Source organism: Syngnathus typhle, linkage group LG20, assembly GCF_033458585.1.
Source record: "Syngnathus typhle isolate RoL2023-S1 ecotype Sweden linkage group LG20, RoL_Styp_1.0, whole genome shotgun sequence".
Taxonomy (NCBI): domain Eukaryota; kingdom Metazoa; phylum Chordata; class Actinopteri; order Syngnathiformes; family Syngnathidae; genus Syngnathus; species Syngnathus typhle.
The window spans coordinates 7586325-7728194 of NC_083757.1; the positions used below are offsets into that span (position 1 = coordinate 7586325).

General features: G+C 46.4%; 6 protein-coding genes across 25 annotated transcripts; 3 read left to right on the forward strand and 3 right to left on the reverse strand.

The window, feature by feature from the left end:
- The first annotated feature begins 401 nt into the window (after positions 1-401).
- On the forward strand, positions 402-4916 carry sgo1 (shugoshin 1). Of its 2 annotated transcripts, none has more exons than XM_061267737.1 (9): positions 402-495; positions 712-857; positions 1051-1259; positions 1338-1405; positions 1475-1527; positions 1970-2641; positions 2821-2997; positions 3143-3308; positions 3923-4916. In XM_061267737.1, exons 2-9 carry the CDS (start codon positions 716-718, stop codon positions 4086-4088), a joined length of 1653 nt encoding a protein of 550 aa, XP_061123721.1. In that variant the 5' UTR covers positions 402-495; positions 712-715; the 3' UTR covers positions 4089-4916. The 2 variants fall into 2 exon arrangements, with proteins under 2 accessions (XP_061123721.1, XP_061123722.1); XM_061267738.1 differs by having other exon boundaries at positions 403-540.
- A 2822-nt stretch (positions 4917-7738) lies between these two features.
- kat2b (K(lysine) acetyltransferase 2B) lies at positions 7739-16563 on the reverse strand. Of its 11 annotated transcripts, none has more exons than XM_061267486.1 (20): positions 16180-16562; positions 15174-15300; positions 14949-15094; positions 14745-14831; positions 14497-14678; positions 14013-14204; positions 13835-13938; positions 13581-13706; positions 13385-13518; positions 13080-13291; positions 12874-13000; positions 12688-12798; positions 12461-12604; positions 12220-12334; positions 12120-12150; positions 11983-12046; positions 11827-11911; positions 11557-11746; positions 11397-11446; positions 7936-7982 (listed from the first exon to the last, which is right to left on the reverse strand). In XM_061267486.1, exons 1-20 carry the CDS (start codon positions 16378-16380, stop codon positions 7951-7953), a joined length of 2460 nt encoding a protein of 819 aa, XP_061123470.1. In that variant the 5' UTR covers positions 16381-16562; the 3' UTR covers positions 7936-7950. The 11 variants fall into 11 exon arrangements, with proteins under 11 accessions (XP_061123464.1, XP_061123466.1, XP_061123463.1 ...); XM_061267484.1 differs by lacking the exon at positions 7936-7982 and adding an exon at positions 10578-10765 and having other exon boundaries at positions 16180-16563; XM_061267480.1 differs by lacking the exon at positions 11397-11446 and having other exon boundaries at positions 7739-7982; positions 13385-13515; positions 16180-16563.
- A 2195-nt stretch (positions 16564-18758) lies between these two features.
- Positions 18759-32952, forward strand: otud6b (OTU deubiquitinase 6B). Of its 3 annotated transcripts, none has more exons than XM_061266470.1 (9): positions 18759-19003; positions 19292-19440; positions 19503-19580; positions 19649-19849; positions 20318-20426; positions 20504-20565; positions 20892-20998; positions 21074-21181; positions 32669-32952. In XM_061266470.1, exons 1-8 carry the CDS (start codon positions 18928-18930, stop codon positions 21150-21152), a joined length of 861 nt encoding a protein of 286 aa, XP_061122454.1. In that variant the 5' UTR covers positions 18759-18927; the 3' UTR covers positions 21153-21181; positions 32669-32952. The 3 variants fall into 3 exon arrangements, with proteins under 3 accessions (XP_061122454.1, XP_061122453.1, XP_061122452.1); XM_061266469.1 differs by lacking the exon at positions 32669-32952 and adding an exon at positions 25309-25611; XM_061266468.1 differs by lacking the exon at positions 32669-32952 and having other exon boundaries at positions 21074-21324.
- Positions 26468-75821, reverse strand: runx1t1 (RUNX1 partner transcriptional co-repressor 1). Of its 4 annotated transcripts, XM_061266465.1 has the most exons (14): positions 75768-75821; positions 75609-75694; positions 59797-59875; positions 48964-49115; positions 37891-38028; positions 36907-37166; positions 35491-35580; positions 34663-34844; positions 33726-33988; positions 33178-33269; positions 32642-32852; positions 30709-30777; positions 29176-29366; positions 26468-28926 (listed from the first exon to the last, which is right to left on the reverse strand). In XM_061266465.1, exons 3-14 carry the CDS (start codon positions 59805-59807, stop codon positions 28603-28605), a joined length of 1983 nt encoding a protein of 660 aa, XP_061122449.1. In that variant the 5' UTR covers positions 59808-59875; positions 75609-75694; positions 75768-75821; the 3' UTR covers positions 26468-28602. The 4 variants fall into 4 exon arrangements, with proteins under 4 accessions (XP_061122449.1, XP_061122447.1, XP_061122450.1 ...); XM_061266463.1 differs by lacking the exons at positions 75609-75694; positions 75768-75821 and adding an exon at positions 71485-71541 and having other exon boundaries at positions 33169-33269; XM_061266466.1 differs by lacking the exons at positions 48964-49115; positions 59797-59875; positions 75609-75694; positions 75768-75821 and adding exons at positions 42368-44430; positions 44511-46089 and having other exon boundaries at positions 33169-33269.
- Positions 59610-80894, reverse strand: triqk (triple QxxK/R motif containing). 4 transcript variants are annotated; one of them, XR_009710589.1, is made up of 5 exons: positions 80718-80894; positions 75768-75838; positions 75609-75694; positions 71485-71667; positions 59610-59875 (listed from the first exon to the last, which is right to left on the reverse strand). XR_009710589.1 is itself a non-coding variant. In XM_061266471.1 (4 exons), the coding sequence occupies exons 2-4, from the start codon at positions 75826-75828 to the stop codon at positions 71560-71562; spliced, it is 255 nt and encodes an 84-aa protein (XP_061122455.1). In that variant the 5' UTR covers positions 75829-75838; positions 80718-80893; the 3' UTR covers positions 69861-71559. The 4 variants fall into 4 exon arrangements, 1 of the variants encoding a protein (XP_061122455.1); XR_009710591.1 differs by lacking the exon at positions 59610-59875 and adding an exon at positions 68717-69661; XR_009710590.1 differs by lacking the exon at positions 59610-59875 and adding an exon at positions 69861-70508.
- Positions 80895-123525: 42631 nt separating this feature from the next.
- On the forward strand, positions 123526-133898 carry trib1 (tribbles pseudokinase 1). The gene is made up of 3 exons (XM_061266641.1): positions 123526-124063; positions 129317-129609; positions 130610-133898. Exons 1-3 carry the CDS (start codon positions 123767-123769, stop codon positions 131055-131057), a joined length of 1038 nt encoding a protein of 345 aa, XP_061122625.1. The 5' UTR covers positions 123526-123766; the 3' UTR covers positions 131058-133898.
- Positions 133899-141870: the final 7972 nt, after the last annotated feature.

Consider the following 141870-nt stretch of genomic DNA (forward strand, 5'->3'; position numbering starts at 1 on the left):
GTTAAACACACTTTGTTCAATTAATACGGATCATTATCAAGCTACCGCAGAACGTGAGGATGAACTGATCTTTTGGGTTTGACACCTGTGATGTATATTATTTCAAAATTTAAACATTCAAAGTAATAAATACTGATGATGATTTATTTGTTGTTCAAGCACTCCAGTGAATGATAACTAGAAATTTGCACTTGAATGACTCCTGCTTGCCTTCTTGTAAATGAATTATACAAATACACGTACAAACATTAAAATTAATAGACCGATAAGACAATTCAGAGAATAAAAGCATCAAAAGGTACATTCTACAAAACTATTTAAGTGATAAGAAATTAAAAACATTCTTCAAAATTGTTGGGCGCGCCCTCCGTCGCGCGGTTCACCCCGGAAGTGACGCCTATTCCATGTTACGGCCAATCAGCGTTCATGGCACACATTTAAAAATCTTAAGCAGTATGTTAGGGTTTTTGCAGCGGTCGTCGACTCGGCAATACGGTAACGGTTTCCTTGTACACTGGATAAAACACACTTCTTGTTCAAGTAAGAAAGACTACTAGAAATATGTCGATTTTCAAGCGAAATTGACTGCTTTGCAAGACGTTTGTCCTGATGCTAACAGAAGCTAGAGGAGCTGTTGTCCTTTTGGCCAGTGTGAGCGTTGAAGTTGTGTTTTGGCATTTGGATAATTTTCCTGTCTTGTTGCGTCTAAAGAACCATGGTGAAGGAACGAATCCAGAAAAATCCAGCTCGGAGCACTCTGGCTGAGATTATGAACAAAGTGAAGGAGACGCGTAATAAGAAGCTGGCCCGGGCCGCGGCGTGCAACAGGGGGAAGAGAACCAGACTTGCCCACAACAGTAACACCAGTCGCTCATTAATTTCTGCTTGTCATTAGTTTTGATTGATCTAATGACATAAATATTTCATTCAGACCTTTACAAAGAAGATAATTGCTTTTATTGTAAAAACAACAAAAAAACAACCACAACAGCAACAATCCTTCCGCGTCGTGCAGTATGGTGCAGTGTGTGTCGTTCTTGTGAACATTAGGCAGCATGGCGCCAGGCGACCTTCTGGCCGCGGTGCAAAAAAACAACACGTCGCTGGCGATTGCACTGCAGACCGAGAAGGAGATGGTGCGACAGGCCAAAGCTGTCATCTTGCAGCTGACTGTGGAGCGGCAAGCCCTCCAACTGCAAGTGATAGTGCTCAAAAGGAAACTCCTGGAGCAGCGGGCCCTCGCCACTGCATCCACACTGGTAATCGGCGTCCTTGCAACAACTTAGTTAAGAATGTTTCCATAATGATAAGTCTCTTCAAATGGTGTTTTGATTCAGGCTGAGGTGTCAGAGTTGCCCATGGAAGTGGCAGAGTTGCCCGTGGAAGCAACAGTGGATCCACCATGGTACAACTTTCTTTCAATGTACATTTGAATACCACGACTTTCTAACTATGCCTGGTTGGAATTGTGCAGGAGAGAAAGCATTGGTGAAGGCAGGACGGCTGACGTTTCCCCGATTTGTGCAGGTACACACACAATAAGATATTGTGCAGATCAATTCATTTTATGGCAGACAGGAGAACTTACTAGAACTTCATACGTATGTGTTGCGCTTAATAGTATAGTATTAATTATTTAATTGATATTAATTAATAGTATTAATAATAAATTATTTCCAAGTAGTTAATTGTTTTTGGTATGGAGTAATTTCAGTAATCCAATTTACTATTTGGATAGATAAAAGAATGACTCGGTGTATCCTTTGTGTGAAATTAATCTGTAGATTCACTCAAAACTCTGACCCTGTAGTATGTGTTTAAAATGTCAGTTTTGTGGAGGACACTGAGTGCAGGTGTTGTCACCCAGTGGCGCTTATTTTTGTTCCCCTTTAGTATTACTTTTTGGTGGGGGCAGGAGATGCTTACTCTTATGTATTAGTACAATGACAACCTTTGACTGTGTTGACAGATTCTCCTAAAATGGACGCCCGGTCTGAATATGTCCAATTGGCTCTGCCGCCGACAGTGGTGGTGAGGCCAAAACACAATGGTGGAGAATGCAAGCGCAGAAGGCGGTCTAACTGCATAGGTTCCATCGGCGACATGAACTTGGAAGCGCTCAAAGAGAAGCCCCCCAAGCAACGTGAAGAACCCTGGGAGCTTTTGAAGGTTCAGGTGGACGATGGCATCCACATGCAGAAATCTGGAACGCCCGTGAGGGCTGGCAAACCGGCACGGCCCAAAGCGAAGGCGTCCATGCACAAGCCCCCCAAGCGAGGATGCCAACCAAGGCGAGCCCCTCTCAAAAAACCTTGTGAGAACCACAAGAACCAGGAGTGCTGCGCGCCATGCCCCGAGCAGTTCAACACCTCGCTGGGCTCGGACATTTTCGACTTCACATGCGAGGAGGCTGTTCACCGGACGCCCTTCAAGGGCAAGTTGGACAGCTTTGAAGACCCCGCCGCAGAGCCCCCGGCTCCGGACCCCGCCGCAGAACCTCTGAACTCTGGCTCACCATCTTCGCCATCCTCCGAGTCGGAAGATGACCTGTACATACCCAAGAAGGCCAGAAGGGGACGCTGGCCCCCTGAGACCGCCAAGATCATCACGCGCAGCAGGCGACCTCCCAACACAAACACCGGTCAGCATCCACGTTTTGATACTTGATTTCAGTTCTGTGGATGCCATGGTGACGACGACAAAATTAGGTGTTGGCGTAGTTTTGTAGTTGACTCCTCCCCCAACACAATGTAGACGGTTGAACAAACCTGCAAATTACTAACATTATACAGATGAAGTTAGCCCAACATGTCTTCACAGAAGTCCTGCGCCAGGGCATAGTGGCCACCGCTGTGCCTTCGGTCAGCACCCTGGCGGAAGCCGACAAGACCATTGATGACATCCTCTCCAGTTTGGAAGACTCCCTCTTCCAAAGTCAGCCTCCGCTTTCCCCTTCTCCACAGTGGCAACACCAGCGAGTGACTGTTCGCAAGAAACGTATGTTGATATTAGTGATGCCCATTTGTCCACTGTTTAGCTTGTGTTAGCTTACCATTCGCCTCCTTTTTTTTCTGGGAGTCACCCTGTGCATGTCTCCACTTCTTATTGTTCTTCTCCCCGTGCTGCCATCATGTCTCTCCAGGTGGGCCGGGTGGCTCCGTTCTGCACGTCGCCGCCAATCGAACGCCGCGGTGTCTCGGCTCTGATCTGAGTGACGTGACCAATGTGTTGCCTGCAGACCACCACGTCTCCCCACGAGCACGCCGACGCACCCTGGTGGTGGACTACAAGGAGCCTTCGTTGAACAAGTACGTTGATGCATGCATGAATGAATTTTTCCAAATGAGCGCCAGTCAATCGTTTGCCTTTTTATTGACCAAACAAGGCAGTGCAGGGCTCGAAGCTTATTTTTTGCCCAAGTTGCCCTCGGGCAAGTTGGAGAAAATTTTACTTGCCCGAAACAAAATTTTACTTGCCCGAATTTTTTTGGAGTGGATTTTTACTTGCCCGACACATTTTTGCAATAAAAAAGACAACACTATAAGTTTTGCCTTCATATGCCTTCGTATCCGCCAACCGGAAACAAGCTCTGCTGGTGCGCAGGCGCAGAAGAGCCAGGGACGAGTGAGGGAGCATGCATTTAATTACGAAGCGCTTTGCCGTTATCAATGTATTGCAGACTTACACGAGAAACTAACCGCTCCCTAGAAAACAAAATGTCGGACCAGAAGCGGCAGAAGTTGCGAGAAATTATGCACAAAATCGTGTTTTTACAGCTTGAAAACATGGTATTATGGCAGGGCAAGTGAGGAAAAATTTCTACTTGCCCGTCTGCCATCGCTACTTGCCCCGGGCAATCGGGCAATCGTTAGTTTCGAGCCCTGCAGTGTTTAAATGACGCATAGCTTCTTTTATTCAACAGGAAACTCCGGCGTGGGGACAAATTTACCGACTTGCAGTTCCTTTCGCCGAGCTCGCCCATTTTTAAGACCAAGTTGTCAGGCAGAAGGTCCCGAGAATCTGCCCGCGCAACACCCAAGCCAGACAAATTTAACGAGCCGTTTGTCAGATGTCGTGAACACTTTTAGTTGAAATGTGGTCTCTTTGCAATTCGTAAGTTGATCAACACGTGTAAATAATGAAAATAAAGTTTTTTCTTTTTCTTGTAAATAATAAAAACGGTTTTTTTCTTGTAAATAAAAAGTTTTTTTTCTTGTAAATATGCAGCATTAGTTGCATTAAGCGTAAAAACTAAAAAATAGTTTTAACCTTTAATTTTTTTAAGATTTGACTTCATTTAATTAGTAACCGTAAAGATCATGGACAGTCTTGCCAAGATGTCTGTGGAAATTGCAAGTTAAACACATTGATTTTTTTTAAATTAATTTTTGTAAATTGGCAACAGTATTCATACAAAGCCCATGATAATTTCACTTGAGCTCAGTGGCCTAGTGGTAGACTGTCAGCCCTGAGACTGGAAGGTTGTGGGTTCAAACCCCGGCCGGGTCATACCAAAGACTATACAAATGGGACCCATTACCTCCTTGCTTGGCACTCAGCATTAAGGGTTGGAATTGAGGGGTTAGATCACCAACTGATTCCCAAGCGCGGCATCGCTGCTGCTCACTGCTCCCCTCTCCCACAGGGGATGGATTAAAATCACATGGGCATGGGTTAAATGCAGAGGACAAATTTCACCACACCCAGATGTGTGTGTGACGACCATTGGGACTTTAACTTTTAACTTTGAGTCTTTGTGTTGGAGCTTAGTTAATTCCCTATATTGATTGTAGTATTATCATTATTTGTGGTCTGGCCTATGAATTATTTCTGTGCTACAGGACTGTCGCAGAAATTTTGAATATTGTGATAAAGGTCTTTATTTTCTGTAATGCAATTAAAAAACAAATGTCATACATTCTGGATTCATTACAAATCAATTGAAATATTGCAAGCCTTTAATAATTTTAAAATTGTTGATTATGGCACACAGCTTAAGAAAACTCAAATATCCTATCTCGAACTATTAGAATATCGTGAAAAAGTATACTAGTAGGGTATTCAACTAATCACTTGAATCGTCTAACTTGAAACACCTGCAAGGGTTTCCCGAGCCTTGAAAAACATTCAGCTTGGTTCAGTAAACTAAATCACAAGTATGGGAAAGACTGCTGATCTGACTGCTGTCCAGAGGACCATCATTGACACCCTCTATCAGGAAGGTAAGACACAAAAAGAAATTTCTCAAAGAGCAAGCTGTTCACAGAGTGCAGTTTCAAAGCACATCCACAAAAAGTCTGTTGGAAGGGGGAAATGTGGCAAGAAACGCTGCACAACCAAGAGAGATGACTGCAGCCTTAACAGCATTGTGAAGAAGAGTCGCTTCCAGAATTTGGGGGAGATTCAAAGACAGTGGACTGAAACTGAAGTCCAGGTATCAAAAGCCACTGTTCACAGAAGTGTCCGGGAAATGGCCTACAATAGCCTTATTCCTATCGTCAACCCACTTCTGAACAAGACAACAGAAGAAGCGTCTGATTTGGGCGATGGAAAAGAAGCACTGGACAGTTGCAGAGTGGTCCAAAGTCCTCTTTTCAGACGAAAGCAAGTTTTGTATTTCATTTGGAAGTCAAGGCACCAGAGTCTGGAGAAAGGCTGGAGAGGAGCAAAATCCAAGTTGCTTGAAATCCAGTGTGAAGTTCCCACAGTCAGCGATGGTTTGGGGAGCCATGTCAGCTGCTGGTGTTGGTCCACTGTGTTTCATCACGTCCAGAGTAAATGCAGATTTTAGAGCACTACATGCTTCCGTCTGCTGAAAAGCTCTATGGAGATGATGATTTCATTTTCCAGCATGACCTGGCACCTGCCTACAGTGCCAAAACCACCAGTAAATGGTGTACTGACCATGGCATTATTGTCCTCGATTGGCCTGCCAATTCCCCTGACCCGAACCCCATAGAGAATTTGTGGGGTATTGTGAAGAAGAAGCTGAAAGACACCAGACCCAACAATGCAAATGAGCTAAAGGCCGCTATTGAAGCATCCTGGGCATCCATATTACCTCAGCAATGTGACCGGCTGATTGCCTTCATGCCACGCCGCATTGGTTGCAGTAATCCGGGCAAAAGGATTCCCAACCAAATACTGAGTGCATTAATGGACATTGTCAAATGTTTGATTTTGTTTTGCTGTTATAAATCTTTTTTTTTTACTTGGTCTGAGGAAATATTCTAATATTTTGAGGTAGGATATTTGAGTTTTCTTAAGATGTATGCCATAATCAGCAATATTAAAATATTTCAGTTGATTTGTAATGATTCCAGAATGTATGACACTTTTTTTTATTTTTATTTGCATTACAGAAAATAAAGAACTTTATCACAATATTCTTATTTTCTGAGACAGTCCTGTATATGTGAAGCCAGATAGGGCCAGTGCCAGTCAGGTCTCCTCCTTTGCAGCCACCTCCTACCTATAATGAGGGAGTTATGACAGGTGTGTTTTCCTTTTGGCTTTTCTTGGTTTTGAAGGAGTAGTGATAGTTTTTCCAACCACTAAGATCACTAAAACCAGTACTAGATTGTTTTATTGTTTTATTTTTCTAGTATGAAAGTCAACCTGGAGATTTATGTTTGAGGTAAATAAATACGTGGATCCAAGTGATCACCCGCTATAAGATGAGGAAGCTGTGAGTAAAAACAGCTGATCAACTTTATGAATGAAAGCGCTGCTGCGCTACAAGGAAACAATTGAGACTGTGGAATGCAAAGTTGCCTATTGTGGATGTGGACTGCAACAAAATGGAATGATGGAATGATGTTTAAGGATGAACGAAACGGAAATTGAAGGAGTTTGTGTGGTAACCGGCGGCTCGGTGGAGCACTGGTTAGCACGTCCGCCTCGCAGTTAGGAGGGTGCGGGTTCGATTCCACCTCCGGCCCTCCCTGTGTGGAGTTTGCATGTTCTCCCCGGGCCTGCGTGGGTTTTCTCCGGGCACTCCGGTCTCCTCCCACATCCCAAAAACATGCTTGGTAGGCTGATTGTGGACTCCAAATTGTCCCTATTTGCGAGTGCGAATGGTTGTTTGTCTCTGTGTGCCCTGCGATTGGCTGGCAACCGGTTCAAGGTGTCCCCCGCCTACTGCCCGATGACGGCTGGGATAGGCTCCAGCACTCCCGCGACCCCCGTGGGGACTAAGCGGTTCAGAAAATGGATGGATGGATGTGTGGTAACCTGTGAGGATGTCGGACACACTTGTGTAATTGATCCCGCAGCTGGGGTTATTAGGGTCACGCAGAGCCGGATTGGGGGCATGCACGAGAGAATTAAATGAAATTAAGGCTTTGAGGACTGATGTTGGAAATGTTGATAAAGTCAGTGACGCATTTGAATTGTTTAAAGGATGAATTTACAAATGCGCACGAGTCTGCGCAAGAACTCTTAACGCAGGAGGAAAAGGACAATTATTATGATGACTGGTATGAACCCAGGATAACTAACCTGAATTATTTCATTAAAGAAGTGGAAACATGGAAAAGAGAAATTGCACAGTCAAAGATTGGACCACAGGACAGCATGTCAAATGTATCACGCAGATCAAAGTCTAGCGCTGCCTCGTCAGTCTCCTCAACATTAAAGAAGGCCAAGGTAGATCAGGCTGCTGCACTGGCACGAGCTGCTGCATTGAAATAACTTACTGCTGCAACATTGTCTGTAAAAGTGTATCGAATGCTGCGGGAGCTGCAATTACCACTCAATGATTCAACTTTTTGCACAGATAGCACATCTGTATTGAAATACATCCACAATCAAACAAAGAGATTTCAGACATTTGGATCCAACAGAATTGCAGTGATCCAGGATCTCTCTCATCCAAGCCAGTGGAGATAAATAAATCCAAAAGACAATCCAGCCGACACTGCTCACGAGGGTTGCATGTGGAATTGTTCCTCAGATCAAAATGGCTGTGTGTTCCTGAATACCTGAGCAAAGACAAAAGGACATGGCCAAAGGTTAAACAAAGTCTGGGAGAAATATCAGCAAATGACCCTGAAGTGAAAAAAGAGGTAACTGTTAAAAGTGTGGAAAAGGGGATCTCAGTCAACAGTGCGTGGATCAAAAGTGAACATCCAATCGAATATCACTCATCATGGAACCAACTTCAGAAATCTGTGGCCTGGATATTAAAGGTGAAAAGAATGCTTCAACTACTAAATCAGCTAAAAAAGGATCAGACACATGTGTCTTCAGAGACAAAGCAAAAACTCAAAGACAAGCATGGAACAAAAAACAGTGGAGGATATGCAAGAGGTTGTAATTTTCGGACTATAAGTCTCGTTTTTTCCATAGTTTGGGTGGGAGGGCGACTTATAATAAGGAGCGACTTACATGTGTTGTTTTTTACAAAAAATTTCCCCCCCAAAAAAAGTGAAACCACGGTAAACGAACCGCGATATAGCAAGGGATAACTGTAATTTGAATTTCAATTGACGTCAGCAGCGCAACGTGGCGTGGCGGTTGTTTACATAAAGGACAAAGATTGATCACGGGATGACGAAGATGACGAAGGACCCCACGTACTACCGGCATCATTAGCGGCTTTGTTTCTAAGTGACACGGCGGACGAAAAGTTTGAAGGATTTAGGGATTTAGAGTGACACAGAAGGTTTGAAAAACTATTATGGCTTTTACCCACGCTCGGTCCTACTCTACAGAGCTCTTTCACCTCCGTGGATTGAAGTCGGGGGCCACCGCTCGGCCGGGTGGCTGTCCAGGGACGGTGAATGGGGCTCGGACATGGCTTTTACGCACACCCGGTCCTACTCTACGGAGCTCTCTTTCACCTCCGTGGATGGAAGTCGAGGACCGCCGCTCCGGGGACGGTGGATAGGGCTTGGTCATGGCTTTTACGCACGCCCGGTACTATTCTATGGAGCTCACTTCCACTTCCGTGGCTGTCACGCCGCCACACGCCTGGAAGTTTGTTTTGTTAAATAAAGAGCCGTTTACCAAACCCACGTCTTTCCTTGAACTTTGTTAACGCTACAATATAGTAGTTATATAGTAGATCTGTGGAATAACGACAAGGCTGACGTCAGGGCGCACGCGCGGCGTTGTTGACAAAGGACAAGGAATTTGATCGATGGATTTAATGATTTAGAGTGCACAGATGGTTTGATAATACTATTGCTTATATAATAGTTATTTGATATCTAATTTATATATCGTTATATGGGCCTGTGGAATATTTTGAAGTGCAAGCGCCGTCAGCTGCGCACACCCATTGTTGACAAAGGATGATCGATGGATTTAATGATTTGGAGTGACACAGATGGTTTGATAACATTATTGCTTATATAATAGTTATTTGATATCTAATTTATATAGCGTTATATGGGCCTGTGGAATATTTTGAAGTGCAAGCGCCATCAGCGGCGCGCACACATTGTTGACAAAGGACGATCGATGGATTTAATGAATTGGAGTGACACAGATGGTTTTATTAACGTGTTATTTATGTACCATTTTTTTCCGTGTATAATGCGCCCCCATGTATAATACGCACCCTAAAAATGGCATGTTGATGCTGGAAAAAAGCCTGTACCCATGTATAATACGCACCCAATTTTTTTTTTTTTTTTTTTTTTTTTTTTTAAGTCCCAATGATCGTCACACACGCAGGGAGGCAATGGGTCCCATTTTTATAGTCTTTGGTATGGTCTTAACTAGGCTGGATGTATTTTTTTTTGTTGGCGTTGATTTCTCCGACTGCCCGTAAAGGCACCACCGCAATCAGTGCGGACATGTGAAATAGGCGTGCGGACGTGAAAAAGGCGGCTCTGTATGGGAGAGACGTTGAAGAGGAATAAAAACACCTTTGGAAACCAAAAAAACACCTTTGCAAACCAAAACTTGCTCCTCGTCGTGACTCGGAGCCGCAACAAATGTTTCGGATTTGTGTAGGGTACATTGTGACAGCAAACGAGCAGGTGATCGAGCAAGCGTCTGATACGAGAGCATTGCGGTCGTATGGAGCGTGTTTGAAGTGAACAGCAGAGACGAAAGGAACAAGGCAAAGTGTTGTGAAATAAAATATTACCTGTAATACGCATTTAGGTTTAGAACGGAACTCTCGCTCTTTAGTATATAGCTGACGTGTCTTGCGCATCCGTCCGCATTTTGTTATTTTGTTATTTGCTGATTGTATTAAACTATCACATTCATTGTCAGTCAAGAAGAGAAGAGGACTATTCGCATCGGATCCATAGTGCGCATGCGCAGTGATACTGCCTCGGTATGACGTCCGGTCCTCGATGGAGATTAAAAAACAAACAATAAAGACAACACACCATCAAGGATTGCACCATCGCATCAAACGATGTGTCGTCAATTATGAATTTTACTGACTAAGTGTGTTGGGCAGGATGGCTGAATGCGATGCGCGATTGACAACAAACAAGAAGAAAGGTGATTTCAAGTTTTATTTCGAGGGAGATTTGTCATGTCTCGTCCCCAGTTTTGCTATGTGTCTAGGTTGCCATAGTTTCTGTTTGCGTCGCCCCGCTCTTCCTGTGTCACCTCAATCAATGTAACGTGTTTTGTATTTAAGTCCTGTCTGCCCCTCGCTCACCGTCGGATCATTGCATGTGTTACTGTCATGATGTCTGTTTGGTTTCTGTTCCTGTCTTTGGTAATGTTACCATGTCTTTTTGTTCCACGTCTATGTCTGTCAGTCCTGTTGTTGGTTTTGTTGTACCATGATTTTCTAAAAAAAAAAAAAAAAAAATTTAGGACAATTAATTAGTTAAATTTCGCGCATTATACACGGAAAAAAACGGTAATAGTTTTTTGAATACCTCTGAATTTTACGTCAGGGCCGTTCTCAGCTCTTCGTTTGTGTTTATGTTACGTTAGCATACCTATCGTTTAGCCTGTTGTTGCTCCTTCATGACTGTTCTTGGTGTTGGATTTTGTCGAATAAATTGCCCCCCAAAAAACTTATACTCCGGAGCGACTTATATATGTTTTCTTTTCACTTTTTTGGGCATTTTATGGCTGATGCGTCTTGTACTCCGGAGCGACTTATAGTCCGAAAATTACGGTATCCCAAATTTCAATTTTCACTATTTTGGTAGTCGTTTCAAATTATAAAGACATCGTGTGAAAAGTACTCAATAAACACGACGCAATCTTTTCAAGAAGCCTTTTCATTTAATTCCGTCTAAAAAAAGCAACTAATACTGCCGTCATTAAAACCAAACTGTACAAAGAGCGCCTCTTAGAAAAATGCTTTTTGTCTTCCTTAATACAAAACAGAGAAACAACACAGTATTGCACAAAGTATAAAGTTGTGAATCTCTAGCTGCAGCACAAAGAAAAATTAAATTAAGACTTACTTGAATTGGTTAAACAGCAGTCAAACTGTCGAGAAAGCATAATGCTCGAGCTAATGGAAGAAAAAGTGCAGTTTGTGATAGTCGCACGGCGGCCCTACATAAAAGGGGAAGAGCCAAACCGCGTGCCCACTCGCCGCCGTGTTTTGGCAGGACTGCCTACTTGTCGATGAGGCCAGCCTCCTTGATCTTGTTGTAGAAGAACTTCTCTAGGAGGTTGGCGCACTTGTAGTACTCGCTCTCGGGTGGGTTGTACTCGCGGCAGTTGGTGAAGACGCGCTGCATGTCAGCCATGAAGAGCTTGCGCGTGGTGTAGTAGCGACTCTTGAGCCGCTCACTCATGGTCTTCAGGTCTGCAACGGGTTTACCAGACCATTTTTGAAACGTCTTGCTCTTCATTTGTGTCGCTAGCGCAGACGTATCTCGGACTCACCCATAGGGAAACGGATGACTTGGTAGTAGCCCGGCGCCTCCGTCTTCTTGACCGGCTCCATGAAGGGCCAAGCATTCTGGTGACTCTGCAAGACGGCGTAGACGGCGACTGTGAGACCTGAGCATGCGCTACATGTATGGCGTGCGTGCGAGTCACCTTGACGTGCTGCAGGATGTTCTTGAGCTGGCCGTACAGCTGCTCGGCGTCCTTCACGTCCTTCCTACGGCGGAGGCGGAAATTGTTAGCCCAGCTAGCGTGGCGCTCACAGCGCGCGTGACGCTTGCGTCACTCACCCTCTGGCCGGTGGCTTCCAACCAGTTTCACCTGCGCAACAGAGACACACGAGAGGTCAAAAGAGGGACGGCGGGCATCAAGACACGGAAGCGGACGCACGGATGCCGGGGATGCTCTCGATGGGAATTTGCCTGACGCCGTCCTTGAAGCAGGAAAGGCCCGGGTAGACCTTGCGGATCTGGACCTGCTTCCTCTCGATCAGCTTCCTGATGATCTGGAACGGCGGGAAACGAGGAACACCAACTCACATTTGCACGCACGACTTTGAAAGCCAAAGCCGGACTTCAGAGCTGATTTGGAAGCCGTAGCCGGGCTTTGAGACTCGCGGACACCCACTCGCCTCTTTTTGCTTCTTGATGATGACGGAGAACTCAGTGTAGGGAATGCTGGGGTTGAGCTCGCAGCCCATGAGCGTGGCTCCCTCGTAGTCCTTGATGTAGCCCACGTACTTGGCCTTAGGCACCTTTATGTCCTTAGAGAAGCCCTGGGAGGGAGGGGCGGGGCGAACGGGGCAACGCGTCAGCGAGCCTGGTTAAGAGGCGCGGCCGTCGTCGGTCACCGGACAACCTGCTTCTTGAAGTATCCGATGGCGTATTCGTCGGCGTAGGTGAGGAAGTTGAGGATGCGGTGCTTGATGTGATACTCCTTCAGGTGGTTCATCAGGTGGGTGCCGTACCCCTGACGAAACAACCACCGCACACTCGTATTCGTGGAGGCCATTTGCCAGACGCTTGCGCTCAGAATCCATTGTACCTTGACCTGCTCGTTGGAGCTGACGGCGCAGAAAACAATTTCGGTGAAGCCTTGGGATGGAAACATCCGAAAGCAGATTCCGCCGATCACGCGGCCGTCCTTGATCAGCGACAGCGTCTTGTGCTTCCTGTCCAAAGAAAGCAAGAGGCCAGCGAGTAATGATGCTTGGGGGCGGGAAGGCCACTTCGGGCCGGGCAGCCACTCACGGGTCAAAGACGAGGCGCGTGATGTACTCCTTGGGCATGCGTGGCAGCTGGTGCGAGAAGACGTTCTGCAGGCCCACCAGCCACATGAGAATCCTCTTGTTGGGCTTCTGGTGCAGCGAGTTGCCGATGACGTGGAACTCGATCACGCCTCGCCGCTCCTCCAGGCGGGCCGCTTCGTCGCGCGCTGAGTGGGCCGACAGCAGGCCCGTCTGCTGAGTGTGGAGGGAAGCAAACAAAAAGACCAGTGCCACCGGGAAAAGCAAACCCTTTTTATTTCCATTTGGTACCGGCGCCCTGGTACTGACCTCTGGGACGGTGGGGTCCGCGATGGTAGCCATCACCTCGTTGATGAGCTCCATGGGAATGTCTCCCACCACTCTGGGCCTCTTGTTCTCCTCTTGGGGGAGGGGTTCCGAGAGCTTGCGCTTCTCACCAACTGCTATGAAAGAACGTGCAAAGTGAAAGCACGACGGGCAAGGAGGACTCATGATGTTATTGTACCGGGACTTGGCTCCAGAACTGTCTGTGTTTTCCTGGCAGGACTAATGGCGCCGCTCGAAAGGTCCACGCACGACGTGGGGCTGATGCTGTAGTACACGGGCCTGGCCACCGGGGGCGCACTGACTACTAAAGAGAGGGCACAGGTGGATTAGTGAACGTGAGCAAATTTGGGACTAAGATCAATTTTGACACTGCTTTAAAAAATTCTTTTTGTTGTTTCTAGCACATGGAGAGCCGTATTCTGTGCGGCTTACCGGTATGGACGGCAATTTGAGCCCCTGGGGCCCCTGATGAAAAGTCTTGGTTCCAGATGGGAGAGCTGTGGCTGTAGACTTCCTCCTCCAGCATGGACAGGAACCTGAAAACGCAGCCAGCTGCCGCTAGCCAACCAACGACAGGCCCGGCCGACGCTTTGACTTATGCCGCTCTGACTTGGGAAAGTGCGTGAGGATGAGCGTCCTCTTCTCAGGTGGCAGCTTGTCCTTCTCCTGCCTGGCCTGCTCCAGCAGCTGCTTGCGCATGACGGTGAAGACGGAACGCAGCAGCGTGCGGCCGAAGATCTGTGTGGTCTCGTGGCGCGGCAGGCTGTCGCAGAAGCGAGGCACGTTGCTGTAGCACAGCCACCTGCGACAAACAAACCAGACGAGTGTTTGTGCGTGAGCGAGCGACTCGGCCGGCGACTCGCAGGTGGATCACCAGCGAGTACGTCGCTTGCCGTTTGTAAGTGGCATTGTCGTCGTTGTCACATCACTGTTTTATTTTGTAGCTTCTACGCTCAACTACGGCAATATCCGATGCCGCTCAGACGTATTTTTGTCCTCTTTTGCCCCAGGATGCGAAATGTGCTCATCTACGTGGAAAGCCTGAACGGTGCGGCGAGCAACGTGACTCGGTCCGTAGACGTGAGGGTGGGCACCTGGTGTAATTGGCCTTGTATCCGGCCGCATCGTCGTTGGAGAGTCTCTGGCGCCTCTGCGACGGCGTCTCCAGCTGCCAGCAGTTGATCTGCTTGAGGAACATCTTGGCCAGCTCCACAATGGTCTGATGCTCTTTGGACGGCAGGTGGCTGAATTTGTACTGGACAAAATTGTTGACGCCCTGCAGCCCCAGCACAGCAGACGTTAGAAATAGAAGCAGGCTGTTTGCCGGCGCGGGTCCGGCTACCTGCTCGATGCTGGGTCTCTCGAAAGGCGGAGTCTCCTGCGCTTCAAGCATGGGCTTGCCCATTTGGAGAATGCATTTCCTCAGGAGCTGACAGAGAAACACGCACAATGGCAAGACGCCTTTTGCTCAAACGCAAAAACCTTCCCTCGAAAAATTAAAGTAAATTCTGAGGTGCTTGAGTGCCATCGCGTTGCGGGAGCTTACTTTGAAGAGGGAGAAGTAGACCTGCTTGGTGTCAGCGTCCTCCTCCTTGTGCACGCATGTGTACAAGTACTCCACGTCCAGCACCAAACCCAGCAGACGATTTATCTCGTCCTCAGGGACATGCTCTAGGTGGCTCACGTGATCCCCTGGGGGGAAAGAAAAAACAAAACAAAGGGTCACATGACGGATGAGCGCATGTTGGGCCACCTGACAAAAGGCACGCACCCAAAGCGTGCGAACAGCTGCGGCAGGGCTGGTGCAGGTTGCCGGCGGCGGGATGCTGCTCGTTGCGCGGCGGCGTGACTGGCGGGTTCTGACTCTTCCAGCCATTGCACTTGCACGCGCCCTCTGCCTGCATACACACAAACGGCACAAACTTGGATTTTAGCTTTCCAAAACAAATTGTTGTGCAAAACGCTAATAAACATTCATTTTATTCCTGATGCAAAACGGGGCAGAGAATGTGTAAATAAAAAATCACCAAAGTCTCCACCAGTACTGCCATAATCCATTAGATTGGATAGAATCTTTGTTGAATACATACATATTGTTCATATTTTTTTTTATCTTGAAACAGGGGCTGTTTTTTTCCACTTGAGCAAATGTTGCATATTTAAAAGTCATCGTAAGCTTACCTAAAAGCTCTTTTGTAAGTTATTAATTGCCCTTCCCGTTTGTCTACTAATATGAAAGCAACGGCTCAGTCTGACTCTGCTTTTGTCGCTCTCCTTTCAAACATGTGTCCGTCCTGTCAAGTGTCTGGCGTAAGGTGCTAGTGCGCATGCTCGTGGAAACAACAACAACCACACACACACACACCACCAGCCTGCAGCTGTCAGCCTGTCAAAACAAAGGCCGCGTCTGTAAAAAAAACCTCCCAATAATCGTATTCCCCAGTCGCCACTCCTAAACGCCACTTGATGTGCAAACGATAGCGGAGCGCCTAGAATGCGTTTTGATATGAAGCCTCTCCAAGCCCTTTTTTTTTTACCAATGTTTAAACTCGCGGCCCGCCCCCCGTGTAAAATCAAGCCTGCAGATGGAAGGCCCGCTTTGGGAACTCTGGTCGAAATCACCACAAATCTTGCTTTGTTTTTCTATTAAACCTGCATGGTGCTAATGGCTTGTATCGATTTGCAGCTAGCGTGGTACATGTTGTGGAAAGGAAGAAAATGCAAGAAAAGCGAACTGACTCCTTGGAGGGGGAGGATGACGAAAATACGGAGCCCACCTTGCAGGACGAATAGATTCCGAGCTTCTCAAGCTTCTTGTGGCGAGGCGACGTGCCGAGCTGCGCCTTCTTGACGCTGATCCGCGCGGAGCCTCCGGCGGCCCCAGAGCCCTCGGCGCCCCCCGGGCCCGGAGCGGCGGGAGTCGAGCCCGCGGCGCCGATGGCCGGCGAGCCCTGCTGAATCCCTGCGTTGTCGGCCATGGTGCCGATCCCGACGGAGGGGGAGCGACGCCCCCGCCCGTCTCGTCCACCCCCTCCTCCCCCCGGTGCCGGTGGTCGTCCACCGGGGACCGAGCGCCTCTCTCGCCGCCGTCCGCCCTAGTCCCCCAGAGGAGGATCAGACATGGCGCTCGTCATTCTTTTCCATGTCGAGAGCGCACTTCTATTTTCTGCCTATGGGGGGCGCCGCGGGGACGCCAGGCAACCGATAACAGCGTTCGCCTCGATTACTTTGGACTTGAACGCCTCAAGGTCAAGCAGGCCCAAAAGTAGACTTGATCTACTATTTTGAAGGACGGAAAAAATTAATGGATTGTTTTTGTTTATAGCACACACCGCTATTTTTCATTGGGTCATTTTCCTTTCGCTTCATACATCTGGTTGACGTTTTACGACATCTATTATAAAAAATAATGTGCATTCTTAACCCCCCCGCACCCCACATTGAAATATGACTCAAGCAGTTATGCTATGTGGCTGACAATGTCGTATTTTTAAATGGATTACAGTTTTTTTCACCACCAAATGTATTGTACTTTTTGACAGTAAATGTAACTTCTGTCAATAAATCAACGAAAAGAAAACGTGATATAAAAGTTATTAAAAAATTCTATATTTGGGAAAAAGTGTTTTCTTTTTAAAGTATGAAAAGATTCTGAAGAATGATGGTCGAACTTGGAATTTAATGTGGAAAATGCAGTCAAAAATGGTTGGGGTCACGAGAACTCATCTCTTGATGATTTCTAAGTTAAGTACCGTGTTTTTCGCACCAAAAGGCGCACTGGATTATAAACCGCACACTCATTGAATTTTTTTATTTTAGAAATTATTTCATATATAGGGTGCACCGGATTAAAAGGCGCATAAAATAGAAGCTATACTGCAACAAACTGAGGTTGACTAGGGTTGCGGTATGCATCCACTAGCCCAGTGCTTCTCAATTATTTTCTGTTACGCCCCCCCCCCTAGCAAGAAGAAATCTATTCGCGCCCCCCCTCCCCACCGTGACTATCCTAACTTGTCTTGTAAGTCGTAAAATGTTGCACTGTCGCAAACGTGACAGAAGTAACAATGAGAGCGCCACTGCCCCCTGCTGTAGTAAACGCGCAATTACACTTTATTCTAGTACTGCCCAAAAAAAAGCCTGTTCCCCAGGGTCACACGCGCCCCCCCCAGGAATAGCACCGCGCCCCCCAAGGGGGGCGCGCCCCACTATTTGAGAAGCACTGCACTAGCCAATAACCAATGAGCCCTCTGTGAACAATCGCGTTTCTCAAACAATCTCCTATAAAATGATCAGAACTGACTAAAGTTTGATCTAACACTGGTACTGCTTACCTATGTTTCCCTTCCATATCGATCCGTAAATTTACTCAAAACATTAACAAAGCAGCCTATTTTGACATGAAATAGCCTTGTGCGTGTAGCAGCTATTATTATAGCATTAGCCACCCGCAAACTCCCATGAGCCTTAGCTCGCAGACCCCCATGAGCCTCAGCAAAGTGTAAACAATCGCGTTTCTCAAACAATCTCCTATAAAATTATCGGAACTGACTAAAGTTCGATCTAACACATTGGTCAGAGGCGTAGCCAGGAATTCTTCCAGTAGGGGCGCGCGCCCATAGGAAAAAAAATCGAACCTCACCCACGCTGTTCGCTGATCGCTAAAACAACATCCGGGTCCGGGAGGCAAACGGTGAATGGATAACATTGCGCACATAGAATAGCGCAAGCACATTCGCGCAAGACCGAAAGAAAAAAACGGCACGAAAATGAAGAATCGAAAAAGCTCGTTTTTTTTCAACCGGGGCGCAGGGAGTCCTAACCGGGGCGGCGCCCCGGCTTGGCTACGCCTCTGACATTTGTACTGCTTACCTATGTTTCCCTTCCATATCAATCCGTAAATTTACTCGAAACATTAACGGAGCAGCCTATTTTGAAATGAAATAGCCTCGCGGGTACAACGGCTATTCGATGACGCCCCCTGACCACAGTTGCTGTAATGTTGGGAAGCGATGCGACCTTGTAATTTACTAGTCGTACTAAAACGTACTGAAACATTTTGGCAGAGCACTGTGTACAACCAGTATGGATCAACAAATCCATCAATTGATCCATATATAAGGCGCTCTGCATTATAAGGCGCACTGTGTTTTTTTGAGTAAAATGTACGTTTTTAAGTGCGCCTAATAATGCGGAAAATACGGTAAGTTAACCTCCCTATTATTCTGAGGAAAATGTCATCTAAAAATGTCAGATTTGTCACCCCGTTACAAGAATGCAAATCCTAGTTGGCGCCTGTGCTACCGCATCCAGCCAGAAGGGCGCTGTGACCATTTGTCATCACGGTTGCGACAAACAAAGAACAAATTCCGGAAGTAAGCCCTCCCCCACACAACGCGTTCTGTTTATCGTCTCATTAAACATTTTAAACTATTGTGGTTTGTTTGATTTCAACCTTCGAAACATATAACATGTAATTTTATGAAAAAATTCCCATAGCACACAAAAAAACGGAATATTTTATCATGGACAAGGAAGATGTCGAAACGCCGGAGGAGAGGCTATTGAAGCGGCAACGCAGGGAGAAGAAGGACCTGCAAGGTAAATATTGCATTCTTGTATGTCAATGTTTTAAGCCTAACGTGTTCATTTCACACTGACTATTTTTATAGTGCCCATATGACGAGACTGCAACAATCATATTTTTAAGCATGTCATTACATGATTTTAAAATTGTGCATAATGTTAAAATGAATACCTCTTTGAGTGTCCAGAAAGTAGCATTATTACTTATATAAATGCATCATGTTGCGCCGCAATGCTTAGACCTGTGTATTTTCAATGCCCACTTTTCAGGCAATTGACTCAACCTCTTGTATTTTTTGGCAGCCAAAATCCAGAGCATGAAAAACGGTATTTCCAAAAATGATAAGAAGAGGCGGAAGCAGATGACGGAGGAGATCGGCACGATGGAGGCAGAGTTGGATCAGAAGCACAACGAGGAGCTGCGGCAACTCATGTCTACATCTAGCGCTGAGGTACAAGATGCATACAAGTCATGTAAGTTTTTTTTTTTATACACCGCGAATGTTCTATCCAGGTCCAAGAGGCAGTGAATGGAGTGGAGGCGCTGACGGTTGAGGTGCAGCCTCGCATCAGCAAAGCCCAGAAGAGAAGGGTGAGCTCCAAATGGAGGCGTATACGACAACTAGCACTCCAGTGTCTCTTACTGAGCTGTGCTTCCAGGACAAAAAGGCTGCCCAGGAGCGCGAGCGTGAGAGCAGGATTGCAGAGGCCGAGGTGCAAAACCTGCAGGGTGAGCGCCACATGGAGGGTGTCAAGTTGGCGGAGAAGCTGGCCGCGCGAGGTCTTCAGATCAAGGAGATCTCCTCTGATGGCCACTGCATGTATCGCGCCATACAAGACCAGCTGGTGCGGCGACATGAGGTATAACTTTACACTGTGCCACTCTGTTGAGCCAGCTCAGTGGCCTAGTGGTAGAGTGTCCGCCCTGAGACTGGAAGGTTGTGGGTTCAAACCCCAGCCGGGTCATACCAAAGACTATAAAAATGGGACCCATTGCCTCCCTGCTTGGCACTCAGCATTAAGGGTTGGAATTGGGGGGTTAGATCACCAAATGGTTCCCGAGCGCGGCACCGCTGCTGCTCACTGCTCCCCTCTCCCCCAGGGGATGGATTAAAATCACATGGGGATGGGTTAAATGCAGAGGACAAATTTCACCACACCAAGATGTGTGTGTGACGATCATTGGGACTTTAACTTAACTTAACTTAACTGTTTGTAATGTATACCATGCTTAGTATTAAACACAATATTGCGGTGATGATGTTCTGGCCCCACCCAGCCGCAGTTGAGGTATTTTTTTGAGATTGTTGCATTCTGTCCATGATCGAGTTGAGCGTGAAGGATCTGCGGTGTCAGACGGCGGCACACATGCGGAGCCACGCCGACGACTTTCTCCCTTTTCTCAGCAACCCTGACACGGGCGACATGTACACAGCAGGTATCAAAAAGTGCAACGTATGGCGCAAGTCATCAGTTACTTTGGTAAGGCATGAGAATGTGCCAATTGTCTTCCAGAGGACTTTGAGAAATACTGTCATGATGTGGAGCACACAGTGGCGTGGGGCGGACAACTGGAAGTGAGTCTTAAACTTTTTTGCAATGTCAAGATACATTTGTCAGTTTTTAAATTATTGTCAAGCAGGCAGGCAAAAGGCTCACTAGGATTCATATTTGCTGTACTCAATTTTCTCAATTCTTAAAACTGTAGGTACAAGTTTTTTTTCTATGAATTTAATTAGTATATTTTAGTGTGATATACACATGCTTTGAGTGATTTACATTTTGCAGTGTTGAAGTTTTTTAAATATGTATTTGTATGTATTTTATATGACAAACAGTAAATGGTCTTACACGTGTCAAAAGACCGTTAGTCAATTAATATTCCCACTTTGTCTGCGACGAGCTCCAAGCACTGAGCAAAGTCCTGCAATGTCCCATCGAAGTCATCCAGGCTGATTCGTCGCCCATCACCATCGGCGAGGAGCACACCGGTGACGGCATCACCTTGATGTGCGTTCTTCCAATGAAAATGATATTTTTTGTTAAGTTTTGGTAGCTCATCTGTTTGTGTGTGTGACTTTGCAGCTACATGCGTCACGCATACGAGCTGGGAGAGCACTACAATTCTGTGGAGCGGCTCAAGGAGCCGGCTGACCACAGCTGAGAGAGAACTCGGTCGCCCTCTGCTGCACAGTACGTGAAATGCTGTCATGGACAACTTCTGGGAATCCTAAACAAATACAGATGAGTCGTTTTCCAATTGTGACATGTGGATCCATGTCCCTTCTGTTCATCCTATTTTTGATTCAGAAACACAAATAAAAAAAAGCACTGCACTTGATCTCTATCTGAAAACAAAACTTGCAATGTGCACAAAATCTCCTCTAACTTATCGCAATTGTAATAAATTGGCGGCAATGTCAACGTACGTGAGATTTAGAGAGACTGTGCATTTTTCTCTGATTAGATTTTAATGTAAGGCTTGAGGAGTGCTGTTTCACCCCGTCTTCAAACCCGGGCATCGCGTTCGGCCCGTGCACTACTTTTCTAGAGAGGAAGCGCGTGTTCCGCTCAGGTTCATTGCATGTGACCGTTCGGACATTCAGTGCGTTCGATTTTGACATTCAGAGTGCACCAAAAATGGAGTGCCAGTGCGCTCAGATTTGCGTTACAAAATCGGAAATAAAATGAACAGAAAGTACATGTGCCAATTAATTTCTGGATGAATGAATTTCCCTTTCCCATGGGCTTACCACCTGTGGGAGGGGCCAAAGGGATCGGGTGAAAAGCGAGCTGGGCGGCGGCCAAAGGCACGGACCTTGGCGGTTCGATCCCCAGCTGCAGAAGCTGGCTCTTGGGACATGGAATGTCACCTCTCCGGCTGTAAAGGAGCTCGAGTTGGTGTGTGAGGGAGAAAAGTTCCAACTAGACATAGTTGGACTTGCCTCCACACATAGTTTGGGCTCTGGTTAAAAGCCCTCTCGAGAGGGGCTGGACTCTCCTCCACTCTGGAGTTGCCCACGGTGAGAGGCGTCAAGCAGGTGCGGGCATACTTATTGCCCCCGGCTGGGCGCCTGCACATTGGGGTTCACTCCGGTGAACGAGAGGGTAGCCTCCCTCCGCCTTCGGGTGGGGGGACGGGTCCTGACTGTTGTTTGTGCCTATGCACCGAACAGCAACTCAGAGTACCCACCCTTTTTGGGGTCCTTAGAACAAGTGATGGTGAGCGCTCCTTCTGGGGACTCTATCGTTCTACTGGGTGACTTCAAAGCTCACGTGGGCAATGACAGTGAGACCTGGAAGGGCGTGATTGGGAGGAACGGCCCCCCGATCTGAACCCGAGTGGTGTTCTATTATTGGACTTCTGTGCTTGACACGGATTGTCAATAATGAACACCGTGTTCAAACATAAGGGTGTCCATGTGTGCACTTGGCACCAGGACACCCTAGGCCGCAGTTCGATGATCGACTTTGTAGTCGTGTCATTGGATTTGCGGCCGCATGTTTTGGAGACTCGGGTGAAGAGAGGGGCGGAGCTGTCAAGTGATCACCACCTGGTGGTGGGTTGGCTCCGATGATGGGGGAAGATGCCGGAACGACCTGGCAGACCCAAACGCTCTGTGAGTGTCTGCTGGGAACGTCTAGCAGAATCCCCTGTCAGGAAGAGCTTCAACTCCCACCTCCGGCAGAGCTTTTCCCATGTCCTGGGGGAGGCGGGGGACATTGAGTCCTAGTGGACCATGTTCCGTGCCTCCATTGTTGAGGCAGCCGACCGGAGCTGTGGTCGTAAGGTGGTCGGTGCCTGTCGTGGCGGCAATCCCCGAACCCACTGGTGGACACCGGCGGTAAGGGATGCCGTCAAGCTGAAGAAGGAGTCCTATCGGGCCGTTTTGGCCTGTTGGACTCCGGAGGCAGCCGACAGGTACCGGATGGCCAAGCGTAACGCGACTTCGGCGGTTGACAAAAACCCGGGCATGGGAGGAGTTTGGCGAGGCCATGGGGAATGACTTCCGGACAGCTTTGAGGAGATTCTGGTCCACCATCCGGCGTCTCAGGAGGGGGAAGCAGTGCACTATCAACACTGTTTACAGTGGCGATGGCGTGCTACTGATCTCGACTCGGGACATCGTGAGTCGGTGGGGAGAATACTTCGAAGACCTCCTCAATTCCACCGACACGCCTTCCATTGTGGAAGCAGGGCCTGGAGACTCTGAGGTGGACTCTCCAATCTCTGGGGTCGAAGTCACTGAGGTAGTTGAAAAACTCCTCGGGGGAAAGGCCCCAGGAGTGGATGAGATCCGCCCGCAGTTTTTAAAGGCTCTGGATGTTGTGGGGCTGTCCTGGCTGACACGCCTCTGCAACATCACGCGGACATCAGGTACCTCTGGATAGACAGTGTGGGGTAGTAGTTCCCCTCTTTAAGAAGGGGGACCGGAGGGTGTGTTCCAACTACAGAGAAATCACACTCCTTAGCCTCCCTGGTAAGGTCTATTCAGGGGTCCTGGAGAGGAGGGTCCGTCGGGAGGTCGAACCTCGGATTCAGAAGGAGCAGTGTGGCTTTCGTCCTGGCCGTGGAACAGTGGACCAGCTCTACACCCTCGGCAGGATCCTCGAGGGGGCTTGGGAGTTCGCTCAACCAGTCCACGTGTTTTGTGGACTTGGAGAAGGCGTTCGACCGTGTCCCTCGGGAAGTTCTGTGGAGGGTGCTTCGGGAGTGCAGGGTGCCGAGCCAACTGATCGGTTCGGTCCCTCTATCACCGATGTCAAAGTTTGGTCCGCATTTCCGGCAGTAAGTCCCATTAGTTCCCAGTGAGGGTTGGACTCCGCCAAGGCTGCCCTTTGACACCGATTCTGTTCATAACTTTTATGGACAGAATTTCTAGGCGCAGCCGAGGCGTTGAGGGTGTCTGGTTTGGGGACCTCAGCATTGCATCTCTGCTTTTTGCAAATGATGTGGTGCTGTTGGCTTCTTTAAATCGTGATCTCCAGCTCTCACTGGACCGGTTTGCAGCCGAGTGTGAAGCAATCGGGATGAGGGTCAGCACCTCCAAATCGGAGTTCAAGCATCTTGGGGTCTTGCTCACGAGTGAGGGCAGGATTGAGCGCGAGATCGACAGGCGGATTGGTGCATCGTGGTGGTGAAGAGAGAGCTGAGCCAAAAGGCAAAGATCCTACCCTCACCTATGGTCACAAGCTATGGGTCGTGACCGAAAGAACAAGATCCAGGATACAAGCGGCCGAAATGAGTTTCCTCTGCAGCGTGTCCGGGTTCTCCCTTAGAGATAGGGTGAGAAGCTCGGTCATCCGGGAGGGACTCGAAGTAGAGCCGCTGCTCCTTCACGTTGTTAGGAGCCAAATAAGGTGGCTCAGGCATCTCATCAGGATGCCTCCTGGACGCCTCCCCGGGCAGGTGTTCCGGGCATGTCCCACCGGTAAGAGACCCCGTGGACGACCCAGGGCGCACTGGAGGAGAGGCCTGGGAACGTCTTGGGATCTCCCGGGATGAGGTGGATGAAGTGGCTGGGGAGAGGGAAGTCTGGGAGTCCCTCCCTAAGCTGCTGCCCCCGCGACTCGACCCCGGATAAGCGGAAGAAGATGGATGGATGGATGGATGAATTTCCCTTCCACGCTTGCGGGGGCTGGCAGCGCGCGTGTCGAATGAGCATAGGCCTTTAATTACAAAGCCAGAAATTAATGGCTTTTGACTGGTTAACAGCAGGAGAGCTGTTCATCCCGTGCAACCTGCATGAGGAATCTCAGAGCGGAGAGACAAAAAAGAAAAGTGAAAAAAGAGAAAGTCGAGGCCTTAATTGATTAGAATTGAAGCGGCGAGCGACATAGCATAATTGTGACTTTTTGTTTGTATCAATTTCCAGAGGGCTTGTCGGCTAAAATGTTCTCCTCAAGCATCCGTTTCAGTCTCAGACGTGGCAAAGTGATGATTGATGCCCAGCAGTCCTGCTAGCATAAAAAAAAGTCCAGCGTCGGTCAGCTGTGAAGAGCCTTTCTGCATTATTGACGGTGCAGGGCCATTAAAAAGCCGCTAGGGGGCAGTGTGAGTCTTTCGCTGACTCGAGGGATGGGGGTGGGGGCGAACAAAGGGAAGAACAATGGCACAAGGGCAGGAATTTATTATAAGCTTTGTTTATTAGAAAGCAGGATGTCTGTCATACAAATGCTTTGTTGCCCCTTCTGCAGTAGATTCAAAGCTGGTTTATTAGATGTAAGGCGTTACTCCCCCCTCCCCCAGAGGTTAATTTCAGGCCAGTTATAGGTGGGTATTTGCTAACTTCTGACCCTAACCCTTCTTCTTTTCAAAGGCAGCTGATGGCACACTTCACCTGCTTATCACGCTTGCTGCAAAGGCAAGGCAGTTGTTGAGGGAAAATCCATTTGGGCGTCCTTATCGGCCACTGCCGCGACCTTTTCTTTCATTTGTTGGAGTGTCTGTCAGGCGGCGATAAGACGCTCCGAATGAGCTTTGAGCGGAGGAATGTGGCGCAGTTCTTTTGTTTTTTTTCCAGCCCGGAGAAAAGCAGGAGGCATTTGAAGATGTTGCGTCACAAAGACAAGATGCTTCATTTGTTGCTTTCGAGTAGGAATAAATGAAGCTGGAATAAGAACAGGCAACAAAGTCTGTGTATGTCTCTGTAGACTTAAAAAAAAATATTTCCGCCAAATTTTTAACCAAATTCTTTTTTAAAGACAAAATTGAAAATGATCGGTACATTTCTTTTAAAACCACACCACAGGTATGGCCTTTTGAAAATAGACAATTTGTTTGGTTTGAAATGTTTTCAATTTTTGAGTTGCTGTATTGAATTGCCCAAGTGTTGGAATTTCATTTTTTAGGATGACCTACAATAATTTCAGTTACATCCCTAAAGTTTTGTTTTAAAAGCTGCATGCCACAACAACAGAGCAGGTAATAAGATATTTTATTACACCGTAAAGAGTACATCAATACCAGCATGATACTGCAAAGTTTCACAGACTGACCATTTAGTTTACAGCCTCCAAACGCAATCATTATCAGAACAAGAAAAAGAACGCAAAAACCAAGTCGACAAGAAAAGCACAGTTCTGACATAGTAGACTGCGATAGCTCTCTTTCTCGAGCTGTGGTCTCCACTATTGCACATCCAATTTTTTTTCTTTGTTGTCATTTTGTTTTTTTTCTTTAAATCAATTTCTTAAGAAATGAAATCAAAATGAAACCCTTCCAACCGCAAAAAACAGCTCCGGGTTAATGCGACTGACACTTACCACTTTGGGGGACTTTTAAGGAACGACACTCATGAAGAAAAACTGAAATACGTCCAACAAAAATGAACATTGCCGTAATGCGAGTTTTGAAATACAGAGAATGTGGCAGCTGTGGCTCAGGCAGGAGAGCGGGTCGTTCAAAATCCGGAGGGTTGGCGATTCGGACCCAGCTAGAACATGTCTTGGGAATGTCTTTGCCAAGGAATTTTGCTATTGTGTGTCTTTTTGGTCTTGTAACATCACAACATTATGAATAGATTTCTTCGGGAGTAAAGAACAACAATAATCTTTTGAGGCCATGTTTTTTTTTTTACAGGTGTTGACGTAGACACAAATGTTGGATAAAAACACAACTTGACGAGGTCTGCATTGTTAGCAAGATGGTTTTGCACAGCTGTATGAGCTTCCACTTTGGGTTGAGTTCTTTATTTCCTGTTGTCTTTGTTTTTGAAATAAAAGACCAGAAGTAGTGGAAAAGAGGTAGAGTGAAACTTGCAGCGGCAGCAAAATATCAAAAGAATTTACGCAATTCTTTTTAAACCCACGTTTGTCGCTACTAAAAACAAAGATGTTGAAAACAGCCGGGCTGTTTTCATTTTTCACAGCTTCGGAGGTGTCAGACACCTTTTTGGACACTTTTAAGCCTTTAGCAATGCACTGGAACAACGTTCATCTGAGGTCACATTTTGTTGCACGTGCATGCATGGGCTGTGTGTGCACATATGCGTTAGTGTGTGTGTGTGCGGCACCAAGTGTTTGTGTGTGTCAGGTATGGTGGCCACTGGCGGCAAAGGACTGGCAACTGCTAACTGGCATTGTCAAATGAAAAAGAGCAAAGACCGGAAGAAATCCACCAAGCCACTTAAAGCAAAATTTGGGTGCGGAATGAGAAAATGCCTGCAAATAGAAAAAAAAAGAAGTTGCCGCAATTTTTATGATTATTGCTTAAATCATTCAGTTAAAAGTCACTCAGGAAGTCACCAGTTTCATTGGAGGAGGAAAAATAATTATTTGATGCTCGGTGTAAATCTTTGGCTGTTTTTAACGTGTGTGTGTGTGTGCACGCGTGGGTGTGAGCGGGTGCGTAACCTGGTGCATTGCAGTGTTAAAGCTCTCAATCAGTGTATACGCCATTTGGAAAATTTGTTAAAATTACTTGTTTTTGTTCTCCAGTTTTGTCATTTTTCTACAAAATCCAAAATATCGACCAACATGCGTCATTGTCTATTGTGAGAAGAGCCAAGCGTAGCTATCACGTTGAAAAATGGATGGGGGGAGTTGTTCACGTTCTGCAATGTCAAAACACGTTGACGCTAACATACAGGAAAAAAAAATCAGCATGCTCTATAAGGAACACCCACCACAGTGCAAATACATTTCGGTTTTCAAAAAACAAATATAAATAACAGTTTGCATTCCTGCGCTAGTTCACAGAAAAAAAATTCTGGCTCGGATTCGAGTAGCAGCTCTGATATGTCGCAAGCAATTATTCGCATGAAGGAGGAAGGTCAGCTCGAACATACGCGTCACATGAAAGCACGGCAAGAAACGAAAACGTCGCCGTCGTGGTGACGGCCAACTGGGCGGGGTAAAGACGTTGTGTGGTCTATTGTTAAAATTGTACAAACCTTTTGGGCCAAGACCCGAGACTCATACGAACGTAGAGGGAAGCAAAGAGCACCAATTTGAAATGTGACGGGTTTCCGAACATTTCATTCCTTCGTCGCATCCAAAATGTATTTTTTGCGTTCTTGTGATTTTGTATTCCGTTGTTTGCCAACTTGGATTTTGGAAGGTTCTTGCAAATTCCTCCGTATTCCATTGTAGGTGTTATAAGTGAGAAAAAAAGGGAACGTTGAATATTCCGCATCTTTGCTCATTGGTGGGGAAAAAAAGTCATAATCCAGGGAGGGCACGAGTAATCCGATCAGGAATGGAGAATCAAAACTCCAGCAGCCCATCTGAGACAACCACAGACTCCAAACGTGAACTCTACGCAAGACGGCGAGAATGACAAGTGCCTTTTCAAAAGATGCTTCACCTTGGCCGGAAATGCATCAAGACAATACAGCAACTTTGCCTTTGCGACAATGTGAAAGTTGGATCGTCAGTGGTTGACTCAGATCTGACTTTTAGTGGGGCGGGACAATGCCGCTCGCTGTCTCTGCTCCGTCTATTATACAAGAAAAACACGACAAGAATAGCGGCAATGAGAACGAGCGAGACGACGAGGAGCCAAAAGCGAGCATCTATTTACATTCATTCACTGGCAGCAAAGAATATCTTTGCTGTTAAAGTCAAGGCGGGTCAATATGACCCACATTACGCTGCAAGGTACGTGGCTCCCTCTAGTGGCCGTCCGGGGCGGAGGATGACGACGGCGTGCCTGGGGTGGCAGAGCGGGGGGCGGCGGGTGGCGTGGGGGCCGGACTGCCGGCACAGCTGCTGGGGGTGCAGGCCGGCGAACTGAGCGGGGCGGGGGTCTCGGGGGTGGGGAGGGCGGCGGTAGCGCCCCCGTGCTGCTGCGGTGCCGGCGGCTGGGCTTGCAGGGTTTGCCCGCATACGTGGTGGTGCTTCTCCCAGTCTTTGTGTTGGCAGAAGGAGCCGCAGTAGCGAGCCGTGTTGCAGCCACTGCACGTCTCACTGGCTTTGCGCCCGCAGTTCCAGCAGCTCTGCACAAACAAAATAGCAACATTCAGAACATCATCATGTTATGATGTAAAATGGTGCTTTATACAGACATGGTTCTTCACAGAGGATAAAGAATAGATGCATGGAACTGTAGCGTTTGTACTGACATGACATTTGTTAGCTCACTTAGCTGACTTTCCAATGAAATATGACATGTTTATTCAAAGTTTTGCCTCCAATTACATCCTAATTTTTGTTACGCAACTTTTGTGGCAACGTTTTTTTCTGACCTCGCTGGAGTCCTCCTGCTGGTTGATGATAGAAAGCGCGTCCTCGGCTGCCTGTCGCTTGACCTCGGTGACCGTCCGCTCCATCTTGGCGCGCTCGCCGCTGATCATCTCGTGGGCCTTGCGCTCGGCCTCTGACACGGCCTTCTGCAGCTCCGACACCGCCTGACGCTTCACCTCGTTCACCGCCTCCTCTGGAAGGAGCGCACGCACACACGTATGCAGATACACACACACACAAAGTCAGTCCTTACGCACCCGCGGCCGTTACATTACAAAATTTGAAATGTGAAAAAAATCCTCACGTATGAGGGAAAAAACGTATCATACGAGAAAAGCAATGTTTGATGAAATAGCAACAGAAAAAGCTATCATTAATTTTGCCTTTAAGTGTGTCGCATTGGATCTTTATACATCCATTTCTGCGTCCAATATATTTTGTTTTGCCGAAAGCAAAGAATGCGACTAATTGCGCTAATTCTGCCTTTCTGTCGTTCCCACCAAGCCTGCAACTAAACTAATTGGATATGCAAATGAGGCAATTTCTATTTAAATGATGCATTTCCATCGCGACGTCCCCGGCCGGCCGGCGAGCAACTGTAAACGTTTTCCCAGCAGATCCATCGTCTCCTCACTCATTCGCTTGCCATTGTTGTCAAACAAAAACAAACAACAAAATATATTTTGCAATCTCCCCGTAGGGCAAAACCAAAAGCCCGGCGTGAAACGGCGGTGTACCAAAAAAATAAGATAACGACATCATTCTGTGCGGAAACGCTCCTCTCACTTAACTTAATGGCCTTACACTTGTTTTTCCAATTCCAGCACGTTTGTTTTGCGTGTCAAACGAGGGCTCATCAAAATGGAGGCTCTTTTCTTCCCTGCCAGCGCTGGCGGCTGAAGTGTGTGTCGTGTGTGCAATCGCGATTACGCCGACGGAAGTGACACCAGATTCAATTTAAATGCATATTACTCGGCCGCGCCGTTTGCGTTCATCTTTTCAGCAAATGGAAAAGCGCTCGTCTGTGGCTCGGACGCAGTCGTGGTCGGCAAATCCCACAATTGCCTTCGTGTAGAAAAATATAAAATACAAATGCATCAGTATGTGACGAAGGAGAAAAAAGTAAATATAAAAAAATTCCACAGTAAAGTGGTATAATGGGAAATTTTACAAGATAAAGTGAAAAGAAAAAAAATTCATCAATTAACATGAATAAACTAAGAGAAAAAACATGATAATAAATAGTTGCATGTTAAAGCAAAAAAAGACCAAGGGAAAATGGTCAAAATTACAAAAATTGGGTCAAATTTTTATAAGCAAAAAAAAAAACAAGCAATCTCACATGATCACAAGAATAGGGGGATTAAAAAAGACATTTCCTCCTCCTCCCTCAACTCTGAGTTATACTCACCTGCGGTTTCTACCAGGCAAGATGGCTGGCACACCCACCGAGAGGCAATAAAAGAGTGTGTGTGTGTGTGTGTGTGTGTGTGTGTGTGTGTGTGTGTGCGTGCGTGCATTTGTGTGTGGCTCACCCGCTTTCTTCCAGATTTCTTCAGGGACGTAGCCAGAAACAGGCCGATGTAGAAGCTCCCTGTGAATGTCTGACAAACACGTACATTAGCCACTCCCTGCTACATGCACATGAAGACACAACAATCTGGTCAGCTAGCGTAGAAAACAACACAAGGACATGAGAGCCTCTTCCCAAGCCACACACACATACAAAGTGTTTTTAGTAAAGCTTATTGAACGTGTACTCTGCATTGGGTAAAGCTGGACAACATAGCATAGCAATAAATGACAAGGGGCTAAGACAGCGGTGGGCAAACTACGGCCCGCGGGCCACATCCGGCCCATGGGACCCTTTAAAACGGCCCGCCAACCCTGAATAAATTGTATTATTAAACTTTTTTTGGAGTCATTTTGCCTGCAATGACTGCGTTTCCCCAGTAGATGGGGAACCGCTCGCCTGCGCATTTACTACCGGAAGCCGTGTCAGAAAGCTCGGTGCACACTCACAAGTGCGTGTACGGACATGGCGCACTCGCGCTCTATTTGTATCAGTCGCGAATTTGGAGCGTGGGCTGTGACTACAGCATTCTTGTAATTTGCGCGCTGAGCTTTCAGATACAGTTTTACGCTAAAGCCACCCACAAACCTTCCCCTGGAATCCTTCTATTAACATGAGTCGCCCAAGGAAAAGCGAGGTGGACACAGTGCCGAGTGTTTAAAAAAGAGTGGCCAATTTGGCTCGACGTACGCGACGTGACGTTCAGCCACATCAACATCAACCCGTCACAGATCGAGGTAAACGGACCAACACCTCGGATCTCTCCTAAGAATTGCCACAAGAAATTTTACTCCAGACTATGACGCACTAGCAAAAAAGGGAGACCAACAACACTGTTCCCACTGAAAATGAAGGGGAGGCCCTCAAGTTTGTTGTAAAAAAAATGCATTTTGAATATGATTTGTACACATAGCAGGGATTGAAACTAGCGACCATTCTCATTTTCAAACAATGCAGGATGCTCAAGGACATTGATGCACTCCCTGTTTGCGACTAATCTTAACCTGTAAAGTTCTTAAGGCTTACTTTAAGGAAGTGTTTCCCGTTTCCTCACCTCTGTTACCAGGTGTTTGTGAGTTAAAACTCTGTTCTGATTTTCGGATACCCCTCACCGTGTTGCCGTTTTGATTACTTTATTTGGATGTATGCTTTCACCGATTCTTCAAGATGATATATTTGGTCAGAATGTTTGCCGTTTGATGTGATCTCATAAAATAAACATCTTTCATTAATCTGACCTGCAGGCCCTGAAGTGATGGAGACTGTTATTCATAATAACAGTGTGGTATTTTATGAGAATCCCTGATAGCAGTTTTTTAGTGATTTTTTTTTTTAATGCTGTTAATAAATACATCCATCCATCCATTTTCTGTACCGCTTAGTCCCCACTGGGGTCGCGGGCGTGCTGGAGCCTATCCCAGCCATCATCGGGCAGTAGGCGGGGGACACCCTGAACCGGTTGCCAGCCAATCGCAGGGCACACAGAGACAAACAACCATACGCACTCGCACTCACACCTAGGGACAATTTGGAGTGTTCAATCGGCCTACCAAGCATGTTTTTGGGATGTGGGAGGAAAACGGAGTGCCCGGAGAAAACCCACACGGGCCCGGGGAGAACATGCAAACTCCATTTGTTTTCAAAGAACTTGTTTGGAATATCCATGCTTTACTACCTACTAAAGGCCAAAATAGTTTATGCAATGACCTTTACAGGTCACTTATATTACTTCACACAGACACTACGTCCATCTGCTCCTGGTTCGGCCCTCCGGTCCAAATTTAGAACTCAGTACGGGCCCGCGAGTGAAAAAGCTTGCCCACCCCTGGGCTAAGAAGTGCGCCTTGTGGAATGCCACTTTCAAATATTGAAGATAAATAAAATTGTTAAGCAACCTGTTGTGGTGTTGTCCTGCGCTGCAGGACTCTGCTGCCTGGACTGGCCACTGGAAGCGGCGGCAGAGGCCACGCTTTTCTTGAGCTCCTCGGCGTCGCTGTAGCGCCGGATCCAGTAGTTGAGCTCCTCGCGGTCGGCCTCCTGGCAGCGTCGCAGCACCGTTAGTGAGCGCCGCGTCTTCTCCACCATGTCCATGATGCAGTTGAGCAGCTGCGGGACACCACAAGACGCCAAGTTGACGTGGTTGCCTTCATCAACATGGCCAATATCAATATCCAATTCAGCTATTCATTAAAATATTTTAAACCTATTGAAGAGTTCAACTCATTTTTAGTTTTTCAAATCAAGACATGAGACAATGAATGATGATGATGAAATAATTCAAAGTGAATATAAAATTGTTGCAGCAAATCCGGAGCAAAAGGGACAAAACAAAGTGGTTGGCTATAGCCAATATATAGCCATGGCTATATTGGCGATGATGAGCAGAGGATGCAGTGAGAAAATAGAAAAAAAATGTTATTACTTTTCTTACATGGTCAAGGTGCTTCCACTCCTCAGCCCACTCCCTGTCCGTCAGCCGGTGGTCGATCACCTCGTCCTGGCGGCCCCCCGCACCGTGGATGCCTGTAAAGAGACCCACGGACAAAGGCAAGCTGAAGCTCAGGCAGGCGGCCCGTGATTAAAACATGATTCAGTCGTTTGGTTCTGACAAGAAGTGATGCAAACCCCGCGCAACGCTTGGAACCTGTGGATGGGAAATGCGCCCGGCTCTTCCCCTTGCTGCTACAGCAGAGTCAAAACGTTGAAAAGGGGTTATTCATGTTAGTGACGGGCTTGTTTTTTTTTTGCAGCTACAAAGACCTTTGCAGCAGTTTGTCGCGGTTCAAACAACAAACTATTTTGGGCTTACTCCGTCTTCAGAAGTGTGTGTGTGTGTGTGTGTGTGTGTGTGCCTGTGTGTGTGTCTGTGTGCGTGTGTGTGTGTGTGTGTGTGTGTGTGTGTGTGTGTGTGTGTGTGTGTGAAAAGCACACATGAAAAGCAATTGAATTGGACACGTGACACGAAGCGGACCCACGTACCGATGGCTCGGGCCCTCTCGCGGATCTCCCTGTGACTGGTGGGCGGGTGGCGGTAGTGGTGATGGGCGGCAGCCATGTCGTCCAGCCGGTAGTGCGGCGGCGGGGGCAGCGGGCCCCCCGGGTGGCCCACCCCGTTGGGCGGGTACGCCACGCCGTTGGACGGGCTGAAGCGCTGGCTGGGGCTGACGGTGCACGGCCGCTTGCTCAGATGTACATCGGGACCGTGCAAGGCGCCGTCGCGCTCGAAGCCGTTCTCTTTGCTTCTGGACATGAACACATTGTGTACTTCAAACACGGTTTCTTTGCGTTCAGAGCTGACCCGCATTGTGTCAGTAGTGTTACTTTGTCGACGTAAAGCATGGTCACATTTTGTTGCGTGTCAGTGAATTCAATTCGCTAATGATGCTAACGCGAGTCCACTAACAACAAAATGCCGTTTGTTGGTGTTACTAACATGTATAAAGATGCACATGTGTATGTGCAGTATATTCCCACAAGTCGCTTTCATCTGATTTTGTTGCAGTAGATGAATGTTGCCAGGTGCTTGTGCGCGTGTGAGTGCGTGTGTGTTGACAGTTAAATCCCTACCCCCGCCCCCCCATGAACAGATTGAACTTGTTAATGAGCTGTTTTTATGGGCTTCTAATGCTCATCCACAACCCTCCATATGCTCCTTTCCCCTTCGTCCCTCCTCTGTCATCCCCAGCCTCCCTCTCCGCCCCACCCCCTCCCCCCCACGCTCACATCCCCCTCTCCGTAGCAACCATGCGCACAGAGATGTGTGCATAACAGTTGAGATCCTGCGATGCATGACTCAACTGACATGCAAGGTGCGGCATTTTAGGTTTTGACGCATTAATCTGTGCGACGGAAATGTCTCATTTGTACGAAGGAGAGTGGTATCGAGTGTTATTTGAGCGGACGGAGGGAGGCCCACCTGTCAGGTGTGCGCCTCTTGCCGTTGTCATTGACGTCGAGCAGCAGGTCGGCTGAGTCGACGGGCGACGAGGTGCTGGTGTCCAGCAGCAGCTGCTCGTGCTGTGCCAGGTACTGCGCCGGGTTCTGCTTGGCCAGACGGGCGCAGTGCAAGAGCTCACGCTGTAGAAGCGGCAGGTTGGCCTGAAGTGGCAAAAAGAAACATTCCAAGAGTGCCATCTCAGGTCGCCTGACTCGGGATCAATAAAGTATTTATCTCTCGATCCATCTAAAAAGGGACATCAAAGTGCATGCTAAGCGCTAATTAAATCTTGACAGATGTTGACCAGTCCTCATCTGCTTCCATTTTGTCAGCGGGCCGAATGGTGTTCCCCCCCTTCCCCCAGTAAAGTGCAGAGCAATCTTCGGGTTCCACACAAAGGTTCGCTTAGCCTGCCGCGCGCGCTAACATTAGCATGCATGGTAAAATACAGTCATTGCTGCAGCTGGGCTTCCACGCACCTATAAACACGCACACGCACGGGCACACTCGCCTGCCATATGCTCAGTGGCATTCAAGGTCCCACAGCGGGGAGACACTAAATTTAGACTTGGGGGAAGTAAGAGAGGAGGAAAACTAGCGATGGAGAAGAAGAAGAACAAAAAAAGAATAAGCAGCAAAAGCCATTTTCGTGATTGCTTGCCAATGACGTCAACCAAATTATTAGAGTTGACGGAAACTTAACTTACTAAAACGAGTCTTGAGAAAGACTTGGATTAAAGGAATGAGCTAAAAAAAAGAAATAAAACAAAGCCTAAGTACATCATAAGACGATGACAAAGGTGTTACCTTGAGGAAGGGGATGACAAAAGGTCGCAGGGGGAAGTTGGTGGCTTCATGCAGTTTGCAGTGGAACTCCTCGATGGTTAGCGTGGAATTCTGTACACACGCACGCACACACACACATCCATGTGGAAGACATTAAGTGAGAATCGTCTTCACTGGGAGATCGCGTGTGCGTGTGTGCGCTAACAGGAAGCACATGGGCGCACGGGTTGAGAGGAACAAATATCTGCTTTTCTTTGACAAAAACAAATAAATCAAGTACCATTTTTTTCCGTGTATAATGCGCCCCCATGTATAATACGCACCCTAAATGGCATGTTGATGCTGGAAAAAACCCTGTACCCATGTATAATACGCACCCAATTTTTTTTTTTAAGTCCCAACGATCGTCACACAATGGCAATGGGTCCCATTTTTATAGTCTTTGGTATGGTCTTAACTAGGCTGGATGTATTTTTTTTGTTGCCGTTGATTACTCCAACTGCCCGTAAAGGCACCACCGCGATCAGTGCGGACATGTGAAAAAAGCGTGCGGACATGTGAAAAAGGCGGCTCTGTATGGGAGAGAAAACATTCACAAAACATGCAGTGAAGCCAAAGTGGCGGGCGAGTTTACGGAGGAAAAAATATGGACTGAATGGAAGTTTGGCTACCTCAAGCGTCACATTTAGCAGAAATGACATTTGAAAGCTGTTGGAATTGTACAAAGACTCAAGATGGGACAGGGGATCAGTACATTATTGTGGGAGAGCGCAAAAGATCGACAGAAAAGGAACGAGCTGTCACACAAAACAAATTCCGACCCTGAGTCCCGGGGTCTTGAACAAGGTTTCAAATGATGGCGACTCGGAGATTGAAATGAGCACTCGAAGCCACAGTGAGCCCTTCAAAGTCGGACAGATGTCGCTCAAGGCATTTACAGCAAGAGGATGCGCCGATGTTGGAATTGCTAACGCAGATCAAACTTTATGGTTCATTCTGCTCGACAAACGAAGACGATTTCTGAGCTCATGTGGGCCTCCCTCGGCGACGCGACCAGAAGATGATTGACAGCGCGCGCCGAGGCAGGAAGAAAAAAAAAGAGGAAACGGAACAAAACACGGATTCGCGTTGCCTCCTCCTCCTTTGGCGCCGTCATTTCCCACCACTGAATTTTGTCGCATCTGTCGGCGCAGATTGCGCCTCGCCTCCCCGGAGCCGCCAAAGTGCCTCATTAGCGGCGGTGGAGGGAGGGAGACGGCCGAGCCAAACGGGCGGACGGCTCAAACAGGAGTTTCCAAAAATAGCATCCCGACGTTCGATCCCTTCCTCGCACTCAATGGGGTTTTAAATTGGAATCATGGCTGTCAGGCTGGGGTTAGGGCAGGGGTAGAGTGGGGGTGGGGTGGCAAAGTGCTTCGTGAAGTGGGCGCGACTCACCACCAATCCGAGGACGAGTGTGCGCACACGTTCGCCAATCTCGGGCGAGATGTCGTTGCCGAACTGCTGCAGCGTGGTGAGAAAGCGCTTGAGCTTGCTCAGCTGCCGGGCGCCGCACGCTGGCGGCAGCTGCTGATTGGCCAGCGACGACGAGGATGAGCCCGGCCCGTTGCCGTAGCCGTTGGGTGGCGACGGCGCCCCGTTCAGCGCCGTGGGCGAGTGGCTACTGCTGCCGTTCGTCACTGGGGGAGGGGAGAAACCTTGACAAAAAAACAACAAGAATTGGACACTTGACAGAGCCAAACTAGTTTATCATAAACATAGTAATCAATAGCCATTTTGGCATGCATAAAAATATAATAAACGTCTGAACCAAACTAACTTAACTATGACAAAAATATGACATTAAAATTTAGAATTTCAAAATATTTTTTGACATAAAAATGACATTCTCATCCCTTCTTTTAAATACCACTGAGAAGATTTTGTGTGTGTGTGTGTGCATGCGCGTGTGTGTGTTTAGTGAGATGAAATGGCGCCTCCTCCTCTGGCTGCCATCCAAACATGCGACACATCTGCTAACAGTTCAAGTCAAGCCCCAAATCGATGAAAGAAGGAAAGAAAGTTCCTAAATAAGAACTACCCCCATTTCCCCTCTCCCTCCGCCATGTTGCCATGTTAATGTTTTCATTGGCTCCAGGAATGTCAGTATTGTCCTGTGACTACCTTGAAGTAGGCGTGACATTGCCAGAATTAGCCCCAAAGTTGTCACCCCAAAAACGTCAGACTGCAAACAAAGTGGACGAATAAGTGTTGAAATATAACCACAGACAAATGTGTAACAAATTGCATCCAGCTTTTGGCAGTTTGAAAGTCTTCATTGGCATCCTAAGTTTAGGGTGACGTCACTCAATAGGCAAAGCAACGCACATTCATGGTCCCCGGTGCAAAATTAATCCATGTGGAAAAGTGGGATGTACTCACGGGTGGTCGGGGTGTAGGAGCTGTTTCGGGGAGGTCCTTGCGTGCTGGGCGGGGGAGGCATGGCGGGTGGGGTTAACCTGGACTGCGTCTTGACTTCCGCAGGTGAGTCGGGCATGGTGGAGCGCTTCCCAGGACGACCTGTAGGAAGATGGAAGCGCATCAAGGCCAAGGCAGAGCAGCGAGCGCCTTTTTTACAGACGGCGGGGCGACACTGCTGCACATGCCGGCGTCGTCATGTGAGCAAGAGCAGAATTGCGCCATGCAGTGAGCGCCCATTCCAGCGCCATCTGTGCCCGCTGCTATCTCGTCCGCTATTGCCATTTGACAATTGTTACAGGGAGGGGCAATTCATAAGACGGTTTAGTTATGGTTTTGATGAAAAAGTGTTTTTTTGGCCCATATTTTTCCTTCTGGGCTTTTCTTGAATAGCTTTTGATACTTTCTCTTCATATTTGTGCAAAGTGTTTAAGCCCGTTAGCCTGACGTTAGCGTGACCAAAACGTGTAGTGCGCAAAACTGAGGCGCTAACATGCCCTTTTGGCAAGCGCCTTGCTGCCCATTTTTCACGCTTGACTTCATTAGCTTGACGTTGAAAAGACGCGCGTACAACAGCGAGTCGTCATCTAATTGCGCCCAGTCCGACAAAACGCGCGCATGCGGATGATTTACAGTGCAGACTTTGGAAAGTTCACTCGTACTTTTCGTTTTGCCCGGCTGCCGGCAACGTGAAAAATGATGAAAAACATACGAGAAGCCAAAGTGATTAATCACTGAGCTGCCGTAGGAGGCAAAAATCCTTACACGGGTATAAAAACACGTCAGCGTGAGGCCAAGACAAATAAAGTGCGCGTAGTGTGCTCGCTCAGTCGACAATTAGCAAGCAAAAGATGCGCCTTTGAACCCCCCCCCCCCAAAATATTGAAAATGGTAAAAACACACATGGGAAAATGTCATTTTTGCCATTCATTTTGAAATGTTACAATTGTTGCGTGCCTTTGTGAGTCAAGGTTAGCTTCGCATTGCTAGCTTGGGCTCGTCTTCTAAAGTCGTGTGACCGCCGTACTGCGCCCAAAACAATTACATTCGATTTTCATCGCTGACGCCGAGATGAATATTCCTGACAGCTCGTCCGCATGGAGGCGTGCCATGCATAATTCACAAGTCCACCTTAAACAACCTTGAAAACAAAGCTGGCACGGCATACAGGCAGCACGCTCGGCATGTTAAGACTTAACGAGTGCGCTTAACGCGCGTCTCTCGTCCATTTAATACGGGCGGCCGGGCCGGGCGATCTGCATGCGTGCGAGGGGGCGTGGGACCCTCCCCGCCCAACCAGCCGCCTATCGACGAGCGCGGGCAGCCTTAATGGAAAAGGCTTTGACTTTGCCCAAGTAGCTTTACGACTTCTCCGAAGTGCTGTGGCCGGGGGAATTGATGGACGCGGAGGAAGAAAGGCGCGCCATTATGGACGACGAGAGCGGCCACTTCAAATTATTGATGGAGGCCGCGAGTGTTTGCCGTGCAATCCCGCGGGACTCTTACGGCTCTTCATTAAATGCACTTACTGAATCGTTGCTGGACATGCAAGCCATGCTTTTTGTTGCACGTACTGCGAGGCGATGAATATGAATATATAAATAAACAAACAAATACATAAACAAACAAATATAAATAAAGGAATAAATAATGTGATCATTGCACAAATGTTACATTTTCACAAAGATGTGCGCACCACAAAATCCCTAAACTACAGCGTCCTTTGAGTGAGGTAGAACCAGCAGAGTCTTTTTCAAGTCCACCATTAAGACATTGATTAAAAAGCGAAGGTTGAGCGCATCACGTAGGCACCCGCCGCTCCCCACCAGGATGTTGCTGGCCTTACATCAGCCGCTCGGCCCCTTCGCATGCACCGCGCTAGAACGTGTTTACCAAATCGTTCCCCCAGCCAAAGAAAAGAGGTTCGATGCCCCGCCGGCTCGCCACGTGCGTTGCCGTGGTTACACGCAGGTTGCATCACTCGGCCGACCAAACAAAAGTGCCGCTGCTGCAATGAAGGAGCCGGGCAAGAGGGCGTACCAACTGCCTCACCGCCAACAAGACAATCACTTTGAAAGTAGCTACAGCAATTTGGAAAAAACAAACAAACAGACAGACAGACAGACAAACAAACAAACACGCAGAGATGTAAAGGGCTGCCTCTAACACAGTGCTTCTCAATTATTTTCTGTTACACCCCCCCCCCCAGCAAGAAGAAAACTATTCGCGCCCCCCCTTCCCCACCGTGACTATCCTAACTTGTCTTGTAAGTCGTAAAATGTTGCACTGTCGCAAACGTCACAGAAGTAACAATGAGAGCGCCACTGCCCCCTGCTGTGAAGATTCGCAATTACACCTTATTCTAGTACTGCAAAAAAAAAGCCTGTTCCCCAGGGTCACACGCGCCCCCCCAGGAATAGCATCGCGCCCCCCAAGGGGGGCGCGCCCCACTATTTGAGAAGCACTGCTCTAACACAACATTGCAAAATGGTGCATCTCCCAAAAACACACAAAAAAAAGCATCATGTTTAACCAACATGATCAAAACATGAATAGCTCGGAAGATTCCCAGAGATCACGAAGTTAACAGTCCCCGATCCCAAGTCAAACACGCTAATTGATTTTAATGCAAACAAATTGTGGCGTGCAGCCTTGTCCCAAAATGGCGCACCCCTCAGGCAAGAAAAAAAATCTAAACACCTAGAAAAAGGCTAATTTATGTTAATGTGAACAAAACATTTGAAAAAACCAGTTTGTTTTGATTTTCGGTTAGCTTAGTAATTTTTTAAAATTTAATTTCATTTACAAAAACGTTTTTGTTTTAGTTTGACCTACTTTGTATTGTTTGTTACTAACTATTGTCCAAGGCTGAGCACAATTTAAGTATTGATTCTAAGCAAAGCCTAAATCAATAAAAATCCTCCCCTACCGATTTTGTCTCCAAACCGTTTCACATTTGCGCCGAACATTTTGTTGCCGTTGGTCTGGAATTTTGCAAGCAGCGACAACGGCGACAGCGTTTGGGAGGATGATGAGCTCTTTCATCACAAACTCACGTGAACGTGTCACAGCCAACATAGCCTTGCCACATCATTTCTTTTCATCTAGTGACAAACAATAAATCCCTGTGACATCATTTGCCAGTTAGTGAACAACAACTTCAAACAAGCTAACTTGAAATTCATGCAATTCATTTATTCTATCTATTGGCTATTTCTCATCAATGTTTTGGGTTTTTGTTGAAATTATTGATTTTCTTCTGAGGGCATTTTGACACATCTTAAGGGATGCCACCACTGTGGCGGGTTAGCAACAAGCAACACAATATGAGGGCGTTATCTACATTTTGACGTTAAGCGGGAAAAAAGACCCAACAAGGCGAGAGGGCGTAATAAACCACAGAATCTTGTGAATTCTGCTGCAGTGTTTACACTGTGCCGAGCCAGCAAAAGGACAGAAGGAGATTCATCAATGGCACGCTGAAGGTCTGAACACCATCTGGTCCATCACACAAATATTAACACACACACAAACATGGCTGCCAAAGACTTCACTCACACGCACGCACGCACGCATCATACACACGCACGTGCACACACACACACGCGCCCGCGCACACACACACACAGATGTGCGCGATGGCCAGCAAAACATATGTAGTGTCCAACATCAGTTGTGTCCTTTGCTGTTTTTGTCTAAATAAATAAATTGCCAAAATGTGATGTCTGTCATTGCCATCTGTCACCGCCCTGGAGCAAAAAACACTTTTTTAAAACAGTTAGGAAATGACGATGAGACGTTGCCTTGTCGTCTCGGGTGAACGTCAACAAGGCTCCTTGGCATGAGGCGCACAGACGAGCCTCAAGAATACATTGTAGCAACGGGGTCAAATCCTCTGGCCTTGAGGTCGCGCACCCTTAACGCCAACCAAAGGCGTGCATCCATTTTGCGGACCAGCACCACCTGCCGGGGTCATGCCAGGCCACTTTGCTGACCAAAGAAGTTTGGGACAAGCACGCGCGTGGCTTTGTGGCTCCGCTGCGGCGTCCCGCCCGAGTGCCGCAGAGCTACAGATGGATGCCACCACTCGCTCTGGCGCTGCGCCAGCACCAGCCAGCGAACAGCTTGTCTGGCACAGAGCCCGTCGCGCTGGGTACATGCGTGTGTGTGTAGAAACAGTGGCAAGCTCGCTGCGCACAGATGGGCGGCCAAAATACCTCCCGCGCACCCTCCCAGAGCAAAAAGACATGCTGCGGTACTGTCGGAGCCGTAACGGCCCGAGTGGACAAGTCGACGAACGCAGCCGTTTGCATTGACGTTTAAAGCTCAAAGTCAATGATTTGCCTCCAGCCGAAAGCGCAGAGGCCGCGCCATCTGCGTCTCGGAGGGTGCAGACGCGCACACGCGCCGATGCGCAGGCAGGCGGGCGCTGACAGCTCACCATCTGTGCACCGCCAGCGACTTCTCGCTCCGCTGGCGTTGGCTTGTCCTTGCTCCAGCTTCCACGGGCCCCCACCAAATCACACATCACACAAGAAAAAAAAATAAAAAACGCTGCTCACTTTTATTCTTTGCAATGGTTTCACATCTATTGGAGCATGTTTCTATCGACGCTTGACCCCATTTTGTCATGGTCATTTTTTTCCCCCATGTACCACGCTGCCAACAGACAATAACCGAACTTTCCCCGCCTGCCAATAGAGGCGCTGTTTTAGAAAAAGCGGAAGGTTTTCCAAAACCACGGCTGGCAAGATAGCCCCTTCTGGCGCTCGACAACATTTTGCTAGAAATACGCTTGCTCCATTTCACCACAAAAACATTTCAGATTACACAGTAACACCAAAACTGGGAGGAAAACAACCCCGGTCGCCATGGAAACACTACTCCATGTGACATACAACTGCTTCTTCCGAGCACGTCCAGCGTGTCATGCGCATTGTGGAGTTTACACTAGGTTCAACTAATGGACGCCGATATTGATCCCCAAACACTTCCTGTCACCCCCCTCTGCTTCTTCTGTGGGGTCATTGGCGCCTCCACCCTTGCAGCAGTCTGCTGCCATCCAGACGTTTGATTAACATATGTCGTCGTGTTTAGTCCTCGTCACACACGAGGGCGCAAAAAAAGGCAACAAAACACTTCATTTCTGCGAGAGAAAAAGCGTGCGGAGATGATTGCGAGCCAACGAGGCCGACACGCTCTTCAACCGCCAGTAATGGAGGCGAGCTGCCACAAATGTCATCACAACAACGCAGAAACAAAGAAAAAAGCGAGGATGACAAAATGCGACTCTTGGCAGTGAAATTGCCAGAGGAGCTCCACGCTTGGTTCTAAGAAACACTCCGCTTGCTAATAAAACAAGCGTGCTCAATGCAGACAGCACGTTTAATGTCAGCTTGACATGTTTGCACAACAACAACAACATGGGCTCATCCGTATTGGCTTGTTTATTGCCTTAACACACGAGCAGCATTTGAAAGGAAAAGGCACATAGACCTTTTTCTTCTCTATGTGTCCAATTCTGCATTCCACAATCCGAGGCTTTTAGGATCCGCGCTAGGGGCTGCCGGTAGCTGTTAGCTCGGGCTGGCTGCCTCCCCGGGTGGCCAATAATCAATAAAGCAAGGAGCGAAGAGGAGAAGAGCGGCGGCCAGACCCCCGACTGCTGCAGATGGTAGCGAGTCGTGCTGCTGAAAGCAAAACAGCGACTCCGAGACGTACGACGCATATTTTCTGAGGGGGGGTGGGGGCGATCTCTGGGGAGGTGCACCAAAACAGCCGAAATGGCGCAAGGAGAGCAGATGCGTGAAACCTCGCACACTCGGGGTGCGTGCGGCAGGTCCCCAACCATCTGGGCCCGCCTTCGCACTCTTCCTCTTCTGCAGACGGATGCTAAGCTATTCATGGCGCATCGTAACATTTCAGGCAAATCTGTTGCTCTTTTCATGCTCGCCTCAGCTTTTCCGTAAATTCTGGAGGAAAGAGCCGCAGAGGAGTCCATAAGTGGAGTAGTCTTCTTCCTTGGCATACGTGGGCTTCCCACCAGGCCTCAGAGGAAGCCTGATAGGACGGCCAGGATGAGCCGGGGTCGCACTTCCCGATGCCGTCAAGGCTCCTGCATCCGCGGCCCCAATCAAAAAAAAAAAAAAAAAAGCAAAAACAAACATCCTGAGCACTGTGCGTCTGCATATCCTGAGCAGCCCGGTGTTCCCGTCCTCTGCCATTGCAGGTTCCTCTTCTGGTTCCTGAGCGGCAGGGCTATCTGGGTTCCTCTCATTCTGAAGGCCCATTGTGTGGCTGGCCCAGCCCGGTTCCTGTTGCCTGGCCGGTCGGCCGCTGTTTTCCATCAAGTCTCCGTCAGCCACGTTGCGATTGTGGAGGCTATTTTGGTGGAAACATTCCATGCGGTCACTAAGGCCGGCCTGCTTTCTCGCTTGCTTGATGCTCTGAGCCCGCCACGGTACCGCTGGCCTTTTCGGGAGCCCTGTCACGTGTGACTTTCAGCTAAATATGCAGAGAAAAGGGAATATGTCACTTTCACTCACAACTCTTTTTGATTTTTGAAATGGAGGAAATGCACTCACCAGCAAAACACATTGTTCTAAAACCACAGCATCCGAAAATTGGGTTTTCAGGTCGCTAACGGCTAACACGGCACGGGGATGTGTGAAACCACCAAATCGTTTGCAGTTATGGAAACAAGGCAAAAAAGGAGTCAAAGACCGAAACGTATTTAACTTTCTCAAGGCTATGACATGCTAATAGTTAGCACATGCGGCGGCAGGGGGTGCGGGCTGTAGCCAAAAGCAGATGTTGATAAAGACACATAGGTGACGGACGGTGTTGCAGGAAACAGATGGCCAAGAAATCATTGCCGCAAAAGCCAAACAATCTCGCAACATCTGCAAAAATATTCCTCGGACTGACGAGGTGGGACGAGTTTACCCCCAATTTTTTATTGCGTGTCTGCGAGATTGCTTTGGTCAAGACGTTCGCTCTATGAACCTGGGCTTTTAAAATAATACCTTGATAAAGTTGCACTTGCTTTCAAATATCGGGAAGTAAATAATAATCACGTGGAGGGAGCCAAGAATTTTGTTCAATTTTTGCACCGCTTTCCTCGGCATTGCCATCGTTCCTAATTGAGCCACTTCCTGGTTTAGAACAAGTTAAACTAGATGAGGTGTTTTACTCTCGACCGCACGGAAAGAAAATTGACCGTCGTCTTCTTCTTCTTGCCCAGAGCGTCAACGCCGCTTTTACTGTCGAGCACTTTCTGTATCGGCAAACAAAATAATTGGCACTTTTTCACAACGGCGGGCAGTTTGTCGGCCGCGTCAACAAGACACTCGTAAAACGCATCAAGAGCAAAACTGGATTCAGTTCTGGCGGCGTGTTGACGTGAAATTGACATCTCGATCTTATTTGATTATTTTTGATACTGTATTTAATTTCCTATGGTACTCGCTTTCCTGAGTTCAAAGTAAGTCTACCGAATGCAGCAGCTCGTATAAAAAAATGAAACTGTCCTTCTGACAAATGTGAGTGTATTGGGCTCTTAATGGTTTCAAAATCACGCAGACACACACATTGGCGCACTCCATCTTTTTAAGTGCAGAACGGAGGTGATAGCAGGCAACGTCTTCACTTTGCCGCCGCGGCTGGCCTTTTTAAGGATTCACCTGGCGTATTTGCACGCCGACACAGTCACATCCAGAGGAGAAGCTTATCTTTTTGGAATAAGAAAAGAATATGAAAGGGGGCTCGTCAGGACGGGCACATTGTGCGTGCGTGAGGGGAAGGCAATATGCATTAGGGCGATTACAATATCAGCAGACTCCAGATGGAGGCTGGAAAATAAACAGCGCGAGAGAAAGACAGGACAGACATCTGTGTGTGCGCGCGTCCGAGAAAGTACAGTTAATTAGCGACTCAATCGCTGTCTATAGAACGCCTCGAGGAGAGCTGCGCATGTCTTTTGGCTCTTGCAAAATTCAAGAGGCACTTTTCCCCGGAGGAAGACGGAAAAAATAATCTGTTGCATCATTTCTCGAGCATTCTGGCAAAGCGAACCAAAATACAAACCATCGTCAGGCGATTTTGTCTTGAGTTGCGGGAGCAAATTTGAGAGAGGAGCAGTCGGCGGCAGCAGGAAACCTGACACGCGGCAGAGCAAAAAAAAAAAAAAACCCATTTCAAAGAAATGAAGCCAGAACAAAACACATTATGTTAGCTTAATGCTAACAAGTCCCATAGACAGGCTAACGGAATTAGCATCAACATTGAGGTTGTTCTAAACACAGACCGGCGTAATGGATAAATATCTTTGCTCTATTCCAGGGGTGTCCAAACTTGCAAGGCGGCCAGATTTGGTTAGATGAAAATGTATGGGGGCCGACCATTCGCACCAACATTCCTTGAACCATTTCCATTGTAAGTGAACTTGTAATTATGTAACTATATCCTTTGCTGTCTGCAGATAAATTGATATTACAAATGAAAATCTGTTGTCGATTTTTTTAATAGATGTATTAATTTTTTTCATTATTGTTATTGTTGTATTAATAAGAAGGGATATATTTGTGTAACTGCAGTAAACAGGCCAGGTTGCATCATGTCAGATTTTTTATCCAAATTAAATCATTTTCCATTTTATCTTTTTTATTTCAACTTCATAGGCAACAAATTACTTCATAATCACAAAATAATAATCCATAGTCTTTTTGTTCTTTGCAATCACTGTGAGTGGACAGTGCAGACACATAGTAGTGTGTAGAGTTAGTAAGAAGAAGACAGCTGTCACCAGTAGTTCGTGTTTTTGTTTTTTTTGCCGTTCCCTGTGCAGCATTACTTGCAGCGTCTCTGATTTTAGCGTCGCCTTAGTCCTTGGTGTTTGGACATTTGAATGAGGAAATGTCTATGTCACTGATTATCTTGCAAACGGATACTTATGTGCGGGTGATCGGGAAGGGACGGAGGAGACACGCTCGCAACCGATCATGAGCGTTGGTTCATATGCGCGTTTGCGTTAGGACGAATTTCATTTCTGTGGTTCGCTCTGGGGCACGCAGGTCCCAGCGACAGTGCCAGCTGGCCATTTATTGTTTTTTCACACAATGCCTCGGGCCAGCTTAAATTTAGACGCGGGCCGTATTTGGCCCGCGGGCTGGACTTTGGATATTCGTACTGTACTGCCCTCTGGTGGCCACGAAAAGCAAACGCACAAATGCAAATGTAAGTTTCAACTGAGGGAGATGATTTGACTCTCTTTACGATTTGCAAGATCCGACTAAACTGGCATGATTTTTGTTACAGGAAATTGCGACTAGCTGTTAGCACTGAGCAGCTACATTCCCACCAGCCACAGATAAAATGGTGTCGTAGTGCTCTCTCTTGACATTAAGACTCTCGTCAGGTAGGCACACAATAAAACACACACGCGCGCACACACACACACACACACACACACACACACACACACACACACACACACACACAACTTGTGCGCACACACGAACGTTCAGTCCCTTAACACCGTCTTTCACGGTTGATGAAATTCAGTAAGTGGCGACGAGTACCACCCTCTCGCTGATAACCATCGATGGGCCTATTGATCGACAACGTCACTCGCGCACGCGCACATACTTGATTCTGTCAATAGCACACACTGTGAGACTCAGTGAAGCTCGTCCGATCCATACGTGCGCAAGGTACAACAAAAATCAAATCAATCACAAACACGCAGCCCAAAAAAAAAAAAAAGAAATTCAACATTTTTAACAGAACATAATTTGGTCAGTCTTAAATATAATAAATACTGAAGGAAAAACTTGTCATCACATTGTTTTGGGCACATTTAAATATTATCGCCACATTTACAATTAGCATGTTCGAATTTCATTTGTATAAAATTTGATTTTTTTTTCTTTTTTCTCTAAAAAAATCAAATGCTCCTGAAAAGTGATGCTTTTTGACGTGTGCATTAGTACTTTGGGGAGCAATTTGGAGACATTCCAGCACATTTTGTAGTATGTTTGATAATTCAAACTGCAGAATTTGCCAATCTTCCCGCAGGAAATAAGAGAAAGGAATCATCAGTTGAAGCCACAACACGATTGCAAGGCCACGTGCGTGCGTGCATGTGCGGCAGGCAGCCTGATGCGTTTGACCTCGTGGCCCAAAAGGGAGAGGGGCTAGCATGGGGTGGCGTTGTGTGCCAGGTGTGCAGTGGGCTGGCGTCCAGGCAGATGGCCGCTTGGAAGCACCACTGGCGGATGTTTCAAGGGGACGAGAGCGCCGTGAGCCAGTGAGCAGCCAACACCGCCTTGTTGATACACAGTCACTTTGTGTGTATGTGTGTGAATGCAACACACACACACACCTACACACACGCACGCACACACACAGAGACGCCCCCCCCCCCCACACACACACAGACATACACACAATGAGCAACGTGCATTATTTGTTTACTTTCAGTGATTCCCCCTTCCTAAACACGCCCGGCTCGCTAAAAAAAAAAATCTCTGTATCACCAATGAACAAATCTGTACCAAAAAAAACAAAAACAAACAATAGCGCAAATAAAATAAAAGCGGCCCCATAAAGTATTATTCTTCTGGCTGGTCCATCAAGGCACAATCACACCAACGCCATGTGCATGTGTGCAAACAATTTTCCCACCGGAGTCCAAACACGGCCAGGAACGCGTTACACACCAACGCACGCGCGCGGGCGCGCACCCACAAGCACAGAGACAGAAGCGGAGAGAGGCTGCCCACGCAATGACACACAAGAAAGCATCTTGTACAAATGGCATTTATGTGAATTATCAGTTTCAAAATGCAAGCAAATATACGTTTCACCGAGCTGATGTGCACCAGCAAAAGCAAGCCAGGTGCTGTCTACTTCTTTGCAAATGCACACATCAAATAATTGCACGTCTTCCCCAAATCGTTTTTGCACTTCCAATTGTCATCATTTTGTGGCAAGTGAAGACAAAATAATCCAATAGTGAATAAATAAAAGTCGACTTACACTGAAAGGAGTCAGAGATTCCCACCATGCGGCACGTCGGGGTGGGATTTGCGGGGCAGTGCTCGGGAAAGGCACCGCGGCCACGCCGGAGCTCGGCGTCCGGACCGAGGCTGTCTCCCCACGGCGCGTACTTCCCCAAAAAAGTCCGAATGCTAGATGGAGGGAAAGAGGGAGGGGCGGAGGTGGTTAGCAAGCAAGGGAAGGGGGGCAGGCTAACAGGCTGGTGAAATCCGTGGAAAGGTCGATGAAAAAGGTGAAGTGGGTGCGGAGGACCGTTGGTGGTGTTTTGGGCAATTTTGGCGCACAGGCGCTGCGCTTGTGTGGAGGAGCAGCGGCGCTCTAGAGCCTGCAGACTGCGTGCGCAAAGCCAGGTGGAAGGGGGCGGGGCAAAGAGCAGCGACGAGCTGTCTCATTGGACCGCGCTTCTTCTTCAATAAAGTAAGTAAATATAAAATAACAAAAGATTATATGAGAGAAAATTGCTTTGCAGGCGGGTAAGTAAATCCTTTTGGAGATGGCAATTTGCGGCCAAGGTGATGACAATTTTTTTTTTGTAATTGTCCTCAAGTCATTCAGCCTGACTTGAATGATTGATGAAAAACAAGCAGGAACACAAAAGAGAGACGACCGTCGTAATTGAAAGGCCTGGCGAGGTTAATTGGCAAGAAAGCCAGTTAGGAATTTAAAAAATATTCTGCTGGCATGGAGAATTAACCTGTCACAAAACAATTGCGCGGAGGACACGACAACGAGCAAAACAAAATGAAAGGCGAACCTGCGTTATATTAATACTGTCGTAATAACATTGCTTGAGCAACGGTACCACGCTCCATCATCACAGAGCCGATTTGAAGCCTTACTTTGTCGTTGAGTGACCGCAGTATGTTGTTCTATGGACGGGACATCAAAGTGTGTCCTCTGTCCTCACACAGGAGACAAACAACTGCTGGCTAAATTAATGCGCATCCCACTTGGATAACATCCAAAGTGCCGGTTTCCTTTTCGAAGCCCATTGGAGCCTCTGATACGCGGCTAATCTTTGGGAAGTTTGTAAATAAATATACAATAACAAAAGATTATATAATCTACATACCGTGATTTCCGCCCTATAAGGCGCACCTAAAAACCCAAATTTTTATCAAAAGTCGACAGTGCGCCTTATAGTCCGGTGCGCCTTATATATGGATCAATTGATGAATTTGTTGATCCATACTGGTTGTACATAGGGGTGTAAATCGCGGGTTTTGTCGCGATACGATATCATATCGATACAAAGAACTACGATACGATATTTGCCGATATTTTAAAGCCTGCTGCGATTCATTCACGACATATCACGATATAGCGCTCTACGATCGATATATATATATTTTTTAAAATAAAAAATATAGAACAATATCCTGATTTATAACAATTCATACGCAAAATCAACAAGGTACTGCAAACTCTTTATTTAGGAAATTACAAGAGTATTGTAGTATACAAAGTGCTTATTTTAACACTGAACTTTGATGTCGTGTTTTTTCTTTAAATGTGCGGCGAGATTTGTGCTCCCTGAATATTTGATCACCACATGGCAGGATTTACAAACTGCACGTGTCTTGTCCGTTGAGCCATCTTTTCTTTGGAATCCAAAGTGCTTCCAAACGAATGACTTGAAGCCTAGAGGGGAGCAAATTTCCTCGTCTTTTTGGACACTAGCCATAGCACCAGCCCAGGAGCCGCGTACTAGTTGTCGACTCCCCTTTCACGTGCCTGCTCTGCTCACAACAGAACGCACTGCTCCCGGAAAGAGGAAGCAAGCAACAATGAACTGGATTTCAAAATAAAGTCGGGTCTAATGTCCGAGGTCAAACACGGCGATATAAATTGATATTTACGTTTAGCATCGATGCCAATAAATCGTAGAGCATTATATCGATTAATCGATGTGTATCGATGAATCGTTACACCCCTAGTTATACACAGTGGTCTGCCAAAATGTTTTAGTAGGTTTTAGTACGACTAGTAAATTACAAGGTCGCATCGCTTCCCAACATTACGGTAACTGTAGTCAGGGGGCGTCACCGAATAGCTGTTGTACCCGCGAGGCTATTTTATTTCAAAATAGGCTGCTCCGTTAATGTTTCGAGTAAATCTACGGATCGATATGGAAGGGAAACATAGGTAAGTAGTACCAATGCGTTAGATCGAACTTTAGTCAGTACTGATCATTTTATAGGAGATCGTTTGAGAAACGCGATTGTTTACACTTTGCTGAGGCTCATGGGAAATTGCGTATGGCTAATGCTATAACGGTAGCTGCTATACGCGCGAGGCTATTTCATGTCAAAATAGGCTGCTCTGTTAATGTTTCGAGTAAATCTACGGATCGATATGGAAGGGAAACATAGGTAAGTAGTACCAATGCGTTAGATCGAACTTTAGTCAGTTCTGATCATTTCATAGGAGATTGTTTGAGAAATGCGATTGTTTACACTTTGCTGAGGCTCATGGGAGATTGCGAGCTGGGCTCATAGGAAATTACGGATGGCTAATGCTATAACGATAGCTGCTATACGCGCAAGGCTATTTCATGTCAAAATAGGCTGCTCTGTTAATGTTTTGAGTAAATCTACGGATCGATATGGAAAGGAAACATAGGTAAGTAGTACCAATGCGTTAGATCGAACTTTAGTCAGTTCCAATCATTTTATAGGAGATCGTTTGAGAAACGCGATTGTTTACAGAGGGCTCGTTGGTTATTGGCTAGTGGGTGCATACCGCAACCCTAGTCAACCTCAGTTTGTTGCAGTAAAGCTTCTATTTTATGCGCCTTATAGTCCGGTGCGCCTTATATATGGACAAAGTTGTAAAATGGGCCGTTCATTGAAGGTGCGCCTTATAACCCGGTGCGCCTAATAGGGCGCAAAATACGGTACTATTATTTTTAAATTTAAAAATATTTTTCTTGATTTGTCGTCAAGTACCATTTTTGGTGAAATCATTGATGCATTAATTTATCCATGTGTCTTTAATCACTTTGTAAGGGCTGGAGTGGAACTGTATCATCCAGTATTTGCTGATTTAGAAGACGACCATGACAACAAGGAGCTACCTTTGCAATGGGAATAACGCAGGTTGGGCAATCCCGGTCCTGGAGGGCCGGTGTCCTGCATGTTTTCTATGTCACCTTGTTGCAACACACCTATATCAAATGGTCAGATAATTAGCAAGGTCCGCAGAAGCTGGTTAACAACTCTGATCATTTGAATCAGGTGTGTTGCGAGCCCAAGTGCAACGTCACGGATCATCTGCTCAAGAATCACATTGGAAGTCTAAGTGGGGAATTATCACTCATTTACGCCCAAGCTGTGGCATGGACAAGAAGGAGCCGCAAGCTTGAGGGCTTGTTTGACTAGTGTGTGTCCATCCATTGTGAGCGCACATACATGCACGGGCACACTTGCGTCCGGACATCGCCATGCGACCTCAGGCAAACACGTTGGCTGCACCATCTGGAAGTCATCTGGCCCGCAGAGGCAGTCAAAGGCTACTTACAGGAGCCTCTGGGGGCCAACACTGAGAAAGTACATTAGCGCCTGGCCCTGCTAGCTAAGGTGCTTTGTAAAAGGACATACAAATTGGACATATTGTCCATTTTTTAGAGACTAGCGTTTCTTATTGTGTGTGTGCGTGACACTTGTTTTCCTTCCCCGTGGGGTCCGACAGCTTTGTGACACAGGTGACTGCCCAGTAGGTGGCAAAATGCAGGAAGTCTGCTTGTCTGTCTCTCATGCAGCATGTTTTGCCCCTTTCAAAGGCTAGCTATCCTGTGCCTGTGCACGTGCTTGCGCCTATGTGTGTGCGCGCATGTATCCGACGGCACCGGGTACTTGATTTCCAGGAACCCCCCAGCAGAAAAAACAGGCGCTGTGTGTGTTTCCTGCTGCCCCTGCACCGTTATCGCAAGGACACACACACACACACGCACACGGACAAATACACACAAACATGCACACACGTGCAGGCACGCGTGCACACACTCACGGCTTTTCCCTTATAGGTTTCCTCAGCGCCTATCCTCTTCGCGCCTCCGGCTGTCAAGATGTTTCGCTGCGATTGTCTGGAGAGAAACGGAGCCAGCGCAAGTTGTTGATTTTTTTCTTTTTCTTTTGTGTTTTTCCAGTATTTACGTTTTTAAACTATCCAATTAATTTACAGAAAATTCTGTCTTTTTTGTATGCTCCTTCTAATTAAAAAACGTGAAAAGTCAAAGTTTTGTTACGTTGCATTGACTTCAATCTAATGCTGGCTGAACTTTTAATCACAATCACCCCACCCCCCTCCCCATCTCCACCAATAAGAAGTTTGCTTTGGACCTTGAGATTCCGACAGAATGATTCCATCAAGTCATGATATTTTACAACAAGTTATGTTTTCTTTCCGCCTAAATGCCGAGTTATTTATTTCAACAGATGACATTCAGTGTTGGAAGGCCAAATTCCTGCGCGGCGGCAGCACAAAGTGACACGGCTTGACAAGAGAAAATTGCTTTGCAGGCGGGTAAGTAAATCCTTTTGGAGATGGCAATTTGCGGCCAAGGTGATGACAATTTTTTTTTTGCAATTGTCCTCAAGTCATTCAGCCTGACTTGAATGATTGATGAAAAACAAGCAGGAACACAAAAGAGAGATGACCGTCGTAATTGAAAGGCCTGGCGAGGTTAATTGGCAAGAAAGCCAGTTAGGGATTAAAAAAAACAAATTCTGATGGCGGGCGGCTCGGTGGCGCACTTGGGTAGCACGTCCGCCTCACAGTTAGGAGGGTGCGGGTTCGATTCCACCTCCTGCCCTCCCTGTGTGGAGTTTGCATGTTCTCCCCGGGCCCGCGTGGGTTTTCTCCGGGCACTCCGGTTTCCTCCCACATCCCAAAAACATGTTTGGTAGGCCGATTGAAGATTCCAAATTGTCCCTAGGTGTGAGTGCGAGTGTAAATGGTTGTTGGTCTCTGTGTGCCCTGCGATTGGCTGGCAACCGGTTCAGGGTGTCCCCCGCCTACTGCCCGATGACGGCTGGGATAGGCTCCAGCACGCCCGCGACCCCAGTGGGGACTAAGCGGTACAGAAGATGGATGGATGGAAATTCTGATGGCATGAAGAATTAACCTGTCACAAAACAATTGCGCGGAGGACATGACAACGAGCAAAAAAAAATGAAAGGTGAACCTACGTTATATTAATACTGTCGTATGACATTGCTTGAGCAACGGTACCACGCTCCATCATCACAGAGCCGATTTGAAGCCTTATTTTGTCGTTGAGTGACCGCAGTATGTTGTTCTATGGGCGGGACATCAAAGTGTGTCCTCTGTCCTCACACAGGAGACAAACAACTGCTGGCTAAATTAACGCGCATCCCACTTGGATAACATCCAAAGTGCCGGTTTCCTTTTCGAAGCCCAATGGAGCCTCTGATAGGCGGCTAATCTTTGGGATGTTTGCTAGCGTGACGGCTTTTAATGCAAGGGGGCCTAAGGGGGTGGCTGTGCTACATCAGCGGCCGCCATCCTTGGACCGCAAGTGACGCGGCCGCTTTGGGCAATAATGGCCCACCGGGTAAGCAAGGGGCCCGGGAGGCACTAGAAACCTTCCCGTTTGAAAGCATTTGAAAAGCCATTAGGTCGTGAGCACCCTTGTGTGTGTGTGCAATAGAGGCTTTGCAGTCACGTGGTTTTATCACATGATTTTGTGTTATGCCGCCATCTTGGCGGTCAACTCGTCAGCTCGTTCCTACGTGTTTGTATAGATTGTTTGATTTCTGCGCTACATTTTCACCGATTTCATCCGAATTATGGCTGATTTGCTATCCAATGAAGAATCCAAGAAACGTTACAGAGAGAAGTTGAACCTTGTTGGCACAACGGATCCGTACCTTTTACGGAGTAGCATGCTAAAATCGCCTGAGCATTTTGCAACAGCCGACCTGCCTGAACTCTCATATCCAGATATTTATAATTACCTCGTCGATTCACCATCTCCGTACACTGGAAAGGACCTTAAGGCATACAAGAGTCTGGATGCCTACAAGTATTTTACAGCAGGTTTTGTGCATGATGGGCTGATATGGCAGATTCCAAACAAGAATCGATTTCTTCTCATGACCAAGGTAAGGAAAAAGCACGCACGTGGCAGTAACAGTGTGGTTGTGAAAAAAACTACATAGTGAATAATTTGTTTACATACCTAATATGAAGTGCTCATTGCATATCCTCGTGTAAATCGTAGGTTTCCATTGTTCACGACGAATCGCCGCGATCCATTTATCACGTTTTTTCATGTTCGCCGGAAATCTATAGAAGCTAAGATTTGGTTTATCGCCTCGTGTATTGTTACATCCAACAGCACAGCAGGTATCCGGCATTTTTAAGCTCAAATAGCAGCAGATATAACAAGAAAGCGCGTGTGAGTCGTTGACCGGCACTGAAAAGTTGGCCGCCAAGCTAATGTGGGTAGCTTGATGACGTCAGCTACAAAGCCTCTATAGGAAGGCCCCATTTTGTGATTACTGTTGCACATTTGTTTTATGGCTGAACTCACGCTTTCAAGTGTCATTTGATGGGCAACAGCGCTCAAATATTGGACTGCTCGTGCATTAGCCTCGCTCGCACGCTCTTGTCAGACGTTACCAACTAGCATCTCGCCGCTAATCAATGCAGGTAATTTGTTTCTTTCTGTGCCACTGCAAAAAAAAAAAAAGCTTTGAAGTTTATAAAAATAAAAAAAAGGACTGGTCTTATTACACGAGTCTTCTTATCTGTCATACTTCCCAGGCGGCCAGTGCTTGCAAAAGGGGCTATCTGGCACGGAGCTGATGAAGGGGGAAATGAAATGATGCCGATGAAATCTGACCCATATGCTACGCCGCCGCTGTGCTTGCGCGCACTGGTAGAGCACGGGCAGCATCACCACAAAGGCGTCAGGCGGCCTTCCTTACTGGCAATACGACCAACTGTGGGGCAGAAGTGCAGCTCGACTTGGCTCGCTTTCAGGAAGGAGAGCGGAGGCTTTGCCAAACATCAACACCGGCCGCCATAGTCGCTTCCATCTCGTCCTTTGGATCACGTCTCGACTGCGAAAGGAATTCTCTTTTGTCCCGGTGGTGGCAAAGGTGTGCATGCGAGGCGAGTCGCTCGGGATTAGCATAATTACACGTCTTCAAATGCAAATCCACAATGTGCTTATTAATTCCATTCTGCCCGTTTCATGTGACTGACTGCACTTAATTAAATCAGATTGATTAGAGCCTTTTTAGTCTTTTTCTCCCCCCTCCCCTCTTCTTTACAAGCACATAATTATGACGAATAGAGGCACTTGAGAGGGAGAGCGGCGGCGCCTGACGTTTCCTTCTTTGCCGGGGGATGGCGGGCGGCTTCAAAGCCTCGGCTGGGAGCTGCACTCCAATCACAAAAACTTTTCAGTCTGATTGCTGCATTCAGCGCTCGTGCGTCGTGCAGTCGGTCATTCGGGGTTGAATTTGGATTGGCTCAATTAAGGGCTTAATAGGAGGTGCCGTTCGGGAGCTGCCAGATGACCGACGAGACAAAAGGCGCAAGAAGACGTCACACCAGCAAAAGCCGCCGTCAACTCTACATCGGCATCCAAAAGCAACAAAACTAACAATTGAAATGATTTTTTAATCCCACGGTTGATGAAGCTTTAAAAATAAATGGGACAATGTTGTCTTCCCCTCATAACCGTTAGCCACATTTTACCATCGAGGGGGGGCGGGGCTACATCTGCATCAGGACAGCCCCTCCCCTTCATCTCACTCACACACATTCATCATGCACTTAATAAAATATGAACTGGATGTGTTTTTTTACTGCTGCCAGATGCCCTGACATCTAGCTGATGGCTTGGCAATTTCACACAAGCGTGACGCCACTCGCAGCGACAACTTCCCTGCCCCCTTTGCGACCTTCTTCCAGCTGTTTAGAGAGTGCAGGGACGAGGCCAGGGATTGGGGGGGCAGTGGAGAGCGAGGAGGGCGGGATGCGTGAATATTCTCTCCTCAATTCCCATGCTGCACACATTCATAAAGAGCACCTCATGCTAATGCCTTCAGCCTCAGCTAATAGGCGCCGTCTATCTTTTTTTATGGATGCTGCCAAACGACTATCGGATAGAAGGCAAAATTTTATTTGCTTTCCTTTGCTTTTTCGCAAACTGAAAAAATTAGTCGCCTTTTTCAAGTCTGTTTTTTATCCTTCAACATCACCCGCTGGATGTTTTATTTTTAATTTTATGACCTACACTGAAATCACAACCAAAGTTAGCATTAGCATGGTGAGTTTAATTGAGGCTAAACTTTATGAACAGTCTTTCGGTTTAGTATTTGTTTCATTGTTTATTTTTTAAATAACATTTTAAATGAGGAGTAAATGATCAGAATTTCCACACTCACTTTGAAAAAAGTGCAATCTAAAGGGCAAGTCACTGACATTTCTTCAGGGGCTTCCCAGTCATTTAGACACCTTGGCCATTTTTCATGCTAGCGTAGTGTCGTCATTGAGGCTAACACACCTGGGGGCCAATTTAGCGCTCGCGTAGTATTACAGGAGAAGACAAGCTGATGCGGCTAGCTAGGTAACGGCCAGGACGACGGCTAAATATAAAGCAGGATGAAACGAGAGTTAAAGATGGCACAGCGTATTTATGAGCATCAAAAATGATTTTATTTTCATCTTTTCACAGCAATAAAGCCGCATTTTTGCAAAAGAGGTTAGCCATGCATGACACAGATGAGCTATGCGGGGGCCATTTAGCATTAGTGCCTCCGTGCATCTTAATGAAGTGATAAATTCTCAGCATACTAACAAAGTGGCTGCACTGCATATGGAGGAGACGCTTCCTGCAAGGACAAGGAGAGGAGAATGCAAATAGTGATGCAAAGGTGGATGCCGCTGCAGATGACTGCTTTAAAAAGCCATCTGAGCTGAATTCCAAAATTTGATCATTTTTGAGATTTGGAAAGTTGGACAAATGAGCTCCTGTCAGCACTTGCACAAAGCAACCTGAAATTTGTCGGACATTTCTGCCAAGTCAAAATGCATGAAAAGGTCTCAAGGACCTCGACGCAAAATTGAATCGATTGTGATGACAAACTGTGAGCGACACGTCAAATCCTTTCAGCAATACGATAACATCAACGGGGAAAAAAAAACAAAATATGAAAGGGAGCTAATGCGAAAAGATCAAAGGGCTTTTGCTTGCCAAAATGAACAAAGACTGCGTGAGCTGCAGACAAAGGTACGCAACGCACGTCGGCTGCATGATGCGCTTGAGCATGCATGATTCCCTGTGAAGAGCTCGGCAAAGATCATTGCGGCTCGCGGGAGGCGGCAGGAGCACACGCCAACAAAAGGAGACAGCGCACTCGCAACCCTGCCCAGCCGCCATCCATCCCGGGCGGGATGCAACGCGGATGACAATCTGGAGGCGGAAGGTGCTGATCAAAGATAAATCTCCCTCCCCGCCTCACCTCCCCTTAATTACGCCATCTGTGTCGGAACGCAGCGGGAACGGGGGAGGGAGGATGCCGCTTAAACGGGTAGAGCGGCACTCGGGGATCAAAAGAAAAGATTGGAAATCCTATTTTGAGCTCTTCTGCCAAACCAACTGTGGCGTTTAGGTCCGAGAGACAGAAATGAATGTGAGAATGGCGCGGGCCAATCCGTGCGTTCAAGATGGCAGCCGCTGGCTTTGCTTCTGGCTACAAGTGCACGGCAAGACGGCAAGTCTACCACGTGGGGTTAAAGTGGCCATTTTGGTCAGGGGTCGTTGCAAAGGCGTCCGCTTCCGAATTTCAACCACAAGCGCGTGGTCAGTGCAAGTCGGAAGTCAAAAATAGCCACTGGATTCCGTCCACGTGTTGGAACAAAGTGTGCCTACCTGACAGCCCCTTCCCGCTCGTGCCAGATGCGCGGCGGCCCTGCTTTACGAGGCAGTGCCAGCGTGCCCGAGAGGCGCGCTCCATTAATCTCCTCCTTGGAGGACGCCGCTATTACACTTTTAAGACTCCCCCCACCCTTTTTTTTCTGACACCATCAATCGTCCCATCTGCCTTGCCGTAAAGCCTCCACCTTTCCACTTTCCACACTTTCTTCTGTCACGTCGTCTAATTCATCGGCGCGCCCCACACCCAGCCCACCCTGGGCCGAGCCTACCCACCTGGCAGCTGTGAAGCCATTTCATGGGGGCTTGGCACGCTGATCACGCCATTACGATTATTGAGTGTATTAAGCCAAGATGGCCGCGCTTTAGTGGCGGCAAGCCTCGGGGATCGCCGGCTTGGTAACGAACCCCCAAAAGTGAAGCAAATAAGTCAGATCAATAGAGAGTAAATCAAATTCATTTTCCCCATTGAAAGGAATTGAAAAGTCATTCCAGCCCCCTTCAATCACTGTCATTTTCTCTGTCTCTGCAATCCAGAAAATCTTTTAGAAAAAGAGAATAATACGTAGAAATAAACTGGTTTTACCGTTGAATCATTGTACGTACTGTAGTATTTGTGTATTTTCAAAAATGTAATAAAAAAACAAAGTAGAATTTTTTTTTAGAAGGTAAAAGTGAGTTTGAAGTGTTTGGCGATCATACATTTATTTTGGAGGGTTTAAAATAATGAAGGCAATGAGAGAGCTTTTTAGGGGTCTTGGCACATAAGACGTTTTAAAAAACAAATTTTAAACATAGCAAGACATTTCATGGACCTCATCAAATTTTTAAAATATTTCTTGGCAGCCATTTTCACGTTTTTTTCGCAGTCAAGAAATAGGAGACAAATGAAGACTCACACAGTTGTCATAAAAAAGATGCTCAGCGTGCTTGCTTCAAGCTGTTGATTTCGTGCCTCCCAGTTGGTTTGCTGGAAAACTGGCACAAAAGAAAAAAATTTGAATTAAACTCGTAAGGATTGAAATGCTCACACCACCTTGTAATAATCCATCTCTCTCCTTTTGCCTCTTCTTGCTTTTAAGTTTGCGGTTTGGACCTCAGTGGCATTTTGTGGTACAGAACTGATCAATTTGGACTGCGGTGCCATTGAGGCGCCTTTGAACAAAAAGCTCAATGTTGCCTGCAAGCAGGTGCTCATCCACCTGTGCGCCCACCCCCCCCACCTACCGTTCTCATTCACGGTGTGTGATCGATGTGACAGTTTACCGGGGTGACAGAGGTCAGGAGATTGTTTCAGCCCTTCCCGCTCCTCATCCTCCACTCTCGCTTTTTTTTCTCCCCGTTTGCCACCTGGAGCGTCTGCAGGAGCTCATTAGCTGACGGGTTGACGTGTGAATGAATTTATGTTCACCAATGCAAAATTAACATTCTGCTTCCCACACCAAATAGAGAAAAGAAGGTGGACGCCAGCAGATGCAAAAGGAAGAAAAAAGTCAAGTGAGGTGATGGCGGCCATCTTCTAGCACTCAGAAGGGCGAACACGTCTTCTTACAGTCGGAAAATTTGAATATGAATAATGAATAACATTTAGAATCAACGGTAACGCTGTTTCAATACGTGGCCAAAAGCGCAACACAATGGCCTCAAAAAGAAGAAACGGCCAGAAAAAACCCCAGCTTAGGTTGGTTGGCAAGCCGGAAGCCATTACGTCTCAATCGACGGGGGTGCGCCTTCCCTCCTGGTGGAAGTTGGCCAGGCGCCCGACGACTGTTACTTAGCACTTGCTTATTGTGGCGGTCGCGCTGCATCCCGTATGGCGGCGTGCAAAAAGTAACAGCGTGCCAACACCGTCTGGACAAACAGCTGCCGCCACCGGTGCCGTCATCTTTTAGGATGCCGCCTTCCAAAAATATAAAAAGTTAACGGAAGTCTCACAAGAATGGTCTCATCAAATTGTTAGGAAGAATATTGTGAGGACAGCTGTAATGTCACAATTGTGCGATATTTTTCTTTTCTTTTTTTACAAGAGATCAAGATTCCGAGAAAAGAGAGAATTGTGACGTATGAGAGAGACCGCAAACCAGGAAGTGTTACCTGGGTGCATGCACCTTGAGGGTCCAGACATATTTCTGGGAGGGGGGCTAGAACTAGAGAAAACATGGCGAACCAGTACAAATGTTTCATTTCAGTTTTATTTGGAACATTTGGGTTCATAACGATGGAGTCCAGTTGTGCATTTCCACTGTGATGTCACATCTGCAGTCGTCGTTATCGAGAGCACTTTGCAGTGGCCGCCCGGCTTCTCGGCATGCATGTCATCTGCCTCTCTTGCCACCTTTCACCAGCAGACGCCGTCTGCTTTCTGTCGGGCGCTGGCCGATAAGCCGCCTGAGGCCCTCGGCTCCTTTTCAAGTACGCGACACACACTGCTTTTTCTTTTCCGCCGCCGCCGATGAGAGCTCGGCGGGCACGGAGTCTTTCAGTCGCGGGGCCGGAGGTCAAGAGTGCTCGGGGCCAAACATTTGATCTTTACCAGCTGTGTCACAGACTGTCATTGTTTTTGGGTCAGGGGCATTTTACAGTCAGGGTCTTGCTCTCGCTGTAAAAGTGACAGCTGCGGCGCGTCTACCGGCAACCCGCGAGCAAAAACAAACAAAGCCTCCGCCAGGGAAACAACCGGGACACTCTCACGGCAAATCGTTCCACAGGGCGCTCCATGGAGAATTCTCACAATGCTGACAAGTGAGTCTGTTTAGTAGACTTGCTTCCATTTGGATGCGTTCCCAGGGAGCGCTTGGCTGAGAACAACTGGAACCGGCCCAAAAATGGCACCAAAATGGCCTGCAATTAAGTCGCTTTTGTTGACATAGTCAGCAGCTTTGGCCGCGAGCAACATTGTATCGGTAATCTAAGATGTGGACGTCGAGCGAAACACGCCTCCGACAAGACGACATCGTCATCACACATGGCAGGAACAAAATTCCACAATCTGATATCGTCCTTCGAAATCAATCATCCCCAAGCCAAGGGCTGCTTTTCCCATCAAGCCCAAGTGCTTCAAAAGAGGCGCTGGAAAAATCATGCAGGATGATTCCATTTCCAATCCAACACGTGCAGCGGGTTTCCGACATTCGGAACCGGCGTCCACCCCAGACGCGTGTGTCGACCGGCTTCTGGTTTTCCTCTTGCGCAACTTTGCGCAGCCCTCGCATCAAGTAGTAGCCTCAAGTCCAATCATTCCTTCAGCTAATGCTAAAGAAGTTCACATTTCTGCGTGATGAAATTATTTTGTTCTAGAAAGTCCTGCAAGATGTTTTGACGACCATGTGACAAGAAGCCCACATGTCATCAAGGTCTCCGCCCACAGCCCTAAAAAAAAATAAAAATGGCACCTTCGGACCACAACACTCGCCTTGAGCGATTTGCACTTAACTAGAACTTTGAGTCACGCTGCCTGTCGCGTAACGGCAACAAAACATGAAGCTCTAATGGTTGCCGTTGGAAGCCAAAGGTAAACAAAGACAATTTACCGCCGAGTAATAGTTAATGGCCAATTTCAGCGGCGACATCGTAAAAGTAAATCTGGACTCTCCCCCAAAACTCGGCATGTTTAAAGCTCTCGGAAAGCACCTCTAATCATTAGCGTCGGCGGCTCCCCGAGGTGCTTGTAATGCGTCTTTTTAGTGCGGGCGGGACCGCAAATATGCCGCGACATCTGCGAAGCGAGCAAACGGCAGCAAACGCCAGCGCGGGTCCAACCATATTGCTGAGGTATTAAGGGGCGGCTTGGAGAAAGGCTGTCTTGCCAATCCCCCGGCCGAGCGCTCCGCTTTCGTCTGCGCCGCATCTCTCTCTCTCGCTCGTTCTTTCTGCCTGACCTGGCAAGCGCGCGCGGGACCTGGCAACCTTTCGGGCCGTGGAGATTTGCGAGCCGCTTTGGCTTGCCAAGTTTGGCACGTCTAGCGCTGAGTCAGTGTTGGCCCACATGACGCTGATGGGGAGTCCTCACCGTTCCCGATGAAAAGTACTGCAGGGCAATCTACTCAATTGGAGGGAAACACGTTAATTTAGATATAGTCGGCCATTTTACTGCCTTTCACTTATTTATCATAAATCATTGCGTAATTACGTAAAAATACGAAAATTGATAGTTCAATTTTTCAATTCAGGTTCCGCTCAACCTCTGCTGTACAGATGTCCTAGCGCGTGAGAAGCAGGTGGGCCGGGTACGGCGCCACCGCTGGCGGGCTGGCAGGGTTTCAAAGCTGTGGGCTTTCCAACCTTTGGATCACACGCTTGGCCTCGCATGGCGAGCCCGCGGGTTGCCATCTGCCCGCCGTCTTCTATCTGAATGTGCTGCATCATTTACGGGAAACACCTGCATCGCCCTGACATTTTGGCTACCCAATGTCGCCGTGATGCAACAAGCGCTCTGTTTACTTACACGTAAAAAGGCCAGAATATTCATTTAATGACATCAATTTTAATTTAGCCACAATCTTAGAATCTTTCACTCCAAAAACAGATGCAAAACGCTTTTAATCTGATAGTATTGACATTTTCTTAATCTGGATCATAATGTCACTTTTTTAAATTGTAAAATGAGTCCCTGAAAACGTGACATACAATAAGCGACCGGTTGCTGCTGGCAAGAAGCGTCGAGTTGCGTGATGAGAGAGGAAGAAAAAAAAAAAACATTAAAAAAACAAATATGACTCCCGCTGCGCCTTTGCCGAGCGCCGCTCCAATTTACTCGTGGCGGCCATTGTGCTGCGCAAACGCGGGTGTGAATAAGAAAAAAGGTCGACTCGCGTTTATTGACAATGACTTAGCCTTGGCATTATGTGGCAAAAGTGAGCAATTTGAACTCCGGATGCACTTTGAGCGGCAATTTGCCAATTCTCCTGCCGAGCGGCGGACGGCCCGTCGGGCTGATTGTATGCTGAAAGGCGCCGCTGGCTTTCACGCAAATGACACTTTGTGCGAGGCGGCTCCGTAGCCAAAAGAAAAACACAACGCAATAGCGACCATGAGACCCGCTGCATTTCTGGAGATAAATTTCAATAACATGTAGCACCGACGTGACTCAGCTGATAAATTCATTTGCGGAAAGGTTGAGCGGCTGCAAAGCACCCGCGCTTGATATACAAACACAATAATGAACCTCGAAATTTCAACGCCCCAGGAATCAGGCAATTTAAAATTTCAACAGAACAATTTGACAAATGACGGCACCACGAGAGTTAAAGAAAAACGTAACATGCTCGCAAAGTCAGTGCAGATTTGAGATAAAAATTCTACAAAAAAACAACTCGGAACGTTAACGCGAGACATTAGCATTAGATATCTAGCGTTCAGGAAAAATATGCTTGTCAAGACATTGAAAAGAAGGCCTGTCCTTGACCAAGGTCGTTAACGTCCCACATCGAATCGGGGACATTAAGCTCGGCCCAAGTTTGCTCTCGAGCCGAGATGGAATCTCAGGTGACGTCTGGTGCCGACGTCAAAGAGCCCATCCGGCGAGGACATCCATCACGCGGCCAACGTAAAACGCGTTAAGGCAATCTTTTAAACTGTGCGCATCTGCCGGACATAAAAAGCAAAACAAAAAGAAAACCCTGACACACAATCTTTCTACCAATCCAAAGGGTGTCAAGCATGTACGTGCGCTTAGCTAATGCGGTCCGACGTAACGACCGCGCCGTAAATTTGCAAAATTAGAACGTCGGCTTTTTATTGAAGGCTTTTACAGAGGTGTTGATTTTTATTCAGTCATTAGTCATTTTGAAGGCTTTATTCGCCCATTTTACTGACCCGGCTGCGAAACACAGCAAAATTCTGCCCCGCATATCTTTCTCAAGGGATTCGTGGCCAGGGCACGGAAAATGTTTCATGGAAGAAGACCAAGTTGAAGAAAAATAGAGAACAATATGAAATTCAGTTAATTTCCCAAGTTTTTAAACCTCAGATATTAGGGGTGTAAATCGCGGGTTTTGTCACGATACGATATCATATCGATACAAAGAACTACGATACGATATTTGCCGATATCTTAAAGCCTGCTGCGATTCATTCACGATATATCACGATATAGTGCTCTACGATCGATATATATATTTTTTTTAAAATAAAAAATATAGAACAGTATCCTGATTTATAACAATTCATACGCAAAATCAACAAGGTACTGCAAACTCTTTATTTAGGAAATTACAAGAGTATTGTAGTATACAAAGTAGGGGTGTAAATCGTGGGTTTCGTCACGATACGATATCATATCGATACAAAGGACTACGATACGATATTTGCCGATATCTTAAAGCCTGCTGCGATTCATTCACGATATATCACGATATAGTGCTCTACGATCGATATATATTTTTTTAAAATAAAAAATATAGAACAATATCCTGATTTATAACAATTCATACGCAAAATCAACAAGGTACTGCAAACTCTTTATTTAGGAAATTACAAGAGTATTGTAGTATACAAAGTGCTTATTTTAACACTGAACTTTGATGTCGTGTTTTTTCTTTAAATGTGCGGCGAGATTTGTGCTCCCTGAATATTTGATCACCACATGGCAGGATTTACAAAGTGCACGTGTCTTGTCCGTTGAGTCATCTTTTCTTTGGAATCCAAAGTGCTTCCAAAGAATGACCCGAAGCCTAAAGGGGAGCAAATTTCCTCGTCTTTTTGGACACTAGCCATAGCACCATCCCAGGAGCCGCGTAGTTGTCGGCTCCCCTTTCACGTGCCTGCTCTGCTCACAACAGAACACACTGCTCCCGGAAAGAGGAAGCAAGCAACAATGAACTGGATTTCAAAATAAAGTCGCGTCTAATGTCCGAGGTCAAACACGGCGATATAAATCGATGTTTACGTTTAGCATCGATACCAATAAATCGTAGAGCATTATATCGATTAATCGATGTGTATCGATGAATCGTTACACCCCTATTAGATATCATTTACGAAATTATTTTGATTTCTAATTTCATAAGATCACATTTTTGTATACAAAACTGGTCTTGAAATCTTGTGACTTTTCTCAAAGGACTGCAATTTTTGTCTCTTAGAAAGCCTTTGCAGAAAAAAATGACGCCCCCCCACCAAATCTCTAATGTGACTTCATTGGGGGAAAATGACACCTTTCTCACAAAAACAAAGACTCTTCAACTTCATAAGATTCTTAGTTTTTTATTTAATTAGCAAATTTTGCACAAGTGTTTCTCTTCAATCCACAAAAATGTTTTGCGTATCCAACTTGACACAAGTCGCTCTGTCCCGGTGACACGATGACTGACGGCCATCTTGACTGCCGCTGACCCGGCGACAGAGCCGTCGCTACCCAGGGCACAGAGGGGCCAGTGTGAACCCCCCCCCCCCACCACCACCTTCTTCGCCACACTTCAAGAGGGGCCTTAGTGACCCTTTGCAAACACTTCAAAAGAGACTCTGGCCTCTTCGGACAACTCTGCAGAGGACACCATCCAGGCAAGAAATGGGAATTGGGCTCCATTCTTGAGTCAACAGTGATGGACAGCCTCGACTGAAGCTCTCAGGTGAGACGGACTCAAGCGATGGCTTCACTGGGCCATTGTCGGATCGGGTGACAGCTGCCACTTCCTGCCAGAGATGGGGACTCGAGTCACTGTGACTTGGACTCGAGTCACTGTGACTTGGACTCGAGTCGCTGTTTTGATGACTTGTGACTTGACAAAAATAGAAAAAACTTGAGACTCGACTTGGACGTTAAAGACTCAGGACTTGACTTGAGACACGATGACTTGAATGACTTCCGTGTTATTTAGTTTGTTTTCAGTTTGAATATAAAATTAATAATACTTTTAAAAAAGTAATATCGATAACACGGTAGGAGCGCAGGCTGAGAATGGCATTGTCATGATTGGATCACTACCTTGTCAATCAATCGTGCCCTCTCTATCTACCTAACGTGTTTATTGGTCAGCAGGAGCGGTACCTTCGGCTATCGTAATTACCATTATGACAGCAAGAGACGGACAGCACAGTGCAAGATATGCAACAGAAACATTTCAGCCAGCCAGACGACTTTGTCCGTTTGAAGTTTATAGAGCTCTGGGGTCTCCAGATGTTACAGATGAAACATAAAATGTTTCTAATGCTCTTTAATGTGCCTCTTCTTTCAGATTTTTTTTAGATTATTTTTTCATGTTTGCAACTCAAATGTGTCAGACAGTCGGCAGACGTTCATTTGTTTAGATTGAGCTGTCAATCATTGTATGAGGTAATCTCTTTTTTGTTTGATTCCATGGTGCATTTGACTGAATATCAGTAATTACTAGGGGTGTAACGATACATCGATACACATCGATTAATCGATATTATGCTCTACGATTTATTGGCATCGATGCTAAAGGTAAACATCGATTTATATCGCCGGGTTTGACCTCGGACATTAGACGCGACTTTATTTTGAAATCCAGTTCATTGTTGCTTGCTTCCTCTTCCGGGAGCAGGAAGCAGTGCGCGGCGTTGTTGTGTTGTGAGCAGAGCAGGCACGTGAAAGGGGAGTCGACAACTAGTACGCGGCTCCTGGGCTGGTGCTATGGCTAGTGTCCAAAAAGACGAGGAAATTTGCTCCCCTTTAGGATTCAAGTCATTCGTTTGGAAGCACTTTGGATTCCAAAGAAAAGATGGCTCAACGGACAAGACACGTGCAGTTTGTAAATCCTGCCATGCGGTGATCAAATATTCAGGGAGCACAAATCTCGCCGCACATTTAAAGAAAAAACACAACATCAAAGTTAAGTGTTAAAGTAAGCAATTTGTATACTACAATACTCTTGTAATTTCCTAAATAAAGAGTTTGTAGTACCTTGTTGATTTTGCGTATGAATTGTTATAAATCAGGATATTGTTCTATATTTTTTATTAAAAAAAAAATATCGATCGTAGAGCACTATATCGCGATATATCGTGATTGAATCGCAGCAGGCTTTAAGATATCGGCAAATATCGTATCGAAGTTCTTTATATCGATATTATATCGTATCGTGACAAAACCCGCGATTTACACCCCTAGTAATTACAGTGCAAATCCAAATTATTGTCATATTTTTTAAACAGGTTAGACACATTGGACAATGATGGTTACTAGGGGTGTAAATCGCGGGTTTTGGCACGATACGATATCATATCGATACAAAGAACTACGATACGATATTTGCCGATATCTTAAAGCCTGCTGCGATTCATTCACGATATAGTGCTCTACGATCGATATATATATATTTTTTAAATAAATAATATAGAACAATATCCTGATTTATAACAATTCATACGCAAAATCAACAAGGTACTGCAAACTCTTTATTTAGGAAATTACAAGAGTATTGTAGTATACAAAGTGCTTATTTTAACACTGAACTTTGATGTTGTGTTCTTTCTTTAAATGTGCGGCGAGATTTGTGCTCCCTGAATATTTGATCACCGCATGGCAGGATTTACAAACTGCACGTGTCTTGTCCGTTGAGCCATCTTTTCTTTGGAATCCAAAGTGCTTCCAAACGAATGACTTGAAGCCTAAAGGGGAGCAAATTTCCTCGTCTTTTTGGACACTAGCCATAGCACCAGCCGAGGAACCGCGTACTAATTGTCGACTCCCCTTTCACGTGCCTGCTCTGCTCACAACACAACAACGCCGCGCACTGCTCCCGGAAAGAGAAAGCAAGCAACAATGAACTGAATTTCAAAATAAAGTCGCGTCTAATGTCAGAGGTCAAACACGGCGATATAAATCGATGTTTACGTTTAGCATCGATGCCAATAAATCGTAGAGCACTATATCGATTAATCGATGTGTATCGATGAATCGTTACACCCCTAATGGTTACTGAAAGTTACTTCTATCTTGTCTTTTCACGTTACTAAGATCAGATTCTGCGGGTAAAATTGCAATAATAAAGTGACTTGACTTGGACTTGACCTATTTAAGGACTTGACTTGGACTTGACCTATTTAAGGCCTTGACTTGGACTTGACCTATTTAAGGACTTGACTTGGACTTGAGCTATTTAAGGACTTGACTTGCTCAAGAAAAAAATGACTTGGGACTTACTTAAGACTTGAAGGTTAAGACTTGAGACTTGCACATGTGTGACTTGGTCCCATCTCTGCTTCCTGCCTTTATCCTGCAACACGAACTGGCTGCGTTCCCGTGCGTGTGTGTCCGCATGGGTGTGTGTGTGGTGTCCGGGCAACGGGCCCAGGTGCGGCGAATCCCAGGTGCTTCCCCCGCCAACACAATGGCAGACGTGTGCAAATACACACAAGTAAAGGGAGAGCGACGGGTATCTGAGAGGACACCTGTTGGGCACCTGCGCCACACACGAGCCACACGCACTAAAACAAAACATTGATTTGGTCCGGCCACTAATAACGATGCAGGATATTTTATGATTGCTTTGTGATGTTTATTAAGGACTATTGATTGTGTTCATAACGACTTGTTGATCGGCTTGTATGCACAATTGTTTGTCGTCTATTCGTTCTTTATTAGATTCTTCCAAGCATTTCAGTCAAGTAGACATGCAAGCTAATGACACACACAAAACAATGAGGTGTTTGCCAGCATTGCATTAGCTTGGTTGGCTTGGATGCTTTCCACCGTGCCCTCGCGCCAACGCGGCCCAGTCGACATCCTCCGACGGCCGGTAGGCCGGCCGCCCGTGTGCCAGCCGGGACGTTGATAGGAGAGCGTGACTTACACCTTTATAGCTGCGCCAAAGAGAATGGGGAGGCCATAAAAAGCAAATCGACGCATCGATAGGTTGTAATATCCATTATTTTTTAAGAGCTGAAGATAATGACTACACCTGCTTTTAACTGCACCGCTATAGCAAAAGAAAACCTTCAACAACACTGAAGCAGAAAATGTATGAGTGAAAAAAAAAAAAAATCAAATTTCTGGAAAAGGTTTTTTTTTAAAATTACATTTATTTCATAGAGGTATTATATCATTTGATAACTAAAGGATACACACTTCAATTTGCCTTCCTCTATCTTCTTTTTTCATGTTTTCTCATCATTTGTTTTTGTTCCATAAGGCCTTTTTTTTTCTCATATTACATCTAATGACAACTTTATCCTGAAACAATTTCTTCTCACAAAGACTTTGTTCCTTGTACTTTTGCGACATTTCTTTTTTATTTCAGTGCAGCCAAACACTTAATGGGAAGAAGAGCCATGAAACCGTGGGACGTGGGTTAAAATGAGTCAATAAGACGATGGTTCAAAATAACGTCTTGGCTTATTTTCAACCGTGCAGGTTTAGGTGAGGGCTGTATTTTACGAAGATGTACTTAATCAAGTGTCCGGCCTGTGTGAATCAGTCATGAAGCACACAACTCTTATGGCATTCCGGAGAATTCCTGATAAGATGTAGGTAGATGTCTGGAAGGTCTATTAAATCGACTTATTGTGTTGTTGCGACTGAAGCCTGTCGGCTTCTCATAATGGTTCCTTTGACACGCGGCCTTTTACTGGAGTCGAGGAGGTCATGGGAGAGCACTCATGGCGGGATAATGAAGGCATTGACGGAGCGAGGCGTTGTCGTCACCCGGCCCTGGCATTCAAATGAAAGCGGCACATTTGCCATGCTAATCCAGGTAGAAACGCGCCATCGCTATTCCGCGCACGGATTCCAATCTGGCACGTCTTTGCTGGGGAGGCCAAGGGGGGAGGAGCGGCGGAACTCGACGGCAAAAGTGATTGTCTCCTGCGCCGTGACGGCAGATTTACATTTTTCCCGGAGCGAACGTGACTCCGCGATATTACTTTAGAAGACCTGCGGGGATAGCCGCTCCCAACCATTGTGCTGCCGGAAATTATCCCTCATGCCTCGCCCCCCCCCTCATTTGGTTTTCACAAAATTATTATTTACATTGGAACCTCGGTTGTCGCAATGAATCCATTCAGTCAGACTAAAACCAAACTGTGTGAAAACCAAAGCAATATCTCCCATAGAAAATCGTGGGCATCCAATTTATGTGTTCCACATATTTGGGAAAATACGTCGAGAAGGTGGAAGCGTCGCTACTCATGCTTTTCAACAAGTTATTTTCTGACTTTCTTTATCAATTGGCTGTTTAAAAAAATTAATTAAAAAAATACAAGTGTCAACAGACGGCGATGCGGATTCCACAATGCAAGCTTTCAGCAGCAACTCAAGGCAACGATAAACCTCCCACTTGCTTGGCGTAACATCCCTTCAAAAGTCAGTCGTTCAAAACAAAAGCAATGCTTTGTGTCGTGAGTATGACTGCTAAGTCAAACTGCATGCTTTTATTTTGAAGGCCTATGATGGCAAATGTTGTCCCGCAGCCAGGTAGGCTTGTTATTGCTTTGAGTTAGTCAAACGCTGACTGGAATACACCCTGCCCTCTGTTGGACCCTTTGTACAAAAATGTTTTTGGATAAACATGCATTGATATCGGGAAACCAATGGCCAAGACATGCATTTGTGTTGTACCAAAGTTTAGATGACATTTTTTCATGATTGAAGGCCTCTATATTGCTAGGATTGTGTGATGTGGGTGTACCTAATGAAGTGTCTGGAAGACTGCTGACATCACTTCCTGTGATCTGTACACAAGGAAGTCTCCCACGGACTGCCTTCAATCCACATCCATGTCCATGTTAATCTCGTTACTGAGATTGAGGTAAAAAAAAGCGTAGACGCAGACCACAAAGAACAAGATAGCCACCACCACCAGGAAGGCGTCCTGAGAAGACACAAGACATATTGCAAGTTCCACTGATGCGCCCCCAGTTTGTACATTTGGAAACGGGGCGCCACGTACACATACGATGTCGCTTTGGTGTATTTGACGAAGGAGCTGAGGGGGGGGGCTCACCTCAATTTTAGAGTCTGGCTGCAATCACAGACTCAAAAGGAGACATGACCCACTTTTTGCCCCTGTATTGTTTAATTGTCCCTTTCCGCACGAGTGGCGGTCCACTTGATGACGAGTACCATTCGCTCTTGCTCTTCATCAGCTCCACTTTGAGGAGGGCCACTCCGACTTTTTCCACTTGTTCTTTAACCGCCAAACAAACTTGCTCATCAGCACTGGAGAGCTTGGAGGACTTCAAAAGGCTGATTGGGGTTTGCTCAACAACAACACGAGGCAAACTGGGCCACAACGACAGCGCAGGCACATTTAAAAAGAAGGGGGGAAAAAAAACCATCTTCAAGGCAGAAAAACTTTTTTTACTTGCTGTTTAGGCAGTCAATTTATCGGGCCGGTCTCAAAATTGTCTGACATTAAATGTGGCTCACCATTTGAGGATTACCGTAATTTTCGGACTATAAATCGCTCCGGAGTATAAATCGCACCAGCCATAAAATGCCCCAAAAAGTAAAAAAAAAACATATACAAGTCGCTCCTGAGTATAAATCGCATTTTGGGGGGCAATTTATTCGACAAAATCCAACACCAAGAACGGTCATGAACGAGCAACAACAGGCTAAACGATAGGTATGCTAACATGACATAAACACAAACGAAGAGCTGAGAACGGCCCTGACGTAAAATTCAGTTATTCAAAAAACTATTACATCAATAACACGTTAACAAAACCATCTGTGTCACTCCAATTCATTAAATCCATCAATCGTCCTTTGTCAACAATGTGTGCGCGCCGCTGATGGCGCTTGCACTTCAAAATATTCCACAGGCCCATATAACGATATATAAATTAGATATCAACTAACTATTATGTAAGCAATAGTATTAAATAGGGGTGTAAATCGCGGGTTTTGTCACGATACGATATCATATCGATACAAAGAACTACGACACGATATTTGCCGATATCTTAAAGCCTGCTGCGATTCATTCACGATATATCACAGTATAGTGCTCTACGATTGATATATATATATATATATTAAATGAAAAATATAGAACAATATCCTGATTTATAACAATTCATACGCAAAATCAACAAGGTACTGCAAACTCTTTATTTAGGAAATTACAAGAGTATTGTAGCATACAAAGTGCTTATTTTAACACTGAACAACAAATGTTGTGTTTTTTCTTTAAATGTGCGGCGAGATTTGTGCTCCCTGAATATTTGATCACCGCATGGCAGGATTTACAAACTGCACGTGTCTTGTCCATTGAGCCATCTTTTCTTTGGAATCAATGTGTATCGATGAATCGTTACACCCTTAGTATCAAATAGGGGTGTAACAATTCATCGATACACATCGATTAATCGATATAATGCTCTACGATTTATTGGCATCGATGCTAAACGTAAACATCGATTTATATCGCCGTGTTTGACTTCGGACATTAGACGCGACTTTATTTTGAAATCCAGTTCATTGTTGCTTGCTTCCTCTTTCCGGGAGCAGTGCGCGGCGTTGTGTTGTGAGCAGAGCAAGCACGTGAAAGGGGAGTCGACAACTAGTACGCGGCTCCTGGGCTGGTGCTATGGCTAGTGTCCAAAAAGACGAGGAAATTTGCTCCCCTTTAGGCTTCAAGTCATTCGTTTGGAAGCACTTTGGATTCCAAAGAAAAGATGGCTCAATGGACAAGACACGTGCAGTTTGTAAATCCTGCCATGCGGTGATCAAATATTCAGGGACCACAAATCTCGCCGCACATTTAAAGAAAAAACACGACATCAAAGTTCAGTGTTAAAGTAAGCACTTTGTATACTACAATACTCTTGTGATTTCCTAAATAAAGAGTTTGCAGTACCTTGTTGATTTTGCGTATGAATTGTTATAAATCAGGATATTGTTCTATATTTTTTATTTAAAAAAAAAAAAAAAAAAAAAATCGATCGTAGAGCATTATATCGTGATATATCGTGAATGAATCGCAGCAGGCTTTAAGATATCGGCAAATATTGTATCGTAGTTCTTTGTATCGATATGATATCATATCGTGACAAAACCCGTGATTTACACCCCTAGCATCAAACCATCTGTGCACTCTAAATCATTAAATCAATCGATCAAATTCCTCGTCCTTTGTCAACAACGCCGCGCGTGCGCCCTGACGTCAGCCTCGTCGTTATTCCAAAGATCTACTATATAACTATATTGTAGCGTTAACAAAGTTCAAGGAAAGACGTGGGTTTGGTAAACGGCTCTTTATTTAACAAAACAAACTTCCAGGCGTGTGGCGGCGTGGACTTCCAGCCACGGAAATGGAAGCAAGCTCCATAGAATAGGACCGGGCGTGCGTAAAAGCCATGACCGAGCCCCATCCACCGTCGCCGGACAGCCACCCGACCGAGCGCCGGCCCCAGACTTCCATCCACGGAGGTGAACTTGAGCTCTAAAGAATAGGACCAGGCGTGCCTAAAAGCCCTAATAGTCATAGTGTGTCACTCCAAATCCTTAAATCCTTCAAACTCTTCGTCCGCCGTGTCACTTAGAAACAAAGCTGCTAATGATGCCGGTAGTACGTGGGGTCCTTCGTCATCTTCGTCATCCTGTGATCAATCTTTGTCCTTTATGTAAACAACCGCCACGCCGCGTCGCGCTGCTGACGTCACTTGAAATTTAAATTACAGTAATCCCTTGTTACATTGCGGTTTCACTTTTTTGGGGGGGGGGAAATTTTTGAAAAAAAAGACACATATAAGTCGCTCCTTATTATAAGTCGCCCCCCCACCCAAACTATGAAAAAAAAAACGCGATTTATAGTCCGAAAATTACGGTAAATTGTGCTTCAGATAAAGGAGTTCCGGCTTCCAGCATGTCAGGATTGGTGCAAGTCCATCTCCACTTTTACGGTCAAGCTGCAGCTAACAATAGCAATGCCTGCGTTTGTGTCAACGCAGCACACGGCAAGTTTTGCACAAGTCACCAACCGACCGACCCTCCCTCCCACTCTCTCCCTCCCCTCCCTCTCTCATATATGCCAAGTGGTCCAGACGGCCCCCGCTAACAGCGGAGCCGCCAAACAGGCTCTCCTGGCAGCTGCCGATTCCTCATGCTGGTATGTCGGGTTGGCGCTACACAGAGGGAGGCCAGCTGCCTCCGCAAAACGGGAGGACGGGCGCGGATGATGTGGAAGGAGAACACCAAGGTCAAATCATGACCCCCAACTCTTCAACACTAACCGCCAAAAGCCGACCCGTTTAGCTAAGACTTCAGCCACAACGCAAACGGCAATTTCGTTTTGTGTGCACCGAGCGCTTACAAAATGACAATAAAGTCTGTCTAAGTCTAAGTCTAAGTCTCTAATGCTAAAGCCTTAACGCTAGCCCCAAACGACTATCTCATCAAGGCTGAAATTGCCGTCACGGCACTTGAGGCCAAAGAAGTCCAAGACTCTTTTTTAATGGGCTCCGTTTGTCCTGGAGGTATTTTTAATCCAAGGGGCTCCTTGTCAAAACATGAATAATTCACGGGCCGTATCAATATTTCAAGATAGCGACGCATCTAATTGGATTAAAGACGTGCTTAATGAGGCCCCGCCGTGTCTATGTGATGCACATGTTTAAAAAAGATGACCATTTCATCATGGCCGTGCATTTCATCCTTTAATCATTTATGAAGAAAGGCGAGCGATATTTCACACGGCGGATGGGAACAATCGTGCTATATTTGCACTCGATTACAGCGCACAGGGACTTGCTCCTTTCTTGAATCAAACTTTTTTTTCCAACCTTGATTAAAGAAATTCAATCTCACCCTGAATCCGGACGAGTTCTTCTTGGCTTCCGCTTTGAGCCGTGTGGCCTTCAGAACCGACTTTGTCTTTTTGTAGTCCTGCTTACCTGCAAGAATTTTGCGCATTTATTGATTGTTTTGGTATCTATGATGGTTGATTTCTAAAGGGGGGGGACGCACCAATTTGTTTTCTGTATTGATCCACTGGTAAGTTGGTGGCACTGGCGTCCTTCTTCCCCATTCTTCTTCAGCTAGAAAAAAACATACACAAATGAATGAAAGTGTACAAAAAAAAGGAAATTATCTGTAATATTTTTAATACGAAATATAGTCGAGTTTTTGTATTCAAAGGAAATTGTTATAGTTGCTCTTTGCAGATGAATAATGTGTATGCATTAGGGGTGTAACGATTCATCGATACACATCGATTAATCGATATAATGCTCTACGATTTATTGGCATCGATGCTAAACGTAAACATCGATTTATATCGCCGTGTTTGACCTCGGACATTAGACGCAACTTTATTTTGAAATCCAGTTCATTGTTGCCCGCTTCCTCTTTCCGGGAGCAGTGCGCCCGGCGTTGTTCTGTTGTGAGCAGAGCAGGCACGTGAAAGGGGAGTCGACAACTAGTACGCGGCTCCTGGGCTGGTGCTATGGCTAGTGTCCAAAAAGACGAAGAAATTTGCTTCCCTTTAGGCTTCAAGTAGGGGTGTAACGATACATCGATACACATCGATTAATCGATATAATGCTCTACGATTTATTGGCATTGATGCTAAACGTAAACATCGATTTATATCGCCGTGTTTGACCTCGCACATTAGACGCGACTTTATTTTGAAATCCAGTTCATTGTTGCTTACTTCCTCTTTCCGGGAGCAGTGCGCCCGGCGTTGTGTTGTGAGCAGAGCAGGCACGTGAAAGGGGAGTCGACAACTAGTACGCGGCTCCTGGGCTGGTGCTATGGCTTGTTTCCAAAAAGACGAGAAAATTTGCTCCCCTTTAGGCTTCAAGTCATTCGTTTGGAAGCACTTTGGATTCCAAAGAAAAGATGGCTCAACCGACAAGACACGTGCAGTTTGTAAATCCTGCCAAGTGGTGATCAAATATTCAGGGAGCACAAATCTTGCCGCACATTTAAAGAAAAAACACGACATCAAAGTTCAGTGTTAAAACAAGCACTTTGTATACTGCAATACTCTTGTAATTTCCTAAATAAAGAGTTTGCAGTACCTTGTTGATTTTGCGTATGAATTGTTATAAGTCAGGATATTGTTCTATATATCTAAATATCGATCGTAGAACACTATATCGCGATATATCGTGAATGAATCGCAGCAGGCTTTAAGATATTGGCAAATATCGTATCGTAGTTCTTTGTATTGATATTATATCGTATCGTGACAAAACCCGCGATTTACACCTGTTAGGATACGGATTTTAGCTATTGATCTGACTCCTAATTGTGATCAACACTTAACACAAGAATTGCTATGTTCTAATCCACACACTGGCGCACCTAACAATTTTGCGAGTTCGTTCTGTCAAAGAGAAGACCAGTAGATCAATCAGACCGAATTTACCAATTGTTTAATCCTGACAAAGCAAGCTAATACAGGCGCCTGGGTCTTGGGTCCTTAACACAAAAACTCGTGTGCCTTCGTGACCAGAAAAGACAACACATTCTTCCGGGTTGCCCAGTTTTAAAGAAACACAATATGAATATTCAAGCATGCAAATTATTGTGTGGTGATTGGTCGATGGTCGATGGTCATCTCCTCCTCGTTTGGGTTTTTCCCCTGCCCAGCACAGGTGTCTGGACCACAAAGACGAGTTGTTTTTCGCGTTCCCATCGGCCTTGAGATATCCTCCCTTTCTGGACCACCTGTTTCACAATACTTTGAAGAAAACAAATTCATGTAGCCTGCACATTCCTTTCCACTTATTAAGCGACCACACTACTACTAGAAGTTATATTGATATGATTATATGTGTCTAACGGAGCCTTAATCAAATGTGTTTGCAAACTGCCGAAAGTACATTTCCCTTTACACCCCTAGCTTCAAGTCATTCGTTTGGAAGCACTTTGGATTTCAAAGAAAAGATGGCTCAACGGACAAGACACGCGCAGTTTGTAAATCCTGCCATGCGGTGATCAAATATTCAGGGAGCACAAATCTCGATGCACATTTAAAGAAAAAACACGACATCAAAGTTCAGTGTTAAAATAAGCACTTTGTATACTACAATATAGGGGTGTAAATCGCGGGTTTCGTCACGATACGATATAATATCGATATAAAGAACTACGATACGATATTTGCCGATATCTTAAAGCCTGCTGCGATTCATTCACGATATATCGCGATATAGTGCTCTACGATCGATTTTTTTTTTTTTTAAATAAAAAATATAGAACAATATCCTGATTTATAACAATTCATACGCAAAATCAACAAGGTACTGCAAACTCTTTATTTAGGAAATTACAAGAGTATTGTAGTATACAAATTGCTTACTTTAACACTGAACTTTGATGTCGTGTTTTTTCTTTAAATGTGCGGCGAGATTTGTGCTCCCTGAATATTTGATCACCGCGTGGCAGGATTTACAAACTGCACGTGTCTTGTCCGTTGAGCCATCTTTTCTTTGGAATCCATAGTGCTTCCAAACGAATGACTTGAAGCCTAAAGGGGAGCAAATTTCCTCGTCTCTTTGGACACTAGCCATAGCACCAGCCCAGGAGCCGCGTACTAGTTGTCGCCTCCCCCTTTCACGTGCGTGCTCTCCTCACAACACAACAACGCCGGGCGCACTGCTCCCGGAGAGAGGAAGCAAGCAACAATGAACTGGATTTCAAAATAAAGTCGCGTCTAATGTCCGAGGTCAAACACGGCGATATAAATCGATGTTTACCTTTAGCATCGATGCCAATAAATCGTAGAGCATTATATCGATTAATCGATGTGTATCGATGTATCGTTACACCCCTACTACAATACTCTTATAATTTCCTAAATAAAGAGTTTGCAGTACCTTGTTGATTTTGCGTATGAATTGTTATAAATCAGGATATTGTTCTATATTTTTTATTAAAAAAAATATATATATATCGATTGTAGAGCTCTATATCGCGATATATCGTGAATGAATCGCAGCAGGCTTTAAGATATCGGCAAATATCGTATCGTAGTTCTTTATATCGATATATCGTATCGTGTCAAAACCCGCGATTTACACCCCTAGTATGCATTGTTGACATTGATGCTATTCATTAGCTTGTCTGTGGCATTTCCCTTGAGGTGTTAGCAAAAATGTTGAAAGGGAATTTCGCTAGTCTGGCTGCTTCTGTTTGATTCACAACGTTACAGGAAAGAAATGTGTCACTGCCAAGTCGTTGGTTGGTGAGAAAAACAACATATGGTTCATTTGCGAGGTGGGATTGCATTCATTTTCGTCACCTTTTGGTAGACGCGCGATCCATCTCATTGATGCAACAGTCCCGTTCGAGCCGCTCGCTCCACTTTGATTAGCTCAACAGCTCTACCAGGCTCAAAATAAACTGCGGGGAGGCTCTAATTAGCCAAATGTTAGCATTGGAGGAAGACCATCTTTCTTCAAATCTTGGTCAGGGTAGGGGGTGTTTATTTACTCAACCACGGTTATCTATAAAGAGGTGTCTATTTAGGAGGGAAATGTGCCAGTGGGACATGAATTACAGACTGGCAGCACTTTTTGTCTGCAGTAAAACAAAAAATGAGTTACCTGATGGCGGAGTAATATTTAGTGTCGATTTTTCAAGACAATATTTTGACAGGGGGAGAATCATTCAAGTTACATATTAATTGGTAAAATTAACATTTTTGTATCATAGAAAGGTGTCCATTTTTTTAGAAAGGTAATTACAGGGACTTACTGGCACCGCTCTGCTATTTCTTTCCCTGAGGTGAAAAAAGGAGGAACCTATTTGAAAAGAGGTGGTATTAACTAGGGGTGTAAATTGCGAGTTTTGTCACGATACGATATCATATCGATACAAAGAACTACGATACGATATTTGCCGATATCTTAAAGCCTGCTGCGATTCATTCACGATACATCGCGATACAGTGCTCTACGATCGATTTTTTTTTTTTTAATAAAAAATATAGAACAATATCCTGATTTATAACAATTCACACGCAAAATCAACAAGGTACTGCAAACTCTTTATTTAGGGAATTACAAGAGTATTGTAGTATACAAAGTGCTTATTTTAACACTGAACTTTGATGTTGTGTTTTTTCTTTAAATGTACGGCGAGATTTGTGGTCCCTGAATATTTGATCACCGCATGGCAGGATTTACAAACTGCACGTCTTGTCCGTTGAGCCATCTTTTCTTTGCAATCCAAAGTGCTTCCAAACGAATGACTTGAAGCTAGGGGTGTAACGATACATCGATAAAAGGGGAGCAAATTTCCTCGTCTTTTTGGACACTAGCCATAGCACCAGCCCAGCCGCGTACTAGTTGTCGACTCCCCTTTCACGTGCCTGCTCTGCTCACAACACAAGAACCCTGCGCGCACTGCTCCCGGAAAGAGGAAGCGGGCAACAATGAACTGGATTTCAAAATAAAGTTGCGTCTAATGTCCGAGGTCAAACACGGCGATATAAATCGATGTTTACGTTTAGCATCGATGCCAATAAATCGTAGAGCATTATATCGATTAATCGATGTGTATCGATGAATCGTTACACCCCTAATATCGATTAGTCGATGTGTATCGATGAATCGTTACACCCCTACTATTAACTGTATACAGTAGCAGGTGTTCATTTTGTGGTCATTATTGTCAACTATTTGGCAATTAATTATCACAAATTTCTCAACTTTGATACGAATAAAGAGATTCTTGCTTTTCCCCTACGTAGGTTAAAAAAATAGCAAAGGCACTTATTTGTTCATATTAACAGCAGATAGCAGTGGGTGTTTATGTGAAATTGGTGGAGCGCGCAGAATGATGCCTTTTTGTGGGAGACACATTGGTAGTCAGAGCAAATAGCGCGAAAAACAGTTTGGAGCCGTTTTAACGTCTAAACATCACCCCGCAGTTACCATTCGTTGAATTTGCAGAGATACTCACACAGTCAGTGTTCTTTTCACTTATTACAGTGCTCCGTAGACGAGGTAACAGCTGGAACGCCGGGTGGACATGTGAATCAACAAAAACAAAAAAGCGTTTGATTGCACTTTGCTCTTCATTACTTGCAAAACGCCAGCGTAGCACTGCAGCGTTTTCCGGGTTTACACTTCACCGGGGGATGGGTCACGGGCGTTTCGTCCAATCAAATACGGATATCGATGGTGTCCGCCAATAGGAAGCGTGAGCGACGGTAAAAAGGCAGGTTTCCTTGCAAAAGGGCCTCAATACAAATTAAAATCGCATTTTCGTCTGTTTTTTTTCCAAGTTACTTGAGTCTCACAAAAAACAACAACAATCAGAACATTTTTAAAGAAAAAAACACAAGTACCTTGACATAAAATGGCCTCCAGCAGCAGAACAACGTGAGTTCTCACATCCAACCAGTGCTGAAATTGAAGAGTGTCTGTTTAATAATCTCTGTTTTTGCTAAAATAGCGTACGATGGACATTGTTGTAATGCGTTTACAATCAGATGGATTAAGATATTTAAAAGAAAAGCGAAATAATATACATATATATATACAGCGCCTGTGTTCCAACTATGACATAAAAAATTCCCCTCTCACCCTCCGCGGGTGGTCTCCCACTCCAAGCTCGGGTCCTCTACCAGAGGCCTGGGAGCTTGAGGGTTCTGCGCAGTATTTTGGCTGTTCCTAGCACTGCACTCTTCTGGACTGAGATGTCTGATGTTGTTCCTGGAATCTGCTGTAGCCACTCCTCCAGTTTGGGGGTCACTGCCCCAAGTGCCCCAATGACCACGGGCACCACCGAGGCCTTCACTTTCCAGGCCTTCTCAAGCTCTTCTTTGAGGCCCTGGTATTTCTCTAGCTTCTCAAGTTCTTTTTTCCTGATGTTGCCATCGCTTGGTATTGCTATATCCACTACAACGGCCTTCTTCTGCTGTTTGTCCACCACCACAATGTCCGGTTGGTTCGCCATCACCATCTTGTCAGTCTGGATCTGGAAGTCCCACAGGATCTTGGCTCGCCCGTTCTCTGCCACCTTATGGGGTGCTTCCCACTTTGAACTTGGGGCTTCCAGTCCATACTCTGCACAGATGTTCCTGTACACTATGCCAGCCACTTGGTTATGACGTTCCATGTATGCTTTCCCTGCTAGCATCTTACACCCTGCTGTTATGTGCTGGACTGTCTCAGGGGCCTCTTTGCACAGCCTACACCTTGGGTCTTGTCTGGTGTGGTAGATCTTGGCCTCTATTGCTCTGGTGTTCAGAGCCTGTTCCTGTGCAGCCATGATGAGTGCCTCTGTGCTGTCCTTCAGTCCAGCTTTTTCCAGCCATTGGTAGGATTTCTTGATGTCAGCCACTTCACTTATCTGCCGATGGTACATCCCATGTAGGGGTTTGTCCTCCCATGATGGTGTCTCTAGCCACTCTTCCTCTGTTTGCTATTGTCTGAGACATTCACTGAGCACGTCATCCGTTCGGGCCTTTTCCTTGATGTACTCATGGATCTTGGCTGTTTCATCCCGAACAGTGGCTCTCACACTCAGTAGTCCTCGGCCTCCTTCTTTACGGCTAGTGTACAGTCTCAGGGTGCTGGACTTAGGGTGGAACCCTCCGTGCATGGTTAGGAGCTTCCGTGTCTTGACATCTGTGGTCTGCGTCTCTTCCTTTGGCCAGCTTATTATTCCTGCAGGGTATCTGATGACTGGCAGGGCGTAGCTGTTTATTGCCCGGATCTTGTTCTTGCCATTTAGCTGACTTCTGACGACTTGCCTTACTCGTTGTAGGTATTTGGCTGTGGCTCCTCTCCTTGTGGCTTCGAGGTTGCCATTTGCTTGTGGGATACCAAGGTACTTGTAGCTGTCCTCAATGTCTGTTATTGTTCCTTCTGGGAGTGAGACCCCTTCTGTATGGACTACCTTCCTTCTCTTTGTCACCATGCGACCGCACTTCTCTAGTCCGAATGACATTCCAATGTCTGTGCTGTAGATCCTGGTTGTGTGGATCAGTGAATCGATGTCTCGCTCGCTCTTGGCATACAACTTTATGTCATCCATGTATAGGAGTTATATATTTATACATATATATTATATATAATTAATTATATACATATATATAAATGTATATAATTATTTATTATTTATTTATAATTATTTATTATACTTGGGTAGCACGTCCGCCTCACAGTTAGGAGGGTGTGGGTTCGATTCCACCGTCCCAAAAACATGCTTGGTAGGCCGATTGACCACTCCAGATTGACCCTAGGTGTGAGTGTGAGCGCAAATGGTTGTTTGTCTCTGTGTGCCCTGCGATTGGCTGGCAACCGGTTCAGGGTGTCCCCCGATGACGGCTGGGATAGGCTCCAGCACGCCCGCGACCCCCGTGGGGACTAAGCGGTACAGGAAATGGATGGATGGATATATATGTATATAATTATTTATTTTTTTAGTGGGTAGATCTTTGTGACTTGGTCATTTCAAAAGTAGCTCGCGAGCTGAAAAAGTTTGGGCCCCCCTGGTTTAATGCATGCCTGATGATTTTCTAAATCACGGACACTGCCAAAGTCGTCTAGAAATGTTCAGTAATTGATTGTTTTTTATGTTTTGACTAATGCTAGACGCCAGTTTTCGATTACTACTGAACGTTCTGGACAGAGGGAAATATTTTGCCTAACAAAGAAAAGATATGGTTGAAAGCATGATTAAACTAAGAAAATGATGACGTAAGCAAGCACATGGAGTATCAAAAGAACAAACAAACAAAAATAATGGTAAGTAGTGAGTACAAACTTTGCATAGTCAGGGAATATTAATAAATTGATGATGTCACAGACAAAAGCTCACATAATTCCGTACAAAATGACAAGATTGAAAGAATGATGAATGGATGTGGTGCGACAGTGTATGTGCAAGAATGGAGGAGAATGTTTACAGGAAGGTCACTTGGGGATAAAACCAGCAGTTGCCAGAGGGAGACAGCCAAGAACCAGGCCAAAGATGATCGTCAAGGCTGAAAGACGGAAGGAAAACAACAGCCCCCACACACATCGAATCGCCCATAATCAGCACCCAACCCCACGGAACCAGCTCTCGCCGAACCAGCACCTTCTCCCATGGAATCAAACTCTACTGCGAACTTGTCCCACCCCAAAGACTCATCACCCATCAAACTCGGCCCACACCGGCATGTGCAACTGAATACAAGCTGACCAAAGAACCTTGAACGTTGCCTTTTCTGAATGGAGACTTTCTGCTCTTGAGCATGGTCGCACGAAAGGCCCAGCGCTGTATTGTACTTTCCTGAAAACAGAGCTTTCTTAACAAGAATTGTGATTGAATTGAACCAACCTGTCTAAGTCTAATTTCTGCTTCAGTGTCTTAGCATTTTCCTAAATCTGAAGAAATCAAACGAGCACGCAGTGAGTAAATTGGATAACAGGTGATTGGCAATGGCTTTTGCCGTGAGGCGCAGATAGGGCGCTCCCTAAATTTTGGACAAAATCCAACAACACGTTAACAAACAGCATCGAGCCTCGACTGTGTTGTCCTAATATGGCCGTCAAGCTCAGCGTGCGCGAGTGGCTTAATGTACTCCAGCCCGTATGTAGCGTGTGTGTGATTAATTTATCCCGTCGAGCGAAACAAACCAAACGTGCTGTGACCCGTTACATTGATAGATATGAAGGGGGGGCAGCGGGGGTTGCATTAGCGGGTAGAGCCAAAAAACACTGCATGTGTTTTACTCTTGATTGTGCAGATTGAAAAAAGGGATGTGAAAGTGACGTGTTATGCTTCTTGTCCATATATTAAAACAATTTAACAGCTTTTCAGAAGCAGTACACATTTCCATAGAGTGCAAATAGCAACTGTCTTTGGCTAGCATACGTCACGACTAGCGCTGGACTGATTTTAAAAGAAACATTTTTGAACATACAGAAGGCTCTAAATCCCAAGCGGGCTTTAGGACAGTTGACGGCAACTAAAGAGTCCGTCCAGGCCAAAGTAAACGATATGGAAATGATCCTAATGTTTATTTAGGCCGTTTACATCCGAACTGCTTGAAAGCAAATGTCAGAGAAATTGGATCTACAGAAGGCTCTAAATCAGCGCCAGACTGCAATGTAGGGTCATCTCGTTAGCCCGGCGGAAGGAGTACGTCCCCTGTTTAATATTCTGCACTCATTTTCGTGTTGCGCGCAAGCAGCAGTCGCCTCGGCCCCTTATTGACTGGGGAGCGAGTGTATCGGCGCAGATAGAGCCAGCCAAATGACTTTTGATAAGTTAAGCGTCATACACACCAGGGACCTGCACAAGATACGTGATCACACAATACATTTAGTCTCGCTCCGCTACAGTTATTATCCGCGCAAAAGGGGGCTCGTGTGATCAATTTAGCCGCATCAACTTTCTATCCGTTCCTAATGCATCACCACGAGTGACTATGAGAACGTATTTTCATGCTAGTGTGAGCTTATTCGTAATGAAAAGCAAAGCAATATTAGGCTCAAAATTCAAGATAGCAAAGAAATTGTTATGGGTGCTAACTGAACATATACAAAACATATGTATGGTGAGTTGGACAGCACATTTATTAAAAGAAAAGCTAAGTTACAATAGCGTGGGGCTAGCAAATTGAATTTGTGAATGAACAGGACAAAGTCGGTGCGTGCATTGTAAAGACTAATCTGTATTCACTATAAAATGTTTATTGGCAAAAAACTTTGACATGCACGGGGATTGGCAGTGGGAGCCACTTGCCAGGGCGGAGAAGGGCGAAAGCAAAAGGCACCGACCGCCATATTTGTACTTATAAGTACCGTGAGTACTTTTGCCATCTTTGGCAAAATGACGACGTTGCTGCGGTTTGAGTTTCCGGTCAATAAAAAGCAGCACGGCCATCTGCTGACCGGTGGGCGGGTGGTGTTTGTCGGAGTGACAGCTATGATTCAGGCTCGGCGGCGGGAGAGCTCGGCCATCCTCCCCCGAGGTCACCGACGGCTTCGCTCGAGGATTAGAGCAGCGTGAGCCCGAGCCCGGCCTGTAATTTGCCAACTTGCGGACACGCAAGCGTGCGGCGAGGATGATTGGGGAGAGGGGGAGAGAATTATTGATTGATGGATGTGACACTCCAACTTGACTCTGACCAAGACAACAATGGAGGAAGAACCCTGTCCCCTTCAAACTCGTGAGATGAGAATGACTAAGCAAGCCCAAATAAACTTCAGATATTCCATCTCCAAATGAAATACCACTCTCTACGAAATAGAAAAGATTTGCAGTGAAGACTTTTTTTTTGCACATTTCCGAGCACAGCGCCATCTATTGGATGACGCAAGCGCCTCACCATGCAGCCGCTTTTGAGACGCTTCTGGAAAGCCGCAAAGCTGATGAAATTCCCACGCAAGCGGCGTTGAAGGATTGCATGGCCTGTAACATCATTCTGGCACCGGGCGAAGGAGGCCACAGAGAACAAGCGAGGCAAGCAGGCCGGGACACGACCCCCCTTGACGCCCCCACTCCGTTGATGAAGAGTAATGGCCCGAAAGAATATTTCCCTGAGGAGGGAGTGGGACGTGAACGGCGTAATGTGCTTTCATGGCCGCGTAATTTGGAGACGGCTGTTCACGCTCCAGGAAGTGCGGCATCCCCGTCCCACTGGAGAAATGAAAGTTACACTCACAACAATGTGCATGTTTTTTTTTTCTCGTCCTTGAGATGGGCTCCAGCATATATGCAGCATTTGCTTGATAACGATGCAACTTCAAAAGGATTACATGCAACTGATTTTCTAGCAAATTGATGCATTTGATTGCATTCTCTTGTGTTCTTGTATTTGATTGCAATCTTACTAAATTTGAATAGCGTTTTGACATTTTTATTGTATGTTTTATTACTGCATTGGATTGTATTTTATATTCTATATTATATATTTATTATATATATATATTTATGTATATTACTATTATATTATTTATATTATTATATTACATTTAATCATACTGAATATTTATATTGCATTTCAATGAGTATTATTTTGTATTTGTAAAGCATTTTATTGCATTTGAATGTGATTTATTTTTGAAAGAAAAAATGTAACACCATCATCGTCATCGGCGGTCCAAGTCTAATGGCGGCTATTCGAGCGTGCCGAGCTAAATGCCGCCCGCCTGGTGGGCGTGCCGAGTGACTAAACACAAAAGGTGAGAAAGCGGGCCATCCCTCCCCCTCCCTCGCCCCCTCCCGATAAGCAACATAAGAGCGCCAACGCGTCGTCTCATGGCAACCAAGGTTCGTCCGCGCACGTTAAAGCTTTTTCCATGGTGGTTGTTGAATTTGACACCTTTGAGCGGTTGGTTTAGGTGGCAGAGTTCTCGGACTAGCTTCAAAAGTCAATTCGGTAATACAATAACTTCAATTCTGATGTCTTTTCTTAATTATTTTCCAGTATTATCCAAGTGTTGACATTTATGGATTCATTTTGGGCCTAATCACAAAGTAAAGCAAAAACTCATTTGACTCAATTCACGAATGCGTCAAAGTATCTCAGAAAGTACAACGTGCTCAAACCTCCTAAACACTTTCCAAAAAAACAAATCAATTTATTCGTGACGCGGGGGTGCTGAATAATGTTTTGATTAGCAAACACGGCACCCACACATCGGAGGGAGTCCAATCGGCCTTGGCTGGGGCGTTGGCTCCAATCAACCTCCGAGCGCATAATTAGTCATTAGATTGGGATTAGAGGCAACTCGGCATACGAAAAGTGATTAAATTATACTGTGAATAATTAATGTGCACCTCCCCACTGACACACACACACAAACTTTTTTTTTTTACGCACTCGCTTGTCAACCCTGAGAGGCCCTAGCTCCTTTGTTTGGTTAATTACAGACCCGCCTTGAGTACGTACATGAGCTGTTCCTCGCCTCCATTCCATTTTGACGAGGTGAAGCTAAAGTCGCCTTGACAATGAAAGCTCACACTACATGCGAAAAGAACTGGCTTTCGTGCGCTTTAACATAACACGAGAGATGTCCAGGCTGGTCCCCTACCGTCGTAGAGCAAGAGAGGAGGTGATCCTGGGTTTCCATGGCAACGACAGAGTCGCGTGCCTTCTGAATTACAAGCCAGTAATGGTTTCGAAGGCAAGCTACAACTACTTCATACATTTAGTACAAGTGCCACGTGTGACAAGAAATTGACAAGCTAAATGCTAACTCCGCACTGATGTCCACCAATCATGGAAAGCACTAAAGCGGCAAATTGGAGGCCAGCGGAAAACAGCAAACACGTCAGCTGGTGACGTGCTGGTAAAGACAACACGACTGCAACACTGTTGATTTAGCCCGAATTCACTTAATATTGTCACTTCTCACGGTCCATTCTTCTAATTATAGCACAGAAAGGTCTCCAGTCCCCGGAGTGCAAATTTGTCCGCCGACGTTTGAACTGGCCTTTTGAACACGAGCACCAGGTAGCGCGGCTAATTCTGGCCGTCAGCGGCCGCTGAATGACCGTATGTCAAGAGAGCGCTCCTTTGGCTTAATTCTTAACAATACGCCTGTCACGGCTGCACCAAGCGTAAAGCTTTAATAAGGCGGCAGCGTCAAAGTGACAACCGCTCATTTGGAAGGGACAGATCGCTCTCAGCGCTTATTAAGACGAACTCTAATTTGCTTGTCCGCACGTTTTTGTTGGAGCTTTCCACACACGAACATTACGGCAAGTTGCAGTCAAGGTGATTATCGTTCACCAAGAATGAAATGAAAATGCTTTTTAAAATAAAAATTCCAAACTACTCTAACTACAGTTGGCGTGGCAGAGCGAGAACGTGAGCCCGTGGCGACCAATCGTTTATTCATGCACTGCGTGTAAACTTGTGCAAGACGATGCTGCAGTGTAAACGCATGAAAAATTCACGCGCTACAAGCCTGGTAGGTTAAATATTGAACGGACGTTTGCGTTTTCCCTTCGAGGCCGTTCGGAGGCTAACAAGCAGCAAAAGGAAATCAGCGTGTGCGTGAATGGACAGACAGAGGGGCACAAAGTGTGTGGACAGGATGGACGTTTAGCTTTCTGGACGTGAATGGAGAGACCGACAGACAACATTTACATAATTTGTTTTTGTCAAGAGACGGACGCTTGCTTGACTTGCAGACATGTTAAACGGCTGCAGTATAGCGCCAACTATTGACAAGGAGAACCCATTTTTTGCCTTAAGTATCGGTGCCTGGTATTGGCGCTCTCGGTGATTGCGCGATCGTGCTTGGAGGAGGTAACAAGCCAGGGGCAGGCACGGTTAGCGGTTGTCATGACAACCATCCAGCAAAGAGTTTGCTTATTTACCAGGCCGCCTCCCCCCCCAAAAAAAATCGAGACGCGGACTGGCAGAAGGCAATCTTTGGTTGATTCACGCCTTGAAAATTCACACGTGCGGCGCTTGGGGGAAGCGCGAGAGCGCGCACGCGAGCCTCATTAAAATGCATGAAGCGGCGCGATAAATATTGAAAGAAGTCACCGTGAAATATTAACGGCAACAACAAAAGCAAGTGAAGGCACTCGGGATGGGGGGAGGAGCCCCGGGGGTGGGGGTGCGAGGTGCCTGTCAAGGAGCTGAGCTGAAGTGCTTCACAGCAAGAGAAAATAAATATTTCTATGAGATCACAGCGAGAGAGCCTCTCCTGTTTTTAATGCATCAATCTTGTGTGATAAAAAGATGATGCGCATTAAACGCGAGGTAAGATTCACGCTGAGAAACAAACAACTCCCCCCCCCCCCCCCCCAAAAAAAAAAGAAATCAAACAAAACAATGTTGCTTTTCTTTCACGTTTGTGTTGTGTCGCTCGCTTTGTGCGCTAGCTTCGAAGTTGAAAGGATTTTATTGCGGGCTCATGTCAACGGGAAAATTAGGAGTGGACACAAAGTGAATTGTACATAGACACAAATGAAAGCACACACAATGTTCGTACTTGAGTTTGTGTGCAGTCAAGCATTCAAGTTGTTTTGCTTGAGGCTAACGTATAGACGGTAGGCGTGGCGCACCACATACAGCGCATAATGGGCACGCTGCGCTATTCCGACAGCTGACCCACACTATGGAGTGGAGTGGGGAGAGTAGGATGTTGTTGACTTGCGTGTGCGCTGCAAGGGCACACACAAAAGTAGTGCCCCAGGTGAGCGGCCTATACACACAGTCTGATTGCACTAAATTGCAGTGCTGCTTTTAGTTGACAAACAAACCTCACTCTGCGTGCGTGTGCGCGTGGCTGAGTAATAAATTTGTCTTTTTCAATGTTTTGTGGGAAACGGAAAACAGGAAATGGCCATTTTTGAAACAGAGCTCTTTCCGTTTCTCATTAAAAGCCTTTTAACGCATTAATTGCCACGACATGATTGCCAGAACGCGCTGAGCACTGGCGGGCATTTTGTTTTGCATCAAGTGAAAGCTCGCAAAAAGACTTTTGTTGCTGTTGTTGTCATTAATGGCGCTGCCCGTGAACAAATTAAACAAGTGCAATATGCAAAAGTGCGCTTGAGTTAATGAGCCGCAGGCTGCCGCATAATGATGCACGGATACAATTAATCAAATGTGATAGTGTCTGTGTGTGTTCATCTGCAGCCTTGTGGTTTTAATTCCGTCATCCGACATTTGCATTTTTTTAATAGTTCCCTTAAACCAGTGGTCACCAAACTACGGCCCGCGGGCCGGATATGGCCCACGGGACCGTTTAATCCGGTCATTTTTTGGTCATTTTGCCTGCAATGACTGCGTTTCCCCAGTAGATGGGGAAGCGCTCGCCTGCGCATTTACTACCGGAAGCCGTGTCAGAAAGCTCGGTGCACACTCACAAGTGCGTGTACGTACTCAGTAGTACGGCCATGGCGCACTCGCGCTCTATTTGTATCAGTCCCGAATTTAGAGCGTGGGCTGTGACAAGTCCAGTCAAGTTTATTTGTATAGCCCTAAATCACAAGCAGTCTCAAAGGGCTTCACACAAAAATTGACAATTATTCTCAAAGCATCCCCTGATCTTAAGCTCCCAAAAGGGCAAGGGAAAACTAAAAAAAAAACTACCGGGGGAAAATGAGAAACCTTGAGAAGGGACCACAGATGGAAGAATCCCCCTTTCAGGATCACCAGGTTGAAATGGATGCAGAGAGGGCACAAATGATACAATATGAAAATCAATTAAATAAAAAGTGGATGTCCATGTCAGAGCGAAGGGCTGCCGAAGGAGCCCTCAATTGTCCTGGCAGTGTCTTCGAGGAGGTTGAGCTGCAGTTCCCCCATCCTGAATTGACCCACGAGAATCCAGATAGCCACTGTCAGCATGGGTGCCACCTAACCCCCTCCCCGGCCGGGGAGGGGGGAGGGAGGGGGTGGAGAGCGAGAGAAAACAAACTCCAGCCGAATCGGCCACTACAGGTTAGTTAAAGGCCATGTCATAGAAATGTGTCTTTAAACGTGTCTTAAATGTTTCTACTGAGGTAGCAGTCCTAACATCCATTGGTAGGGCATTCCAGAGCTCTGGAGCCCGAATAGAAAATGCTCTAGAGCCTGCAGACATTTTCTTGGCCCTCGGTGTCGCTAAAAGAGTAGCGTTTTGCGAACAAAGGTTACGAGACGGAACATAAGGAACAACTAGGTCGACGAGATATGAAGGCGCTAAGCCATGCAGTGATTTATAGGTTAATAGAAGAACCTTGAAGTCACATCTTAAATGGACCGGGAGCCAATGTAAGTTGGCTAGTATTGGGGTAATGTGATCAAATTTTCTTGCCCGAGAGAGCAGCCTTGCAGCAGCATTTTGTTTTTATTGAGATTAATAACTTGCGAAAAATACCGAGTTTTTGCTAAAATAAGCGCATCTTTATATTTCAGGAGGCTATCCTGCCATGCCTGATGGAAAACCTCAAGTTTGGTTAGACGCCATCTGCGCTCGTGCTTTCTACATAATTGCTTAAGCGTACGCGTTTCATCTGTGAACCACGGAGTAGGCACTCTACGGCGAGTTCTCAGACGTAACGGCGCCACAGAGTCAATGGCATTTAACAATGTTGCATTGAATTCATTTGTAAGATTATCAATCGAGCCGGTGTATGCGGGAAATATAGCGGTTGCCGGCGACAGTATCTCAGATAGCGCAGTTGCAGTCATGGAGTTAAAATGACGGCTCCTATAATGCTGATTGCTCTCTTGTCTTTGACAAGGAACTAGAATTTCAAACTTTATTAAGTAATGATCAGACAGAACAGTAGTGTATGACAGTACTGCTATACTTGAGGTTGCAAGTCCTCGGGATAATACCAGATCTATGGAATTTCCATTCTTATGCGTTGCTGCCTGTACAGCTTGCGTAAAACCAAACGTATCAGTTAAAGTCTGAAACGCCGAAGTAAGTGGCTCTGGCGGTAAATTCATGTGGATGTTGAAATCGCCCATGATAATTATATTATCCGCATTGGTTACTAGATCAGCCACGAATTCTGAAAATTCATCCAGGAAGCCAGAGTAAGCCCCGGGTGGACGGTAAATAACAGCAAGATAAAATGACGGTAAAGCGGTGGATCGGACAGTGAGAACCTCAAATGTTTTAAATACGTTGATCGAACGAGGCCTAAATCTAAGCTCGGAATTCGAGATGAGGGCGACACCCCCACCCTTTTTTCGAGGGCGCGCGATGAACGTCAAAATCAACCCGTCACAGATCGAGGTAAACGGACCAACACCTCGGATCTCGCCTAAGAATTGCCACAACGAATTTTACTCCAGACTATGACGCACTAGCAAACTTTAACAAAAAAGACAGCGGTGTCTACAAGCCTACTGGAACCTACAAAAGGATTATAAGGAAGGAACACAAGAACTTTAAGAGACTGCTCATATGTGTCAGAGAGATTCTGCTCTGACAACTGTGCTGAACTTTTATCCGTTAAGATTGTGCATGGCACAACAGAAAGTTAATGTTCCATGGCTTTTTTTTTCTATGAAGAACCCAGAGAGAGTTATTTAGCTATTATTTATTTCCTGTTTTTTCTGTGAAGAACTCAGAGAGGGTTATTTAGTTATTATTTATTTCATTAATAGTGTTATTATTTGTTTCCTGACTTTTTTTCTGTAAAGAACCTGGAAAGGGTTATTAAATAACCGTTATTTGGTTATGTGTGGCTTTCTGGAAAACAATAAATTTTTTAAGCTCCCCTACGATCGTCACACTTTTTCTGTTACAAACTGACACCGGCCCCCCATCAGAGAAGGGAAAAGTTATGTGGCCCTCACAGGAGAAAGTTTGGGGACCCCTGCCTTAAACAAATATGCCGGTTTTTTTCCGTGTATAGTGCGCAAAATTTAACTAATTTATTGTCCTAAAATCTGGGGTGCGCATTATACATGGGTACAAAAAAAATCTTAATTTCTTTTTTTTTTTTTTTCTTTTTTTTAATTTTTAAATTTTTTTTTTATTTTTTTTTAAAGAAAGTCATGGTACAACAAAACCAACAACAGGACTGACCGACAAAGTCGTGGAACAAAAAGACAGGGTGACATTACCAAAGAACAGAAACCACATCATGACAGTAACACATGCAATGATCCGACGGTGAGCGAGGGGCAGACAGGACTTATATACTTATAGGACTTATATAATACAAAACACGTTACATCGATTGAGGTGAAGAGAGGGGCGACGCGAACCGAAACTATGGCAACCTAGACACATAGCAAAACTGGGGACGAGACATGACAAATCTCCGCCGAAATAAAACTTGAAATCACCTTTCTTCTTGTTTGTTGTCAATCGCGCATAGCATTCAGCCATCCTGCCCAACACACTTAGTCAGTAAAATTCATAATTGACGACACATCGTTTGATGCGAAGGCGCAATCCTTGATGGTGTGTTATTGTCAAGTATTGTTTGTTTTTTAATCTCCATCGCGGACCGGACGTCATACGGAGGCCGCCATTACAGATGCGCAGAACGGATGCGCAAGACACGTCAGCTATATAAAGAGCGAGAGTTCAGTTCTCCACCTATTAGTTTCAATTCACAGTTTAATTAGCAGTTTCAATCAGCAAATAACAAAATGCGTATTACAGGTAATATTTTATTTCACAACACTTTCCCTTGTTCCTTTCGTCTCTGCTGTTCACTTCAAACACGCTCCATACGACCGCAATGCTCTCGTATCAGACGCTTGCTCGATCACCTGCTCGTTTGCTGTCTGTCACAATGTACTCTACACAAATCCGAAACATTTGTTGCGGCTCCGAGTCACGACGAGGGGTAAGTTTTGGTTTCCAAGGGTGTTTTTATTCCTCTTCAACGTCTCTCCCATACAGAGCCGCCTTTTTCACATGCGCGCACGGAGCGCGGTGGTGCGTTTAGGGGCAGTCGGAGAAATCAACGCCAACAAAAAAAATTACATCCAGCCTAGTTAAGACCATACCAAAGACTATAAAAATGGGACCCATTGCCTCCCTGCGTGTGTGACGATTATTGGGACTTAAAAAAAAATAAAAAATACTTTTTTTTTTAAAAGAATTCATAAAAATTGGGTGCGTATTATACATGGGTACAGGCTTTTTTCCAGCATCAGCATGCCATTTTTAGGGTGCGTATTATACATGGGGGCGCACTATACACGTAAAAAAACGGTAAAACAGGACATGACTGTAAATTCAAGATTCAAGATTCAAGAGTTTTTTTTATTCGCCATGTTTGAGCGTGCCAAACAAGGAATCTGACTTCGGTAAAACACATCCTCTGTTCAACATTTAGGTGACTAACAACACTCAGGACATATGTGAAAAATGGCAAAAACAGTGTAGACAAATTCAAAAAAGGTGTGAAGAGCAGGATTTTATTGCACAGTAATGACTCATTAAAACACACACACAGTAAGAGTAAAAAATGGTCTAAACATGCTGCCAAATCTCTTTTGATGCAACATTTCTCTGAAGGATATGACAGAAAATTATGCATGTTTTTATTAGGCCCACTAGATGATTTTCCTACATGACCAAAAGTATTGGGCCACTTCAATACAGCAACCGCATGCTGCAGCAAGTCAGAGGAAACTGTTATTTTCACCGCCTCTTGTGTGACAAAGATGCCCGCTCGGCATGCCATCGTCTGACCCGGTGAGAAGCCCACCCTCGCTTCTCCGTTGCAACCCCGCCTCACAAAGAAAGGTCGAGATCCCAGCCGACGGCTTTCATACAGCTCGACATCAATTTCAAAGTCATTTTCTTCCAATGTTTCTCTGTGTTGTCTGTGTGTGCATGGTTTTTATATTATATTCCTTTATCCACAGTGTCTGCATTTGTGAATGTTTTTGTTTGAAAAGTGACCCTAACGATTGTTTTTGCTTTTGCGGTGGCAATCTCCTCAAAAGAGAGACACGAAGGCAAGAGGCAGTTTGACTAATTGATGAAAGAAAAGCCTTGAAAACAACATTTTGTCAGCTCCTTCTTGCTCACTTCTCTACCAGCGAGGCTCTTTTCAAAGGCGCCTTTCATCGGCGCCGACACTCGAAAATCTAAAGCCATCTATCCGGGCGGCTGCCAATTTCTATCACGGCCAAGTGCCTCTTCTGTGTCACAATTTTCTACCATTTTATACGAAAAAAAGCCAGCCATTCGTTTTTTTAGAGTGCTTGTTAGCCTAAATGCTAATGTTTTGCTCCTAACTTGCATAAATGCTCATAAGCCTGTACGTAAAAATAATGTTGCACTGATATTAGCTTCCTCACCAAAATGCTGTCGTTTGTAAAAGTGCTCTTGGAAAAAATAGTAAGCGACCCCAGATAAGCGGAATAAGAGGTGGATGGATGGATGGATGGATGGATGGATGGATGGATGGATGGATGGATGGATGGATGGAAGGACGGATGGATGGACGGATGATAGACGGATGATGGATGGACGGACGCACGGATAATAATGATAACGTAGAATCATGCCGTCAAATGCCCGCTTCAAGCTACGTGTTAGTGGTAATGCTTGCCGATCCGATTAGCAGCCGTTGGCGACCAGCTCCCCACAGGGTTGGCCGTGACAGGGCACCTCGACCCTCTGGGGAGTACTTAGCGTCTTGTCAGCTTTTATGGACCTAATGGGCCCCCGTAGTCACAGTCGCCATTCATTAAAAAGCCAGTAAAACCAATCGCTCTGCCACGCGAAAGGCAGGGACATCTTCTGGCTTTTAATTCTCAACTCTTCACGTTTTGTTTATGTATTTTTCCATACAAAGACCCAGCAAGTGTGGAAACATCACACCTAAAGCGATTTTGACGGAAAAAGCAAACAGCAGGTCGAGGACGGTGCTGAGAAAATGACATGACAAGCGCTATGTTGCAGCCTCACATAGCTGCGAAAAAGTAAATGTTTCGCCATTTAGAATGGTGTCTTCCCCAAAAGGTGGACCGTGTGCTTTCATCTCATTCTTTTATTTTCCTTTTCATTTTTTTCCCTGTGCAGGCGCATGTTGCACCTCTAAATAAACAGATAACACAACAAATAAGCTGACGTGTCTTGCGCATCCGTTCTGTGCATTTTATTTCATAGCACTTTGCCTTGTTCCTTTCTTCTCTGCTGTTCACTTCAAACACGCTCCATGCGACCGCAATGCTCTCGTATCAGACGCTTGCTCGATCACCTGCTCGTTTGCTGTCTGTCACAATGTACCCTACACAAATCCGAAACATTTGTTGCGGCTCCGAGTCACGACGAGGGGCAAGTTTTGGTTTCCAAGGGTGTTTTTATTCCTCTTCAACGTCTCTCCCATACAGAGCCGCCTCTTTCCCGTGCGCGGACGGAGCGCGGTGGTGCGTTTACGGGCAGTCGGAGAAATCAACGCCAACAAAAAAAATTACATCCAGCCTAGTTAAGACCATACCAAAGACTATAAAAATGGGACCCATTGCCTCCCTGCGTGTGTGACGATCATTGGGACTTAAAAAAAAAAAAAAAAAAAAAAAAACTAAAAAAAAAAAATTAAAATTTTTTGTACCCATGTATAATGCGCACCCCAGATTTTAGGACAATAAATTAGTTAAATTTTGCGCACTATACACGGAAAAAAACGGTATTTATTGTATTGTGTGTTTGGTTTCTCTTTGTATATTGTAAGATAATATTTACAATGTAAGATAAATGTAAGATAATATTTTTTAATCATTAATTACACCATTATAGCTCAGACATTTATCTAAACACAAATAATTAGTGACGACCCCACAACTATCAAAACACATCAATGATATAAGCTGGGTGACATAATCGTCCTTGATATTGGTACATAATGTAAACATTAGCCAAAGTGCAACTCAACGTGGCCGCATTGATCGTAGACAGGGCTGTGGACAGTATTCCTACGCGCATTCTCAGCAGCATGATGAAAATAAAATTGAACGTATATTTTTTTTATTGTCGAACTCGGTGGACTCGGTCAAAATCAGCACCGAGTCCGGGTCCGGCAAAAATGACCAAGTCCGCCCTGGTTCTTACATATTTCATGTATGTGAGTGCGCGCGCGCGGATATTATAGATGAGAGAGAGAAGAGAAGGGATGGATTTGTAAAAGAATGGGAGGCTAAAATGCCAAAATGCTAACGCTATGCCACCGATGTCACCTTTGTGTGCGCGTGTACGTTCATCAATTAGCATGCAAATGAATGCAGGAGCCTCCCTCAGATACCCAATCAGACTGTCAAATCCGCAGGGGGCGTTGCGTTTACCTGGCCCCTTTGAAGTGTGAAATAAACAAAGGCTACATTTGTGGGATGCCCGTTTGCCTCTTGATACTAGCTATGCATTCTAAATTGTGCCTGAAAAGAACAAAGGATGTTGCATTACGTGTCGGATTGTTCTTCGACACCATTATAGCGCAGGAGGCAGCTTGAAGGGGTGCGCCACAGCTTCCCCTAGAGCAGGGGTGGGCAAGCTTTTTGACTTGCGGGCCGAACTGGGTTCTAAATTTGGACCGGAGGGCCAAACCAGGAGCAGATGGATGTAGTTTTTTTTCTTTTAGTTTTATTGTTTTTAGCACATATTATTATATCAATAACTGAGCAAGGAGGAAGACGAAGCCTCGGGCATGTAAAGAGCTCCACTCCTTCTAACACCCAATTCCAACCCTTAATGCTGAGTGCCAAGCAGGGAGGCAATGGGTCCCATTTTTACAGTCTTTGGTATGACACGGGGGTTTGAACCCACAACCTTCCAGTCTCAGGGCGGACACCCTAACCACTAGTCCACTGAGCTAGTATGTAGCGTTTGTGTGAAGTAATATAAACGACCTGTAAAGGTCATTGCATAAAAGGTTTTGGCCTTTAGTAGGTAATAAAGCATGGATATTCAAAAAAAGTTTTTTGAAAAGAAATGCATTTATTAACAGCAATAAAAAAAAAAAAACACTAAAAAACTGCTATCAGTGATTCTCATAAAATATGACACTGTTATTATGAATAACAGTCTCCATCACTTCAGTGCCTGCAGGTCAGATTAATGAAAGATGTTTATCTTATGAGATCACATCAAATGGCAAACATTCTGACCAAATGTATCATCTTGAAGAATCTGTGAAAGCATACATCCAAATAAAGTAATCAAAACGGCAACACGGTGAGGGGTATCTGAAAATCAGAGCAGAGTTTTAACTCACAAACACCTGGTAACAGAGGTGCAGAAACGGGAAACACTTCCTTAAAGTATGCCCTAAGAACTTCACAGGTTCTTTTAGATAAAAAAAAAAGTCAAAGTCAAAGTCTGCTTTATTGTCAACGTCTTCACATGCCGAGACACACAAAGAGATCGAAATTACGTTTTCTCTATCCCACGGTGACAAGACATATTACACGATAGACATACAAGTAAACGACGCAATATAAAAAACAAGAAGGCACAAACAATAAATAATAAGAGTAATAACAAATAATAAATAAACAGATAACACAACAAATAAGAGCCAGTGTGCATACAGACAGTAAAAGTACAGGACGCTACGCAGAACGGGGAAGCGAGTTCAGGATCTTAACAGCCTGGAGTATGAAGCTGTTTGAGAGTTTGGTGGTGCGGTAGCGCAGGCTTCTGTACCTCTTCCCAGATTAGTAGAAGATTAGTCGCAAACAGGTGGTGCATCAATGTCCTTGAGCATCCTGCATTGTTTGAAAATGAGAATGGTCGCTAGTTTCAATCCCTGCTATTTGTACAAATCATATTCAAAATGCATTTTTTTAAAACAAACTTGAGAGCCTCCCCTTCATTTTCAGCTGGAACAGTGTTGTTGGTCTCCCTTTTTTGCTAGTGCGTCAAAGTCTGGAGTAAAATTTGTTGTGGCAAATCATAGGAGAGATCCGAGGTGTTGGTCCGTTGACCTAGATCTGTGACGGGTTGATGTTGATGTTCATGTGGCTGAATGTCACGTCGCGTACGTCGAGCCAAATTGGCCACTCTTTTTTAAACACTCGGCACTCAGTGTCCACCTTGCTTTTCCTTGGGCGACTCATTTTAATGGAAGGATTCCAGGGGAAGGTTTGTGGGTGGCTTTAGCGTAAAATTGTATCTGAAAGTTAAGCGCGGGAATTACAAGAATGCTGTCGTCACAGCCCACGCTCTAAATTCGGCACTGATACAAATAGAGGGTGAGTGCGCCATGTCCGTACTACTGAGTACGTACACGCACTTGTGAGTGTGCACCGCGCTTTCTGACACGGCTTCCGGTAGTAAGTGCGCTGGCGAGCGGTTCCCCAGGACGCAGTCATTGCAGGCAAATTGACCAAATAATAAAGTTTAATAATACAATTTATTCAAGGTTGGCGGGCCGGATTAAACGGTCCCGTGGGCCGGATGTGGCCTGCGGGCCGTAGTTTGCCCATTCCTGCCCTAGAGGCTAGTGAAGTACAAAAATCCAACCCCCAATGCCTGAAATGACGCGGCGAATTTGCCATTTTGGTTTGAAGTGACCATTTTAGTGCCATTTTGGCCATTACCGGGTTTTTTTTTTCAATGGACAGCTGTCTGAGTGATTTTGTCCAATTGCTACCAAATTTGAGCCATGTGTACAAGACAGATGGACGATGCTAAACTTGATTGGCCATCAATCCCGCCTAAACAAGGAGGAAGAAGCGAAAGAAGACACTGGCCACTTGGCATTACTATTTTACAAGCTCATTACCCAACCATATGCTTGCTAGGCGTGAAAGCTACATGATGGGGAAGGGGCGCGTTGTCTAGCGGGTGCGCATCCTTTTGTGCGAGCCGGGATGCTTCAATTATTAAAAACATCAGCAAGGCTTGACCCAGACATTGCACGCAGCCCAGCCAAAAAAATAAAACTTCACACCTTTCCCGTGTCACGAACAATGCCTTCACCCACAGCGGCTAATTAGTCAATTCCGGGATAATTAATATGATACTCATTAGCATATGTAAATGGCCATGCCTCTTAATTGAAAACGAGCGGGAGAGGTACAAAGGAGCTACATTAGTGGCTTGATGCGCCATTAAAGGAGCTCATCATTCATGTCTGTGAAAGGCAGGAAGGTGATTAGCGTCGCGGTGGTGATGACGTTTCCTGTCGGCCATCTCTGTAACATTTGCAGCATGTTCAACTGCAGTGGACTAACTGCAAGTTTTGGTTTGGCACCAGGCTAGTAAGGCTAATTGATGGGAGACAAAACAGGCTCGGTCTCTTGGAGTCGTTTGTTCTTCTGATAAATGTGAGCACAAGTGGAGAAAGAATCTCATCCAATGACAGTACTATGACCCCAAACCCCACGATGTTAACTCTTCTAATAAAAAGGGGACCTGCACTTCTTTGGTCATCTAGTAAAAATGACCACGATAGGTCAAAAACGGATCTGGAGTTGTCAGCTCAGGAGTGCAGATGTGCCAAGCGCTCTCAAAAGCTCGCCTTGTCGCCATTGCCAAATGAAAGTCCCATCTGTTGCGGCGTAATGACGACGGCGCTATTCGGAGGCGGCAGGAGGTTTTTTTGGCGCGGGAGCAGCTGTCGGCATCGGCCGCTGACCTTTTAGCATTCCTGCCCGCATCATCTGACAGATGTGTCAACTTAATTATTTCAACAACGGCGCCGGATAAATAAGCTATTGCCGCGGAGTCGGCGCAAACGCACCAATGCCAACACGCAAACGCTTCTCGCCCGAGCTATTAGTCTTGGTAAAAGACCGACAATGGGGCAGAATTGGACGCCATTGTAGCGGCGGGTGCCCTTGAAGCGCCGCCATTAGCAACTCAGGTGTTGCCGGGCAGCGGGGAAAAAAGAAGCGAGCGTGTCTAAGGTGAAAGGGGGAAGAAGGTAATTGACTCGGAGAGCGTGAAGAGACGAGCGCCATCAGACTGGCCCTGATGGAGTTTGATACCTCCCTAAATAGTTTCTAAATAGAGGAGCAGGTGCTCCTTCCCCTGGGCCAGTGTGTACGAGCGATTGCACAACTGCGTGCTTTGGTGTGTCGCGGCATGGCAAGCCGCTAGCAGAGACGTTGACATCTTGGCTCTTGTCAAAAAGCAGATCCGAATGAACATGGAAGTGATTGTGCCTTTGAGGAGCCATCGACGAGGAGGAAATTTAACAGTTTGCACTTTGGTTTGGCCTCGCATAAACGCAATGCACGCATGCATGCGTGTCGTCTGCACATCTGTCTGCTGTCCGGACACATTAGCCAATAGGCGGCCTCTCTGGCCCGCGTTCTCTCTAATGGCATCTCGCAAAAAGGGCGTCGGACAGATGTTGCTATTGGCCGCGAACAAGCGACTCGCCCGTATGCACGCCGCCAGCAGTTGACAGTGAAAGTGCATTAGCTGCGAGGGCATCGGGCTGCTCCTGCCGTAGACTTTTGGATTTTGAGTGTGACGCAGCCGCGTGTGCGCCTGTCTGTTTGAGACAATGCAACAGCAACAGTTTTGCCAAGGTACAACATTGCTTTGCAGCAAGCAGCAAAAGTCCATTTGAAAGTCAACATGGGGAGAGAGACGGCAAACAAAACAGGTGTAGACGCCCTGCAAATAAGCCGACCACGTGTTAAAAATGCATGAGCGCCACCTGCCTCCACTCTTGTTAGAGAAGCTCGTAAAAGGCAGGCAAGGTGACAGAGAAGGGGGGGGGGGGGGGGGGTCAACTTTGCTGAAAGGGTTTGACAGATTAGTTTAACTGGTTCTGTAATGTCCAATCATGAAAATTTGAAATTAATACATTAAAAAATATATATGAGTCACAAAAAAATAAAATAGACATTTATATTTAATGATAAATAATAATAATAATGATAAGATAAAATGATTTTGAAAAATACAATGGGGAATACAGTAAAGACAATGTAAAAATACAAAACAAAGACATGGTATGATGAAACTAAGGAATGACCACCGATGGTGTAAGATATGAAAAGACATCATTTGCATATGCGCTCCATTAATAAGCCTGCCTTGCTCCGCGTCTTCAACGCAAAGTCAATTTCCGCACCATCTGTGCTCATCATGAATATTCTTTATGAACGTGTGCTATTTTGCAAGGTGCCCATATATCACCAAAGGGGTGCTTTTACGTTGGGGGGTGGGGGGCAAAGGTGGCTGGGGGGGTTGCCTTGCCCCCACCATCATCACCCTAAAGATGAGGGATGGCGACAAGCAGATGAAATATACATTTCGGAGTTACCTTTTAGGGTCTCTTAATGAGGCCCACACCTGCTGCGAATGTCGATGCCTAAAAGCCACGACAACGCTAGCATTTTAATGAGCTAATATGCTAATTCCGTGCAATAGTTAAATTTAAGAAAAAATGAGGAAATACAAAGGATGTCATTGAACTGGAATCAAATCGCAAGATCTTATGCCACATTGCTTTGAGGTACAAATAATGCGCAATACCCAACAATAAAATGTTGTTCATCGTTTAGCGTACAAGAAGAAGCTTGGCCAATATGAGCCACATGCTGCTTCACCAAAGACGGTTTCTCCACGATCATATGTCCCACTTCCATTACAATAACGTCAATCCTAGGCAAATACTTAAGAAATGAGAATTTTGGGTGGAGGTGAACTTTAGGACATGTCACGCAGTGATTTAGATATCACCGACCGGGGGTCCTCTCTCGCGGTGTTCCCTCTTTGAGCACTTTAATGATTGATGACGGAAGTTAGCCGCCCGGGTCCCGAAGTGCGACACTACGGGGAATAGAAGGAGCGGCCTGTCTGTTTTACGGCTGTGCTGAGAATCAATTATGCTAACGGCGACTAATGAATGCACTTGGGGGAGCTATTGGTGGCCATTTTGTTCCCCCCTCATTTGCATATTTACAGCGGCAAAATGGGAAGACGGGAGGACACTTTGATGCGAGGGTGACGATGGCTCGGCGTGGATATTGACATCCAAGTCCAAGTAACCCATGACTGAAGTTGACAATGTGGAAAGTGCCATGTTCGCTTCTGCGGCTGGAAAGTGCTGCAGGCAGCCAGCGTGTACCGTAGAGGTCATCCTAGGCTTGTTTGAGTCTGACATTTTGCCATGCTGCTCCTGAGGGAGGAGCGAAGGCGAGCCCGATGAGCACAAAAATGCCCGCTAATGAGCACGGACCACACTCATCCGAGCTCCCCAGCTCAGGATGCTGACTGCGCTTTGTCGGCGGGTCAATAAAAGCGGTGGAGCATGTCAGCGGTGTCTTGGCCGTGGTTGCAATGTTCGAGGTTGTTGGAGATCATGCGGAAAAAAAAAGCCATTGACGACATGAGAAGGTCAAAAAATGAATTGTCGGGTGCCAAAGAGTGTTTGCAAACGATTTGGTAAATGTTTCAGCCAAATATTGACACTCGGTGAAGCAGCACTCAAGCTTGAGGAAGCTTCTATTAGTGGAGTTTAATGAACAACATCAGTACACACACACGCACGCACACACGTGTCCTCTTGGGATGTGCGACACATGGGAGGGAGCCAGTGTGTGTTGTTTTTACAGGCACAGCCCGCTCCCTCGCTTCAATCTCACGCATGATTACGCTTGATAATTAAGCTTTTTGGACATTTTCCACCAGCCCAGCAGATGTGCCAGCTGGTGACATTCATGCATTCCCAAACACGCACACGTACGCATCCACTGAGGCAGAGAAAGAGCCCGGTCGAGCTGCCTGTCATTCATTCCGCCAAACACTTCTCAATGATTTAATTTACAAGATCCAAATTTGAGGCCAAACTCCATCCAGATAGGAAGTGGTGGGCTTGCAAACGTCTGCTTGCAATTGGGGGCAATTCTGTTGACAGAGTTATTTAAGCTAACCTTAAGTATATGAATCCTGCACATTTCGCTTCAATCCAAAATGGCTGACTTCCACTTCAATTGGGTGGCATGGGTTCTTGACATTTATTGTGTGTCCTGTTATGATAGTCAGGTTAACTCAAGAATTGTGTCAGAAGCAATTCTTTTCTCCAAAAACACGGAATTAAGCCCAAAATTTGCTTGAGCAACAAATTTTATTTCAGTTGGCAAAACACTTGTCAGGAATGCTGTTTTGCTATCACTGAGTGGATTTGGGGGAGCAATGATGGGACCCCTTAAACGTAACATATTTAAAATAAGAGATATATTCTTGAAAAAAACCGGCCAGTTTACGGAAATCCCCAAAAAAGAAATAGAGTCCTTAAACTTTGACTACAACAGCGAACCCTGGTGGCGCATCAATTAACACCAACAAGAGCGTAAAAGGTTGCGCCGTGTCAGCCTGACCACTAGAGGGAGATGTTGCTTCAATTGCAACGTTCATTGCTTTGGACAACATTTTTTACCTTGTGTCAATTAAAAAAGGAGGGAAGTAAAAATAAATTAGAAAAAATATGATTGCAGAAGTGTGCACACAGCCCTTATAGGTGGGATGTGTCCAGTCACTTTCAAACTCATGTTAAATAAGATTCCGCACACCTGCCACGTTATTTCAAGTGCATCTGATTAATAAAGTTTAGCAGGTGGAGAAGACATTTTACACTTTACATGCTAACAAGTGCGTGCAGACTATTAATTTTTAAAACAAGCACACACTCAGCTATAAAAGAATGAGTGCACGTGGGCAATCATATTTTCTTGTTTGTTCCTGCTTTCCCGCTCCACCCATCCAGTTGTACAGACAGGAATAAGGTTTGAAATTGGTCTAAAGTTTTCCAATCACAAGAACCTGGCATCTGAACACAGGTGTGTAGACTTTTGCCAAGCGGTAAAGGTCACGCGTGAAGGGTACAAAAGGGTGCCAAAGGGTACTTGAGGTCATTACAGTGGTGCACACCCACGAAATTCCAGTTTATTTCTAGTTGGCAGAGTGACAGCAAAAGTTTCTTGTCGTCATTTGCGTTTATGGTTTAAGCTCCGCCCCTTCCCTTCTCATTCGTGTGCTTTGGCGTGAATCACTAGTGACCCCCACCCTCCACTTCTCCCATTCATATCGCAGCGAAACTCCTCACTTGGTGGTGACTCACGGTGCAAAGCATGAGATTGAATCAAGCTGACATGAAGGCATGAAGATGGGCCTGATCCGCCACTTGGGCGCAATTAGACAACAAACTTTGATGGTGTTGGCCATCTGGACAAAACTTTAATACCGTGAATGGTTTGTTAAGTTTGAGTTTGCTTTGACTTGCGAGCAGAAATATCATCAAATTCATCCGCGTGGCTTTAAGTCAAAATGCTAAGAAAGGAGGCGTTGTAGTGGGTTGACATAATTCACCCGGAACCTAAGTTCACGTTGCCGAGTTCCAGTGGGATGGTTTACACGTGTGGGAGTTTCCGGTTTGGATTAGTGTGTGTTAGGATCTCGAGGGGAAAAGAGTCGGCCCGTGGTTGAGAGAAGATATTTATAAATGTCAATAAAACAACTGCCGTTGGCACCGTCATTTATCACTCCGCCTCCGACTCCAGTCCTTGCACACCACACTGGTGACCCTGACGTCAGTCCCGCTGAGGATTCCGGGACTGAACAGAATACCGAGCGAGACGGCATGGCGCATTCCGCCGTCCTCAGGGAGACTTCTGCAGCAACGTGGTTCGCACAGGCGGAGGCTCAGTTCGCCCTCCGGGGAATTACGGATGACGCCACACGCTACTACCACGTTGTCTCAGCACTCGGAAGCTCCACCGCAGCCAGAGCCGTAAGTTTCATCACTTCCCCTCCGGCCCAGGATAAATATGCAGGGCTCAAGGCTTATCTCCTCAGGATTTTTGAACTGTCACGATCCGAACGAGCCCGGCGCCTGCTTGCTATTCAAGGCATAGGGGACAGCAAACCCTCTGAACACATGGAGATGATGTTGAACCTGCTGGGTGGGGAAGAGCTGAATTTTCTTTTCATTGAACTGTTTCTGCGACATATGCCGCCGCACGTCCAAACGGCCCTCGCAAATACGACTATTACGGAGCCGCGTGCTCTGGCAGAGGAAGCAGACCGTTTCTACTTGGCCACCCAGCGTTTCGTCCCTGGTGTGCTGGCCCCAACACGCAGCTACACGTCCCCAAGCGCTGGCGTTTCCCCTGGCAGAGGACACGCTGCAACTGACAGCCGCACCAGCACAGGTTTGTGCTACTTCCATGCACGTTTTGGCGCCAAGGCTAAAAGGTGCCGCTCCCCTTGCAACTTCAACACGACGGGAAACGCCAAAGCCTGCGCTCAGTAGTGGCCGTGACCGCAGGCAAAAAGAACCGGCTGCTGTTCGTTGAGGACACCCTCTCTGGTCGCAGATTCCTCTGTGACACCGGTGCCCAGAGAAGCGTCCTGCCGTCTACAGTGGACGCCGCCGCTGGAGGGTTGCACGGCCCGCCCTTAACATCCGCCAACGACACCCCTATCAGGACGTATGGCACAAGGACTGTGGACATATGTTTCGGGGGTCAGCGTTTCACATGGGACTTTGTCACTGCCGACATCTCCTTCCCCCTGCTCGGCGCAGATTTTCTGTGCGCCCACGGACAGCTTGTGGATGTTAAGAACGGCCGCCTGGTGGACGCGTTAACCTTCTCCTCCTTCGCATGTGTCCGCGATGAGGGGAATTATGTGAGTCTCTCCAGTTCGCTCTCCGAGGGCGACATGTACCAGAAACTCCTCGGAGAGTTCGCCAGCCTTACACGGCCCACTTTTGCCGCCACCACAGCTAAACATGGGGTCGAGCACCACATCGTGACCAAAGGCCCCCCCATCTACGCTAGGGCCCGACGGCTCAACCCGGAGAGACTGACAATTGCTCGGGCCGAGTTCGCCAACATGGAACGCCTTGGCATTATTCGCCGCTCTGACAGCCCGTGGGCCTCCCCACTCCACATGGTGCCTAAGCCGGACGGTGGTTGGCGCCCGTGTGGCGACTACCGCCGCCTCAATGATGCCACCACGCCAGACCGCTACCCGGTCCCCCATGTTCAGGACTTTTCGATACATCTAGCAGGGAAGCACCTGTTCTCCAAAGTGGACCTGGTGCGGGGTTATCACCAAGTCCCAGTGCACCTTGCTGACATCCCTAAAACGGCGGTGGTGACTCCTTTCGGGCTTTTCGAGTTTCTTAGGATGCCCTTCGGCCTGAAAAACGCGGCCCAGTCCTTCCAGCGGTTGATGGACTCTGCGCTTAGGGACATGCCTTTCATCTTCGTCTACTTGGACGATGTCCTCGTCGCCAGCTCCTCGGAGGAGGAGCATGTGGCACACCTGCGGGCCCTTTTCACAAGGCTCGACCAGCATGGCCTGATCATTAACCCGGCGAAGTGCGTCTTCGGAGTGCCGTCGATCCAGTTTCTTGGGCATCTCATCGGCAGTAATGGGGCCACCCCCCTCCCGACAAAGGTGGAAGCAGTCTCCGCTTTTCCCCGCCCACGTTCGGCCCGGGGGCTCCGGGAGTTCCTTGGGATGGTTACATTCTACCACCGATTCATACGCCGGGCGGCCCACATCATGCACCCACTGTATGAGGCCGTTAAGGGTAAAACCCCCAACCAGGACATCGACTGGACCCCCGAGAGGATCAAAGCTTTCGAGGATACTAAGGTTGCGCTGTGCCAGGCCACCATGTTGGTCCACCCGTCACCTGGAGCCCCGGTCGCCCTCACAACCGACGCATCTGACTACGCAGTTGGTGCTGTATTTGAGCAGTGGGTAGGTGGCGCCTGGCAACCGCTCGCCTTTTTCAGCCGCCAGCTGGTCCCTAGGGAGCGCAAATACAGCACATTCGACAGGGAGCTACTCGGCGTCTGGTTGGCGATCCGCCATTTCCGCTCCATCCTGGAAGGCCGTGAGTTTACGGTTTTCGTCGACCACAAACCCCTCACGTTCTCTATGTCCAAGGTGGCTGAGCCGTGGTCCGCCCGCCAGCAGCGCCAGCTGTCGTTTATCTCTGAGTACACCACAGATATCCGACACATCGCCGGCAAGTCCAACGTGGTCGCCGATTGCCTCTCTAGAGCGGTCATCCACACGGTTCAGCTGGGGCTCGACTACTCAAGTATGAGTGCTGACCAAGCCTCAGATCCTGGGATCCACTCGCTCAAAGACTCGGACACTGGGCTGCGCCTGGGGGTGGTCACGGTTGGCGACTCAGGAGTCAGGCTGTGGTGCGACCTCTCCACCGGCCAACCTAGACCACTTGTCCCTGCCGGCTGGCAGCGGGCTGTCTTTGAGGCGATACACGGCCTGTCCCGTCCTGGCAGAAAAGCGTCCGTGAGGCTGGTGGCTCAGAAGTTCGTCTGGAAAGGGCTGAAGAGAGACGTGCGGGCCTGGGTCGACTCATGTGTGGCTTGTCAGCGTGCGAAGGTGCACTGCCATACCAAGGCCCCGTTGGAGCCGTTTACTGTCCCCGAGAGGAGGTTCGACCACGTCAACATCGACCTTGTGGGCCCGCTCCCCCCTTCCCATGGTTTCACCTACCTCCTCACCATGGTGGACAGGACGACCCGTTGGCCTGAGGCCGTCCCCCTCTCCTCAACCTCAGCTGCTGACGTGGCCCGGGCGTTTATTGGCACATGGGTCGCACGATTTGGAACACCTTCAGACCTCTCCTCGGACCGGGGTGCACAGTTTACTTCCGAGATCTGGAATGTGGTTGCTAGAGGCTTAGGCGTCAAGCTGCACCGCACCACCGCTTATCACCCCCAGGCTAACTGGCTGTGCGAGCGGTTCCACCGCTCCATGAAGGCTGCTCTACGTGCCAGTCTGGTGGATGGCAACTGGGTGGACAGACTTCCCTGGGTCATGCTGGGCCTCAGGACAGCCCCTAAGAAGGACCTGCAGTCCTCGTCTGCTGAGCTCGTCTACGACCAGGTACTACGAGTTCCTGGGGACTTCATTCCAGACACCATGACGCCTTGGTCGGCGGCCGAGCAGGGGTCCTCCCTGCTGGAAGTTGCCAGGACGTTCGCACCTGTCCCCACGTCGCAGCACTGCACCCCTGTTTCCCGGGTGCCCACCAACCTGCGCTCGGCGGGTTTTGTGTTCATCCGCCACGACGCCCACCGCGGGCCGTTGCGTCCGCCTTACCACGGGCCTTTTAAGGTCTTGCAGCACAGGGGTAAGAGCATGGTCGTGGACATCGGCGGTAGGCCTGATACTATCTCGGTTGATAGGATTAAGCCTGCCCATGTGGATGTTTCCCGGACGTTAGAATTGGCGCAGGCCCCACGCCGCGGACGCCCCCCAGCGCCTCGCCCCTCCGACCTGACCGACCGACAACGCGACCGTCCAGCCCAGCGGTCTTTCCGGCGGCGCTCCCTACCCTTGACCCCCTGCCAGCCCCTGCCACCTACACCCGCGGTGGTCGGGCTGTCGTTCCTTTCCGGCGTGGAGATTTTGACTATGGGTGAATTCTGGGGGGGCTTGTGTAGTGGGTTGACATAATTCGCCCGGAACCTAAGTTCACGTTGCCGAGTTCCGGTGGGATGGTTTACACGTGTGGGAGTTTCCAGTTTGGATTAGTGTGTGTTAGGATCTCGAGGGGAAAAGAGTCGGCCCGTGGTTGAGAGAAGATAATTATAAATGTCAATAAAACAACTGCCGTTGGCACCGTCATTTATCACTCCGCCTCTGACTCCAGTCCTTGCACACCACAGCGTAACAGCATCGACGGGCTAGTCGTAGCGTCGTAAGTGTTTGAGCAAGCAAAGATATCTCAAGGCAGTGGAGCAACACAATACAACAAGACTCCGCGGGTTAGATTCTTTAGCCTCTGCAAAATGTGGCTAATATTACATGTGTGACTGATGTCTTTCTTTGATTACCTAACGACTTAATGAGTCAGCGCCTAATCGAGGAAAGTGACTTCCTAAAAATGCACTCCTTACAAGTTCTTGACATAGTTGACTTTTTGACAGAGACAAAAACTTTGGTAGTTCAGATTCCTCGACACTGTCCAGGTATCGTCACTGAGCGCGAGCTGCGTTTTGCATGAAAACAACTGCGTGCGTGCGGCTCGTATACTTACTGGCAAGTAAGTGTGTGCGGCTGCGCAGAGTAGCTGCTGTTATAAAATTGAGGGGCAACATTGCTGGAGCGTGACTCACGCACTGACTCATTTGCAGCGAGCGCGTCGTGGACCCGTGCGTGAGCGGTGGCGCGCGTCTCAGACTTGGGCTCCTCAAGGAGACCAACACTGCACGCGTGACGATTCAAAAGTAGCATAACACGGCACTCTTCTACACAACTGTGCATGGGTAGGTTTTTTTTTTTTTTTTTCTTTTTGGAGTTAATACAAACTTGTGATTCTACTCAAAGTTGTCTAAGATGGAAGACTTCAAGTTGCAAATACATGAGCGCGTGTGTGTGTGGGTTAGGGTTAGCCGTGTTGACATCGAAACGTTAGTTTCCTGGTAGATGAGCGCATCGGTAGCCGCCTTATCTGCAACCTTCGTCAACTCCGGAAAAAAATGCGTCTGAACCTTGGCCTGTGTGCCGTGTTATTGAGCCGCCACGGAAACGGGCCCAGTTTGGAAACGGACAAGAGGGTGCCTGGAACTTTGAGGTTGGGTCAGGACACAGTTAGCATTCAAAATCAAGCAACCTTGCGTCGCTCTCAGATAACCTGCGCAATTTCACACGCACATATTTCAAACACGAATGTGGCATGTGGAGGAGAAAGGCGGCCACATGAAAACAAGAACACACGCAGAGACGGGCCCGTTGGACAGCCTGGGAACACTCCTCAGTGGACTCCAAATGTCTATCCCAAAAGGATTTACGCAGTCGTCCTCGGTGGAATGCGGGCTGTCGGCTCTCATGACTGAGCAAACCCGACGCACACACATGCAGTGTCCCAGCCTTGCCCTCTTACACATGACTGAGAAGTGACAGAAGGCACCCAGGAATAGGACGCTTGATCATGCCAAAGGAGGTGTGTGTGTCTGTGTGTGTGTGTGTACGAGGAGCCCACCAGCGGAATGTGACACGCACATGAGACGCAGCAAATGTGTTCCTGAGCCGGACGCCGGAAACTGCCAAAACCTTTGGATAACTTGTCAAGAAAAACTTGTTGTTTTGTAAAGTTTGTTGCCAGGGCGATGCTGGGTAATTAAGCGCGGCCATCGATTGCTCAACTGGCCGGGAGCAGATGCAAAGATTGCTTCATTCGCATACGTCCTCGTCCTCGCAGCAACATGTTCTCCCAAAAAACAAGTTGAGCTCCAGTTGAGAGACGCTCAGCGCCACTTTTTTGCATCAATGGAAGGGTCGAGGAAATGGGAAAAAGCTTGCAAAAAATGGACGAAAATGTGCACATGACAATTTGGTCAAAGCCTCGGCGTGAGGGGGCTGGCCGAGCAAAGAATATTTTTGCCTTTTGGGGTTGTAAAAGTATGAAGTTACGAGGAGGGCCCCCGCAATTGTCTGCAGGGGAATTCCCTGTAGAATGAATTTACTGTGCAAGCGCTTCTGCTTTAGCTGCACTTGTGCCATCATTGTTCATCAAAGAAACAACGTCGCTCTCATGACTGACGTGTGGATGTGTGTGGAATTTCCCAGCCTCACTGGTTCTGCTCCGTAATCCATCTCCTTAGTGGATTGTTTTTGTTTGTTTGTTATTTTTCTGAAGGGCCAAAAGTCAGCCCACTCACCCACCCTCAGATGCATGTGAACGGCGAGCGTGAAATGCACAACAGTAGTCCGCCTTGTCCTTAAGCTACTGGAAATGAAAAGCTCGGGTCCTTCTTGATCATTAGGCGTAACACGACCCAAATGCAATTCCACGAGCCTCCAGGGTTGGAAAGTCATGGGAAAAATGTGCAATTTCATCAGCGCTCTGTATGAAATACAAAATCCATCTTTGGCAAGAAGGAATGACAAACTAGAACATTGGATTTAAAAAAATATCTGGGAGTAGTACGCATTCACTTGTTGCCAGGCAAAAATCCCGTCGCTCAATCCTATCTGGCCCACTTACGATTATGATACACAAGACAAACCGGAGACCTTTGAGACAACACCATCATAAGAATCAGAAAAATGTGCCTCTTGGCATTCATTGTGGAATGTAATCGTGACTTGCTATTCAATATAAAATACACATTTGAAAAAAACAATGACTTGATACAAATTATTATATTTTTTTTAATCATGGACTGAGAAAAAAAACAATCATGTACTTCAGCCTGCTTTTCCAAGCACTGTTTATTGCAGCATGTGTGTGTGCGTGTGTGTGCGTGCGTGCGTGTGCATGTGTGTGTACGTGTGTGTGTGTACGTGTGTGTGTGCGTGTGCATGTGTGTGTGAAGGAGCTCCACCATTGCGCAACACGTCGGCCTCTTTTGCCCAAAGCAAATAGCGGCGTTCTAAGAAAGAGGAAAGGCAGGTTGAGCTGTACGAAAGGTTGTTGTTGTTTTTTTCTCCTCGTTTGGCCCTTTCTGTTTTGCACTTTTTAATCTGACACACTTGCACAATATTCTGTTTCATCGGCCGAGTTGAGCAACGCACGCACTGATAACGAAATAAAAGCTAGCAAAGCGGCCACGGCCGAGTCACGCGTTTCCTAGCGATTTCATCGTGGGGATGTGTTTGAAGGGCCACCCGGTTGGTTTTGGACCATGCGGGACTTTTTCACATTCCAAAACACTCGCCGGGGCCAGGTGCTGTTGTCGGCTTGCATTTCTGAAAGGCCCACGAGTCAAATGTTTTTTTGTGAGCGTGTCATTAGACTGCTGCAAATGTGCCTGGACAAACATGATAACGCTCTGAATGGCAAAAATGGTGCGCCACTTGGCTCTGTTCTAAACCCCCTGGATTCCATTTCGGACTCAGAAGCACAAGATAAAAAAAAAGCCGCCAATAAATTGCAACAATGTATGTTAATTTAATACTATTAGGGTTAGCTCTACAAATGTTTCAAAAGGTGTTCCACATGACTCTGTTCAAGGGCCCCCGCCGCTTCTGCATTTTTTTTTGCCCAGCTTCATGGAACGTTAGGTCCGGACAAATAGCTGGAGACCACATTTAGATTTCACATCATTTTTTGCTTTCCACAGGCACAAACGTTTCACCTTTCCAAATACTTTTCTTCCAAAGCAGACGGCTATGTTGAGCGAACCGCACATAGTGCAGTTCCCTGTGACATGCGACGCAAATGGGAAGTCACTGTTCTTTGTTTACTGATGATTAATAGTAAGTATGTCATTGTTCAAGACAAACAGTGCGAGACTTTGAGCAAGAATTTACAATGCAAAAATAGTTAGGTGGCGTATGCACGCCAATCCCACGCGCTAACCTCCAGTTACACATTTTAATTAGCTGTGGCATAACAGTGAGCGCAGCTCACAATGGCGCTGAAGGATCCGAGAATTCCCAAGCGCTCGAGTCACTCTCATCTGTGCGGGAGGACAACACGTCTGCCGCACGAACGCAGGCACGCACGCCCGCACGCACACGGGAGCTGTGGAAACGCAACGCATTTGTAATGTAAAAATGTGACGTGGCCGCAAGCAGTGTATTTAAATGGGCCTCCTACGCTCTTTAATTAGGCCTTTCGTTCTCTACGTCAGGACTCGGATCGAGCTAATCAGAGAGACCGGCGCTGTATGGCGGCAGTCAACTCAACTGACTTCACAACGAGCAACATTTTGGCAGAGAGCGAACAATTCTTAAAAATCTGATAGGTAAATATTAAGACACAACTGGAAACGCCATCGATGGGCTAACGAATAGTACAATGTTACAAGCCCTCTTGTCCCTGCGTGATAAAATTGGCAGCTGCTATTAGCATGAGATGGCCCGCCCCTTTAAAACAGGCTTCAGCCGTCCCGCCCCCATCGAACAGCGCCGTGCCAGCAGAGGCCAGCAGCCATCATTTACACGCCTGTCAAAAAGGCTCTAGCAGACGTGAATGAGTCCAGATGTCGTCTGCGGTGTCCTGTCCTTACCCGAAGGACGTGCTGCTCGCCGCACGTCGCTCTTTGTTCATCATCCGTTCTTAGCTTGTGATTGATGGCCCGTCGGCCATAAAAGAACCGTCTTCCTAGACTCCGTCAGAGTGACAGCGAGGCCGGTCCAAAAAGACTTCAGCGTTCGCTCCAGGCACGATTGTCTCTACGAATCAAGATTGAGCTATGTCTCTCTGTACCGTATGATGGTGGGCGTGATGTACAGCCAGACACATTTTTGCACTACGATGAGATCACAGTCTGGCCGGCGACCGCATTCCACACCTTATATAGGCCCGAGGTGCCAGATGACATCTCGGTACGCTTCAGAACTTGCTGAAAGTCAGAGTCAAACATCAGCAAACCATTAAACATCCAAATGGAAAGTATGATCCACTCTACTGTATGAACGTCGGTCAGAAAGGAGGAAGTGGAACAACAACGTGGGAACTGTGTATTGCGGCGGTTTTCTCCCCACGTTTATTCACAGGGTGTTTTTTCGAGCTCTTGACGAAGCAGCTTGGCTAGCTTTGGCCGCCTAGCACAGGCACTACGTATTCAGCGTTGTAGCTCTCGTTCTTTCAAGTATCTTTAAACGCGTGTCAAGTTGTTGCAAACAAATCTCTCTGTTCACGTTAGTCTTTCACATCTAAAGAAAATGTTATCCATCTGAGAGAATGTAAGCAAAAGTGCAAAAACAACGGAATCTTTCTCTCATCTTTTTAAGCAATCCAGTTTGCAAACAAACCAACAAAGGCCAACAGAAACTACGTTGGCACAGATAAGCAAGACAAAAACCGCACGTGTGTGCGTGTGTGAGTGTGTGTGTGTGTGAGACCCCGCTTTAAAAAAAATATTCCTTTCTTTGTTCAGATCCGAAAACATCATTTGCAAAAGTAGTGCAGGCTGCGACTGGTTTGTGGTCTCGCAATACTTTTTCTATAGCGGCACAAATGAGTCACGGAAGCACCCGGATGACTCAGCACGCTTTTATTAATGAGAAGTGCCGATAGAAAGCGCTAAAAATAAGCCGCAGTCCAGGACGTGGATGGCAAAGGCTGCTTCACGTCACGGACGTGTCATATCTGCAAAGTGATGGCTCCTCCCACCAGACAACTCGACTCGTGCAATAGAAATAAACGCGAGCGCGAGAAAAGATGGCACGCTTCAAAATGAGCCCTTTTGCTAGCTCACTATGCGCCAAATGTAGTTATTTTGGCTTTACAAATGAACGGCAGCGAAAGCTACGGAAAGCAAATTTAAGAAGGGCAACGGGAAAAGTCTTGCCTCCGCAAAGCTTTCAAGGAAAATCGTGAACATGTTTTTAATTCCCAGAAGGCACCAAAATAGATTTGTGGCAAGAGACTCTCCAGGTGCGCCCCGGGCTGGGCTCATTCCTGCGTCCTGGTGGCCATGCAAGAAGGTTTTTGTTTGCGATGGGAACCGGAATGTCAACAATGTCGCAGATGACGAGACGTTTTGTAAAGCACACAACGCAAAGTCCTTGTTCGACACGACAGAAACGAACCCAACAGCTACAAATAACAACGCAAAGTGAGAAATTACATCCGATTGCTGGGATTCCAGCGGTGTGGCCCACTTTGGGAATTCTTCGCAAGTTTTTCTAATTGACAGCCGGAAGCTGAGCTGTGTCCTGATATTTTGATCATTGTGACAAATACCGTAATTTTCAGACTACAGGTCGCACCGGAGTATAAGTCGCACCAGCCAGAAAATGCCCAAAAAAGTGAAAAAAAACATATATATGTATATAAGTCGCTCCTGAGTATAAGTTGCCCCCTCACCCAAACTATGAAAAAACCCGCAACTTATAGTCCGAAAATTACAGTACCATTTTTTTTTGCACAACTCTTGATATTATTTATAATCATAATCTTTTGACTGGTCGACCGGTACGTGTATTTATTTTAAAATGTGGAACAACATTCAAGCACTGCACGATCTACACGCTGAGTTTATTTTTCGCTTGACACATTGTGGCCGGCAGCCTTTTTTGCCGCAACAGTTCAGAGTTCACCGAGGCCTCATGGCATTGGCGGCCTCTTGCGTCACTTTGTGCGACCTGCGTTGCTTGTTTACAACACACACATTTGCGGCTATTGTAGCTCAATGTGACTCGCAGGCTGAATGCGGTTGAGTCACATTTGTCAACGTAACAAACACAAATATCACATGCGAGTTCAACTGGAGCACAAGGGGATACCTACATAGGTCACCTCTTTGGACTACTATGGGGGACATGCTCACCTGACCAACTGTATGAATGTACATATGTATGTGTGCGCGTGTGTGTGTGTGCGCGTGTGCGTGTGCGTGCGTGCGTCTGTGTGTATGTAGTATACTATATTTAGTATATATGTAGTATGTATGTACTACAAACGTACATACGTACATACATACTACATACTACATACTACGTACGTATGTACGTACGTATGTACGTATGTATGTATGTAGTACGTGTATGTATGTAGTACGTGTATGTATGTATGTACTGAAGAGAGAGCAACAGCAATCTATACATATTCTATTAGGTTAGACAATCTCATGGACGTTTTAATGTTCATATTATGCAATTCTTTATATAAACAACTGCTCAATCAGAACACTAATACAACACACACATAGGCACACACACACACACGCACACACACACACACGCAGAGGGGTGACGCCCCCCCACTCACAGATACCAAATGGTCATGTGACAAGTTCCCGCCTTTCCGGACAGTATAAAACAAGCTGACCTGGAGACGGACGTTGTTGTTGATGTGCCGCCTTGCCATTATGTACTGACTGCCATTCGGACATCCCCGCACAACATGCAACAGTACGTACGTACTACGGGTGTAAATCGCGGGTTTTGTCACGATACGATATAATATCGATACAAAGAACTACGATACGATATTTGTCTATATCTTAAAGCCTGCTGCGATTCATTCACGATATATCGCGATATAGTGCTCTACGATCGATTTTTTTTTTTTAATAAAAATATAGAACAATATCCTGATTTATAACAATTCCTACGCAAAATCAACAAGCTACTGCGAACTCTTTATTTAGGAAATTACAAGAGTATTGCAGTATACAAAGTGCTTATTTTAATACTGAACTTTGCTGTCGTGTTTTTTCTTTAAATGTGCGGCGAGATTTGTGCTTCCTGAATATTTTATCACCGCATGGCAGGATTTACAAACTGCACGTGTCTTGTCGGTTGAGCCATCTTTTCTCTGGAATCCAAAGTGCTTCCAAACGAATGACTTGAAGCCTAAAGGGGAGCAAATTTCCTCGTCTTTTTAGACACTAGCCATAGCACCAGCCCAGGAGCCGCGTACTAGTTGTCGACTCCCCTTTCACGTGCCTGCTCTGCTCACAACAGAACACACTGCTCCCGGAAAGAGGAAGCAAGCAACAATGAACTGGATTTCAAAATAAAGTCGCGTCTAATGTCCGAGGTCAAACACGGCGATATAAATCGATGTTTAAGTTTAGCATCAATGCCAATAAATCGTAGAGCATTATATCGACTAATCGATGTGTATCGATGTATCGTTACACCCCTAGTACGTACGTACGTATGTATAGTTGGATTTGGTCCACAATTTGGGAAGCGAGCTATCCACTCCTGTCACGTACCGGCGCCACCTGTGACAGGACCACGCCCCCCTATCAGCGGAATCGCCGCCACCTGCCACAGGCTCAGGGACAGCGCTATATCAACGCCGCCAGCGCAGACCCGAGTGTCCGTCTGTCGTGTGATATTGCTTCGCTCTCCGGTCCACGACAAACTGGCGTCCATGAAGAATCAAAGATACCGCAGAACAGCTTGTTCTTCCCAGCCTGATCGCCGATCCAGCGCCAGCTCCAGCTACTCCCACCTTACCCCCCGCCCGCAATAAAGTCTCTATCGCTACGCACTTGGCTGTACTGTCCAATCCCTTACAGTACAGACGGACTAACACTATGCAGCCAGCGAACGAAGAGACGGCATTCGCCCGACTGGAGCGAGCCGAGACTGCCATTAGCAGCCTATCCGCCGACATCCGGAATCTGATCGAGGTGGGCCAACGGCAACAGCATCAGCAGCAGGAGATGGCCCAAGCCCTCCGGAGTTTGTCGGTGGCTGCGCCCCAGGCTGTGACGGCACCCCCGCCCCGCCCCGCCCGTCGACCGAGGCCAGGAGGCTCGTGGACGTTCCGGAGCAACATCGAAATATTCAGCGGAGATCCCAAACACGTGAGTGCGTTCGTGACTAACTGCCGTATAATGTTTGGTCTCCAGCCCGTCACGTTTGCATAGGAGGCTTCCAAAGTCGGGTTCGCCCTAACCCACCTCACGGACAAGGCGCGGCTGTCAGAAGGCCGGGGCCCACGCGGCGTCGGGGGATCCGCGTGAGCTCGACCAGCACAGGCTCTCCCAGTCCCAGTACGCTCACGTTACAGGCACGTGTCCAGCTCGCGGCGGGCGACCGGAACGTGGCTGCCCTGGTGGATTCCGGGGCGGAGGGTAACCTCATGGACAGTTGCCTGGCACGCCAGTGGGGGATCAACTTCCTGCCTCTGAGCCCGCCCATTCCCGCACGCGCCATCGATGGCCGTCTGATCGGCGAGGTGGCTTTCGTTACAGAGCCAGTCAAGGTACTGTTCTCCGGCAATCACCACGAGACCATCCAGTTTTTTCTTCTTCCCCTTCCAGGACAGCAGCTCATCCTGGGGCACCCTTGGCTGCAGCAGCACAACCCGGTACTGGACTGGGAGGTGGGGGTGGTTCGGCAGTGGAGCGAACGCTGCCATCGGACGTGCCTGAGGGCGGCCACCAGCCCGCTTGGTGGAGCCCCGCCCAGGTACAGCCCCGACATCTCCACCATACCGGCGGTTTATCACGAACTCAAAGAAGTATTTAGTATGGCCAGGGCTACCTCCCTTCCTCCCCACCGGTCTTACGATTGCGCCATCGACCTGCTGCCCAGCACTTTCCCCCCCAAGGGACGCGTCCACTCTCTGTCCGCTCCTGAGCACCGGGCCATGGAGGAATACATCCGGGAGTCCCTGGCGGCCGGCATCATACGGCCGTCCTCATCACCTGCGGGAGCGGGGTTCTTCTTCATGGAGAAGAAGGAGGGCACGCTCCGCCCGTGCATCAACTACCGGGGAATAAACGAGACAACCGATAAGAACCGATACCCTCTGCCACTTCTGTCTTCCGCCTTCGAGTGCCTTCAGGGTGCCACCGTCTTCACTAAGCTGGATCTTCGCAACGCCTACCACCTGATCCGCATCCGGGAGGGAGACGAGTGGAAGACGGCTTTCAACACCCCGAGCAGTCACTACGAGTACTTGGTGGTTCCGTTTGGGCTCACCAATGCCCCAGCAGTTTTCCAGTCCTTAATAAACGACGTGCTACGAGACATGTCGGACAAGTCCGTGTTTGTTTATTTGGACGACATCCTCATCTTCTCCCGCTCGCTCCCTGAACACATCAAGCATGTTCGGACGGTGCTACGCCGCCTCCTGGAAAATTCGCTCTACGTGAAGGCAGAGAAGTGCGAGTTCCACGCCTCCTCTGTCAAGTGCCTCGGCTACGTGGTGCGCGAGGGATCCGTCGAGATGGACCCAGGGAAGGTGCAAGCGGTCACGTCATGGCCTGTCCCCAAGACACAAAAGCGGCTGCAAGGTTTGCGAACTATCGCCGTTTCATCCGTGGGTACAGCACGGTGGCCGCGTCCCTCACCACCCTCACCAGCCCCGCCTCCCCGTACAAATGGACGGAACGGGCAGAGCAGGCGTTTTAGGAGCTCAAGAGGAGGTTCACGTCCGCTCCCATCCTCCGAGTCCCCGATCCTGACCGGCAGTTCGTGGTCGAGGTGGACGCCTCGAACGTGGGTGTTGGGGCGGTGCTGTCCCAACGCAGCTGCCAGGACGATCGCCTCCACCCGTGCGCTTTTTTTTCGCGCCGCTTGTCGGCCTCGGAGCGGAACTATGACGTCGGCAACCGGGAGCTCCTCGCCGTCAAGTTGGCCTTGGAGGAGTGGCGGCATTGGCTGGAGGGCGCCACCACGCCGTTCATTGTCTGGACCGACCACAGCAACCTGGAGTACCTGAGATCGGCCAAGAGGCTGAACGCGAGGCAAGCACGGTGGGCTCTGTTCTTTGACCGGTTTGAGTTCTCTCTCTCCTACAGGCCGGGTTCTCGCAACACGAAGGCGGATGCCCTGTCGCGTTCGTTTCCTGGCAGGGAGGAGGGACGGGGTCCGCCTCCCACTATTCTCCCGAGCTCGGTTCGGGTGGCGGCGCTGTCATGAGAGATTGAACGCCAAGTGCAAGCCGCATCACGCGATCAACCCGGCCCCAGCAACTGCCCGGAAGGTCGCCTGTTCGTCCCTGAGGGCCTGTGCTCGTCCGTGCTGCAATGGGCTCACGCCTGGCCTGTCATCCCGGGGCTGCGCGCACGAGGTACGTGGTGGCACAGCGTTTCTGGTGGCCGACCTGGCAAGTGGACACCAGTGATTACGTCAGAGCCTGCTCAATATGTAACCGCTGTAAAACCTCTACTCGTCCTCCGGCCGGGCTGCTCCAACCCTTGCCGGTTCCCCGGCGTCCCTGGTCTCACCTGTCTATCGACTTTGTCACGGGTCCATGGGAGGTTGATGCGGTGATTGCCGATTCGGTGTGTGTTGGGGAAGGGGCGTGGGGGCGAGGGCTTGGTGGGGGCTGTTGTTTTTCCATCCACCTGCTTCCAGTCTTTCGGCCTTGGCCTCACCCTTTGGCCGGGTTCTTGGCTGGTCTTCTCCTGCCGCTCTCCCTCTGGCACCTCTGCTGGTTTTATCTCCAAGTGTACTTCCTGTAAACATTTTTCCTCCATTCTTGCACAACCAAACTTCTGCATACATCCACTTCACCCTCTGTCGCACATCATCCATTCATCATCCTGCCAATTTGTCATTTTGTACGGAATTACGTGAGGTTTTGGGTGTGACAAACTGTTAGCCGGGACGTGAATTTGTGATCAGACGCGTAGCCAAGCCGGGGCGAGCCGGGGCGGCGCCCCGGTTAGGACTCCCTGCGCCCCGGTTGAAAAAAAATCTAGCTTTTTCGATTCTTCATTTTCATGCCGTTTTTTTCTTTCGGTCTTGCGCAAATGTGCTTGCGCTATTCTATGTGCGCAATGATATCCATTCACCATTTGCCTCCCGGATGTTGTTTTAGCGATCAGCGAACAGCGTGGGTGATGTTCGATTTTTTTTTCCTGTGGGCGCGCGCCCCTACTGGAAAAATTCCTGGCTACGCCTCTGCTTGTGATCATGCTGCATTTATCAATTTCATTAATACTCAATTCGTTTAATGTTTCCTGACTATTTCCATGCAACGTTTTCCGTGCCAAGCTTTTACTCACCACATGCCATGTTTATTCTTTTCACGTTCCATGCACTTACTTACTTTCGTCACATTTAATCATGCTTCTAACCATATATTTTCTTTGTTAGGCAAAACATTTCCCTCTGTTCAGAACATTCTCCAATAATCCAAGGCTGGCGTCTAGCGTTACGTAACATACGACGTCACATCAAGCATTAGGCAAAACAAAAGATATAACAAGTATTCAGCATTCTTAGACGCCCTTGGCAGTGTCTATGATTTAGAAAAACATCAGGCATGCATTGAACAGTTCATTAAGGATCATTAAGCTATTCAGGCAATATACCAAAAAACTTATTTCAAAGTGCACAAAAATACATATCATATCATGAAGTTATAAAAACATTTTCTCATTACCACTTAGTCCATCACATATCAAAAATGTCTCGTTATGTCTTCTTTACAGATTTATTTTGTCGGTATAAATAAATGCTTAAAAATGTTCTTTTATTGATTTAATGCGTGAATATAATTGTCGCCCAGCTCCATTCACTTCATGACATGCTTATGTACTTTATTCAATGAGGTGTGAGCAAATCTGTTTTTGTAGCAAGGCGGGACTTTTTGGAAGCTATCTCTTCAGTACGTAGTATGTACGTTTGTATGTATGTAAACCCACAAAGACAAGAACACTGCGCTTGATAGTGTCAGTCAGAAATGAATGAAAACACACAAAAATAGTCACAAAAATGTCCAATTCATACATTTTGGGGGGAATTGTGTGTTTTTACATCGTTTTTGACTGATATTTTATTTGTTTGACAATGAGAACAATTGAGTGAAGAAATAAAAATGATGAAACTGAATTGGATTTTAACCCTTTGATGGACAACATGGGTCTAAAAAGAGTTTATATTTTATATATCTTTGCAATATTTTTTTTCCACCGGTTGGTACTCAAGGAATGCCTCAATTAACTACTTTTTGACGTCCCTACATCCTTATTTTCATTTTTACTTTTTAACTTTTTGAACAAAAAACGTTTTTGTATCACTACACCTCCAATGCGGAACATGGGTCTAAAACAGGGGTGTCCAAACTACGACTGGTCTTTGAATGCACCCCTCTTCAATGGCAGAACGCGGATGAGTTTAAAGACATCAAATGAGAATAATCTTTTATAAAAATTAAAATTGACTGACGCAAACGTGAGTTCTTCATGTTTTTATTGAAAACAACAGTGCTGACGCCGTACGACATGGGTTTTTCGCTTTCCAAATAAGAGGTCGTCACTAATTATTTGTGTTTAGATAAATGTCTGAGCTATAATGGTGTAATTAATGACTAAAACTTGAAAGTATCTGTTTATTGTATTCGTTTATATGTTTAATAAAGACAAAGCCATCACAAAACTGTTGTAATTATTTAGATTTTTATCTAAATTAGCCTTGAATAAAGACTAAGCAGTCACATGAATTAACAGAAAAAATGGACATCTGGACTCGGACTCATGGTCAAGAGGCCGGACTCGGACTCGGTGCAAAAATCCGACCGAGTCCACAGCCCTTCTGCAAAATATGCCGTATGTAATAGTATAGAAACTATATTAGTTGATAAAGTATGAGAATAGAAATAGAAATAATGATCAGTGGTGATAAAATACAAGATATTTAAAGAATATTTGGAACATTCAATCATAAAATAAATTGATTTCAAAAGATAGAACAATTAAAAACGCCAGCATGAAATACCATTGGAAATGAATGCGAGTCTTTCTAGACCCATGTTGCGCATAAGAGGGGGTGTGCATATGTTGTCTTCTCGGTTAGGAAGATTTAAATAATAAAATTAAAGACATTCATTAGTTTTGAAAAATAGTGTTTAAATATTTGAAATAAATTGCAATTATTACAGTTAAAGATCATCACTTCACCTGCCTAAAAATACTACATTAGCGAAACGGCGAGAGAGAAGGGGGCAGAGAGTGGGAGGTAGAGAGAGAGGGCGGTGCTTTCGAGTTGAGAGGTAAGGCGTTCAGCGTTCACTCTCTCACTCACTCACTTACTCCCTCGCCGCTGCCTCTCTACGGCTGTGTGGCGCTCTTTTCTTCTCTTTCTTTTTCTTTCGCTCCCTCACACCTTGCCTGTCCCCTCCACTGCCTCCGCCTACCCCTCGTCCTCCTCATCCTCAACAAGTTGGGATTACCATCGGACGCTCGGCAAAATGGAGCCCAGGACACCCCTGTTGTGAAGCGAGCTTGCACCTCCAGCCAAACCGGGATGAGCGTCCCGTGGAGCGCGCGCTCGGCGGCCCCGGCCAGGTGGGCGCACAAGCGGCTCGACTCGGACTCGGAGCCGCCGCAGCCTCCGGCCAAGCGCGCCCGCAGGCTGAGCAGCGAGGCCGGGGACGCGCACGGAGGATTCCTCGTTGGCACAACCGCGAGCACCCCCGCCGTCACCCAGCGGACACCGTCCAGGATCGGACCCTTCCTGCTGGTGCCTGCCGCCACGACCGAGTGCGACGGCTCACACTGCCGCGCCGTGCACGTCGACACCGGCGACGAGCTTCTGTGCCAGGTATCGTGCGTGCGCGCGCGCGTCGCGGCCGTTGTGCAACTCTCAGCCGTGAATGGCGGTTGCTCAACTGGCTGTTTTGTCGACGTTGTCACGCGAACTGCTCGGGTGTCACGTCATCACTGTCGCTTGAAACACTCGCGTCATATTGTGACACACCGTGTTGGATTTATGTTCTCCTGTGTGAATGTGTTGGTTTATCTTTTGTTGTGGAAAGATGTTCTTCTTAATTGTCGTTTTATTTTGGAGGTGATTTTGTTTTGTGGTCATGGAAGACTTCACTTCCTGTTCCGGGTTATGTAGCGAAAACTGCATACAAATCGCGATGTGCGAATATGTTCACCCTCCTGTGTTGCGGACAATAAAATAAACGGGCAAAGTAATCAACCAACCAAGTGTGTGCATTATTAAGAGAACATGGCCGAAGAAGAAGAAAACCCTTCGAGCTCAACAGGTTATGGGCCCAGGCGTGACACAACAGGAGGAAGATGGCAGAGGTTAGTGTTCAACGGAGACGAAAACGGTTACGAACTCTGGGAGACAAAGTTGCTAGGCCACATGCGGATAATTGGCCTAAAGGACACTATATTATCGGACACTAATCCAGATGCAGAGAAGAATGCTGAATGCTACGCTGAACTGATTCAGTTCCTTGATGATAAAAGCCTTTCACTGGTAATGAGAGATGCAACTGACGACGGAAGAAAAGCTTTAAAAATACTCCGAGACCACTACGATAGTAAAGGCAAACCTAGAATCATCGCACTGTACACAGAGCTAACGTCTTTACAAAAGAAACCTGAGGAGACAGTGATAGATTATGTTATCCGAGCTGAAAAAGCAGTGACCTCCCTAAGAAATGCAAAAGAAGTCATCAGTGATGGACTTATTATCGCTATGATTTTAAAGGGGCTTCCTGAAGCTTACAAGCCATTTGCTATTCACACAACTCAAAGCAGTGAAGATTTAACATTCACACAGTTCAAAAGCAACCTGCGAAGTTATGAGGAAACCGAGAAATTCGACAACAAAGTAAAAACAGATAATGTGATGAAGGTTAATTTAACCTCAATCGTCTGTCATGGATGTGGAAACCGAGGACATTTTGTAAAAGATTGTCGCCAAAAGGGAACACCTAAATGGTGTAGCTACCATAGAAGCTCGACACACAGTGATGAAACATGTAGAAGAAAAACCAAGTACACAGATGATGCAAAACTAACTGTAGAAAAACAAGAGGACAAGAAAGAAGAGCAGACTTTTGTATTTAAAGTTAGTCAAAGACTTCTGCCTAATGACATAATAAGAGAAGGACTAATGGTGGACTGTGGTGCTACTTCACACATCATTACGGAGAAGAACAAGTTCATAAAGTTTGATGAGACTTTTGATCCTGAGAAACACTACATGGAGCTTGCTGATGGATCCAGGACAAATAACGTCGCACTCAAGAGGGGAGATGCCAACGTCTCTCTACAGGACGTACAAGGACACTATACCACCATCACGTTGAGAGATGCTCTGTTCATCCCATCCTACCCTCAGAGCATATTTTCAGTGAAGGCAGCTACAACCTATGGAGCACAGGTGATCTTCAAGAAGGGACAGAGTGAACTGGTGAACAAAGATGGGACAGTCTTCTACATCGAAGAATACAACAGACTCTACTATTTGAAAACGGTAAATAATGAAACATCATTCAATGACATGATGTCCTGTGACACTGTTAATCTGACTTGTGATGTGAAAACATGGCATGAAATTTTAGGACATTGTAATGTTAGAGATGTGTTAAAGCTACCTGATGTTGTGAAGGGCATGAAAATCACAGGCAGTGACATGTTAGATTGTAATGTGTGCACAGAAGGGAAATTCACTAACGACAGAAACAGAAAAAGTGACCCAAAAGCGAGTGTGCCATTACAGTTGGTGCACACTGATCTAGCCGGCCCCATTGAACCAATTGGCCAAAGTGGTCACAAATATGCTATAATATTCACAGATGATTATTCAGGGGCAGTGTCAGTTTACTTTCTAAAACAGAAAAGTGACACCACAGAGGCCACAGCAAAGTTTCTAGCTGACTGTGCACCATATGGCAATGTTAAATGCATTAGATCTGACAATGGCACTGAATTCACAAGCAGTTCCTTCCAGTCTCTTTTAAGGGAAAAAGGTATAAAGCATGAGACATCTGCACCATATTCTCCTCATCAGAATGGCACAGCTGAGAGACAATGGAGAACTCTCTTTGAAATGGGGAGGTGTCTTTTACTAGAAAAGGGGCTGCCAAAAGAACTATGGCCTTATGCCATTCAAAATGCAGCACACACTCGCAACCGATGCTACAGTAACAGGACTAAAAGTACACCATATCAGATGTTAACAGGGAAAAGACCAGATCTCTCAAAACTATGGATATTTGGGTCAGACTGTTATGCATACATACATGATCACAAGAAACTTGATCCCAGATGTGGAAAAGGAATATTTGTGGGGTATAGTAAAAATAGCCCAGCATACCTGGTTTATTACCCCCACACCGGAAAAGTGTCAAAACACAGACTCGTGAGATTTATCAAAAAGAACACGGTTGAACAACAAACACAGACTGATGAATGTGACACAGAAATTCAGACTTATGAGCATGTAGTGCCTTCAAAGGAAAGTACAGAACAGCAAAATGAAAATGCAGCAGAGAATAGAACTCCTCGAGAGGAAGAAATCAACACAAATGAACCAAACCTTGACACAGAAAGAAATGAGGGTGATGATCAAAACCAAACTGAACGATACCCTAACAGAGAAAGAAAACCTCCTAAATATTTAGAGGATTACATATCTAACTGCAGAGTGCTAGATAATGTAAATTCTTTAAGTGTTGATTATTGTTACAGAGCAACATGTGGAATTCCCCAAACCTATAAAGAGGCACTGATGTCACCAGAGGCAACAAGGTGGAAACAGGCAATGACAGAAGAAATCAAATCTCTGAAAGAGAATGACACATTTGAACTGACTACTTTACCTACTGGTAGAAATACCATTGGAGGAAAATGGGTCTACGCCCTCAAAGAAAATGAACAAGGACAAATATTTAAAGCCAGGTTTGTAGCAAAAGGTTACAACCAAACACAAGGAATAGACTACCAAGAGACATTTGCACCAACAGCAAACATGACATCTGTACGAACCCTAATGCAAATATCAGTCCAGAATGATCTTATTATCCACCAAATGGATGTTAAAACTGCATATTTGCATGCTCCCATTGAGGAAGAAATATACATGGACCAACCAGAAGGTTTTGAGCAAACAGAGTCAGGAGAAAATTTGGTGTACAAATTAAAGAAATCCCTTTACGGGTTAAAACAATCAGGGAGAAATTGGTACAAACTCTTGAATGACTACCTTGAACAAAATGACTTTGAAAGAAACCTTTCTGATCACTGTGTATACAGGAAAGACATTGACCATGAAACTCTGCTGGTTATCATCTGGGTAGATGACTTGATCATTGCGGCTAGCAATATTAACATGTTGAACATATTCAAAGAAACAATGAGGTCAAAGTTTAACATGAAAGACCTGGGGAAAATATCCAGTTTTCTTGGTATCCAGTTTATACAAAAAGGGGCTGAAATCAGGATGAGTCAGAAGAGGTACATTCAAAGAATGTTGGAACGTTTTGGGATGTCAGAATGTAAACCCAGATCCACACCGTGTGAATTAAAAACTGACACTACTATATGTAGAGGAAGTGATACAAATGGGACAGTTAACCCAAGGGAGTATAGAGAAATAGTGGGCAGTCTGATATATGCCATGACGTGTACGAGACCAGATATAAGCTGGGTTGTTAGCAGACTATCTCAAACACTAGCTCAACCCACGAGAGAGGACTTAGTAACAGCAAAACAAGTCCTCAGATACCTAAAAGGTACAAATGATTTTGAACTGATCTTTAAGAAAAGCAGTGAGGATCTAGATCTAATTGCTTACAGTGACTCTGACTGGGCATCCTCTGTAAAAGATAGACGCAGTACAACAGGGTACTGTTTTGCACTTACTAAAGAGGGACCAGTAATATCCTGGAAGTCAAAGAAACAGCCTACAGTGGCACTCTCGACATGTGAAGCCGAATACATTGGTCTTGCAACCACTACTCAAGAATGCATGTACTTAATCCAACTGTTAAACGGGATGGACAGAAAAAGGTACACGTGTGTCAAACTGTTTGGGGACAACCAAGGGGCCATTGCTTTGAGTAAAAATCCAGTGAACCGACAGAGGTCGAAACACATTGATGTGAAGTATCACTTCATTCGGGAAGCGTTGAATGAAGGAAAAATCCACACTGAATACTGTCCATCAGAAGAAATGGCTGCAGACATACTAACAAAACCAGTTACAAAAGTGAGACTCAAAAAGTTTCAAAAATGGTTCTTTGGAAATGCACAAGATGCTATGGGTTAACAGCATGAGAACAAGGGGGGGTGTTGGATTTATGTTCTCCTGTGTGAATGTGTTGGTTTATCTTTTGTTGTGGAAAGATGTTCTTCTTAATTGTCGTTTTATTTTGGAGGTGATTTTGTTTTGTGGTCATGGAAGACTTCACTTCCTGTTCCGGGTTATGTAGCGAAAACTGCATACAAATCGCGATGTGCGAATATGTTCACCCTCCTGTGTTGCGGACAATAAAATAAACGGGCAAAGTAATCAACCAACCAAGTGTGTGCATTATTAAGAGAACATGGCCGAAGAAGAAGAAAACCCTTCGAGCTCAACACACCGGAAATTCTCAAGTTGTCACCATGAAACGCGCTATACACAATATGTGCGCGCGCGGTGAGCTCTGCAGGCAGCCCTCCTGTCGGGTGTTGAAGTTAACGCTTCACACAGCCGTGACTCATGCGTCCTCTTGCAAAATGGACTGAGATGCAAGCAGATTGTAAACACGCCCGTTTGTGCAAAAGGGTTGCCAAATCGGAATGCTTGCTTCCTCCGCTGATCACAATTACGCAGCAAGCACCAAACTTTGGAATGTGTCCAAAATGGCTGACTTCATAAAGGCTGCGATACTAAGTGCAAAAAAAAAAAAAGGTGTCAAATAATAAGTCATCTTCAGCAGTAGTAGGTGCTATATTGCCACAAATTGCCACATCGGTGGCTTGGCCCGCTGAATGCCCGCGCCAGAGTTCATGCCGATGGGGCACGGTGATGCTGCACACTGACCAGCTTTTTCTCTCCACACAGGTCTTCAGCATGGCAGAGTACCAGCAGAAGATCCAAGCCTATGGGGTGGTGCCCCCACACCCGGGCGTGTCCAGCATCCAGGAGGTGATCCTCGGGGAGCACAAGGTCTACATCTTCCTGGAGAAGGACTTTGGCAACATGCACACGCTGGTGAAGAGCCAAAGGCAGCTGGACGAGACACGGGCGAGGGTGCTCTTCCGGCAGATGGCGGAGGCGGTGGCGCACTGCCACCAGGCGGGCGTCGTACTGGGCGACCTCAAGCTGCGCAAATTTGTTTTTGTCGACCAAAACAGGTGAGAGCACGAAAAAGAGTGTAATGGCAAAAAGCGGCTTTCGAAAAATTGCAGACAGGCTGAAAAGTGCAGAGCGGCGAGGCATAAGCTAGGAAAAAAACGGTTTCAAACATTGCAAAAGAGGATCGGAACGCTTCTGTTGGACACTTTGCGACCATGCAGGGGTACCTAAGGAAGCATCCCAAAGAAGAAACATGGTGGCAGATGCTCTGGCCAGGCTGCCCATGCGTGCGTGTGGGAGGTTCTGCACAATTTGATGTCTGCGTGCCGCCATCTCATCGTACGACAAGGCGGGTGGGCGTTAAAGGTGCCAGACGGGCAGCCAGGCCCGCATTGGGAGACAATCGTCCCAGTTACACCACTCGCTTGCTAATTATTCATCCCTGACATGGGGCGTACAAATGCTTCCATTCACACATGGTGGCGGCGCACGCATGAATGATTTGGCCTCAGAGAGTTTTCAGGTTGGAACGCAAATTCCTCGGCTGGAAAAACTATTTGTTGCCTCTTGGACAGGCTTGAAAGCGAGGTAACGTCAGATGAACGGCAAACGACGGCAAAACGCAACTCTTCCCGATATCTGCGAGTCTGTTGAGCAGTGAGTCACGCAGTGCACACACCCGGAGGAAACAAAAGGGAGCGGCTGGGCTGCCTGGCGTCTTATTTTTCTCTTTGTCGGCTTCAGTGAGAGAGGAAATAAATCCGCCGTGAGCCCAAGTGTCGCCGCTTTGCACGGGTGTGAGCGTGAACCGCAGTTTCTGGGTTTTCTTAGACAACGGCTTGCCGGGCAAATTGCACCACTGCCCAAAAACAGACGAGTCAAAACAAATCTAAACCAAAGAAATTTACAGACAATGAGGCTGCGTGAAAAAGATCAGATAAACTACAGCACATAGCTAGTGCTTTTCACCATACTCCTTTTATCACTATACAGAAACAGTACTTGTCATGTGATGTCATCACCACGCTAATGCTTTTTTTTCTTTTTGCGTGCTGCCAGGACCCAAGTGCGTCTGGAGAGTCTGGAAGACTGCCACGTCCTGGAGGACCCGCGGGACGACGCCATGTGCGACACACACGGCTGTCCGGCCTACGTCAGCCCGGAGATCCTCAGCGGGGCGGCACCCTACTCGGGCAAGATGTCTGACATGTGGAGCCTGGGCATAGTGCTGTACACCATGCTGGCGGGCCGCTACCCTTTCCACGACGCCGACCCGGGCGCACTCTTTTCCAAAATCCGGCGGGGTCACTGTTGCTTACCCGAGGGACTCTCGCCCGGGGCCCGCTGCCTAGTCCAGAGCCTTCTGAGGAAGGAACCAACGGAGAGAGTGACGGCTTGCGAGTTACTGGCGCACCCGTGGTTCCGACACCCAGCAACGGAAGCGAGCCCAGCCGAGCAGATGGTGCCATCTTTCGAGGCGGAGGACGACGACCGTCTGCTCTCCTGACCAAATAGGGACCCGCCTGTGTACTGTGGATTGGCAAAATCAGTGCAGATGGGCCACTAGGTGGCGGCAAAGCACTTAAAACAGTGGACCATCAAGCATCAACACGGTGCTTCTTGCATGTGCGCGATCATAAACTAACAACCGTCTTCTGCAATCAAAGTATTTAACTACCTTTGCCAAGAGCATTGGCTAGCCTAATAGGAAGCTAGCACAAATAGATCTCGCATTAAGCAAGCAGATATTTGCACGAGCACTTTACACAAATGGTATTGTGACATTTAATTAAGTTTTGGACAGTTCTAATATGTTTGGGGAAACAATTTGATATGAAACACAATAACAATTCCCGCACCGAGGTGCTTGACTGGCTTTGGCCGACGAGCTGAGATTTTCAGTTGAATAAGCGAGGATACCAAAGATTTTTAAAAAAGAAAAAGAAAGAAATCAGCAAATTTGTGAATGCTAAACTTTGGGGCTCGCTGTACCGTGTTTGTGTACTCTATGGGCATTTATTTTTTAATTGTTGGTGCTAAGACAAGTTTGAAGTCAAGACATCGTAAGACATTTGGCTGTCTTAACAGACAGCCAGAATTTGTCTCACGTTGATCGACGCTCAAAACGACGGGCAAAAGGATGCAGTCTTTGATATACATACAACAAATTGCGTCCAATGCCAAACAAAAACTTGAATGATGATATTTTTCTTATTTTGAGGTATTTACTTTGAAACAAGAGCGCATTATTTAGGATGTTTTTTGGGCGCTAATGATGTTTGACAAGTCCTTCAATTGTCGGCGCTCAAACGGAGCAACCAAGAGCGGCGCTACGCTTGGCCGGCTTAACAGATGTCGGCGGCGACGACAGAACTCGTCAGCCTGGCTGACTGGCGCCCGGCGCAGATGCGTCACGCTCATTCACACACACGAGCAAAAACTTCCATGATACCACTTTTGATGACTATCATCGTGAACCTCGTGAAAATATTAAAACGCGTTTCTTCTGATACTTCATCCGAAAAACCTGTCTAGCCTCCTCTGAGCATTGCGTAATCACACGGCTGCCTATGTTGACAGGCTATGCAGTTAGACTGAACTGCTCTCTGTCTTTATGTTGCTGTTTAAGTGTTCAAACACTGGCTATATTAACTTATTTCCGTAGTTAAGCTGGTGTATATAATGTCTTGTGTTTTTTGTCATCCGTCTGTAACGTCGTGTTGCTTTAGATCAGTGCTTCTCAATTATTTTCTGTTACGCCCCCCCCTAGCAAGAAGAAAACTATTCGCGCCCCCCTCCCCACCGTGACTATCCTAACTTGTCTTGTAAGTCGTAAAATGTTGCACTGTCGCAAACGTGACAGAAGTAACAATGAGAGCGCCACTGCCCCCTGCTGTAGTAAACGCGCAATTACACGTTATTCTAGTACTGCCAAAAAAAAAGCCTGTTCCCCAGGATCACACGCGCCCCCCCAGGAATAGCACCGCGCCCCCCAAGAAGCACTGCTTTAGATGAACAACACGGCTTTGAAAAGAGATTTTATGGAGGCTACAAAAAAAGGTTCTCCAGCCTTATGGCAGTGATCTCGGGATGCTTCATGCGCCCACGGGTAGAATAAGTGATCTCCAGTTAAAATGTACAGTGAACTGATGAGCAGTCGTCCATTTACCGTATTTTCCGCCCTATTAGGCGCACCGGGGTATAAGGCGCACCTTCAATGAACGGCCCATTTTAAAACTTTGTCCATATACGTATAAGGCGCACCGGACTATAAGGCGCATAAAATAGAAGCTTTACTGCAACAAACTGAGGTTGACTAGGGTTGCACTATGCACCCACTAGCCAATAACCAACGAGCCCTCTGTAAACAATCGCGTTTCTCAAACAAGCTCCTATAAAATGATCAGAACTGACTAAAGTTCGATCTAACGCATTGGTACTACTTACCTATGTTTCCCTTCCATATCAATCTGTAGATTTACTCGAAACATGAACAGAGCAGCCTATTTTGACATGAAATAGCCTCGCGCGTATAGCAGCTATCGTTATAGCATTAGCCATCCGCAAAAACCCATGACCCTCAGCTCGCAATCTCCCATGAGCCTCAGCAAAGTGTAAACAATCGCGTTTCTCAAACGAGTTCCTATAAAATGATCAGAACTGACTAAAGTTCGATCTAACGCATTGGTACTACTTACCTATGTTTCCCTTCCATATGGATCCGTAGATTTACTCGAAACATTAACGAAGCAGCCTATTTTGAAATGAAATAGCCTCGCGGGTACAACAGCTATTCGGTGACGCCCCCTGACTACAGTTACCGTAATGCTGGGAAGCGATGCGACCTTGTAATTTACTAGTCGTACTAAAACGTACTAAAACATTTTGGCAGAGCACTGTGTACAACCAGTATGGACCAACAAATTCATCACTTGATCCATATATAAGGCGCACCGGACTATAAGGCGCAGTGTTGACTTTTGATAAAAATCTAGGTTTTTAGGTGCGTCTTTTAGGGCGGAAAATACAGTATTTCGTTTTACATTCGTTTTGTTTTTGTTTTTACATTCCGTTTTACAATGGAGAATTACATATCCAAACGATTTTCAACGATGGATTTTCGGTCGAAGCAGGAGGTCATCAGTAAAAGAAGAGCAACTCTGGAGTTAAAAGGTTTGATTTGGACAACTGGACTTCGGAGCATGTATCCTCAAACGGAGTGGTACGCACGATCGAAAACAAGTTTTTGATTCCATGTGGTTTACTGAGTGTTTTTATGTGTGAAGACTGCTGATATGAGATTTTAATTCAAATATTTCAAACTAAATAATGAATAAGCCACACTAGAGCAGCGTTCCCAAACCTTTTTTGTGACACGGTTAGGTGGCGGACAAAATTTACCCGGGGGGGTGACGGGGGAAGTCAGTGCCTCCCCAGTCATGAACCTCACCGCACGTCACTGCAATGCAGCATTTCTTCTGTGGTGACTTATCTTCGTTGCTCCGCTGCTGTCCAAAAAAACACTTGGTGGAAGATGGCTGGCTCAAAGAAGGAACACTTCAGTGACACACGGCTGATTGGGAAAAGATTTTATTCAACCGATGTCAGAGTGAAGTTCCTCCAAATATTCGAGTGGCCCAAAAGCAAAGGTGTTAGCTGCTCTTTTTTCGTCTGCCAGGCATCGCATCTTTTATACCTGACGAGACCCCTGATCTCATAGCTTTGAATAACAGCTCCGGTTCGAGTATCAGTATACTTGTTGTTTTTGTTGTCCCTAAAAGGGCATCTACTCGGTTCTTTTCTGGTCACGGACAACTGGCCCTTCTATATTCCAAGGGTCTATACATTACTGAAACTAAACCTCACTGTCCAGCACAAATAACCTATGCGTAATCTCACTGCTGCCGGCCCGGCCTTCTAAGGCAACATACAGAGACGCATGCCGGCTAAAATTTACCACATACCCCCCTTTGGGGACCTTATAAGTGTCCCGAGAATGGTCCAACAAGAAACGACATCGGTAAACATCCAAAAATCTTCCCACAATTCTAAATTTACGGGCACATCTACAATTTGGCCTATAAATTCTCATCTTAAATCACGCTCAAGGCATGCTACTTAAGGTTATCTTAACTAGGAAAGCCCAAACTACTTTGGTATCCAATAGCTCCCTGACAGCAATCTGAGGCCTTTTAGGAACCAGTAAAGAAGTAAAGAAAATTGAAGTCCACCTTATCCAAATGACGACAACCACCCCCCTTAGTTAATACCTCAACAACATCAGTAATTTGTGAAGCAATGAATTTGGCGTGGCCCGTTAGAAGCCCCAAAAAGTTGCCGGCCCTCCCTCGAGAAAAAACCCTGCCAGTCAAATGACAAGGAAAAAGAGGGAGGCCCATTCTAACATCCCCAGTGATTCCCTCCATCTGGCATCAGCCAGGTAAAAGAAGTCCTGGCACTTATCACAATCCACAAAACATAGTATGAGCTCCCAAAACAGTAAGGGAAAGAAATGACATGTTCACCGACCGCTAAACAGTCAAACTGCATTGTCATAATGTTAATATTGTCATGCCTCGTCCCCAGTTTGGGTTGATGTGTCATCGTTTCTGTGTCTGTGTGCTCGCCCCTCCCTTCCTGTGTGCCCTTGTTTAGTGTAATCACACGCACTTGCCTCTCGTTACCTGTGTTGTATTTAAGTTCTGCTTGAGTGCATAAGATGTGGACAGTGCATGTCTCACGGTCACGGTCTGTTTGGTCCCTGTCTTTTGTTTCACGCTTTGGTCTGTTAGTCTTGTTAGTTTGTTGTTCAGTCACGTCAGTTTGCCGAGTCTTTTTGAGTTTGTTGCAATAAACTAACTGCACTTGGTCGCCCTGCTCCATTTCCCCACTCCGCACCGTGACAAATATGTGACGAGGTAAACGAATGAGGTAAAGTAATGCAGCATGTAGTCATTAGATAATGTAATGAAGGATATAATATTGACACAATATCACAGCATGCTGCAAAGTTGAAGCGCCCTCAGTGTTGCCCCTTGCATATGTACGTACATAAGTGCCTGCCGATGCAAAGTCCAGTCCACTGAATGCTCAGTAGTGAATTGCGCCGGGATCCCTCCCCAGGGCCTGCTGTCCATCCAAAATCTTTATGTCCACTTCACCGTCCTCAGAGTCCCTTGCCAGGCCCCGGTCAGCGTCCAGGGGTTCTGCAATAATTGAGAGCCACTGCCAGTATTGAACGATGACACCAGCACAAAACCTTGCGTTGCAATGGTATAAGCAGCAATGCCCAACGTAGGCCGGAAGTCCTGCTGGCCCCCTTCGGTCACTCCTAGTAGACGACATCCCAATAACCAGTTGTCAGCAAACAAAATCTTCTCCTTTGGGGTTGATTGGGGCACGGGGACGACGGGTGGCCGTCGTCTCATCGAAGTGCTCAGTGGAACCTCCGAGCGATCCCGGCATCTACTCCTATGATCCAGAGGCCCACATAACCCCTGAAATAAACAAACAAACAAACAAACAACACTCCCCCCAGGAGTTATGAATCATCCCCCTTATTTCTCGTCGTGCTGTCAACCTCGCAAGATCCCTCCTGTTGCAGAGTAACTTCTACCTGTTCAAGTTAGCCTTTCCTGCTGCAGCTGTCACTGTCTGAAGTCCTGTCAATCACGTCTCGGCAATCACTCTTTCCCAGTCCAAATACTAATTTTCACTCCAAATTTCATCTTTGATTTAAATTTTTTCTCAGTATTCTCAAATGGGTACTGTTGGATTTTGTCCACAATTTAGGGAGCACGCTATCTGCGGTTATCCAATTTACTCACTGCGTGGTCGTTTGATTTCTTCAGATTTAGGAAAATGCTAAGACACTGAAGCAGAAATTAGACTTACACAGGTTGGTTGAGTTCAATCACAATTCTTGTTAAGAAAGCTCTGTTTTCAGGAAAGTACAATACAGCGCTGGGCCTTTCGTGCGACCATTCTCAAGAGCAGAAAGTCTCCATTCGGAAAGGGCAACGTTCAAGGTTCTTTGGTCAGCTTATATTCAGTTGCACATGCCGGTGTGGGCCAGGTTTGATGGGTGATGAGTCTTTGGGGTGGGGCAAGTTCGCAGTAGAGTTTGATTCCATGGGAGTGGGTGCTGGTTCGGTGAGAGCTGGTTCCGTGGGTTTGGGGGCTGATTATGGGCGATTTGGTGTGTGTGGGGGCTGTTGTTTTCCTTTCCGTCTTTCAGCCTCGATCATCTTTGGCCGGGTTCTTGGCTGTCTCCCTCTGGCACCTGCTGGTTTTATCTCCAAGTGACCTTCCTGTAAACATTCTCCTCCATTCTTGCACATACACTGTCGCACCTCATCCATTCATCATTCTTTCAATTTTGTCATTTTGTACGGAATTATGTGAGCTTTTGGCTGTGACATCATCCATTTATTAATGTTCCCTGACTATGCAAAGTTTGTACTCACCACTTACCATGTTTTTGTTTGTTTGTTCTTTTGATACTCCATGTGCTTGCTTACGTCATCATATTCTTAGTTTAATCATGCTTCCAACCATATCTTTTCTTTATTAGGCAAAATATTTCCCTCTGTCCAGAACGTTCAGTAGTAATGGAAAACTGGCGAATAGCATTAGTCAAAACATAAACTTAAAATATCGTCTTCCAATTTGCCATTAATTTCCTAGCACCTTTTGTTAATCAAACTTCAAATTCTACTATTAACAACTATTTAATATACTGTAATTTCCACAAGCTCATCCTATTTTCAGGCTACATTCTATCTTTTGTTTTCCTGACTTTGATTTTACGCAATCCTCTCCATCACCTTTCTGCCTTTACTGATTCGAGCCTTCAATTTTAGATAAAGTTTCCAAATTTTGCGTACAGAATGTACATTATTCATAATTTACTCATTTTCCAAATATAGCATCATCCCTGTTTTGACCTCAGTATTATTGGTGTTATGCTCACTTACCGATATTAGTGGACTATCTTGAATTTTTAATTCTCCGTCACTACATCGAAGGCCACCTCTCAGCTGTTCACTCTTCCCATGCTCCTGTTAGGCTCCATTATTCAAATCTAGAATGTGATTTTAATTTGAATTTCTTACTTTTGGACCTCCAAATTGCTCGTATCGCTAATTTATTTGTACCGAGTAAACTTTTAAAACGAGTATTAAAGGAACCAACAGATTACTACCAAATCCAATATCTCCTCGTTGACATCTCCACCTCTATTTTAGACTTACTGCTTTTGGCCTGTGAGTCTTGTCACAGTGGGGCGCTGGTCACCCTCGTCGGGCCAACGTGATTTACGAGCAGGCTCTCCGTGCATACAATTCAGCCCTATGTCTAAATCCAGAGAATTCCTTTAACTCCTGTGGCCCTTATCCGATACCTCTCTTGCTCTCATAAATTATTGTTGACCGGCCTATGTCTCTTCCAGTGTTATGGAAAAACCTATCATTCTTTAGTAGGTCCTTATTTACAAATATGTTAGTATTGTAATGATTAGTCAAAGGATACTCCATTTACACCTGTTAACAAGCTGTTAAACATCCATCTCAGTTTCAGTCGCGACAGTTTCAGTAGGCAATGCCGCGTATGAATTCTCTGCCTGTCGTCATTCCTTCTTCCATCATTCAGTCCCCCTAAACAGCACACCTCTGACCCCGCACGCAGCCACAACGTCACTCGAGTGAGGAGGGCCCCGGCCTTCAAACACAGTGACTCGTTACACGTTGGTCACCCTGCCGTGCCCACTGCGTCGGCCACCTGCCCGAACCCCGCAATTGGCCACGTGCCCCAGAGGAGCCCATTCTCACTTCCACACCATCATCATCATCATCGGCGGTCAGTCGTAGTCGAGTATGACGGTCCTCCTTCTTGGTCTTTGTGGGTCTTCAGGTGGTTGAAGAGGCCGATCCTGGACCCGATAACTCTGGTGCAGTGTGGACAGGGGAATGTAATGGTGGTGGGTTTGGGTTGGGCCTGCTTGGTGGGGGCTCTCTCCTTTCTGCGTCTGCGCTTTGTCTTGAGCGGCATGGTGGAGGTCAACGTTATATTGCGTGGCGCAGTCATGGACAAGGATTCTCCACGTCGTCCTGTCTGCGGCCTTGCCTTCCCAAGTTGTAAGGTTTATGTGACACTTCTTCAGGTTTGCTTTTATGTTGTCCTTGAACCTCTTCTTCTGACCTCCCGGGGCCCGCTTTCCTTCAGCGAGCTGGGAATAAAGAACTTGTTTTGGGAGGAGAGAGTCAGGCATGCGGATTACATGGCCAATCCATCTCAGTTGGTTTTGGGCAATGGTGGCAGTGATGGTAGGCAAGCCAGCCTCCTCCAGGAGGCTGGTGTTGGTGCGTCGGTCCTTCCAGCTGATCCTGAGGATTTTTCGGAGGCATCTCTGATGGTAGGTGTTAGGGTTTACAGAATATCTTCATCGTATGATTATGTTGGAATATAACCTGTAATAATTTAACTAGGTTGTCCTGTCTAGACAAAATTAGTTTACCAAAGTGCTAAGATCTTTTCAACTTATTGACTAGCTGCAGAGGAAGCAATCAAAGTTGCTTTGTTTACAGAAAGTCGTAAAAGGCCCCCTGCTATGCTTTGATCAGCAGGGGACCGTCTTCACCTTATCCTGTGTGTTCCCACACCCCCACTTTCAACCCCACTCTGTTTCTCTCAATAAATAAGCACCTGACGAGGCCTGAGTCAGACTTCATTCGACCATCGCTGTAAGCACAGCGACGAGTGAACTCTCCGCCTGCAGGTGTCTAAAATGACTTGCTTGACTCCAGTGTGGTTCTTGCAGAATAAGTTAGAGTGAGCACCACCCTAACATTTTGGTGCCGAAACCCGGGACCCTCATACCCGCCATCTGGCTGACGGAGGAGGACGTGCTGCATTGTCGACAAGCCAGCGTCCTTTAGGGGGACCTGGAAAAGAAAGTCCTGGGAAGAGAATTTCTTCGCTGGGCCAGCATCTTAGGTCAGCCTTCGTCTGCCAGAGGTGGATTGACGGGTTCCCGCAATGCAACGGACCAGGGGTCAGGTAAGTTAAAAAATTGTGTGGTTGTGAAACGCGTAAAGGGTGCACGGGAGACAGCTTGGGTTCAAGTCCCAGAGGAAGGAACAGGCTAAGAAAAGCAGAGCTTCTTTTTCGTTCATCGAAGAAGTGTGTAGATTCTTCTTTGTCTGTTTTTCCAAGCTGAGGGATCTGGCTTGGGTTAGAGTCCCAGTGGAAGGAACGTGCTAAGAAACACGGAGCTTCTCTTTTGTTAGTCAAAGAAGAGTGTAGATTTTTCTTTGTACGTTTTTCCGGCCAAAGAACAGCTTGGGTTCAAGTCCCAGTGGAAGGAACGGGCTAAGAAAAAACAGAGCTTCTTTTTCTTAATTGAAGGAGGGCGTAGATTCTTTTTTTTGTCCATTCTTCCAAGCTATGTTGGAGGGTTTTACACCCATCTTGGATAGGCCTAGAAATAAAAAGCGTTGGTGTTTGTGTGGTTGAGAGAGTGCGACTGGTAGGATGAATTGACTGCAGAGAGAATTTGGTGAGAGGTCAATTTAAACCTGCATTGAGGATCCTCAAAGAAAAGAAAAAAAAAAGAAATAAAAAAATTGTATAAACCTAAAATACCAAATTAAGATGGGAAGCAAAACCGGTAAATCCCTAGCTCTTGAATTTGGAGCTACGGTGTCTCACCTGTGCCTTCCATTGTCTCCACTTAGACTGGACTGTGGAGGGGGGAGTGTGGTATTGTGGTGTGAAAAGGGTGTAGGAGCCGGCTCCTGTGGTGATTGATATTGTAATTTGATTGTGGGGGAGACTGATGTAGGTGTGGGGCTCTGGACTCTGCGGGTAGCTGTTTGCTGGGTTGACGGGGGATGGGGGACGACGGCATTGGTTTGTCCCAGTACTGGCCAGGCTGGAATAAATCAGTATGAAAATGCCGCCCCCCCCCCCCCCTTGCTTCCCTTGCTGTGGCTGCGCGCGGAGTGGGGTCGTACCCACTTCAGGGGTGTGCTGAGTGCATGGTGGCAAGTGATATTGAAGCAGGGTGATGCCTAGGGTAGGTGTGACAATGGTTGCACAAAGGATAAAAGGCACTGAGGCAAGAAAAAAAAAAAAAAAGTACAACCAAGACGTCAAAAAAAAAAGATGGCGTTTGCGCAGCGTTGTTTGTTGGTATTGTTTGTGAGCTGTGTCTCTGCTGTTTTTGTGTTGTCTGTGTGTTGTGTTATGTGTTAAAAGGATGAAATTCGCTAATATAGGTGCACTAAAGAATTTATTTATCTGTAGTCTATCTGATTTGCCCCGCAAAACAAAACCGATTTTGTTAAGATAGGAAGGAAAAATAAAAAAGCGAGCAATTTGTTTATGGGCAGAAACTGGTCCACGCTCCTTTAATGCCTAGCCTTGGTTAGACAAAATTTGAGAGATGGAAAGAACTTGCTTTCTGGAATTAGATGTACAATTATGAAATACCAACATTTCAAAGCTAAATTTAAAATTTGAGGATAAGAGAGCGATTGAGTTACCGTTTTTTTCCATGTATAGTGCGCCCCCATGTATAGTACGCACCCCTAACAATGGCATGCTGATGCTGGAAAAAAGCTTGTACCCATGTATAATACGCACCCAATTTTTATGAATTTTTTTTAATTTTTTTTTTAATTCTTTTTTTTTTTTTTTTTTTTTTTTAAGTCCCAAAGATCGTCACACACGCAGGGAGGCAATGGGTCCCATTTTTAAAGTCTTTGGTATGGTCTTAACTAGGCTGGATGTCATTTTTTTGTTGGCGTAGATTTCTCCGACTGCCCCTAAACGCACCACCGCGCTCCGTGCGCACACGGCGGCTCTGTATGGGAGAGACGTTGAAGAGGAATAAAAACACCCTTGGAAACCAAAACTTGCCCCTCGTCGTGACTCGGAGCCGCAACAAATGTTTCGGATTTGTGTAGGGTACATTGTGACAGACGGCAAACTAGCAGGTGATCGAGCGAGCGTCTGATACAAGAGCATTGCGGTCGTATGGAGCGTGTTTTAAATGAACAGCAGAGACGAAAGGAACAAGGCAAAGTGTTGTGAAATAAAATATTACCTGTAATACGCATTTTGTTATTTGCTGATTGAAACTGCTAATTAAACTGTGAATTGAAACTAATAGGTGGAGAACTGAACTCTCGCTCTTTATATAGCTGACGTGTCTTGCGCAACCGTTCTGCGCATCTGTAATGGCGGCCTCCGTATGACGTCCGGTCCGCGATGGAGATTAAAAAACAAACAATATTTGACAATAACACACCATCGATTGC

Bases quoted from the DNA above. Each gene is read 5' to 3' on its own strand.
- sgo1 (XM_061267737.1), top strand. From the start codon at position 716: ATGGTGAAGGAACGAATCCAGAAAAATCCAGCTCGGAGCACTCTGGCT. The intron at 1,406-1,474 runs GTACAACTTTCT...GGAATTGTGCAG, and splicing joins GCAACAGTGGATCCACCATG to GAGAGAAAGCATTGGTGAAG. The intron at 2,642-2,820 runs GTCAGCATCCAC...ATGTCTTCACAG, and splicing joins ACCTCCCAACACAAACACCG to AAGTCCTGCGCCAGGGCATA.
- kat2b (XM_061267479.1), bottom strand. From the start codon at position 16,380: ATGGCCGACAACGCAGGGATTCAGCAGGGCTCGCCGGCCATCGGCGCC. The intron at 12,047-12,119 runs GTGAGTGACGCA...CCTCCGCCGTAG, and splicing joins TGGAAGCCACCGGCCAGAGG to GAAGGACGTGAAGGACGCCG. The intron at 11,912-11,982 runs GTGACTCGCACG...GCCGTCTTGCAG, and splicing joins ACATCCTGCAGCACGTCAAG to AGTCACCAGAATGCTTGGCC.
- otud6b (XM_061266470.1), top strand. From the start codon at position 18,928: ATGGACAAGGAAGATGTCGAAACGCCGGAGGAGAGGCTATTGAAGCGG. The intron at 19,004-19,291 runs GTAAATATTGCA...ATTTTTTGGCAG, and splicing joins GGAGAAGAAGGACCTGCAAG to CCAAAATCCAGAGCATGAAA. The intron at 19,850-20,317 runs GTATAACTTTAC...TCCATGATCGAG, and splicing joins AGCTGGTGCGGCGACATGAG to TTGAGCGTGAAGGATCTGCG.
- runx1t1 (XM_061266463.1), bottom strand. The intron at 38,029-48,963 runs GTAAGTCGACTT...ATCTTCCTACAG, and splicing joins AATCTCTGACTCCTTTCAGT to GTCGTCCTGGGAAGCGCTCC. The intron at 33,270-33,725 runs GTACGTGGGTCC...GTCTCTTTACAG, and splicing joins CGAGAGGGCCCGAGCCATCG to GCATCCACGGTGCGGGGGGC.
- triqk (XM_061266471.1), bottom strand. From the start codon at position 75,828: ATGGGGAAGAAGGACGCCAGTGCCACCAACTTACCAGTGGATCAATAC. The intron at 75,695-75,767 runs GTGCGTCCCCCC...AAATTCTTGCAG, and splicing joins TCAATACAGAAAACAAATTG to GTAAGCAGGACTACAAAAAG. The intron at 71,668-75,608 runs GTGAGATTGAAT...GTGTCTTCTCAG, and splicing joins AGAACTCGTCCGGATTCAGG to GACGCCTTCCTGGTGGTGGT.
- trib1 (XM_061266641.1), top strand. From the start codon at position 123,767: ATGAGCGTCCCGTGGAGCGCGCGCTCGGCGGCCCCGGCCAGGTGGGCG. The intron at 124,064-129,316 runs GTATCGTGCGTG...CTCTCCACACAG, and splicing joins GCGACGAGCTTCTGTGCCAG to GTCTTCAGCATGGCAGAGTA. The intron at 129,610-130,609 runs GTGAGAGCACGA...GCGTGCTGCCAG, and splicing joins GTTTTTGTCGACCAAAACAG to GACCCAAGTGCGTCTGGAGA.